The sequence below is a fragment of the Lacerta agilis genome, chromosome 1 (assembly GCF_009819535.1).
Source record: "Lacerta agilis isolate rLacAgi1 chromosome 1, rLacAgi1.pri, whole genome shotgun sequence".
NCBI classification, from domain to species: domain Eukaryota; kingdom Metazoa; phylum Chordata; class Lepidosauria; order Squamata; family Lacertidae; genus Lacerta; species Lacerta agilis.
The window spans coordinates 115,099,300-115,221,195 of NC_046312.1; the positions used below are offsets into that span (position 1 = coordinate 115,099,300).

General features: G+C 41.3%; 2 protein-coding genes across 4 annotated transcripts in view; both read left to right on the plus strand.

The window, feature by feature from the left end:
• The window catches only part of METTL8 (methyltransferase like 8), a 38,224-nt gene extending 21,739 nt beyond the window's left edge, over nucleotides 1-16,485 (plus strand). The window contains exons 4-10 of the mRNA XM_033168217.1: nucleotides 2,411-2,736; nucleotides 3,962-4,011; nucleotides 6,579-6,642; nucleotides 9,453-9,592; nucleotides 11,616-11,722; nucleotides 11,815-11,880; nucleotides 15,065-16,485. Coding sequence (XP_033024108.1) covers nucleotides 2,411-2,736; nucleotides 3,962-4,011; nucleotides 6,579-6,642; nucleotides 9,453-9,592; nucleotides 11,616-11,722; nucleotides 11,815-11,880; nucleotides 15,065-15,219 — 908 coding nt within the window. The 3' untranslated portion in view covers nucleotides 15,220-16,485. The remainder of the gene's footprint in view (nucleotides 1-2,410; nucleotides 2,737-3,961; nucleotides 4,012-6,578; nucleotides 6,643-9,452; nucleotides 9,593-11,615; nucleotides 11,723-11,814; nucleotides 11,881-15,064) is intronic.
• Nucleotides 16,486-54,177: 37,692 nt separating this feature from the next.
• Nucleotides 54,178-118,462, plus strand: TLK1 (tousled like kinase 1). 3 transcript variants are annotated; one of them, XM_033168228.1, is made up of 21 exons: nucleotides 54,178-54,492; nucleotides 84,413-84,531; nucleotides 84,874-84,945; nucleotides 89,968-90,043; nucleotides 93,366-93,412; nucleotides 94,827-94,913; nucleotides 98,588-98,677; nucleotides 100,289-100,381; nucleotides 101,961-102,071; nucleotides 103,035-103,171; nucleotides 104,220-104,408; nucleotides 105,314-105,380; nucleotides 106,892-106,989; nucleotides 107,312-107,393; nucleotides 109,184-109,275; nucleotides 109,370-109,459; nucleotides 110,863-111,032; nucleotides 112,521-112,656; nucleotides 114,070-114,181; nucleotides 114,434-114,541; nucleotides 116,672-118,462. In XM_033168228.1, the coding sequence occupies exons 1-21, from the start codon at nucleotides 54,291-54,293 to the stop codon at nucleotides 116,846-116,848; spliced, it is 2,355 nt and encodes a 784-aa protein (XP_033024119.1). In that variant the 5' UTR covers nucleotides 54,178-54,290; the 3' UTR covers nucleotides 116,849-118,462. The 3 variants fall into 3 exon arrangements, with proteins under 3 accessions (XP_033024119.1, XP_033024127.1, XP_033024135.1); XM_033168236.1 differs by lacking the exon at nucleotides 54,178-54,492 and adding an exon at nucleotides 54,678-54,803; XM_033168244.1 differs by lacking the exon at nucleotides 54,178-54,492 and adding an exon at nucleotides 57,146-57,165.
• Nucleotides 118,463-121,896: the final 3,434 nt, after the last annotated feature.

A 121,896-nucleotide genomic window follows, 5' to 3' on the forward strand; every position in this document is an offset into this window, starting at 1 on the left:
CAGTGCCAAAGAATGCTCTAACTACCGCACAATTGCACTCATTTCACACGCTAGCAAGGTTATGCTTAAAATTCTACAAGGCAGGCTTAAGCAGTACGTGGACCGAGAACTCCCAGAAGTGCAAGCTGGATTTCGAAGGGGCAGAGGAACCAGAGACCAAATTGCAAACATGCGCTGGATTATGGAGAAAGCTAGAGAGTTCCAGAAAAACATCTACTTCTGCTTCATTGACTACGCAAAAGCATTTGACTGTGTCGACAACAGCAAACTATGGAAAGTTCTTAAAGAAATGGGAGTGCCTGATCACCTCATCCGTCTCCTGAGAAATCTGTATGTGGGACAAGAAGCTACAGTTAGAACTGGATATGGAATAACTGATTGGTTCAAAATTGGGAAAGGAGTACGACAAGGCTGTATATTGTCTCCCTGCTTATTTAACTTATATGCAGAATTCATCATGCGAAAGGCTGGGCTGGATGAATCCCAAACCGGAATTAAGATTGCCGGAAAAAATATCAACAACCTCAGATATGCTGATGATACAACCTTGATGGCAGAAAGTGAGGAGGAATTGAAGAACCTTTTAATGAGGGTGAAAGAGGAAAGCGCAAAATATGGTCTGAAGCTCAACATCAAAAAAACTAAGATCATGGGCACTGGTCCCATCACCTCCTGGCAAATAGAAGGGGAAGAAATGGAGGCAGTGAGAGATTTCACTTTCTTGGGTTCCATGATCACTGCAGATGGTGACAGCAGTCACGAAATTAGAAGACGCCTGCTTCTTGGGAGAAAAGCAATGACAAACCTAGACAGCATCTTAAAAAGCAAAGACATCACCTTGCCAACAAAGGTCCGTATAGTTAAAGCTATGGTCTTCCCAGTAGTAATGTACGGAAGTGAGAGCTGGACCATCAAGAAGGCTGATCGCCGAAGAATTGATGCTTTTGAATTATGGTGCTGGAGGAGACTCTTGAGAGTCCCATGGACTGCAAGAAGATCAAACCTATCCATTCTCAAGGAAATCGGCCCTGAGTGCTCACTAGAAGGACAGATCCTGAAGTTGAGGCTCCAGTACTTTGGCCACCTCATGAGAAGAGAAGACTCCCTGGAAAAGACCCTGATGTTGGGAAAGATGGAGGGCACAAGGAGAAGGGGACGACAAAGGATGAGATGGTTGGACAGTATTCTTGAAGCTACTAACATGAGTTTGGCCAAACTGCGGGAGGCAGTGAAGGATAGGCGTGCCTGGCGTGCTCTGGTCCATGGGGTCACGAAGAGTCGGACACGACTGAACGACTGAACAACAACAAAGTGTGAATTAGGATTTACGCATGCGTGTTAGTATGCAACTAGATGCTTCCCTTGTGTTCTGTCCACTACAAAGAAAAGGGAGAGGTGTGAAGATCATGTTGGTGAGAACTCGTTATGGCATCCAGAATACCTTTGCATCTCTTCTGTTTTGTCTTCTAGCAATGCTCATTTGTGGATTTAGTGAAAATAGGGCTTTGGGTCAAAATTCACCTATTTACAGTACATGTAGAACGTTCGCATGTGTTTTAATCTTCGTTTAGCATATTGTTGCTTTTAATTATCTTTTATATGCTGTTTTTAACTGTCTTTGATAATTTTGATGTTTTGGTTTTTGTAAACCATTTAGAAGTTTTATTGCAATTGGAACAGTGTGTAAATTTTGTTGAATAAACAAACTTGAATAAGACCGTTGATTCTTCAAAATCCTATTGATCAGTAAGCTTGATGCAAAACATTTACAGTGGTACCTCGGGTTACAGACGCTTCAGGTTATAGGCGCTTCAGGTGACAGGCTCCGCTAACCTGGAAATAGTACCTTGGGTTAAGAACTTTGCTTCAGGATGAGAACAGAAATTGTGCGACAGCAGCAGGAGGCCCCATTAGCTAAAGTGGTACCTCAGGTTAAGAACGGTTTCAGGTTAAGAAGGGACCTCCAGAACGAATTAAGTTCTTAAACCGAGGTACCACTGTATTGCAAAAAACTCAGATTAGCTGTGGTCCTTATACCTGTGCAAGTCTTAGTAATACAGTGGTATCTTGGTTTTTGAACGGCTTAGTTGTTGAACAAATCGGCTCCCAAATACCACAAACCTGGAAATAATTGTTCCTCCAGTTTGCGAACGTTTTTCAGAAGCTGATCCTGTGCTCCAATTGAGTGCAGGAAGCTTTTGCAGCCAATCAGAAGCCGCGCCTTGGTTTAAGTTTGAGAACCAAGGTACCACTGTATTCAGGTTGCCTACCATCATTTGAACTCTCCATCCTTACCTTCCATTGTCAGTAATGTTTAGTTTTAATGAACCCCACCACCACCACCACTCTTTTATGCCAGTGATTTCTTATGATTATGGTTTCTTGGTTTATTTTCTTTTTTTAAATCTAGCAAAGTATGAGAGAGAAGCCAGTAGATACTGGAATGAATTTTACAAGATCCACAAGAACCGTTTTTTCAAAGATCGCAAGTGGTTGTTTGTGGAATTTCCAGAAATTCTTCCAGAAGGAAAATCTGACCTTTGTAGAAAAGTGGCTACAGGAAACTTGAGATGTACTGGTTTACTTGAAGACAACCATCTTTGTGAGGATAATTCTGCTGCAGAAGTTTCTTCCATTTTGAGCGCATGTTGTGATAACTCCGCAGCTGATGAGCCAATTGTCAGGAGCACGGGAAAACAATTCCCTGGTGGTGATGCTGCTTACCGAATTTTAGAGGTACGGTATACCTTTCTATTCTGTGTCCAATACCATATTCTCATGGGGGTTTTGATGCTTATGCAGAAATGCAAATATTGAATTGATCCTGAGACTTGTACTCTACCTTGTTTTGGCAATCCTCCTTTCCCCTTCAGCCCACTCCATAGAGCAAGGCCTCCTGAACATTGGGAGAGGCTTATTTTGGGGGCGGTGGGAGTCACCAATGCTTTTCCTTCTACCCTCTTCCACGTGTGTTTCTGTGGATCCAACCCATATGCTGTCTTGTGAATAGTTATCTCTTCCTTAACTCACCTGCTGTGAGTTAAGGCAGAGGGCCTTCTCGGTGGTGGCGCCCGCCCTGTGGAAAGCCCTCCCACCAGATGTCATCAAAATAAACAACTATCTGACTTTTAGAAGACATCTGAAGGCAGCCCTGTTTAGGGAAGTTTGATGTTTTGTCGTGTTTTTAATATCCTGCTGAAAGCCGCCCAGAGTGGCTTTCAACAGGATATTAATAATCATTATTATTACAATTATAAAATTATTATTATTATTATTATTATTATTAATATAAAATCTCATTGGTTTTTTTAAACCTCTCAGTCCTAGTTGAAGATTTCCCACACAGTACTGTTCTGAATAAGACTTTGGGATCTGATAGATAGCACAGTCTTGCTCATTTATAAAATGTTTAGACGGCTTAAAATAGTAAAAAAAAAAATCACTGAATGGTTTACCATAGGAATGCAGTAACTGCAAAAAGGCAAGCAACATTCAGCCAAATTGTGCCTTAAAAACTGAATGAAAACAAAGTCCGGGGAAATTTGGATCAGCTTAAAGTTTTTAAGAAGCATTTAAAGGCAATTGCTCGAGTTTCTTTAAATATGTTTTCTCTTCTAACTTATTTCATGATAATTCTGTTGAGGCTAGTAGCTGGTTACAGCTTTTCTATATCCCTTTGCACGCATAGCCACTGTAATGCATTTTAAGAGAGAGAGAAAATACCAGCTGCATTTTGGAACAAATTGATATTTTGTGTGTGGCTACCATAGTAAAGTAATTTCTTGGTGCATCAAGCAAGATGAAGCCCTTCCTTGTGAAAAATAGGGGGACACACAGAACTATTCCCTGAAGATACTTTAAATTTTTTAATTCTTAGTCTGTTTTCGCCCTCCCCAGTGTTGGAAAATAATTCTTTATAAATGTGATCAGCTTAATATTTGGCTTTTGTCTTTACTACCAGGTTGGCTGTGGTGCTGGTAACAGTGTTTTCCCTATTTTGGAAGTGACTCGGTAAGCTGCCTTGCCCTGGTCCAGATAAAAAGTTATATGCTACAGTAATGAGGAGGGAACAGCTGCTTTGTCGTAACTCCTACTAAGAATTTTCACTGTTGTTCAAGAATGAGGAACCTCTGGTCCTCCAGATGTTTTTTTGCCCCAGAACTCCTATCTGTCATCCTTGACCTTTGAGCATGCTGGCCAGGTCTGATGGTTTTTTAAATTATAATTTATTAAAATTTGTATACTGCCCTTCATCCAAGGATCACAGGGCAGTTCACAACATAAAAACACAAAATGAGAACACAAAGTACATAATAAGAAACCCAAAATCCCCAATAACACCCCTCCCAAAAAAAATGTTTATGTGACATAGTCAAGGAATACTGGGGAAAGGTTCATAATGAATTAAAAAAACTTTTGAAAATCTCTATTAAGAAGAAGCCAGAAGCCTTCCTCCTGGGAATACTACCTCCAGAAATTAAATCAGAGAAAAGAATGTTAACAATGTATGCCCTTACAGCGGCCAGAATTCTCTTAGCAAGAAATTGGAAGAACGAGAATAACCCCACAATATATGATTGGCAAGCTTTAATGACAGAATATATGCAGTTAGCGGTAATGACGGGAAGAATGAGAGGTCAATTCAATCAAAAGACACAAAAGGAATGGGAAGGTTTTATTGACTACTTAAACCAGTACAATAACATCAAAATTTCCTGGCAATAGGAAGGTGAAATCTATATACGTATTGAATATCAACATATTATTAGAAAGTAATAGAAGACCAAATTGGATGTAACAAGACCTGTGTGAGAAAAAGGGTTAAGATAAAGAAACAAAGAGTGTAAACGGAAGTCAAGCGTATGTAATTGTATTGTAATAATGTTGTAAGTTGTAACCTCAATCAAGACTTTCTACCTTTTTTTCTTTCTCTTTTTTCCTTTTCCCAATTTTTCCTTCCCCTTCTCCCTTTTTCTATTTTCTTTCTATCCTTTTTCCGTTTGTCCTCTGAACCCCCTTTTAGGATTAGTCCTTCTTTTTAAATACCGTCAAATTATGTGCGGGTTGTATCTTTTTCTTTATGTGTGCTTTGAAATTATTGTGTATTCTGTTTTTGTTGTTTAATAAAAAAAAATTAAAAAAAATGTTTAAAAGGCCATAGAATATTTAGTCATTCCAAGGCCTGGTGATAGAGAAACGTTTACAGCTGGCGCTTAAAGATATGCAGTGAAGGCATCAGGTGAGCCTCTTCGAGGAGAGCATTCCACAAACGGGGAGCCACCACAGAAAAGGCCTGTCCTCGTGTTGCCACCCTCCGGACCTCTTGTGGCTTCCCACAACATCTGGAGGGCCACAGGTTACTCATCTCTGCTGTAGGTGATGATAGCATAGGATGTTCCATCGGGTACAAAGTTTCGTTGGCCTTCACAGTTCCAAAGCTGTACCATGAATTGGACCCCAAATAAATCAGAAGCCGGCACAGGCAAGAAACAGCCAATGTAATGTGTTCATAATTTGTAAAATCTGCATGCACAAAAAAGCTCTTGGTCAGCGGTATTTCCAGCTCTTTGTGGTTGTTCCGTTGTAGTCATGCTTCAATGAAAATTAAAAAGTTGTGATTGACATTGCTGCTGGTTCTTAAGAGCAAACCAGATAAAAACAACAACAACAAACCCCTTTATGTCAGCTCTTCCTCAAGTGAAACAACGCAGTTTATTCTAGGCAAAATGTCTCCTTTTCTATGTGCAACAAGTAGTGGTAGTTACTGGCAATTGTTCTTGGTACAGTCGTACCTCGGAATTCGAACCGAGTCCGTTCGACTTCCAAAACGTTCGTAAACCAAAGCGCGGCTTCTGATTGGGTGCAGGAAGCTCCTGCAACCAATCGGAAGCCACGGAAGCACCAACGGACGTTTGACTTCCAAAAGAACGTTAGAAAACTGGAACACTCACTTCCGGGTTTCGATCGTTCGGGAGCCTATTTGTTCGGGAGCCAAGGCGTTTGAGATCCAAGGTACGACTGTACTGGGGAATGCTGCCTTATGTCCTTGGTGTCTGATAATCTTAAGTGCACAAGGGAGTTTGGAGCTGGCTCTGTAGCGGATGGAGGTGGGGGAAGAAGCTACCCCTGTATCGGAGCCAGCCTGCGTTTTTCATTCAGAAATTGAATAGAGACAGTTTGCACTGGGACTGCTGTTGGAAGACCACATTCCCTTGTGATACTAGCAAGTGAAATCGAAAGGCCGCTTCTAGCTACATACCTTTCCCAGGTTACCTTTTTGCTCAGTTCTATAATACTGCGCAATGGCTACCAAGTGCAGCTTCATCGCAGACAAAGCAATGATCTAGTAGGGAAGAAGCGCTGGAAGAAGTAAGCATTTCACTTGTTCCAAACAAGACGTTTAGCCACCTCCACCCTCAACTTTCCCGTTCGCTTCCCTCTGCCTTTGCCGCTCCTACTTCTTCCAAAAACTGGGTTTAGGTGATTTGATTGTTACCTGCATATGGATCCCTGGTGAAAATCGCTTCCCAAAAGCAATTAGGGGGGGGGGCTGATGTTTCCCTTGTTTCTTTCTCCAGCCACCATCCCGGAGTCTTTCTGTATTGCTGCGATTTTGCTTCAGAAGCGGTGGAGCTCATCAAGGTATTTAAAATGTGGCGATCCGTTTGCGAGAGCATCCTTCAATCCTTGGGTTCGCCAGCTAGTGAAATAGGCATCAGTACTGATACAGAGCTCAAAGGCTGCAACTGCTTGGAATTATAGTTCCTTTTCCAATGAAGTAGTGCATGCGGAAGTGGTTCATACGCTCTCCTGGCTACTGGGTGCTTACAGACGATGCCCTAGAGAGGATTTGAGACCTTGGTACCTGGAGGCATGCTTCCTCCCAGATATTATTCCCTATGTGCATCATTCAAAATCAGAGGGCTTTCCCCATCTGGTTCTGCTGACTGAAGTGTGGTAGTGTGGAGCAGGGTCTTCTCAGGAGTGGTGCTAACCTCTAGATCGGTGGTTCCCAATGGGTGGTTTGCACACCCAGGGGGGTCCATGGCACATATCTGTCAACTGTCTGGGACATCCCATTTTTGTGATGAGTGCAGCCCAGAAGATGCACGTCCGGGTTTTGGGCTGGTACCTGTTGGAGCGTATGGTGGCACCATTCACATAACGAAAATTATAAAAAAAAACACCCAGATTTTTATTTTTTTTATTTAAATTGGATTTTAAAAATAAACTGCTTTTGGAGGAAAAATCTTTCTAACGTTAGTTTTCTATTTAAGTTACATTATAGTCCAAAGGCTATTCGTCAGGAAATGAGGGTTTGTTTTAAGTTTTTCATGTGTGCTAAAACTCAGTCTAAGTTTAAAAATAAAAATAAAAATGTTTAATCACATCAGTTAACAAACATGCTACAATGTTATTGTTTTAATTAAACAAATTGTTTAAATAGGTATTAAGGGAAGGATTGTTTTTCTCCTTCCAATAAAGTAGGGCAGAAAAGTTGTCCAAATATAAACAGTTAACTTATTAAACCTCACAATAATTTCATCATTATCGGTCTATGTATTTCTAATAGTGTAACCAAATCAGTAATTTTTGATATACCCTGTTTCTCCTAAAATAAGACATAGCCATAAAATAAGCCATAGCAGGATTTCTATGCATTTGCAAAATATAAGCCGTTCCCCAAAAATAAGCCATACTCCGAAAATAAGCCATAGTGACGTGGTACCTCCCATTAAAACAGCCTGGGGAGGCGTGGCTATGCAGCGTACCGATGCAACGCGGTTAAAATAAGCCATCCCCTGAAAATAAGCCATACTGTGTTTTTTTCAGCAAAAAAATATATATAAGACGGTGTCTTATTTTAGGAGAAACACGGTAACTGTAAAAACCACTCTGAAAATTTATTATTCCAAAAATGAATCCTTCATCTTGCTGTAAATGTTAAGGTTATACTAGCAAGAATGAGTCTTTCTGTAAAAAATACAATTTAAATCAAGTGTTACTGACTAGTGATTTAAATCCATTTGTTTTAAATCAAATCCACCCACAGAAAACTACCACAGAGATATAAACAATTTCATAAGTTGGGGATCCACGGCTTGGCTTTGGGGGAAAAACAGCCCTAAGGAACGTGGCACTCACTGCAACTGCTACAGGTTCCTCCCACTGCTTCCACTGTTACATGCGCCCCCCCCCCCGGCTGTTTCCTCTGCCATCTGTGTGCCATCTGCGGGAAAGTTGGGACAGAAGCAAAACACCCACAGCGGAGGAGGCAGCGGTGGGCTGTCTTGCCTCAGTGGCAAGATGTCCTGAGCCAGGTCTGTGGACCATTGTGTGGGAACTTTTCATCTGCACTGACTTGCAGCAGCTCCTTGAGATCTCGGGCAGGGTTTTTTCCGCAGATCAACCTGGAGGTGTCAGGGATTGAACCACCTGGGAGCTTTTGCATGCTTTGACACGGAGCCGGGTCTCCCCAGCGAGGTTGACCTGGCACCTTCATTATATATATTTAAGGCGCCAGGAGAAAACCTTCCTCTTCAACCAGGTCTCGGGCTGCTCAGTATCCTACAGCCTTTTAAACGTATCTGGGAAGGGGAGGTGATTGTTTGGTTGTTCCGGTTTAATTATTTACTTGTGTTTTTACCTTGTATTTTATTCTGCTCTTGATGAAGTGCGGTATACAAATATAATAATAAAAGGATAATCGCCTGCTACTTTATGGAAGCAACAAACCCCTCTGCTGAGGAGAAGGTTTTGGCGTGTCACCTGCAGCCTTAAGTGGCGTACCGTACTTTTCCGTGTAAAAGACTATGTTTTTTGATTGAAAAATTATGTTCTAAATAGGGGGTTTTCTTATACATGGGTAGTGCCCAGGGGGGGACTTGAGATTGTTTGATGCTGCGAGCCAGAGGTGGTCTGCAGCGTGTTATTGGTGTCTGCGGCAAGCAGTGTTGTTGACTGGGTGTTGCTGTGGAAATTGGGCGGGCAATAGGCTGGTTCTGCCGGCGAGGGGACAGACGTTAGGAGGCTGTTGCGACACGCACGAGTGTTAGCGTCGGCCATGCGGGTGAGTGATATTCGGCAAATCCCCCCCCCCTTAAAAAAAATCTCAACTACTGTGGGCCACCTTCCCCAAAAGAAGCTGAAAACTCTGGCCAATCTCCCCCCATTTTCTAAATGTTTAGTCCCCAAAAATAGGTGGGGGGGGGTCGTCTTATACATGAAAAAGTACAGTAATTCAGTGAGAGCTTTATATCTGGTTTTTGTATAAACTGGTCCTTAGAAATGTGGTGGGTTTTTTTTCTTTTGCTTCTTCCAAAATCTGAATTGCTGAGGAGGGTGGGGGGCGGATTTTGGGGGAAGCGTTTCTGTGTCACAGGAAACAGATTCTAACTAGTTTGAGAGTGTCTCTTGTTTGTTCTTTCGGATTGGGGGGGACTTGTTAACAGTCGCATCCGCTCATCGATTCCTCCCGGAGTTTTGCCTTTGTTCACGACCTGTGTGATGATGCCTCACCCTACCCCTTCCCAGATGACAGCCTGGATGTCATTCTCCTCATCTTTGTCCTCTCTTCCATTCACCCTGACAGGTAAATGAAGGCTGGAAAAGGTGGGGGGACAGAGCCAAATGCACTAAATGTCTCTCTTTTATCTGGAGTGGCTTTCAGGGCTATCTTTAGAGAGAAGGTGTATTTATTACTGAAGAGTCCTCCGGTTCACTTGCACGCTGGGCATTTAAAATCCCAATTCTCTCCCGTTCACAGCGAGAGCCGGTCGAAAGAGCGTTTCTCTAATGAGGCTCCTTGTCTCCCTCGGAAGAGGCTTCTTTGGCAAAATGCGTGCCTATTAAAGATGGCGGGTCTTTCCAAAATGTTACAGATGACTTCTTCTCTCCCCCCCCCCTTTTTTTAAATTGAAATGAAACCGGCGAAATCCAAATGGCCACCTTCATGCACCAAAGATATTCCCAGTTTTGTTCTCCACAAACAGCTGAGCTTTCTGATTTGCTTTCAGAGAAAATCGCATTTCCCTCATTTCTTCCTGTTTGTTTGGAAGGCGAGCAGGTGATGAGTCATAGGCAAAAGAATACTTTGCCAAGCTCGGGTGGGGAAAGTGAAGAAATATCTCTTCCCTGCACCTTTTACTAACTCTTAAGCAGCAAACCTCCCAAGTTTTCTGTGCAAATTTTCACCACTAGCCTTTGTAGATCGTCCTGTTTTCTTCCCCCACCCTCAGGTAATCTGACTAAGGTTGCTGTGATTAATACCCCTCAATTTTAATACTGCAAAAGGCCGTATTTAAGTGTTTTAAATAAAAATGTATGTTCCACTGAAATCAATGAAACTGGTTGCCGAATAAGTATGTCAAAATTAGGTCTGAGCTACAATCACTGTTGTTCTTTCTCTCCCCACTCACCTTATCATAGCATTATCCTAATTCCAAAGGTTAAAGCACTAAAAGATAGCTGTTTGTTCTACTCTTCCTAAATATTTAAAGAAATTCCCCCGAACAAGCGCCTGTTAATAAAAAATACTGATCTCGGTTTGGAGTGGGGGTGAGGAAGAGGCAAATAATTTTTTTTAGCGGGCAATGTGCAAAAGGCCGCAACGGTTCTTCTTATATAAGAACCTTCATTCAGCATTTAAATTATTACCTGATTAGTTTTTAGGGCACTTTACCGACTGTCACTGTTTTATGGGTGGGGTTCAGTCACGCCCTGGCAAATTCAGGTTGTGGAATTATTCAAAATGCTTTGGTGCTCTTGAGTTCACCCCAGATTGAACTTTCTGTGATAACAAAAGTGGCAGGAAATTACATTCTGAAGTGTGGGGTGACAATTGCTGGACGCAATGTCCTCTAATCTCCCCACAAACTTTGTGCAAACGAATCAAGATGAATGTTTTTTTTTTAAAGAGTTTATTGAGTTTTCAAAAACAACATCATCAGACCCTCCAAGTGTCCCTATTTTCCAGGGACAGCCCCGGATTTACAGAAGCCGTCCCGGTTTCTGATTTGATCCTGGAAGGAATGCCCCACTTTTCCTTAGGATGTCCCTAGGTTTCACCGGAGAAATGTTAAGAGGGTATGTATGGGGTTATGCAACCCCTGAGCCAAGGAGATAAGTAACTATACAATCTTTAGAGACATTTGAAGGCAGCCCTGTATAGGGAAGTTTTTAAATGTTTAATGTTTTGTTATGTTTTTATATATGTTGGAAGCTGCCCAGAGTGTTGGGGCAACTCAGACAGATGGGCGGAGTATTATTATTAATAATAATAATTAGCGGATTACTACTATTACTACTACAGTGGAATAAGATGTCCTTATTTTCACCGAAGAAATGTTGAGGGTATACAACATGCAAACAAGACAAACAAAAAAACAAAAAGTTTGCGCATCACGTTACTGCAGTAAGACTAAAATAAGCAGAAGTACGTTTTGTAGACATATCACAATAAAATTCGGTAAAGGCGTCTTTTGGAAGTAAAAGCTACATATTAATAAGGCAGCCTTGCCACTTAGAGGCATGTGTTGTCAGGAGCAAGCTAGTGTTCTGTGTTTTAGAATTACACCCTGATTTTGTGTGTGTGTGTGGCTATTCTATTTTCACAGGATCCAAGGAGTTGTAAACAAGCTGGCCAGATTATTGAAACCTGGAGGAATGATACTCTTTCGAGACTACGGAAGATATGACGCTTCTCAGCTTCGTTTCAAAAAAGGTGCTTCTCAAAGAGACAGTTGCTTTGTTTGTCTACTTGTTGTGATTCCTCAGTAGGCGTACAATAATCTAGCCTTCTTTTTCACCTCTTAGGCCGCTGCTTGTCGGAGAACTTCTATGTAAGAGGCGACGGCACCAGAGCTTATTTCTTCACGAAAGGTATTTGGGCCAGCACTGTGGTTGAGCAGTACCAGTTTCCCTCAGAGAGAGCCAGTGTGGTGTAGTGGTTAAGAGCGGTAGACTTGTTATCTGGGGAACCGGGTTCGTGTCTCCGCTCCTCCACATGCAGCTGCTGGGTGACCTTGGGCTAGTCACACTTCTCTGAAGTCTCTCAGCCCCACTCACCTCACAGAGTGTTTGTTGTGGGGGAGGAAGGGAAAGGAGAATGTTAGCCGCTTTGAGACTCCTTCGGGTAGTGATAAAGCGGGATATCAAATCCAAACTCTTCTTCTTCATCTCTCCTCATGGGTTTCTTCCAAGCCCCACTTTGGTTTAGGAATGTTTGCTGCTTCAGGACAAAGGGCAAAACCTTATTTTCCAATGAGATCAGGGCTGTGTTCATGCCATACATTTAAAGCACACACATCGTTCCAAAGAATCCTAGGAACTGGCATTTGTCAAGAGTCCTGGGAATTATAGCTCTGTGAGGGTGTCAATCACAATTCCCAGAATTTTTTTTAGGGGAAGCCATGTGCTTAAAAGGACCTAGGTGGCGCTGTGGGTTAAACCACAGAGTCTAGGGCTTGCTGATCGGAAGGTCGGTGGTTCGAATCCCTGCCACGGGGTGAGCTCCCGTTGCTCGGTCCCAGCTTCTGTCCACCTAGCAGTTCGAAAGCACATCAAAGTGCAAGTAGATAAATAGGGACTGCTCCAGCGGGAAGGTAAACGGTGTTTCCGTGCGCTGCTCTGGTTCGCCAGAAGCAGCTTTGTCATGATGGCCACATGACCCATAAGCTGCCTGCGGACAAACGCCAGCTCCCCCAGAGTCAGACACGACTGGACCTGATGGTCAGGGGTACCTTTACCTATGTGCTTAAAAGTATGAAGTGTATGCAGACGAAGTTAAATTAGGCTCAATAAAATAAAATAATCTATTACAGGTGGGTGGATTTCAGTTGAACGTGAGGAGAAAGCTCAGCCAAATGTGGGCTGTTTGTGGAAACATTTTCCTCACAACAGCTCAGGTGTGATCCCGAAAGCCAGTTGATAATTTACACTTAAAATGAAAATGATGTATTATTGCATGAACTGTTTTGAGAGAAACACTATATATAATAATGGGATTCTTCCAGTGGAGTACAACTACTGCATTCAAAATAACGGTTTGGGAGGAGAGGAGAAGTTGCATCGCAGCACGTTGTTGAGAGCAGTATTTTAATTCCTTGTGGTGTTTTTGTCCGATTGTGCTGGGGGTCTTACAGCAGTGTGGGGAAGAGGCTTCAACTTGGCACGAGATCCCTTTTCTTTCTGTGGAGTCCTGTCCTAGGCCCCTGTCTGTCATGCTTAATTAACTCTGAATTAGCTGGCGTTTCGGCGTGTGTGTGCTTTTGAATCAGTCCCACAGAGGTCTTTCTCTTCTGGATTATGAGATGTGACCAAACTCACATTTGCTTCCCATAATATTTTCTATTAACTATGAAAGCTTGGGGAGGGGAGGGGAGTATGAGCGCCAGCAAAGAGGGCTTTCAACTTTGGTGTGACTGATGAGTTTTCGTACACCACCGGGCATGAGATTCTGTAATGAAATTCATGTGGCGCCGTGAAATGCGCCACTTTCCCCCGCCTTGTAGGGTTAGTGTCTGCTGCTTGGCTTTCAGAACAGCAAGAAAGAGGAAGGGTGTTCCATCCCAGACATACTCTTAACTAGACTGGGCAATATCTGGCTTTCAGGATTGTGATATATCAGCTGAGGAGCTGCCAATATGTCATGGCTTGTCAGCTGCCAGCGGCAACACAGGCAGGCAGGCTGGCGGGAATGAGGTGTGCTGTGTATACCTGAAGGCGCAGTATACCTGAAGGAGCATCTCCACCCCTGTCATTCAGCCCAGACACTGAGGTCCAGCTCTGAGGGCCTTCTGGCGGTTCTCTCCCTGTGAGAAGTGAGGTTACAGGGAACCAGGCAGAGGGCTTTCTCAGTAGTGGCACCCTCCCTGTGGAACACCGTCCCATCAGATGTCAAGGAGATAAACAACTACAGTGGTACCTCGACTTACGAATTACTCGACATACGAATTTTTCGACTTACGAATGGACATTCGTTGGCGGTTTTAGATGGGGTTTACTCGACTTACGAATTTTAGATGCGGTTTACTCGACTTACGAATTTTTCCGAATTTTTCATTTCCAATGCATTCCTATGGGGAAATCGCTTTTTTCTACTTACGAATTTTTCGACCTACGAATGTGCATTTGGAACGGATTAAATTCGTAAGTCGAGGTACCACTGTATCTGACTTTTAGAAGACATCTGAAGGCAGCCCTGTTTTGGGGAAGTTTTAATGTTTGATGTTTTATCATGTTTTTAATATTCTGTTGGGAGCTACCCAGAGTGGCTGGGGAAACCCAGCCAGATGGGTGGGGTATAAATAAACTATTATTATTATTATTATTATTATTATTATTATTATTATTATTATTATTATTATTTAAATACTGTGCTGGTGGCAGCCACTGAGCCATGATATATCCCAGCTTCCTTTTGGGAATTATAGGGACAGAACTTCCCAAACTGTATAGAAATTTATTCATGGATGTGAGTACAGTGGCAAGAATGTTACTTGCCCAAAAATGGAAAGAAAGGGAATTCCCAACGAAAGGAGAATGGATACAAAAACTCACAGAATACGCAGAAATGGCGAAACTCACCAGAAAAATAAGAATTCAAGATAACAAACTTTTTATAAAAGAATGGAAACGGTCTACTGAATATTTGCAGACAAACTATAAACAGAAAAGAACATTGGCAGGATTGTTGTAATAACCTGCAGTTTTATAAGAGTATACGGTACATTTAAAGTAGATGAATTAATGATTAAGTTAATTTGGTATATAGCCATACATTGGTTTTCGAACAGCTTAGTTCTCGAACGTTTTGGTTCCCAAATGCCGCAAACCCAGAGTGACTGTTCTGATTTGTGAACTATTTTTGAAAGCCAAACTATTTTTTTGGAAGCCAAATGAGGCTTCCGCAGCTTCTGATTGGCTGCAGGAGCTTCTGCTGTAATCCGTGACTTTGTTAGCAGCATCCTACATAGATTTATTATTATTATTATTATTATTATTATTATTATTATCACACTGTTTTCAGTGAGTGTAACTTGGCTATTTATTTCACAAAACACAGATGAAGTACACACCATTTTCTCTTTGGCGGGCTTAACCGAAGTGCAGAACCTGCTCGATCGACGTCTGCAAGTAAACAGGAAGATGAAGGTGAAGATACATCGGGTCTGGATTCAAGGCAAGTTCCAAAAACCACGGGAGCTGACTCAAGAGTAGGCAAGAAAATGCTGTGGGTAAACACAACTCTTAGCCTGAGCAGGCATTTCTGCTCAAACGTCCTGAAAAACCAGGAACGCATTTGAGCAGAAACACTTTATTTACCATTTCCGCATATGTCGGTATGAATGGGACACAACCCAGAAGTGTGTGTGTGTGTGTGCGTGACTTGCCTCTTGCACACTCATTGTGAACGAATTCCTACACTGCAGGGGCTAGTTGAACCTCGTAGTCCCTTCCAGCTCTACAGTTCTGTGAATGAAACTGTTTCGGCTGCTTTTGTGTTCTGTTGATTGCTGGAAAGCAATTGGTTTCTAACCACTGTCCCGACCAGGAGATTGAAAACATCACTGGAGGGCCAAAGGTTTGGGTCAGGATTTTGACAGTGAAGGGGTGGGGGTGGGGAAAGCTAAAGACTAAAAGTGGAGAAAAAGATACCAAAGGGAAAATGAAACCTCAAGACTAAAAAGAGGGGAAGGGAGGATACCAAAACAATTACGGGAAAGAGAAAGTTGAACTGAGCTCTCCTGCCCTTTGGATTGGTCAGCAGGTTGGTAGGAGGTAAGGAATGAATGCATAGAAGTAAAGCTGGAAAGGGGGAGTAAGAGCATTATTGTGGAAATAAGAAAGCAAAACCCTAACCCCACCCCTTCCCACAAATACATTTAAACAGATATAGGAAGTTAATCAGCCAAAGGCCAGGCTGAAGAGGAACGTTTTGCCTGGTGCCTTAAAGGTGTATAATGAAGGCACCAGGCAATCCTTCCCAGGGAGAGCATTCGACAAACGGGGAGCCCCTGCAGAGAAGGCCCCGTTCTCATCTTGCCACCCTCTGGACACAAAGGCACACAAAGAAGAGCCTCAGAAGATGAACTCAGGGTCCAGATAGGTTCCTATGAGGAGAGGCAGTCCTTGAGGTATTTCAGTCCTGAGATGCTTAAGACTTTATAGGTCAAAAACAGCCCTTTGAATTGAGCCCAGAAACTAATTGGCAGTCAGTGCAGTCGGGCCATTTGCAAGGTTGACACATGTGGTTAAATATCCTGGAAAAAAGGAAGGGACGTTTGAGATTATTATTATTTTTTTAGCAAACTGGAATTGGTTTGTGAGCTTTTGGAACACCTGTTTTAATCAAAGCATTTTTTTTTTTTACACTTGGTTGGTGAGCTGTATAAAGTGAATGGATGTAATAGTATGAACTGTACATGCATATGGAACGATGTATCTGGTATGCAATCTTTTGGAATTAATAAAAAACTGAAAATGCAGTAACGTGTTAATTACTGTTTATGCAGCGCCATGTGCATGGTACTTTGACAGTAACCAAAAAATAGGTCTCTGCTCTAAAGGGAGAAGAAAAGACAAAAGTGGGGATCATTTGCTCAATTCCCATACGTGCCCTTGGACAGAGCTATGAGAGATCTCATCTATACCCTCTATCTCTGCTTTTAAAAACGCCATGGAAGTGTTATGTGGTTATGTAACTGTGTCTTGGTGAGCTTTCATTATTTGGCTGGACTTGGAAAATTAGTCATCAGCCTGTACTAAGCATTCAGCATTTTATAGCCCTGCAGAAAAGTTGCCGACTGCTGTACAGTATAATGTTTAGCTTTTTTATTCGCCCTTAGCCATTCCACAGTGGGGAACGGAGGCTGAAAGATATGAGACCTAGGAAATGTCCCACATTTCGAACTGAAGGGTTCCTTCAGTTGATGGCAGGATCCTGGGGAAGTTCCTCACTTGAGGAAGAGGGGGGGATTTTTGCCAGTTCCCTCTACCTCCAGATCCCAGCACTACCTCTTGTGTTGTCCCAGATGGTTCCCTGGTACTCCATAACAGCTTGGAAATAGCACAATGAACTGCAGGAGGAATTGGCAAAGATCACCTCTCCGCTCCTTCCTCTGAGCGCAAGATTGGATCCAGTTGAATGAGTCCATGGTTCAGGCTAATTTTTTAACTTTAGACACCCACGTTTGAAATCTTGCAGCACTATCCTCGTCTACTCGGAAGTTAAGTCCTGTTGAATTCAGTGGGGTTTACTCTCAGGTAAGTGACGTTAGGAGTGCAGCCTTGGACTGCTGGATTACACTTACATTCCTTCATATTCAACTTTTTTTTTTATTACCGTCGGGAGTTGTCTGCTGTACTGTTCCACTTAATGCCCATAGCTAATAGAAATTGTCTTGAGCGTTTTTGAGGAATAGACCCAGAATGCTAGTTGTATGTTGTAGCTGTCATCTTAACTGCTGAATCATAGGTGAAGACATACATGCAGTGTGGTTTCCTCACATTCAGAGCCGTCTCATCCATAGAAGCCGGTGGCGCGGTGCGCCAGGGCGCTGGGCGCCCCAGGGGCGCCCCCGCGAGCCCGCCGGCATACCGGGCTCCTCCTCCCCAACCCGCCCCCGCCCCCACGGGCAGGCGGGCACTCGCGCGCTGGCGGGCGGGCTGTAAGCCGCCCGCCCTCGCCTCCCAGAGCCCCAGCTGGAGCGGCGCGGGGCTTTGCGCGACCTTCCAGCACTCCAGCTGGGGCTCTGGGAGGCGAGGGCGGCCAGCTCGCGCTCCCGCGCGCAGCCGGCCGCCCGCCCAATGCAGCGCGAGCTGCCCAGCAGCGCCGCGCCGTCAAGATGCGCGCGGAGCGCGAGCCGGCCGCCCTCGCCTCCCATCCCGGAAGCGCTGGAAGGGCGCGCAGAGCCCCGCGCCGCTCCAGCGCCACGCCCCTCACCCCCCGCTCGCCCACCCCCCTCCCAAGGGGCGGCAAGCGCGGGAGGGAGGCGGCGGAGAGGCGGCATGGCGGGGGCGCCAGAGGGATAGCCGCGCCAGGGCGGCAGATCCCCTTAAGACGGCTCTGCTCACATTTGATCGGCTATGTATTGTCTCGTTTCATGGAAGCTGACAGCATGAACTGAGGAACACAGCAATGTTGTGTGCTCTATACACATTCAGAGAAAGCAAGTTTACAGACGTATTAATAGTTTAAAGCAGGAATGGGGAACCCAAAGGTGCTGTTTGGCCTTCCAGCTCCTCATCAGAGCATCGGGCATGATGAGAATTGTAGACTGCTTACCCAGCAAATATGTGTTTAGTGTAACACACCGAAGCAGGCATTCTTTTGGAGGAAATGGGGTTTAACTCCAGCCATGATTAAAGGAAACAGCTTTCTTCATAGATCTTGAAGCTAACATCTGGACAAACATGGACTTCCACCAGTTCAGTGTGCTCAGTGAATGTAAAATACTTAAACGTGAGACATCACTTCTTGACTTTTAAGAGGGACCTACAGATATTTCTTAAAACACCAATTTGTACTCTGCGTATCCACAAAAGCTTTCAGTGCTGTCATTCTTGCCAAGAAAGAATGATTGATTGACATGAACATATGCTTTTAACCCTTGAAACAGAATGTTTTGTGTAAAATGTTTCTATTAATATCAATATTAACACTGGATTTTTAAAGATGGGAGGGGAACCTATCTGAACATGGAGTCCCTTGTGTTTTAAATGATAAAACTAAGATAATGGAGAATTTTGGATACAGTCAGCACCCCATTTTTCCCAGCTGTATCTTGGGAAATTCAGATGCTCAAATAAAAGGGAGTGTTGTTGTAAGGGGGGGCAAGAGGACTTTGACTATTGAAGATTCTGTTCTGCAATTCTATACAAGTTATTATACAAAACTACCATTGACTTATGTAATCGTACAGAGGTCTAGTTTGCAGCACTGCAAGATTCCTGGGGTTACAGCCAGGTTTGTCGATGGTCTAAAGTGAAGAACAACTGGAAAACAAGGTTTCCTTTGTAATTTATTTCCTTTCCTTTCTGTATCTTAACTTTTAATCAGCAAAGGGACTTTGGGTCAGTCAAAACTGAAGAACTGAAGCCATGGCTGGGTATAATCCAGGCTTGACTTTACCTAGAAATAAACCAGTGATAGCTTTGTATCCCAGATAAACAAGCCATACTTGTTAATAATGTGTGAACACAAATTAGTAGATTGAAAAGGACACCATGCTACCGCTTCCAAAGTGTGAAATTGTGTTTATTTTTAAACTAGAGTGCTCTCTTCCTCTCTCACACACATAGAGGGAGGAAAGCAAGTCACGCAAGCAACATTGAATTTATAAGAGTTCATCAGAAATCAATAGGGGTTTTTGACAGGAGCCCCTTCTTAAAACTTTGGTTTTTATTCTACCTCGGCTAGCTTTAAGAAGAAATGGGAGCAGTTCCAAAACAAAAAAAGGCAGCCATGATGAACAGCATTGCAGCGTGTTTTAAAGACTAAAAAACAAACAGCTAGTTGACTTACCTAGAGAAAGACTATTGGATGCTGTAAATATTTGTTTTGCTTTGAAACAATGAAATGTAAGGCAGCCTCTTGCGAAAAGGAATTGGCCCAAAGGCTTTAGAACAGATTCTGATCGAATTTAGGCCATTTGAAACCCACAGTGCAGTGAAAAGCAGGGGAGAAACACTAGTATTCCTTAGATCAAAATGGCAAGCACTGTGCCTTTTATTTTAAAACACCCCTCTATCTTAATATTGTTAAAGGAGGAAAGTGGAGTTCTGTCACTGATGAAAGTTACATTTTTAAATCAATACCCTTCCTGTGCAAATTTGCCACATCTTAATCGAGCCTGGGAGAGAGGTGCTGGGGGCCTTGTTTATAAATTTGACAGGATGAAGTGAGATGAAAATGGTTCTTGTTAACCATTGAGGGTGTTATGAAATAAGGTTTCAGAGGCAGCCCCATGTATGTGTTACCAGAGCACAGATAACACTTATATTTTCAGGAAGCATATACCGTAATTAAGATGTGGAGCCATGGACCTAGTTAATGAAGTAATGGACACCAGCCAGTAGGCACCAGTGACACTTGCGCAATCGCTCTCCACACAGCAAAACCAGTGAGGGAAGCTTGCCAGCGACTTAAGTGCTTGTGGGGCACCAAACAGATGTAGGGATTTATTGTGGCTGATCAGTCCAATGTGGACCAACATGTATCTTTGAGGGGGTTCCACACCCTCTGAAGCAATGGTACCTCGGTTTACTAACTTAATCCGTTTCATAAGTCCGTCCTTAAACCAAAACCATTCTTAAACTGAGGCACGCTTTCCCTAATGAGGCCTCCCGCCGCCGGTGCCCTTCCACCATTTGGATTCCTTTCTTAGACCCAAGGTAAAGTTCTCAAACAAAGACACTATTTTCTGGTTTTGCGGAGTTTGTAAACCAAATCATTCTTAAACTGGACTGTTCTTAAACCGAGGTACCACTGTAGTTCTAGGTCCACTTTTGTCGCTTGAGGCTCAGGTGGCCTTGGTGGAGCAGAGTGCCTTCCATCAGCCTTGGCTGGTGACCCAGCTGCACCCCTGTCTGGACAGGGGTAGCCTAATTTCTGTAATCTGTGCTCTGGTAACTTCTGGGTTAGATTAGTGCAACACATACATGGGGCTGCCTCTGAAACTTTTAGCTAGTGTGGAATTGGGCTGCACGGTTGCTCACTGGGGCAAGATGGTTTGAGCATATAACACCAATCCTGGCTCCAGTTTGTGAATCTCATCTGGCCTATAAAAACCGAGGTTGCTGAACAGACTATTGGGCTGGGGTGCAGTTTCCAGGAACATGGTTGCTGTTGGTTTTCTGTGTCTTTATTTTAGATCTTGTTGTGATTTTTGTGGAGATTGTCCAACTTGGTTGTGTAATTTTTAATGTTTATGACTTACTGTTTATGACTACTTTTGTTATGTTGTAGTTAATTGTGTTTTTTCATGTTGTAAGCTGCCTTGAGCATGCTTTGAACTATGGAAAGGTGGCGCACAAAATTATGTATGCATGTAACAACAACAACATCATCATCATCATCATCAACAACAACAACGTGGATCCCACAAGCCTGAAGTATGTCTGTTGCTGCTTTTTGTGTGTGCATTGGGTGGGTGACAGCTAAAGGGAAGAAACTATTCACAAAGTCTTTCTATTTCCTTTTCTTTCAATGTTGCAATAGCACAAACCATACTGCATCAAGATCGATAGATTCCTGGAAAGAGGAGAGATCTTTTCACACGAGGAGTTACACACTTCCTTCCTGCCTTTATTTATTTATATTTACTGCCTTTCCTATCACATGAACCCAGGGCTTGGGGTAGGCAGCTATTTGCTTCTTGTTTCCTAACATTACGTGTCATTGCAGAGATGTAACTTGCTAGAGTAATGATGGCGGCATTATCATATTCCACAGGCTAACATTGGCTGATGGGCTTTGTGAGAAGTAAAAGAATTAATGCTTTCGGAGGAAAGTTTTTGTTGTTTTTAATGGAACGTTTAAAGCTCCAGTCCCATGCAAGCTACTCCCATGCACTTGACAGAGCCCTCTCTTCTTATAGAGAGCCAATGTGGTGTAGTGGTTAAGAGCGGTGGACTTGTAATCTGGTGAACCGGGTTCGCTTCCCCGCTCTTCCACATGCAGCTGCTGGGTGACCTTGGGCTAGTCACACTTCTCTGAAGTCTCTCAGCCCCACTCACCTCACAGAGTGTTTGTTGTGGGGAAGGAAGGGGAAGGAGAATGTTAGCCGCTTTGAGACTCCTTCGGGTAGTGAAAAGCGGGATATCAAATCCAAACTCCTCCTCTTCTTCTTCTTCTTCTTCTTCTTCTTCTTCTTCTAGGCAGTCAGGGGACCAATCCTGTGCATGCCTACTCAGAAGTAAGTCCCCTTGAGTTCAGTGAGCCTTACTCCCATGGAAGCAGCTACAGGTTAGGTTTGCAGCCACAGTCACACACGCACACACACCCCGTTGCAGTACAGTGCTTCACAAAAGAATCTGGTATGGAGATCCCAGTATGTTAAAAATCACTGGGTAAAAATGTACCCCCATATAAAATGCATCAAAGAACAGGATGGATTAAGGATTGGCATGGATTGTGGCTGAGTCATGTGTACACTGCTTCACAAACCAGCAGTGGGATGCAGAGTAGACAGAAGCATGTAAACAGCCTACAAGGTGGGCAATAAATCTCATATTTTCCATCTTTGTTGAAGATACAGCACAAATTACTCTTCCTTGGTGATGCAATTCATCAGCCAGTTAAGCAGCGAAGTTAATGAATGGTGGTTATATAAGAATGAGGCAGTTTAACATTCAGTTAGGACCGACGCTCCCAGAGGGAAATTCTCTGTCCTGCTTGCTTCAAAACAAAAACACAGCATTTTCTTACTACGGTGGTAAAATTGAATCGGCAGTAGCAACTCGGTTACAATCCATGTAGTAATATTCCCTGCTTATAGTTGCATGGAATACCCCTGTGTGCATGGTGTAGCTTGAATTCATATTTTCTGTTTAGAAGCTGATCTGCATTCATTGTGCACAGCTGAATTTGTCATTAATGAACTGTGTGGGGACAAGTGGAGTTATGTAATGTGATAACTTTCATCTTTAGCTGCATGCATGAATGTTTAGCTGCTCATCGTGTAGGACAAAGAAGCGGTCATTGGTGCTATCAGTGCACACGACACGTTAGAAAGGGCAAGAGGTCTGCATTCCTGATGAGTCTACAGTCTAAAATCACATCATTATAGCAACTGGGACATAGCATATGAAGCTGCATTGATGGTGAACTTTATAATTCCCAAAACATAAAAAGTAGCACTATTTCCAAACATCTGTTTGTCTTCCATTATGCATGTTCACATAATTGGTTGATTTGACCACTGAGGTAATGTTCAATATTTTGAATAACTCAATATTTTGTACTTGAGTATAAATCATTCTGGCTATATTAAAAGGAGAGTTAATAGTTAATTATTTCAGTATCTTCTGGTAGTTCGTGCAGGTATCCAAACATGGCATTCTCCTGGTAAACCTATAAATTCTTCAAGATGTTTCAAAATCAAAAGGCAAGTACAGTACTACAAGATTATAATATCTGAACAATTCCAAAACACACCAACTATATCTGGCTGCTTACATATTTAATATATATTATATTGCATATTTTTCAGTTCCCCAATTGTAGATGGCTTAATGTATTAGGTATACAACAGTAAATGAATTAGGGAAATTGTAAAACATATGGTATTATAGTATAACATATATGCAAATAGATAAGAGTTCGTATATTTTGGAGTTATCCAAACATTCAGATCAGTGAGATTTACTCCCATGTAAGTGTGTAAGCATGCAAGATACAATATATGGAAACTTGATTTTACTGTTAATTAAAAATGGTCTCTCATATCATATTCCATGTGCAGCAGGATTCATTTAAGGAGGAACAAGTGGTTAATGTGCACATTATAATATTATTGGTTTCCTTCTAAACCCTCTGCAAAACCCAACTTTTTGTGATACCTTTGACACCACTTCCTAATCTCCATAACTAGTGCTGGCCCAAGGCATCATTCTATTTGAAGAAAAGCCCTAATGCGACCTCCCACTGACTCCCAGTGCCAGGGCTAACATTTACAAATTATTTCTGCACCATTCAGACATGACTTACTGTCCCCATCTATGTTCTCTTCATGGTGCTGCCGGAAGCAGGGCACATCTCTCTGCTTGCTGTGTACGCACCATACATTTAAAGCACTTCCTTCACAAAAGACCATATAACACTGGTTCTAAAGGATCTTCACTGGCTCCCAGTACGTTTCCAAGCACAATTCAAAGTGTTGGCGCTGACCTTTAAAGCCCTAAACAGCCTCAGCCCAGTATACCTGAAGGAGCATCTCCGCCCCCATAATTCAGCCCGGACACTGAGGTCCAGCTCCGAGGGCCTACTGGTGGTTCCCTCACTGCGAGAAGTGAGGTTACAGGGAACCAGGCAGAGGGCCTAGTGGCGCCCTCCCTGTGGAACGCCCTCCCAGCAAATGTCAAGGAAATAAACAACTATCTGACTTTTAGAAGACATCTGAAGGCAGCCCTGTTTAGGGAAGTTTTTAATGTTGATATTTTACTATGTTTTATATATGCTGTAAACATGTGGGCGGGGTATAAATAAAATTATTATTATTATTGTTATTATTATTAATCCTGGGAACTGTAGTTTGTTAAGGGTGCTGGGAATTATAGCTGCATGAATGGGAAATTACAGCTCCCATAATTCTTTTAGTGTATGCGTGTATGCTCTAACTGAACATGTAACTAAGATAATGATATAATCTTCCCTCATCTACCCCTTTCCTGCCTCTGATGTGTCCCTTCTGTTTCTATTTCTTGTAATGCCTATGAGGCAAGGACCCATCCTCTCATTTATTTATTTTTATGAAGCACCATGTACATGGCTTTACGGATTGATATAAATCACCCGTAACAAACGTGGCATTTTATAGCAACCTCTAGAGATAAGCAAAAACTGCCAGTTTTGATCCGTAATTAATTTTAATTTAAGATTCATTTTCCAGATGATACCAGTCACCTAAAAAGAAAAAACAGAAAAAAAACCAGAGTTTGACTTAATTGCAGCTTTGGGTTGTTAGGTCCACACCGATCATGTCATCAGTGCAGATCAGGCCCTAGGTGCCTTATAAGCAGGTGGGGGCCTGTACAATCTGACTGAAGCTCTGTAGCGGCAGACAGCGTGAAGCTCTTGTGTGCTCCAAGAACCACTGGAAAGTAAAAAATAAGTAAATAAATAGTAATTGGTGATGTACTGGCATTTCATTTCAGACTGCCTTCTCTCTCTCTCCCTCTCTCCCTCTCTCTCTCTCCCCCTCCCCCCATCCTTTCCCCGATTATGAGACATCCCTGAAGAAAAGCACTTCACAGCTTGCAAAACTGCAGCTAATAAATGTCAGGAATAATATAGCAACAGCAGAACGGTATGAAAAAGTCCCCCCAAAACAGTACTCTTTCTATAGTCCCATTGATTAGAGCGCAAAAAGAAAAAGAGAGAGCGAGCCTAAAACTAATTTGATAGGAACTCAAACGGTGCCTGAATAATTAGCATTTAGAGAGACTGGTCCTTTCTGTTTAATTGGGTTTGCTGAATCCATTTTAGATGCTTGTGACTGCTGCATGGATTGAGCATCCGCAGTACTCCCCCCCCCCCAAATGAAAGAGTAACCCTTGGAAACTAGTTGGCATGTAATACATTTCTGTTTCGTATAATAGGATAGTCGTGCAGGACTCTGAACTGAATGCTACACATTTTCTTAGTCATTTACTAGTGGCTGAAATGACTACCTGGCCTGCCTGGGATATACCAGTCAGCTTTCGAAATTCTGTTGAGATATTAATATATTTCCAGTCACGATTAAGAGAAGGAGGTCTGGCTTTGTTTGTTTGGCATTTAAAATACAAGAGCCATTACAAATTCTGCAGCGAAATGAAGGGAAGCATCATTCATCTTGTGTTCATAAAGTAATTAAGGCACTTGCTCAGCAATTAATTTTTAACTGGGCCCATCTTTAGAATCAAGGACTGAGTAAAGGGCCAGCAATATTGGCCTCACCCACTGACCCACTCGGATGCAAATTCAGACTGTGGCAAAGAAAAGGGGGCTCTTTTGATTCCTTTCTCCTAAATGTGAAAAGCAACAGAGACTGTCTGAGTGTTGGTGCAGTCCAGAGCTGTAACTATGCATTTCTTTAAAACCTGCTACTGTTGTCTCCCCCTCTCAGTCTGTGAGGGAAAAATGATATACACATATACCTAGCCAAGGAGATAAGTAACTATACAACCTTGAGAAGACATCTGAAGGCAGCCCTGTATAGGGAAGCTTTAAAATGTTTAATGTTGTACTATGTTTTTATACATGTTGGAAGCCACCCACCCAGAGTGGATGGGGCAACCCCAGATGGGTTAGTTGTTGTTGTTGTTGTTGTTGTTGTTGTTGTTGTTGTTGTTATGGAATAAGACATCCCTATTTTCATCAGAGAAATGTTGGAGGGTATGCAATTCAAAGTGTAGACCCTACATGGCTTGAGGCCTTCCAGAAAATGTTCAACCTGCAGCTTCTAGATGCTGTTGGACTACAAGTCTCATAATGCCCGGCCATTGACCGCGCTGGTTGGAATGATGGGAGTTGTCCAACAACATCTGGAAGGCCAGTTAAGGCTTGTCTGGTGCCTTTGCTATTGCTTTTTAGACACCAGACCAGACGAAGGTGTGTGGGTTTGTTTGTTTGTTTTGCATTTCCAGACTTTCAACTTCAGCTGTGATTGTTTCTGGCGTTACCTTTTAGAGCTGTCAGCTGTTCTTTAATTGTGTGTGTTTTACACCCTGCTGTAAACGGCCCTTAAAAAATTTAATGGAAGGGAAATAAATAAAGATAATGAATTTGGGGAAGAATTCCACCAATTCCCTTCACACATGAAGTGCTTGCCTTTGCCTGTTTTAGCATGTTATGGGAAAACCTAGGAATAGTACAGTGGCACCTTGGTTTTCGAGCATCTTGGAAGCCGAACGTTTTGGTTTTTGAACCCCAAAAACCCGGAAGTAGTTGCTTCTGTTTTCGAACGCGCCTTGGAAGTCAAACGGCTTCCGAGGCTCATTTCTCAATTTTTTCCATTGAAATTGCCAACCGCCCATTGCGCCTCAGTTGTTGAACGTTTCAGAAGTTGAACGGCCTTCCAGAACGGATTACATTTGACAACCAAGGTTCTGCTGTACTCAATTTCTAGACAACAACTGGAACCTGGTTGGAAGCCACACCCCATAATACCAGACTGGTGTGCAGACAAGTGTGTGACATGGCGGTAAAGATGCATAAATCTGCCTGCATTAGTTAGGTGCGAAGAACGGGTTCATGTGATACGAGTGTATAGGCTTCCGTATTTTATTTGGACAGGGGGACAAGGGTTAAACCTCTGCTTAGCCCACTGTCACCTTGAGTCACTCACTATTTGGATCACAAACTTCACCTGCTGCCCAGGGATTGGGTTGTTTTGCAGATAAAAGTGTGGAATAAAGTTAATAGGGAAAGGTCACCTGAGGTCCTAGGAACGGAATAAAGGATTCAAATGTGCAAATACAGTGGTACCTTGGGTTACAGACACTTCAGGTTACAGACTCCGCTAACCCAGAAATAGTACCTCAAATTAAGAACTTTACCTCAGGATGAGAACAGAAATTGCGGGGCGGCGGCAACGGGAGGCCCCATTAGCTAAAGTGGTACCTCAGGTTAAGAACGGACCTCCAGAATGAATTAGGTTCTTAACCTGAGGTACCACTGTAAAATAAAATAAAATAAAATAAAATAAAATAAAATAAAATAAAATAAAATAAAATAAAATAAAATAAAATAAAATAAAATAAAATAAAATAAAATAAAATAAACTAGTAGTGTGTATGCCAGTGGTGGGAGGGGCAAGGCAATTTAGCACCTCCTGTCATATATGGTTTGCTCAGACTCAGCCTAGGAAGCCAAGCCTAGGAGAACAATCCGCCATAATATTAGGCAGAGTAAGGCGGTCACCTGAGGCTGATGATTTTGGGTGTCGCAAAATGGCAGGGAAAAATTGTAGTTATAATGAACAACCATTTAGCACCGTCAACCATTTGTGGACCAAATTTATGGTCCACAACAAACTACATCTGGGAATATGTGGCCCACAACAAAAACTGAGAGCTAGAACCACGATAACTCTCCACACCTCAGATGTTTATCTGCTTAGTCCTTGATTCCTACTACTACCCTCCCCGGTTTTTACTGACATAACGATTTTGGCTATCTTTTCTGCTTCACAAGTAGAAACCTAGTAAGAAGTTTAACACTTGATCTTAGAAATGATTCATCCTTTGTAAGGGGATAGGACAGATAAATTAGACAGCATTTGCATGCATACATACACATATAAACAGTTGACCATGCACTAATGCTTTTGCCACGTTCCGATTTAGGATCGAGGCTGGTCTATTTTTAAAATGATGCCTTTGTTATGTGACATATTGTTCTATTATAAAGTTGTACAATTAGCTTTTCCCCTCTACTTGCCCAGAGGAAGAATGTTGAGTCAATATGTATACACTTCTCTCAGACAAAATGATTTCATGGTGCTTTGTGTTTGTTTTTTCCAGTCTACCTCCTTATTTCCTTCCAGCTTTTCTGGCACTGCAGTCCTTTGTTCTGTGAATAGGGCCTACTGTTATCCCCATATATTGCAGATGGACTGAGAGAGTGCCTTGTCTAGAGCCATCTAGTAATGTTTAATGGATGAGAAGAAATATGGATTTCATCATTCTCACTAATACTACATTACACCACACCAGCTCTGGGCCATAATTTATACTGTGTAGATCTGTGTTATCACTGTGTGGTTTAGAGATGGCATTGGGTTGGAGCCACAGCAAGTCCTACTCAGATTAAACCCATTGAAATAGACAGGGGTGATGTAGGTGCATTCATTTCAGTGGGTCTCCTGAAATTATCTGAGAAGGATTAACTTTGGATACAACCCATGGTTGTCAAGTTTGGCATTTGTTTCCAAGTCTGTGCTATGCACACCTTTTTAATCCATGTACTTTTATCCCAGTGTAATACGTGGGTAGGCAAACTAAGGCCTGGGGGCCAGATGCGGCCCAATCACCTTCTAAATCTGGCCTGCGGATGGTCCGGGAATCTGTGTTTTCACATCAGTAGAATGTGTCCTTTTATTTAAAATGCATCTCTGGGTTATTTGTGGGGCATAGGAATTAGTTCCTTTTCTTTTCTTTTCCAAAATATATGTCCCACAAGGTCTGAGGGACAGTGGACCGGCCCCCTGCTGGAAAAGTTTGCTGACCCCTGTTTTTATATATGCATGCCATCCATATTTTGGACATGACATTTGCACATAGAGGCCGAAGCACACAAGCCAGGATTTGACTGACCTGCTTGTGCAGTGGAGCTTGCCCCACTCTCTGGTCCCTCAGAATTGGCTCTGGCGGGTCAGGAGAACCCCCAGAACAAAGTGCAGGGAGAGAAGCAGGCAGATCGTTGCCTCTGATAAGCTGAAATGCTTGCACAGATGGAAGACCACAACATTGAATCCCTCCCGTAGGCTAGAACTATGTGGTAATATGATGGTTATGATTAAGAATGCCACACCCATCTGGCTGGGCCTCCCCAGCCACACCGGATGGCTTTCAGCAGAATGTAAAATGTTAAAAACCTCCCAATACAGGGCCGCCTTCAGCTGTCTTCTAAAAATTGTGTAATTCGTTATCTCCTTGACATCTGATGGAAGGACGTTCCGCAGGGAGGGCGCTACTGCTGAGAAGGCCCTCTGCCTTGTTTGCTGCAACTTCACTTTTCACAGTGAGGGAACTGACAGAAGCCCTCAGAGCTGGACCTCAGTGTTCTGGCTGAATGATGGGGGTGGAGACACTCCTTCAGGTATACTGGGCCGAGGCCGTTTAAGGCTTTAATGTACCAACACATGCTCATTGGTATGTTCATTCCATTTATGCAGGGTAAAGGTTGTACAACTGGAGTAGTGTGTAAATGTGATGCTTATCATGGACATTATGTTGCTGGCCAACATTTCTCTTCTCCCCATCCCATGTGTACATTAGAATTGTCTGCAAAGGGCTTTTGTCTTTAGAAACGAGATGGTTCTGTACACTTATTGAAGTGTGTAGAGGAGGGAATTTTGGCAGGTACAGTGGCACTGTCTGAAATGGAAAATTTCCATCCCATATATAACAGCTTTATCCTCCTTTGATGTTATCATCTTTCCAGGAAGGCTTAAAACCTGGCATCTCTCCAGAAATTCACCCACTGAGTGGATATAGCTGGAGCAATAACAAAGGCACAGAAAGCTGATGATTGTAATCAAAACTTTAGATAAAATGTGATGTGATGGTTTACATTTAGGTTTTGCATTGCAGGTTTCAAAGGTTTGCCGGAGAGTAAGAATAACCATTCTCAGTGCCAAAAAAACAACAATACTTTGTCTTCAGAGATTTTTGCCAATGGAATAGCATGTAATTGGCATCTTGAGAGCAAAATAATAAATATTTTTCCCCCAAGGGCTTCTTTGTACATTACTTCAGATATGTAGATGTTTTAACTAGTATAAGTAAAATATTTAAATTTTTCAAAGAGATAATTACAGGACTATTTTTCTAGAAAAAAAGAAGTGTGGGAACTCACCATGAACACCTCTCTTGTTCTCTTATAATGGCAATGGTGCCTACCTGAGAGGTGCCGGAACTGAGTTCCAGTGCGTTCTGGCATTAAAAAGCCCTGGATAAAAAGCTAAGGTAGACTTAATTAGTATATGTAAAGTGTATATCCTTGCATACCTAATATGTATATCCTACAAGCACAATTACTGTAGAGCTAGAATTGGTTGTGGTCTTATGCTGAGTGGACACCAAGTTGCAAGTCTGTGTTGGGCACCATGCAGTGTGTGACAAGGCCCTGAAAATGGCAGAAGTAATGTTTTATTTTTGAATTCGTCACATCATTTTACCCGCAAGACAGTTTCTTCTTCTTGGGCTTTTGTGATTCTTTCATCGTAGCACTGTTATTACACCTCAGGTGTTATTAACTCTTGACAGGTGTGTTTATGCGAACAAGGACCAGAACACTTATTATCAATCCAGTTATTAGCTATTCCCTTCAGGGAGCATCTCTGCACACAACGGGAACTGAAGTATTAATCGCCACCCATGGATGCAGAAAATAACTACAAGTAGGGATGTGATCAACAAAAAACAGGTGGGAAGTGCCGCCAGTGTTCATTTTCCTATGGATCTGTTAAGGTATGCACCACTGGCAATATAAGAAATCAACCTTAAACATTTAAGCAGTGCTATCTGATCCCCGTTTTCTGAATCCACCACTTTGAACTAACTCTCTGCCCTCCAGTTTTTCTTTGCTTTTTAAAAAGTTTATTTAGTTTTTTTTTCAGATTTTGAAATTTACAATTATCAAACAACCAACATAGAAAGAGAATTCCAGAGAATCTCCTGAACTTCCCTCCTCCCCTTTGTGAGTCCTTATCTTAACCTTTTCCTCCTGCATCTTGTCTATTAATCCAAAATCTATTAAATCTCCATTATAACTAAAATTCAACATTAAACTACAAGTGTTATTCCAATCCTACTAACAAATTTAATTGTTTACAATGGTTTTTAAGGTAAATTATATATTTTCCCCATTCCGGTTTCTCTTTCCTGTGTAGCCATCGTTTGTTCATCTCTTGTTATCTACAATTCTTCACCTTTAAAGGGCAATCTTGTGCTGAATTTAGGGGGAAGGTGTCCAGTGTTGGCACAAGACATGGTGCTTTATTAAATGGAGCCCAGATCCCCTCCCCCTCCCATAAGAGGCTGCCTTATACTGAGCCAGACCATTGGTCCATCTAGCTCAGTACTACAGTGGTACCTTGTGTTACGTACCGTCCCCCTTATGAATGCTGCGGGTTACGCGCTCCGCTAACCCGGAAGTAGATGCCCCTTGTTGAGATGTTTGCCCCGGGATGTGCGCCTCATGTTACGAGAAAGTGCGCCTCATGTTACGAGCAGTTTCCTGTTACGAACGGACCTCTGGAACGGATTAAGTACGTAACACGAGGTACCACTGTACTGCAATTGACTGGTTGGATGCAGAGGAAGTGATGGGACGCACCAGCTGGGGAGCCCACCAAGGGAACCCCACGGAAGAAGGCTCTGAGCCAGGGAGTTGGTAGAGGGACAACGATGAGTGGTCAGAGGGAGAAGAGGAAGCCAACTGGGAGGAAAAGGTGTCAGAAGCTGAAGAGGTAGCGGGGCTTAGTGAGCAGGAAGAAGCTGTGGCAGAAGCAGGGGCTGGTGAGGAGTGGGACCAAGAGACAGAGTGTAAGCAGGCTGCTGAAGTATCTAGGGTGTATCCCCTTCCTGCCGCAACCAGCTCCCCTTCCCCTCCCCCCTGGTCTCCCAGAGCACAAAGAGGAATGAAGAGGATGGAGCAGAGAGAAACAAGACAAAGGAGCCTCAGGTTGCTGGGAAAGGACCCAGGGGAAGACCTTGTTGGGGCAAGACCTACTGGGAAGAGTTGCTGTGGTCGCTAGGCCTGAGCTGTTTTGGTTTCTTTGAATAAAGAGTTAACTTCACTGGCACTGGGTGTTTAATGATGACCTGCTCCTGACTCCCAAGATTTGGACTAGAACACGGGTAGATAAAATAAGGCCCGGGGCCAGATCCGGCCCAATTGCCTTCTAAATCCAGCCCGCAGACAGTCCAGGAATCAGCATGTTTTTACATGAGTAGAATGTGTCCTTTTATTTAAAATGCATCTCTGGGTTATTTGTGGGGCATAGGAATTCATTCATCCCCCCCCCCCAAAAAAATATAGTCTGCCCCCCCCCACAAGGTCTGAGGGACAGTGGACTGGCCCCCTGCTGAAAAGGTTTGCTGGCTCCTGGACTAGATGATCCTCAGGTTACCTTCCAACTCTACAATTCTATGATTCTGTGTCTGAGCACTTTTTGTTGTTGTTGTTGCTGCTGCTGCTGCTCTGGAGCTTTCCCCACGAAAACCCGCTCTTTAAAGCTGAATCAGAGCAAATGGCAGAAAACCCAGATTGACCTCAAAAAACAAAGGTCGGACACATAGCTTTAAAACGAGGATCCGTGCTTGGAAAATGGGGAGCAAAAGGTAATTGTTAATCATTTCCTCCTGCATCTTTATAATAATCCCAATCTTTTACCTCTCCATTGTGTCCAAAATTCACCATTGAACTACTAGTGTTATTCCAATCCTACTAACGATTTTAACTGTTTACAATGGATTTTAAGATAAATTGTAAATTTCCCCCATTTCTTATTAAAATTTTGCTCTTCCTGATTTCTGATTCTTCCGGTCATTTTAGTCATTTCTGCATTATACATCAATTTGATCTGCCATTATTCTCTGGCAGGGACTTTATCTTCTATTTGTTTCCCAAATTGGGTCTCCAACTGTTTTGGGAATACAACTCCCATGATCCCTTGCTAGCAAGACCAGTGGTCAGGGAGGACGGGAACTGTAGTTCAAAAACAGTTGGAGACCCAAGTTTGGGAAACACTAGACTAGGGACAGAAGGGGGTCATACTTTGTCGGGGACACAGGTGGCGCTGTGATCTAAACCACTGAGCCTCTTGGGTTTGCCAATCAGAAGGTGGTGGTTCAAATCCCTGCGACAGAGTGAGCTCCTGTTGCTCTGTCCCAGCTCCTGCCGAGCTAGCAGTTCAAAAGCACACCAGTGCAAGTAGATAAATAGATACCGCTGCGATAGGAAGGTAAACGGCATTTCCGTGCGCTCTGGTTTCCATCACAGTGTCCCGTTGCACCAGAAGCGGTTTAGTCATGCTGCCACATGACCCGGAAAGCAGTCTGTGGACAAATGCTGGCTCCCTCGGCCTGAAAGCAAAATGAGCGCCACAATCCCATAGTCACCTTTGACTGGACTTAACTGTCCAAGGGTCCTTTACCTTTTACCTTAATTTTCTCTGTGCAGGACTATTTTAATTTGTGAACGAATATTCAGATGTGGGATTCCTCACCTGCCATGTGAAGGTGTAACAGTCCAGGCATTAGGTCAATCACCTCATTGAAAACTAAGCCTGTGTTTGCACTGTGATTTGGATGCAATATTACAGGAAAGTAGGGTGTGTTCACCATTGTTATTTCTTTTGGAAATCACTTAGGCGCTTTGGGTGGGGCTGCTTCACAAGTCGGCTTCAGGCAAGACCTGCTTCACTTCCAGCTGGAGGTGGAGCCTTGCGTCCGATTTTCAAAGCTTCAGATGTCTCCCCATTGAATGGCTATATGATTACTGCTGCTGTCAATGCCAAGTAGGGTCTGCTCTGAGGGAGCACATCAGGGCTTTGACAGCTACTCTCAGACATGGCCCCAGAGCAGGGACTGCTCCAAAAGCTCATGCTGTCCGTCTCAATAGCTACAAAACTCTGAAGGCAGTCTGAAGCTTCAGACTCGCCTCAATGCTTTGTGACTTAACTTAGGTTGGTGGTTTGCTCTGCTTCACTTGAGTACTCCAGGTTTCGCCCAAAGTGGATGGACATCCCTACAGCAGAGCCACTGGCTGGGTACCAAGATTAGAGATAGTGGTGACTTTTGCAATAATCAAGACTGCACTGGAGCTGAGCTGGTTGCCAGCCGCTCAAGTTTCATGTGAGCATCGGTTGGTATTCTGCAGCACAAATTTCTTCCGTCGTAACAAAATAAGGAACTGAACAGCAAGGGTTATCGAAGCAGGCCTTTATAACTGTCCAACCCATTTCAAAGGCAGATCTGTTGAGCTACTGAAATGTGTATTCTCTTTAACTGAGGTGATTACAATAGCCACTAACATTCATTTTTATGTTTCTAATCCCATCTCCTACCCTGATTTTGTGGAAGATGTAGACAGGCTTCATGGTACTAATTGGGTAGTTCAATTTTTTTACTAATTGGGTAGTTCAATTTTTTAATTTTTTTTGTAAAAGTCATACACACAGGGGGGGGGGGGAGAGAGAGATCACCATGCAGCACAAAATACCATTGCCATGGCTTTCTCTAACACCTGATAATAAAAATAATACTATTTATGTACGTTACCAGGTTAGCCAGAAATCCATTTATAACCAGCAGGAAGTCCCATTTAATGGTGCTCACTCTCAGGTAAGTCGAGTTAGGATTCCACCATGATTGCATATTTAAAAACTAACTGCTAAGTAAGTATCACCGAAAAACTCAGCCACCTCTGCCCTCTTTACCATTTTATTGCTTGTTGGGAGACCATAGTAAGAAAAATATATATTTGTGATTTGAAGGGCACGGGATTGCTCTGTTGGAATGGCACTAAGCCGAGAACAAAGACACCACAATACAACAAATTGCAACCACTGGGGACATGCAAATGGACGCTTGGTGGTGGTGGACAACTATCAAAAACAGTAGCAGGACTGCATATAGTGAAAGCCATCACACATGGAGTTCGCCCAGCGCAGCTTGGAGAATGGAAGCCAATTACATCATTTTTGCAAAATGCCAGAGTAAGCTGAGCTGATGTGCGTTGTACAAGTTGCGGGTGGAAACAGCCAGGTTCACGCAAGGACAATGTGCGAAGAAAAAAATGAACAGGTAAATGAACTCCATCACTAATCAGATGAAATATGAATAGTTCTCTTTTGACCCTTGATTTTCTATTAAGTTGACAAGGGGCACTGCCTTCTCTACATCATTACAGTGGTACCTTGGTTCCCAAACTTAATCTGTTCTGGAAGTCTGTTCCAAAACCAAAGCATTCCAAAACCAAGGCGCGCTTTCCCATAGAAAGTAAAGTAATGCAGAACGGGTCAATCCGTTCCAGACTTTTAAAAACAACACCTAAAACAGCAATTTAACATGAATTTTACTAACGAGACCATTGATCCATAAAATGAAAGCAATAATCAATGTACTGTACTATAAAATAAATAAAACAGTATTGTAGATGATAAAAATTAAAATTAATATTTTCTTACCTGCACTGATGATAGTCCTTGTTTGGATGGGGGGCTTTTATCCATTTCCGCAGTCAGTCAATCAATCAATCAATCAATCAGCAGCTGAACTGGGATTCACAAAAACAATTTAACTGAAAAATCCTCATTACAAAAAATGCAAAATAAATAGCAAAAACAAAAGCACCAAATATAAGCTCCAGATCACCTCAGAACACTGCAATCGGAAATGGAAGGCTTAAATTACAATGGGGGGGGGACGCAAATTAGCAGCACAACAGGAAACACAGGGGGACTAAAAATGGAGCATGTTCAGCTTCTGTAAAAAGTTTGAAACCAGAACACCTACTTCCGGTTTTGCAGCATTCGGGTTCCAAATTGTTCATGATCTAAGCTGTTTGAAAACTGAGGTACCACTGTAATACAGGTCCTAATTCTTCGAGTAGACCTGCAGTTTGAGTTCTTAACCCAGGTGTAGGGAACCTTTGACCCTCCAGATGTGGCTGAACTATCACCCCTGACCATTGCCAAAACAAAATAAAAAAATAAAAAAAATCCTTCCAGTAGCACCTTAGAGACCAACTAAGTTTGTTCTTGGTATGAGCTTTCATGTGTATGCACACTTCTTCTCATACCTAGAACAAACTTAGTTGGTCTCTTAAGGTGCTACTGGAAGGATTTTTTTTAAAAAAATTAAATTTTGTTTTGACTACGGCAGACCAACATGGCTAACTACCTGTATCCCTGACCCTTGGTCATCTCTCCAGGGATGCCAACTTGAATAAAATATTGGAGGGTGGCAGATAAGCCCTGCTCCGCAGAATCGATCACATGATGCAGCACACACATACCATTTGAATGGTAATGGCCATTAACGGGGGGCGGGCTCCTCAAATATTTTATTGGGGGAGCAGAGACCCCTCGACCTCTAGGATTTGGCTCCTATGAATCTCCCATTCTGACACACGCACATCACCACAAAACCACCCTGCTCCGATCCAAATGTCTACATCAAGTCATGTTGCTGTAAGAAGAAACTAGAGCCCATCAAAAATGGGCTAGGGCTACCTCAGTTCAATGGAGATTTCCCCTAAATTTGATAATTTCTGTAGAATAGAGTCAATGTTTTAAATTTACCAGTAGCTGAAAACAGCAGTCCTAGAGAGATTGAAAATGCCTCCCTATTGGCCAACGTTTTTATGACACTAGCACTCTGCTTCTCAGCAACTGTTAATACATTAATAGATATATCAACAATTAAGCATTACTTAAACATTTCATTAAACAGTGTCCTTGAAATTGTCAAACCCCGCTCCTCTCTGCTTAAGTGTCATCATAAAAATCATATAAAGTGACCTTCCCAACACCCATTTCCACACCAATCCTGTCAGATTCCTGCTGGGTTGCAAAGGTTTTTTTTATTAATTTAATTTTTTTATTAAACTGCTTCTCAGGCATAATGCCCCATGAAGCATTACATACAATGAAGTACAATGGGATCAAATAATGAAAACATTAACAAAATATATACACATTACAGTTTGACAAACCATCAAATAAACTGTCTATGAATCCACCATCAGAGGACACAACAAAGACAAAGGACAGCAGCAAAACGTAAAGAGCATTGGAAACAGAAGTGAAATGGCAGCCTGGGTGAGAATATTTTAACGCCCTCCATTTGAATACAAACTGATCGTGGACAAAGGCAGAGTTTTACCAGCATGTGCACACATTTAAAAAAAAAAAAACACCCTAGCAAGGGGAAATGGCAGAATGATTCAATAATGATTTATTTTCATTGCGATCCTTTTATTTATTTTGCTACTTTATTATTTCTCCTAGTGCCTAATAGAGCGTGAATATATGAAGGCTCAGATGTGGAAGCACATAGGCAGAAGTCAGCACAAAGCAATAAAGGAAAAAAGGATAACATTTAGCAGCCCGACCGCGCCCACCAAGTTGGCGATTGCAACAAGATTAAACATTTTGCCAAAAGGAATGACAGTGGGCCTGGGGGAGAGTGGGGAAGATGTGTAGATACGGTGTTTTATTGATCCATTCCACACACACCCCACACACCCCAAAAAACCTGGTGCATAGTGTCCACTTATCAGATTATTCCTGGATCAGGGAAATCCACATTTGGGCTCCACATTTTTACTTGCTACAGTCTTTTGTGTAGGCTACATAAAAGAGACCAGTTCTGTCCAACTCTGCCCACTAGTTTGGATGACAATTGGTGGAATAGCAACAGATATTAATGGTTGAAGAAAATGAACCTGTGTGGCAGGTCATGTGCCAGTCGCTCGCTGGATCTGAGTGGGCCATTTGTGATACTGTCTGGAAGGACTTACAGCATTTGGACAGAACTGGACTCTCTTGTAGGCACAGAAAAGGCTCCAGCAAGTTTTTTAAAAAAACGGAATCCACATTGTAGCATCAGATATTTCACGCAATGTCTGTGCTGGTGTCCACCACAAATACCTTTGTTGGTTCCAAAAGCCACCAGCTCTTTCCAAGCACTTTCTGTATTTCCGCAGCTCCCATCAACTGTATTAAAACTTCTGTGCCTACAAATAGCTCAGGGATATCCATGCTTATGATATATCCTATCCAATATATATATATATATATATATATATATATATATATATATATATATATATATATATATGTGTGTGTGTGTGTGTGTGTGTGTGTATGTATATATGTATATATATGTATATATCGCTCAAAAAGAGCAGGAGCTTTCTTTCTTTCTTTCTTTCTTTCTTTCTTTCTTTCTTTCTTTCTTTCTAGTCAAGGATGGACAGAAAGATGAGAGATGGATTTTCTGCCATGCATCAGCTTTGAAATGTCGAGATGGGCTTGCCTTTCTCATCGCAGGTGACAAAATTTATAACATCGAGTCAAGAAGTGTGAGCCTGGCCCTCACTGCCAGATAAAGGACTTCCAGCTCTAAAAAGCAGGTGCGGCCTGGTCTCTTTTGCTGTCTGAGGCGAAAGGGGAAGGTGGTGCCTCATCTGGCTGCTGCCACCTTTGCTTCCGTCACCGTCACCACCACCAAAGCTAGGGTTGTGCGGCTGCCGCATCAGCTTCCAGGTTCTGACTGTGCCCCCACTACCATGAGAGAAGCAGTAGTACCTTCTGAGTACCAGTGACATCTTGCCGGAACCTGGAAGCCAATGCTACAACAGCTTTTCTGGTGGTGAGGTGGGAAGGAGGCGCTCATGGTGGTGTTGGAGAAGTGAGGAGAAGCGGCAACAAGATCTCATGCAGAGCTCTGTGAAAGCTCGTGAAAGTTCCTGGAACCCCTGCCGCTGCCTCTCGTTGCTTCTGCGGCAGCGGCAGTGGCAGCAACGGGTTGGGCTGTAATGATCAGTGTACTAATTTTGTGTTACTAGCAAAGTATAATTATCACCTCTTGTAAGCAGGGGCGTCTTACCCATAGAGGTTAGTGGAACAGGGCACAGGGGCACCAAGTTATGGAGGACGCCAGGGAAGAGGCGGAGGCTGGACACGGCACCTCCCAGCATCAGCTCGCCACCCTCATCCGCCTCTGCCATGCCGTGCTGAAGCAGCACCGCGCCCGGAGCCTCCATCTGCCGTGGCCACCGCAGCATGAAGAGGCCAGCTGAGCTGGAAGGCCTCTGTCTCTTCCCCGCTGGAGGCGCCACCCTCCAGCCACTGCCTGCCTCCTCCAGCCCCGCCGGCAGCGGCGTCCTCCATTAAAAAACTCTTGAAAACGGGGGCGGGGAGGCTGCCGGAGGGAGCTTTGCACCACGGTGCTGGATATGCTTAAGATGGCCCTGCTTGTAAGAAAGAATGGAGTTCTGCACACACAATGGAACATACCCTCCAACATTTCTGCTATGAAAAAAGGGATGCTCTGTTCAGTAATAATAATTACAGTAGCACCTCGGTTCTCAAATGCCTCCATAGTCAAACATTTCGGAACTCGAACACTGAAAATCCGGAAGTAAATGCCTCGGATTTCGAACGCACCTCAGAAGTTGAACAGGAAACACAGCTTCCGTTTTGAGTTTTCCATATTGAGGCTTTAGTTTTGAGGCTTCCACTTTCAGTTTTCAGTTTTCGAACATTTCAGAACTTGAACGGACTTCCGGAACTGATTACATTCGAGAACTGAGGTACCACTGTATTATTATTATTATTATAATAGGCTGCAACTATACATTTGATGCACATTTGAAGCACAGTTTGTTCATTGTAACTTTTTTTTTAAGAAGAATTTATTGGCATTTTCATAACACAACACACACCCAAACCCACACCTACAAATATAAAACAAATACATATACATATATTGCCAGGATTCTTCTTCTTGTTTATATACATAAAGAAAAATTTCTATTTCCGAATCTTGACGGTTGACTTCCCCTGCCTTTTCACCTTCGGTTTTAAATCCATAATCTACTTTCTTAACAACTTTTCTCTGAAAAAAGAATTTAACTTCAATTAAAGATAACACAATTATCTTAATCATCATATTCTATCATAAATCTTAACAAAATATTCTTATAAAATCTAAACTTATTTCTTCTGTCCTTTATCATGCTGCTATTAACATAAAATCTCAATATCTCCTTACTTATTCAAGATAAACTTACAATTAACAACCTTCACCCTCCGATTTCAGGTACCATAACAGACCATTTAAATTTTACATTAAATACTTCACCCCACACCCCCTCTGTCCATTGTCTTTCTCTGTCTTTCGCCGGGACCAATCTTCCAGTTATCTTCTTTTCCCAGATGTCCACAGATCCAGGCAGCATTCACAACAAACTTTGCATCGAGCTTCAGGATACACATCATCTCTTTTCTGGGCTCCTCCGCTTCTTTGTACCATACTTCTTCTTCTTGTAAATATCTTAATTCCTTGTCCCTTGCCCCCGAGCTCCCACCTCGGGGTCTGGATATTGTAAATTTTACCGTTCCGGGACTGCCACCCCCAAAGAACGGTTCTTTTTCCCGGAGTCGCCCAGACATTTCAAACCATCCTTCAAGCATCCCTTCTAACTCTTTGCAAAGGTTTCCTTCCATTGTGTAAAACTTTTGAAAAGCCTCCTCTGTGGAAAGTAGATTTTTTTTTATTTATTATCCCACTCAAGACTTTCAATTTCCGATTAAGCAGTTCCAGCCTCAAGACAGTAAGCATTTCTTCATCCGTTAATCCAGAGTTCAAAACAAGTTCAAACACAAAGTCCAGCATGTTGGGGGAGGGGGTGAGTGTCAAATTTCAGTTCCTGTCTCTTCCTCCCTTTGTTTCAATTGTTTCCCACATCAGTCCAAATTTTCCATCGCCATTTTTCTGAAGCCAGAGCGTAAAGACCAAAACTTTAAACGGAGATATTTTCTGCCCACTTAATCCCCAAAGGGAAATCTCAGCAGTCTCAGTTTTCAAATTTCAAATACTTTGTATCCATTACTGTAGCAGCAGTCACTTAAACTGGTTATTTTCTTTCTTTCCCGAAGGGAGGGAGGCAGGCTTCCTTTCCTCTTCCCCCCGGATCGTTCCCAAGATATAAAAGTCAGTCAAATACTCACAACCACCGGGTTCTTTAACACCATTAAAGACAGGTAGAACTTAGACGCTCATCACGGGATTTGTCGCCGCATTTGCATCCCGGTTGGGGCATGTCCCCTATAGCCCGGCTCCGTCGTCCCTTCACCCCCACTCCCCCTTTACAGGGGGAGCGAGGGAAGGGTTCGGAGCCACAATGGGCACAGCCGGGGAGCCCAGGGTGCGGGACGCTCTTCCCGCACCCCACCGGAGCCCCGCTTTGCGGTAGCGGGGCTCCAACCCCCGGGACGGACTGGGTCGCCTCGCAGCCGAGGCAGCCCACGACCTCCCGCAATGGCGTCACCGCCGGAAGTGTTCATTGTAACTTTGAGGAGGAAACTACAGTCCCCAGAATTCTTTGAGAGTAGGAATGTGCTTTGAATGTGCTTTAAAGAATATGCGCAGCCTACATAGTTATGTGGCTGATACTCAAATCTGAGACCTGAGGGAAATCCCCATTGTTTATAGCCCTGTCTAGTGTTTGGCTTGCATGTACTGGAACCCAGATAACAAATGTTACCAGACCAGAATTCCTTCATTTCACCTCTGTTATCTGCAAAGCCTTCTTTCATGTTCTGACATGCCAACTTCACATCCCGTTTTCTCCTACATTTTGCACACCAACCCATCAAAACACAGTCCTCTTCCTTCTCCCCGTTTCCTTAACTTTCACAGCATTTTGGAACCTCCCCTTTACTATAGAGTCTAAGTTTGTACCAAAAAAAAGCATATTCGGTCATGCGCTGCCCCCTGGTTTGAATGGGATACCGAGGGTAAAAAACACAAAATTTGTGTGGAAGGTGTGCTTTCCCACATTCTGATAAAAGTAGAAAGGGGGGGGGGAATAAATAAGAAGAAAGCTTCGAAGTGGAAGCACCCTTAGTCAGGAAATGAATAGCTGAGTCTTCTTCCCTACCAGTCCTGTAAAATTTCCCATGACCTGCCATAAGATGGACACATAGGAGTAAGATACAGATATTTGCTATCAGCTCACAGTGCTTTGCTTCAGTAAATTAGCTCAACTGACATAGGGAATGATGTGGTCTTCATTCTTGTTTTAAAACATAATATTTTAAAATGTGCATTGTGGTTGCATAAACACATGCAACATGGAGAACATGAAAGTACAAATAACTTAGGTGAGATAAAAAGAATGGAGTCAGGTTACAACTTGAAAATTAATCAGATAGCAAGTTAGCCACCATTTACATATCTACCCCGAAGCTATTGAGCTTTCTTTTTTCCTTTTTAAAAAACAAAAATGCAAAAAACAAACAAACCCACAAATGTGCCACCATTCGGAAATTTCCCCTGGACATCAATTTCACCTTTGAAATCCCAGTAGTGTCCAGGAAAATACAGATGTACAGCAGCCCTCCTGTTTCAGATATTTGTCAGGGGGCAATCTTTCATTGTCCCTTATATTTGTAAAATAAATTAATGTATGCTATGTGGCATCAAAGGAGTCCTTTACTTTTTGTTCATGGATTAACCAAATCTGACTGGTTACTTTTTCTGATGTTGCCTTTATCCTGTATTCAAACTATTCCATTGTTTCATTTCATTACAAGGAAACAGATACTTCATGTTTCTTTACAGCTAGAAGAAAACATTATTCATGAGTGTGATTTTTGGAAGGAAAGTAAGAGTGAAATCACAGAATGAACCACATTCAGTTCAAAGCTAGCATGGTGATGTAAGACGCATATTAAATCAAAAATAGATGTGCCCTGCCTGAATTTGAGGATGTTTTTAGATGTCACATTGGCAGAGTCTGAGAGAAATCAGCTTGGGCTGTAGCCATTTGTAGAATTTCAATGTGCCAATTTCCAAAGCTGACCAGAATTTTTATTCATATAAAGTTTCTATTACAGAAATAATGAAAAGCAGATTTTTATTTCCCCTCTGGAAAAATGTACTGTTTGTGGCCACGGATCTTATGTTTTGAATTAGAATTCCTCTAGTTTACTGTCGTCTAGTCTCTCTGCATCCCAGAAAATATAAAACCAAGATAAAAGACCAGATTTTGTGTGTGCATGTGCAAATGCGCATGTGCGTAGACACACACACAAGCAGCACTCTTTTATATGCTTCCCATTTTCAACAGCAAGCTGAATTAGGATTTAATTGTTTGCTGGAATACTTGGAAGGCTTTTTGCAGTGCAATATGTTATAGACAATAAAACATTTGACATTCCAAGGCACAGCTCTCTGGGAGTTATAAGAAGATATGTGATGAAATATTCATGGAATGGGTTGCCTGGATAAAAAAAACGTTGCCAAGCCAAATTGATAAAACAACAACAGCAGAGTGGACACTCAACTACCTCTGTGTTGATGTTCCTTTCTTATGAAAGTGTATCATTGGGATGAAAGGGTGAGCCTGATATAAGCATACTATATGCCAAGATATATAAAACACTCTGAGAAATCCTGTTATGCAATGGGAAATGACACTCATGAGCCTTTCCAAGCTTCCATCATGTATTCTCATTTACACCCTCAAACAAGGGAAGGTTTTCATCTCCTTTATTTGATTTTGGCCAGTTTTCACGAGCCGCATCGTTTCTGTCACTTTTGCATATTTCCCTAGAAAATGAACACTTGTATTCCTGAAATGCAGATCTTTTTTGTTTGTTTAATATTATATACACCTGCTGGTGTTTGCTGCAATAAGAGTGTGCAAGTTGGGGTGCAGTGGGGGAAAAAACAGAGGGCACAACTGGGACACAGGGAGCTACTATCTGGACAACTGAAAAACTCCTACTGGTTTGGTGCCTACGTAGTATCTGTTCAGGGAAGTTTTTAATGTGTGATATTTTCATGTATTTTAATCTCTGTTGGAAGCCGCCCAGAGTGGCTGGGGAAACCCAGCCAGATGGGCGGGGTACAAATAATAAATAATTGGTAATAATAATAATAATTCATTATTTGTACCCCGCCCATCTGAGCACAATTTGACAGCTAGCACAGAGTCATAGCTCAACCCTATCCATGTTTATTCTACTGTAAGCCTTGCTGAGTTCAATAGGACTTAGGCCCAGGATTGCTTCATTTTGTTCAGGGGTCAACAACATGGCAACTGTGCACCCACCAGTACCTTCTGTGAAAGGCCTTGTCAACAAACAACTCTTTGTTCTTCCTGCTCAGTTCCTGTTTGCACTGGCTCATCATTTCCTGGGACTGCTGGAGAACTGTAGGTGAGGTGAGTGCTTTGTGGAAGAGACTCATCTGGGACTCCTGGCTGTATTTGAGACCTTTTTCTTCTTCTCTCGTCTCCCTATAACGCTGGCATACCCTCCAACATTTCTCTGGTGAAAATAGGGACATCCCCTTCCATAATGATAATTTTACTATTTATGCCCCACACATAATTTTTAAAAACAATTTAATAAAATGTTTTTTAAAAACATGGTGTAGTGGAGCCAGCGTGGTGGCTCCACAGTCATGGTCCAGAAGGAAGATGAAGAAGGGCTTTGCCACTTTACCATGCGAATGCTACAATGATGCAAGAGGATAGACAGGAACAGAAGCCAGCAAGTTCTGACTGTTGGGTCGGGGTTTTTGAAAGGGTTGGAGTAGGGTAATAAGATTGGACATATTTTATGGAATTTCTTTTTTATACGGTTTTGACTGATGGATATGGACACTGCGGTAACGGAAAATGTTAAAAAAAAAAAATAGCCAAATTTTTTGAGGCCGGAGGGAGGGAAGGGGGTGGAAAAAGGGAGGTAGTTTTTAAAAATATTGTTAGAATAGCTAAAATTGGTTATGGAATTAGAAAAGTTCAGAAGTATACTGAGGCCGAGGTAGAGAAGAAAATGTAAGTAACTAAGTTTGATGTAATAATTATTTTAAAAATGATAAGGAGAAAAGTAAGGTAGTGTAAACTAGAATAGAAGATGATTAGAAAACTGGGAAATAAGTTTTTATTTTGAGGTCAACGGGGGGGGGGGATTTGAGGAAGTCAATTTAAAGATGAATTGAAAGGAGTAGGAATACCTGGCCCAGGAAGGGGGTCAGGACTAAGCAATGATTTATGCAAAATGATGGGTTAAATGTGAAATGATATTATGTGTGCTCCTGTGAGAGTGGGGTTTGGATATTCTGCTCTCCTCGGTGGGAGAGGGGGGAGTATGAGAAATTTAACCATGTAATGTTTTGTGCTTAAAATTGAAATTTTTAAATAAAATTTTAATTAAAACAACAACAACAGAGTATCAGTCCAGACAGGATGCATATGGAAATGGAGGAGAGGAAGAACCCAATGGCTCTAGTATGACAGTGTGCCCCACTTCTGGAACACCCTCCTGGATAGATAGCTACATGTTGCTTGGGAATTCACTGTTCAATTGAAATTTACTTCTTGTCCCCCCAGCTTTTGGTAGCTTTGCTTAGACTGCTTTTGAGCCTTGAGTCTGTTTGGATTCACTGTACTGATGTAGTGGTTTCGTTAATGATACAGTACTGTTGATGATACTGTACTGTTATCTTAATTGTATTCTGTGAGTGGCAATGACATGATTTATTTTGATGTAAATGGTTCTGAGGTCACTTCTGAGTCCTGGAAAAAAGTGGCATATTGAATAAAATACTGTAATAAATTACATGACTCACATTTCATGGGGTGCCAGGGTTGGACTCTTACCCTGCACTCCGTTCTGAACAGAAGAGAGAAACATCCCCTCACCATTTTGTGGCTCTGTCTCTCTTTATGCTCTTTCAGGCATGGCAGCCATTTTGTATTCTGCCATGCTGCCATGCTGCCGCCATTTTGTAACTGGTGCTCAAAATTCCAAATATGCTCCAGTGGCCCCAAGAAATTGGCACACCCCTTTTTTGGGTGTATCCAAAGCTTATGCTCCTAACTCACGTGAATATACTTAATAATTTTTGGTACTACTTGTCCTCCATCATGGAACTCAAGGCAGAAATTGTGGCGTTTTTAGGCAGTCTCCTCCCATTCAAGCATGGAACAGACTTGGCTCTGCTTACTCAGCTTCACCAAGGTTGCCATGTCAGGTGGGGAGCTGCTTGTGGATTACTCTTTCCTGCCTGCTGTTCCATCTTAGTCAAACCACCCTCATCCGTTGCAGATTAAAACGAAACAAGCAACTGAGAACATTACCGACATGGGTAATTTAATATCGTTCTTACCACTAATAGCTTATACAGTCACTATACACATTCCATGGATGAAGCTAACTGCTTATTCAGTTTGACAGATGGCAAAAAATATGTCTGGAGCATGTAAAAGCAGCAACAAGCTTTTCCGCTGCAACGGTAGATCCCTTACCGTGCTTAAACTCATGTCGGAAAATGGCTTAAAGAGGTTCTGCGATGAGTATCACTCATGGTTTCCTTAAATTCTTGTGAGTTTAATGTGTCTTTCCCTCCTCCTTTTTCATTGTTCACTTATCTTTGGCATGGCCCTGTGTGTTTGTTGAGCCCATACCCTCCAACATTTCACCAATGAAAATAGGGACATCCTATTCAAGAAGAAGAAGAAGAAGAAGAAGAAGAAGAAGAAGAAGAAGAAGAAGAAGAAGAAGAAATTCCGACCATCTGACTGAGTTGCCCCAGCCACTTTGGGCAGCTATCAACACACACACACACACACACTAAACATTTTAAAATTTCTCTATACAGGGCTGCCTTCAAATGTCTTCTAAAGGTTGTATAGTTACTTATCTCCTTGGCTTGGCGGGGGGGTCACATAACTCCATAACCTCCAACATTTCTCTTATGAAAATAGGGAGGAAACAGGACATTCTGGGATCAAATCAGAAACTGGGACGGCTGTCCAGGACTGTCCCTGGGAAATAGGGACACTATGAGCATTATGGAACTGAGAACTTAATTAGCTGCTTTAAGGGCTGGAGAATGGGGATCAGCCGCCTTAGCAGTCAGAATACAACCAACATTTGTTGAGACTATAGCATTTAAAGAGCATCTAAAGCACACAACATCCCCCCAAAGAATCCTTGAAACTGTAGTTTGTTAAAGGTGGTGGTGGGAATATTAGCTTCCATGATTCTTTAGGAGAAGGCATGTATTTTAAATGTGCTTTAAATGTACAGTGTGTAAATTTAAAGCACATTTAAATGTACACACTGTACAGCCTTTGTTCCTGCTGAGAAGCATTTCACATTCAAAGAAGCCTGATGATTTATGTTGCAGTGTTTTGCAGAGGCATAAGCTGATGCAGAGAATCCATTCAAAAAAGTTTATGGACATCTTGATTGATTAACTCCTGTAGAATAATAACTGAAACCATCAGTGTTGCAATTATATCACTAACAATGCAATAATAATTCGAATACTTATGTATTTCTAAATGCTTAGAACAGATCCATCAAAACCAACAAATTTAAGTCAAATAGCCCTACTCGTAAGTAGATGTTTGGATATATCACCCAAATATTATATATATGTCTTGTCTCCAGAAATCTCTGCTCCAAAGGAAGCCAAATCATGGAATCCTACCTGAAATTTCTGATCAGGGGTGGAAGTGGGAGACCATTATGATTATGCTAGCGGTGGGATTAAGTTTTATTGGAGAGAAACTGTGAACTGGTGAGGCTGAATCAAAAGGGAGGTTACAGCAGCAACTACCCATGCAAAAGAAGCTTTCATTTTAACAGTGAATCGAGGCCTCATAGCACCACAACCAACAGTAGTGGCAGTAAAACCAATAGCAAAGAATAACATAAAGTAAGAACATACGAACAGCTAGATGCCTATAAGAAGGTTGAGTGATTGTTTTCGGTGCCCCTCCAATTGATGGAGACGCATTCCCACGCCAATTTTTGTCTCTTGTTTTGCTTTTTCAGGTGTGGCAGCCATTTTGTACTCTGCCATGCTACTCCTGCAGCCATTTTGTGCCGAGTGCAAGTGGAGGACCTGAAAGATGGTGGCAGAACAGCCATCACAGTCAGTAGGCTTCACATCAACTGATGCTATGCTTGAAGTCTTAACATGAGAATCAAGAGCCCTTACTTCTATAAGGATCCAAGGCTGGCCAAATGGGAGCGTAATAATATTAAGAAAAATTGTAACTGTGGTTTGTAGCCAATGTAGCGCTAGGTTAAAGTCACTTGGCATTATACTTGTTGCACCGGTGGAACATTGTTGTGTAAGGGGAAACCCAAGTACATCACTTAAGATTATTGTGCAACAGATTGCAAAACAAGAACCAACTGTTGCACACCAGTTTCTGCTAGTGCAACTGTTACGCTGGATTCCTTTGTTGCAGAACCTTTAAACTTTGCCGTCCATATTAGCATACACAGGTTGATGCCCACAATGAAATGATGGAAGGGGGCCAGGGAAAGCCACAGACTTGGCTCTCACATTGCACAACAAGAATTATGATAGGAACAAATAATTCGGAGGAGAGCTAAGAAAGCAGGAGAAGCTTGGTTCAGTTCCTGCTGTCTCCAGCAGGATTGGGAGCAAGCATCCAGGCAGTTTCATTTCCCTCCATAGGTGGGGAGTGGAAGAGCCAGTGTGGTGCAGTGGGAGAGCCAGTGTGGTGCAGTGGTTAAGAGTGGTAGACTCGTAATCTGGGGAACCGGGTTCGTGTCTCCACTCCTCCACATGCAGCTGGTGGGTGACCTTGGGCTAGTCACACTTCTTTGAAGTCTCTCAGCCCCACTCACCTCACAGAGTGTTTGTTGTGGGGGAGGAAGGGAAAGGAGAATGTTAGCCGCTTTGAGACTCCTTTGGGTAGTGATAAAGCGGGATATCAAATCCAAACTCCTCCTCTTCTTCTTCTTCTTCTTCTTCTTCTTCTTCTTCTTCTTCTTCTTCTTCTTCTTCTTCTTCTTAGGAAACTGACCCCCAAACAACAAAACAAAGGGTTCTCAATTTTATGAGACAGAAGAGGTGAAATTTACTTCTTGGTTGGCTATTGGGAAATGGCTGCTTGAATTACCATGCTTTATATACATTTAAAACATTTCTATCCCATATTTTCATATAGAAGTGCAAGGCAGCTCTTTTCTACTAAATGGCTTCATGACGATGTTTCCTAGTGGGCCGAATTCTCTCTAGAACCGGGATGGGTGAATCTTGAGATGTTGTTGGACTACAACTCCCATCAGCCCCAGCCAGCACGACCAATGGTCAATGGATAATGCGTGTTGTAGTCCAACAAGATCTGGAGGGCCAGAGGTGCCCCAGCCCTAGCACAGAATATACTTTTTCAGCTTGGTAGCCAAGACCCACCTGCCTGGGTGGTGGCTGCAGCATTTTGGAAATATAATATAGTTAGCCAGAAAGAAACAGAGCTGAACTCTGCAGCTCACCTATAGTCAGCATAGCTCTGGAGTTACAGAGCTCAGGCTGATACTTTCTTTAAAATGCAGACAGGTAAAGCCAGGCTTCCTCAACCTCAGCCCTCCAGATGTTTTTGAGACTACAATTCCCATCATCCCTGACCACTGGTCCTGCTAGCTAGGGATCATGAGAGTTGTAGGCCAAAAACATCTGGAGGGCCGAGGTTGAGGAAGCCTGGATAAAGCATTTTTCACTCTCATAGCTGGCAGATTTGTAAGTTTGGGACAGGACTGGGTCCAAAATAGAAATCCTACTTCCACCTGTGGCAATAGCTCCAATAAAGAGGCAATTGCTGTAGGTGAATCAGGGAGAATTCCCTCCTGCCCAGAATGGAGCAAGAATGGTAAGGGGAGATGAGACATACAGTACTTTCTCTGCCTATGAGATTTGTTTTAACTCAGCTGGTTGGGGATGGGGGGGGGAGTACACCTTGTCTGTATCTCTCTGACCGGCTGCTGTAATGGTTTTTTGAAATTATGGTGGGGTGGGGCATTTGCCTACATGTACCTGTCTCAGTGGGACGTGGGTGGCGCTGTGGGTTAAACCACAGAGCCTAGGGCTTGCTGATCAGAAGGTTGGCGGTTCAAATCCCCGTGATGGGGTGAGCTCTTGTTGCTCGGTCCCAGCTCCTGCCCACCTAGCAGTTCGAAAGCACATCAAAGTGCAAGTAGATAAATAGGTACCGCTCCGGCAGGAAGGTAAACAGTGTTTCTGTGCGCTGCTCTGATTCGCCAGAAGCGGCTTTGTCATGCTGACCACATGACTCGGAAGCTGTACACCGGCTCCCTTGACCAGTAATGCAAGATGAGCGCCACAACCCGAGAGTCGGACATGACTGGACCTAATGGTCAGGGGTCCCTTTACCTTTTTACCTGTCTCAGTAAATCCTGGGATCTGTAGTTTACCTCCACAGAGCTACATTTCCCAGCAGTATTAACAAGCTGCAGTTTCCAGGATTCTTTAGGTGGGGACATGTGCTTTAAATATATGGTGCCTTAGTGCAGAGGTAACCTTTATAATGGGCAAGAAGATAGAAGAGTCCTTTGCTGCCTTACCCAATTGAGGCAGTTGTGGTTGGTAGGGCATGGATGTGGCTAGGCCTCTCCAGGTTCAGGGCTGCAGCATGAGGAATGGATGGAGGGAGGGAAGGCTGGCTGTGAGTGGGTTAGGACCTAGGCTGCTAGGCGCTAGGTGGAAAAGTAGGTGGAAAGAGTAGGATTGGTAGGTTAGAGACTGATAGGCAGATAATTGCCTCCCCCCAACTCTGCATACCACAAGTAAATTTCCGCAGGCTTTTAATGACTACTGTGAAGTTTGTGCATCACTGTAAGTGGTTCACCACACATATATGGTTGTGAGGTTCAGCACAGCATTAATGCACATAGGTTGCATTGATTGCCAGAAATATACAGTATTCTATCAGCACAAGTTTGCCTGCTAGATGGTACCATCACTTATTTGGTGATGTTGGCCCTTAAGTGGCAACTATGACCATTCTCATACAAAGAAACTTGACTGGCTAGTTCAGAAAGAGAATCCTCCATTAGCTTTTAATCCTTCCTAGATCCAGGACCCCAGGAATTAGAAGGGACCCACACAGGCATCATGCAGGCTAAGCCCCCCCCCCCAATGCACAACAGTATAGCAGTATGTTTCTGTGTGTGCATACTGGGGGTTCAGTAGAAAGGAATGAAGGTGTCCGGTCTGGCTGGAAGTGTGCATATCTGATGGGATCAGTAGATAGATTGGGGAGGAACATCAAGCACAGGCATGTTAAGAGTGTAAGTATATAATAAAAATACTTGCGCACAGATTTCTTGCTCTAGAAGTCATTTTAACTTCCATAAAGCAGCTTGCAGTACCTTTTATCATCAGCTGGGGTACCAACTGTTTACTTTCCTGGAGTGATAGCGATCTGTACTCTAGATTCTAGAAACATCCTTGCTGGATTATTGCCCTTGAAGACTTCCCAGAAACTGTCGCTGGTTGAAAATGCAATAGCACCAAGACTGTTCACTGGCATTTAGTGCTGCAAACATACTATGCCAGGACTTAAAAGAGGTTCACCGGTTATCAGTCTGAATCCACGCCTGATTATAGTTACTGACTTTGCCTTTTAAATCCTTAAATGGCTTGAGATCAGGGTATCCAAAGGACCACTTTCTCCAATTTATGCTGTTGGGAGGCACTTCTCTGGCCTCCTGCACCTTCTGAACAGAATACGGGGGTACCTACTGGAGAATGGGTACCGTCATTGAAAATAACCCAACAGTGGAACTCCCTCCCAGCAGCCTTTGTTATTTAATGAATGCCTGGCAAAGTTTGACCTGCACTTGAGTTTTTGATGGCCTTTCATTGCTTTTATGATTCTGGTGTTTCCCCTTGAATTAGATCTGTGTTTTCTTTGCTGCTTTTTTTCTTCTCCTCTTAATTTCAGTGGTGTTTATTTGTTTGTAAAAAAAAAAAAATACCAAGCAGTCTGGAAGCTTTGACAATAATATAGGATATAAATCTTGAAAATAGAACAATAGATCCTTCCATTTGGGGGCAAGTTTAGTAGCGAGTAAAGTTGCTTTACTGGAAGAGATTTTGCATCCTGTTTCCTGTGGCAAGCAGGGCATGAAAGCAACAGCCTCCCCTCGCCATCCACAACATTTGGTATATGGTGCCTTTGGAACATAGTTCCACCTTTTCTCTTGTGAAAGTGTGGGACCCTCTTCAGGTCATTCCTGCACGTTTATTCCGAAGCAGGCCCCAGGCTCCATTTGGCACAGCTTGCTTCCTAGCCTCTGAAAAAAAACCCACCCTGACCTAGAGCGTCTGTGAAGTGCATCTTGTGCATAGCTGTCAACTTTCCACTTTTTTAAAGGGGAATTCCCTTATTCTGAATAGGATTCCTTGCAAGAAAAGGGAAAAGTTGACAGCTATGATCTTGTGGCTGGCTGCGGATTCCAAGACTGCTCAGTTGGTAGAGCAAGAGACTCTTGACCTCAAGATCTTGTGTTCGAGGCCCACGTTGGGCAAAAAGATTCCTGCATGGCAGGGGGTTGGACAAAATGACCCTCGAGGACCCTTCCAACCAGAGGTGTACCTAGGCTCCTTTTACATTCTTGGCAAGGAGCTGTATCATTGCTCCCTCTGTCCCTTGCGCCAAAATACTGGCCACCCAGAGCAGTCCAGGAAGTGGTGCCAACTTGGAATAAAATATTGGGTGGGTGGGTGTGCAGGTAATTTGATCACACACACCATTTGAATGGCAATGCCCACCAACTGGGAGGGGCAGCCCCCTCATATATTGTAGGGGGGCCCTGAATAGATCCCAGTCCCTAGGAGTTGACTCCTATGTGCCTGGCTTCTAGCCACTCAGAACAGGAGGTGGTTTTAAGGCAGTGTGGCTGCACCGGGCGTTGCGCCGCATGGGGTGCCCTGACGATGCTGTAGAACGGAGCACGAGAGTCTGGGGGTGCTGAATTTTAGGGCGCCGCTGAAATTTTGAGTGCCCAAAGCCTTTACTGCTCCAAGCCAGAGTGGAGAGGTGTGATTTCTGCGCATCCCCCTGGACTGGCACCCTTGCTGGGGGGGGGGGGGGGGCTCAACCCCTAGGTATGCTTCAGGGGTGCCAACTTGAATAAAATACTGGGGGGTAGGGTGGGAAGTAAGCCCCACCTCACATAATCGAACACACGACTGTATCTGAATGGGAATTCCCCTCAAATATTTTATTGGGCGAGGGGAGCGCCGAAACCCCCTTAGGAGTTAGCTCCTATGATAAGTTGACGACGACTCTGAACACATACATACTGTAAATGGGGTGATGGAACCGGCGTGAGGCGGCCAGGCGAAAGATGGTTCCGCCGAGGGCGCCCATCGCCGTGTGTGTGTGCTGCTGTATTGTGTGCGGCATGAGGGGCCGAGGCGACGAGAGGTGTAAACCGCCACCAGGGAGGAGGAGGGCCTTGCTGCCCTCTCTCTCTCTCTCTGCGAGTGTGTGTTTGGGAGAGCGGGTGATGTAAGTACCCGCTCTCTGAGGAAGGCCAAAGAGGGCGCGTCGCTGGCGGCGCTACGGCCTGCTGCTCTGAGGAAGGAGAGGCGGCGGGAGAAGAGAGGAGGAGGAGCAGGTGCTCATGCCGGCTTGCGAAAGTGACTCCTTCCCTCTCGCAGGCGGGCTGCGGGTGCCGACGCTGCCGCGGGGCGGCGACAACCTCTCTTCCCCCCCCCGCCATTTGCCCGCCAACGGCGGCAGCGGCGTTGTGTGTGCTTGACCCCTCCCGGCAGGGGAGCAGCTTAGGCTGGCGGAGAGGCTTCCCCTTCCTCGCCCCCGCCTCACAGTGGCTCCTGCCGCCGCCGCCGCCGCTCTGAGGCGACGCAGTGCAGAGGTGCGGGCAGGTTGCTCCGGCCCGAGCCGCGGCTTCTCCTCCTCCTCCTCCTCCTCCTCCCGCTTGGAGGGCGCGGGAGCCCCTTTCCTCCTCCCCGCGACGCCCCACGGAGACTCCCTCCACCTCCGCAGGGTCCCCGCGCGTGGGGCCGCTGCCGCTGCCCTTCCCTTTCCGCGGCGCCCCACCCCCGGCCATGACCGCGGCGGCGGCGGCGGAGGAGACGACGGCGTCGCAGCAGCAGCAGCAGCGGCTCCTGGTCTTCTTCTCCGCGTCGCCCCCCTCTCCGCCGCCTCCTTCTCCTTCTCCTCCGCCGCGCCGCCTCTTCCTCTCCCCCAAGTGCTGCTGCCCCCGGCGGCTGCCGCCGGGCTCCAGGAAAGTAGCTTGATGAGTGTCCAAAGTAGCAGTGGAAGTTTGGAGGGGCCGCCATCTTGGTCCCGGCTCTCCTCCACGTCCCCACCGAGCCTGCAGGGCTGCTCCGCGGCGGCGGCGGCAGCGGCGGCAGCAGCAGCAGCGACGGCAGCGGCCGTGGCGGCCTCAGCGGCGGCGGCGGCCTCCCTGCTCCGCAGCGGCGCGCCGCTCAAGGAAGGTAAACAGCGAGAGACCGGGGGGCAGGGGGAAAGGTGCTTCTCGGGGCCTCTCCTCTCGGGGAGGGGAGGTGAGCGGGGAGGAAGGAGGAAGATGACGGGCTCGGCGGCGGGGGAAACGGGCCCTTGGGGAGGGAGGGGCACGGCCGTGTCAGTAGCGGCGGCGGCGGCGGTGGCAGCAGCAGTAGCAGCAGCCGCCGCCGCCTGAGGCCAGTCCCAGGCTTTGCGGGGCCGAGTGCGCGGCGAGGGCAAAGGGAGAAGAGACGAGGCGAGACATGTCTTCCTTCTCTTCTGCATCCGACGGAGGAAGAAGGTCTGGGCGCCCCTTTATCTCTTTCTCTCGACACCCCCCCTCCCCAAATTATACTCCCGAAGTCGGAGGGCCTGAAACCCCCAGCCTTCTCGCACAAACTCAAGCCCCCCCAACCCTTAATCTGTTTTATTTATTCGAGGCACCCACCCTCTTACCCAAAAAAATGTCGCCTTGAATTCCTCCCACCCCCGCCGCCGTTTACAGTAGCTGCTGCTGCTGCTGGGAGGGGAGGGAGGTGGATGTTCATAATGTTTTCCTAGTTCCACGGCGAATCGATCTCTTAACATCGATCTCTTTCTCCTCTTTGTTTTTAAATGGCTTATTTTTTATTTTTAAAGATGAAAATATTTCGTGGGTTTCCTTTTCCTCGGGAGATGGTTAATTCTTTCCTTCCTATTGTAAAGTGGGGTTTTTATTACTGGGAAGGAAGAGAAGCGGGTGCTCCTCTATCTATCTATCTATAATAAAATATAGATATGTAATTTCCTGGCTTTTCCTGGTTGGTTATGATGGTGAACGTGGCTGTTTTGCTTAAAATGAAGAAGAAGGAGGAGGAAAAAAAGGGTCGAGTCGCTTTTGGCATCATGGAGGTAGGATGGTGGAAAAGAGACAAAGATCGAGGCACTTATTTGATACAAGAAAGACACTTTCTTCAGCCATTGGCTTCCGACAAAAGTGACGGAGACACGTTAAAAGCCAGTACAGAATGACTGCAACTTTCTCCTTTTCCTCCATCGCATCTTGGATGGTTACCCTCCCTTCCCTCCCCCTTTCTCCCACCCCTCTTGTATTAGAACGACAGTGAGAGAGAGAGAGCAGGGTGTTGTGGGTGTTTGCAGGGAATATCTGTATGAAGGTTATGTGCAAACAAGTCTTTTTTATTGTTTGTCCTTTCCTACCCCCCCCCCCTGTTCCTTGCATTAAACTATGTAGCCACAAGATGTAGCAATTATACAGTTTATGAAATGATTAAAGCTCTTTTATTTTACTCGAAATTATGGTTAGCGAGGGAGAGAGGGGAACTTTCATACAACATATGGTATTCTGGAAGAATGAATATTGCATATTCATGATTTTTGAAATGCGATTGCTCTTTGACTAGTGCTTATCTCAGGGTATTGAATGGCTCTTGTCTTTTGTTTTCATTGTGGGGGGAGGCTTGGGTTCCTCTCCCCCTTTCCTTAAGCACTTGCTAAGCAGCATTAACTTTCCATATGAAAAATGTTAATGCTGCCAATCTGGAAGACACGTCACATGTCAGGAATATCATTATCAGCAAACATTGTTGAAAGATTTCATTTTAAAATGCTTAGAGCCATGGAAATATATAGTGGAACTGTTTGCTCTTTTTCTCCATTCCAGTACTCAGACTTGCATCACTCCTTGTCACTTTTGCACACGTTCCTAGATAGGAAGCTGACAATAGGAAGCTCAGATTGGCATGAAAACCTTCTAGAGAATACCTGAAATGGTTGGATATACAGCATATGTTACTTGGGAAACTTAAGCTCAAGGGAGAAGAGAGAAAGTTTTATATGTGAACCAAGTTTATTAAGCTACTTGCTTTCAGATATTGTTTAACATTAGTAGTGTGTACTGTATTATACTTCCTATATTTTAAAATACTAGGTTAGTATTTTTAGACTATGTTGTAAAAATCTGATTGGAGGTTTTTGTTAAAGCTGCTTCAAATATATGAGTAGAAAAAAATGCTCATTTTTCTGGCTGCATGTGTCTAGTTCTCACTTTTAGAGGTTATATAGCAGCTAAAGTCCAGTATACACTCTTAGATTGGGTAGAACAGATTGTCATTTATTTACTGTGCTGAGGTGTCAGTCTGTGGTTCGTTAATTCAGCTTACAAGGCCACCAAGGGATGCAATTGGTTTAATACAGTTCTAGAAAGCAAATAGGTATTTGATTTTTTAACACAATGGGAAGCAAGATGGTATTCAGTAAAACTGAGAATTTGTATGTCACATGAAAAGTTTAATCCAGCTTCCCACAACCTTCAGCACTTGTTATAAAACTGTATGTTCTCTCCTATTTGTTTTGGCAGTCTGATTTTATGTTGTAACCTTTAAAACAGAGCCCCTCGAAAGAGAGAACTTTTTGCTCTACTGTATGAGAGCATGTGTAAATGTAGTGCTTTCTGGCTGTATAGTAGGGATGTAGGATCTCAAATTTTCTGCTTTCACTTTTAAAGCATCTGGAAAAATGTAGTTATGGCAAAACATGGACAAAGTTGTCATTTATTGGAGGGCACTAGTTCAGCCTAGTTTGGAAGATGCAAACCCCTGAGAAATGTTTTCATGTGTTTCTCAACAGAAGACTATCTTCTTGAAAATGAAATACTTAATAAGGTACAGAGTTAAAGATTTCCTAGTAATTGAAACTGAATTTGAAGCCTTCACATTTTCAGAAGGACTGTCATTGTTTGAATTATGTGACTCCATTGTTGAATAATCTCTGAGTATGTACAACCACTGCTCAAGATGGAGTTGATTGTTGTGTAATCATGATAAAGGCAGAATAACAAAGTTCATCATTTAGAATCTACTCTGAGTTGTCTAAAATAGATAAACTTTGTGCATCTTGTTTCATGTGCATTTTGATTAATATAGATTTTTAGCAGTATAGTTGGTGCCCACATTGTATAAAAATACTATGCATGTTTAATCGGAATTAAGTCCCAGTAGTTTCAGTGGAACTTCATGTTGCAATCGTAATGCAAACATACCTGAGAGTGTCAGATAGCTACAAAACACTGTAAGAACTGCTATGTGTCTTACACTGGAAGTGACATCACAAGATAAGAACAGTAAGTCCCCTAGTAAGCAATAGAACATGATAGCATATTTTATGTGACATAACTTTTGTTTACATGTAAACAAATACAGTCATACCTCATGTTATGTACGCTGCGGGATGTGTATGTTCGGGTTACGCAACGCAGCGACCCGGAAGTAATGGAACGCGTTACTTCCGGGATCGGTGGTTCACGCACGCGCAGACGCGTCAAATGACGTCATGCGCAGAAGCGCTGAATCACATCATGCAGATGCGCAGATGCGGCGCTTCATGATACAGACGTCACGAGTTACTAACGGGGCTCCAGAATGGATCCCGTTCGTAACCAGAGGTACCATTGTATGAAAAATAATTCTAGCTTGCTGAAGTTCAATTTTTAATGTACCGTACTGTATGTCTTTTGGTGCTGAGTAAGACTTCTAGCTCTATGCTTGGTGTAAGCAACCTTTTTCAGCTGTGGGCCGGTCCACCGTCCCTCAGACCATGTGGGGGGCCGGACTATATTTTGGAAAAAAATATGAACGAATTCCTATGCCCCACAAATAACCCAGAGATGCATTTTAAATAAAAGCACACATTCTACTCATGTAAAAACACACTGATTCCCGGACCATCCGCGGGCCAGATTGAGAAGGCGATTGGGCCGCATCCGGCCCCCGGTCCTTAGGTTGCCTACCCCTGGTGTAAGCAGACAGTGGCTAGAAATGTGTTTTACTGTTCTGACTTCCAAAAATTTCTTAGTACCTTGTGATGCAACAGAATGTTACTTGCTTAATTTTCAGGTAAACCTTGGCTACTTACTTCCATGTTACCAATGGAAGATGCTTATGTTCATTTACAGTAGTGTTTATATTTTGTTTGGATCGCTGCAGGGCAGACTATCTCATTAACTTCAATGAAAACACTATACAGTAAGCTATAGTATTTTAAGGCTACAATCCTAAGCACTCATACTATGGAGCAAGACCCACTGAATACACAGGATTCAACTTCTGAGTAAACATGCCTAGGTTTGCACTGTAAGTGTGATATGTTATCCACTGGTACTTTTTTTGTAGCCCAGTCTTATGATTTAGTTGCTGTTGAAGACAGTGCTAATATTTTTTATTGTATGTGGTATATCTTCTGTCTTGGTAACAAATATATCCCCACTTTCTTGAGAAATGATACCAGTTCTCAAACCTGATCATTATTGGTATCTGAGAATCAAGGTTCTCTGTAATCCCTGCAAGCAAGACTTGGGGTGGGGTGAGAGAATGCAACAGTACCTGACTCGAAGATACCTTTGCTCTAGAGCAGAGATTCTCAAAACTGTGTCCATCAGATCCATTCAGGTATTCCATGGGAAGGTTGTAGAACAGTAAAAAATATCCACATTTGATCTCTCCCCCCACCCCACCCCCTGGACTTAAGATCAAGGCCATTCTGACTTGGGTCCGATTATCAAAGGGGGGGGGGATGTCCCTAGTCTAGGTCAAATGTTTTTGTAATGCAACTGGTTTTGACAGTGATGCTGGTATAGAAGGAAAAAAGTTTTCCCTTCATATTCATTGTGTTAGACCATGGTTGTTAAAATATGTATGGTCTTTGATTAGTAGAATATTAATGGTATCCTGAGACCCCTGCCAATTTTCAAGTGATCTGTGGAGGAAAAAAGTTTGAGAACTGCTGTTCCAGAGGTATTGGCCCCCTGCCTTTCTATCTGCGATCTGTTAAACTGCTAAAACTTAGTGGTGGTAGAAACATGTCCCCTCTCATAACTTACTTGGTGCTTCATGTTTGGGACATGAACTTAATTCATTGCATGGCATGGGCCGCTATTGCTCATGTCAAAACAAAACAATAACTTACAAAAAGGTTATCTTTGGGATAAGGTGGGTTTGTGAATAAAACTCACATTGACAGAGAGGCTTAGTTTTCTAACAAGTAGCTATTACGTGTTTAATAACTAGTTCAGGCTCTTCTTGCATAACTGTTCCAAAATAATTTCTTATGCCAATGATGGAAATGAAATGGGTTCTAGAGTATGTGCATAAAAATACTCTATTAAAACTGAGGTGATCGTTACCTTGACTTGAGGTAACTTGAATAGGGAAATAAACAATCCTCCAGAAGTATTTTTAGATTTGTGTAGGAAGTACCCCAATTGTCCTTTTTTAAAAATTAAAAAAGGAATGAGGTGAGTTTTCCCTATGACAATGATGCTCAAGTTTCCAGAGGAAGGTCAAGCAATTTATTTTTGATTAGGTTCTAAGCAGCTGCTTTCTGCACTTAAATTAACTGCAAGAACTTGACTTTCACATTTTAATTGAAGTCTGGAAGAATTATCTGATTCATACAAATCCAAAGCTCTTCTAGATGATAGCCTCTCTTTATCTTATTTTGAAAACTCTTGATGCCTCAACTGTTCATGGAAAAGCTATACACATTGAAAGCTACATTACTGTTTCTTCACTGACATTCCAAATGTTAAAGTTGTCTGACTTATGGTAATCAAGAAGTCTGACCTTTCAAATTCACCAAACCAAAGTGAATTGTAGCTGGCCATGTTTACCTAACAAAACTTAGTTTGATGTAGGTCATATGTTAGTTTGCCTCCCTAGGTTTCAGCAATGCCAAACTCAGAAATGGCCTCTCCATTACAGATGCTAGTTGTTGTTGGCATCCATATGTTTCAGGAGGCAATGGAAGTGAAGTCAAACTGTTGGAAATGGGGTGAAGATAAATTGCTGGAAAGTTGCAGTGCCTGCTTTGGCTATAGAGACTGATACAGGAGAGCCATGTTTTGTTGCAGCTGGGGCAGATGAAAGCATCCAGTTGTGCTGCCGCACATGCACCATTGTGTTTCTTCTCTCTGCGCTCCTCCTAGCGGTCATTCCTCATCTGGTCAATACTATGGATACATGACCTGTCAGTCTCCAGGCACTGGTTGTCTGCAAGAGATGTTGCTAGCCTTCACATTGCAAAACCCTTTAGTAATTCAGTTAGGAATTACTGTCCAGCACACTAAAACTAATGTTAAAGAAAGTATTAGTCATCAGTATTACTGTATAGTTGTTGATGCAGGCTATACCACCTGAGTATCATTGCTGTGTTGGTATTTCTGATAATCTGCTACTCAAATAGAGGCCTCTTACGTGTATTGTACTTAGTAAATATAATAATAATAATAATAATAATAATAATAATAATAATAATAATAATGCTTATACTCTGTCCATCTGGCCAGGCTTTCCCAGCCACTCTAGGCGGCTTCCAACAGGATTATTAAAAACACAATAAAACATTAAAAGCTTCCTAAACAGGGCTGCCTTCAGATGTCTTCTAAAAGTCAGTTAGTCAGTTTATTTCCTTGACATCTAATGGGAGGGTGTTCCACAGGGCGGGTGCCACTACCAAGAAGGCCCTCTGCCTGGTTCCCTGTAGCTTAACTTCTCACAGAGAGGGAACTGCCAGAAGGCCCTTGGAGCTGGACCTCTGTGTCTGGACTGAACAATGGGGGTGGAGACACTCCTTCAGGTATACTGGGCCAAGGCCGTTTAGGGCTTTAAAGGTCAGCACCAACACTTTGGATTGTGCTCGGAAACGTACTGGAAAGTGGCCCAGTTTAGATGTCTTTGGCTTTAGGAACATGCTTTATTATGTGCTCAGATTCCCTCCTGCAGTTTCTGGTTTGTGATAATTATAGTTTAATATCATAACTAGAACAGAAGTCACTACTTGGAAAGGATTTCTCATGTTGGTTTCGAGGCAAGTTATTGATTGCAGAACCAAAGTTTTCCTGATTTGGATAGCTACTGCAGGCTACACATGACACAGGTAGTGGAGGAAGCCAGTGTGAAATCAAAGCATGTTGCCCAACCATGGTTGTGGTGTAATGTCTGAATTGAGTCAGTGGACTGGTTTGTATGTACTGTTAGGCCATGCCTAATAAAATGTGAGCTGTTCCCAAATCAAAACAAACCATGGCTTGTTCCGTAAAAACTGGGTTGGTTTTCCAGCTGCTTTTGTGTTGTGCTTTTGTAGCTTGATAATCATGTGGGTATGGTCAACCCTCATCCTAGAAAACCTTTTTAAAAATGACATTGGAAGTTACAAGGGGTAGAGAACTACCCCATAAAACTGGCAATTTAGTATAAAATTAAAAAGGGTAGTATTACACTGAATCTCACATAATAGTGTTATGGAATATTTTCTATCCCAAGCCAATTCAAATGTGTATTGATGTGGTAAAATGTTACAAAACAAAGCCATGCTGTGTCAAGAGGACACTTATTTGCCTCCCCTGGATCGTGTTCGCTTGAACTGCGGCATGGGCGTATCTATCTATTTTATCTCACCCAACTGGAAGGGGTAGTCAATGCCACTGAAAACAGAATGAGGATTCAAAATGACTTTAACAGATTAGAGGTCTGGGCGCAAACTAACAAAATGAATTTCAGTAGGGACAAATGTAAGACTCTGCACTTAGGCAGGAAGAACCAGCTTCACAAATATAAGATGGGGGACACCTGGCTTGCCAGTAGTGCATGTAAAAAGGATCTAGGGGTCTTAGTAGGCCACAGGTTTAACTTGAATCAACAGTGTGATGCAGCAGCAAAAAAAGCTAATGCTATTCTAGGCTGCATCAGCAGAAGTACAAGTGTTCTGATCAAGGAGATAAGAGCTACAGTGGTACCTCGGGTTACATACGCTTCAGGTTACAGACTCCGCTAACCCAGAAATAATGCTTCAGGTTAAGAACTTTGCTTCAGGATAAGAACAGAAATTGTGCTCTGGCGGTGCAGTGGCAGCAGGAAGTCCCATTAGCTAAAGTGGTGCTTCAGGTTAAGAACAGTTTCAGGTTAAGAACGGACCTCTGGAATGAATTAAGTACTTAACCAGAGGTACCACTGTATTTGACAGTGGAACAGACTTCCCCAGAAGGTGGTGGACTTGCCTTCCTTGGAGGTTTTTAAGGCAGAGGTTGGTTAGCCATGTCATGGATGCTTTAGTTGAGATTCCTGCATAGCAAGGGGTTGGACTAGATGACCCTCAGGTTCCCTTCCAACTTTACAATTCTATGATTCTGTTATATCCATTGAGGGAAAGGTGTGATTAGTAATAAAAATGAATATAACTGTGTCTATGCCTGTGTCTCATTGAAACACTACCTATTTACTTAATGGTTCTCCATAGTGGTGCCTAACCACTGTAACTAAATTTTTAGGCCTTGCCCAGTGATTCATTGCTTCCTTTATTCCCACTCCCTTTTGCAGTTGAGGTGGGGACTCTGTCTCTCAATCAATCTCTGTCTTGCTTTTTTAATGAATCTGTAATTGACTTGTTAAAGATTTTGCAGGCTGATAAGAGATTTATGTAGGTTGGTAGCTGCATCTGCACATCACAATAAAGCATGGTGCCTGGCCTATCATGGTTTACTATGAATGGGTGGCCTGCAGATTCTTACTGCCTAATTGTTCTAGTTTCATTCCTTCCCTGGTGCAAGTGGGAGAAACAGAGGACAGAATTCACTGAATGAACTGGGGGGGGCGCTTCTGCTTCTGCTTTTGCTTTCCACCTTCTCCCCCTGCATGGACCCCCATGTAGTCCCTGAAATTGGCACTAGAGGGATCAGGAGAACCTCCCAAACAGCACATGGGGGTGAGATTGTTCTATTTGGCAAGCTGTTAAGTGTTGGATTCCACCCAAAGTCTGGAAGCAACAATTAAACTCTGCTTCCTGTTAATATCCAGACATCATGGTTGGTTGGTTACCGGTACTTCCTTACAAGCCATGGTTGATAACCAGCCTTGAAGCCATGGTCTGTAGATTTAGGAATTATGACTTGTTCGGAAGCAGCAAACCATGTTAATGCAGAAACCATAGTTTATTGCAGTAAGCAAGCAGAGCCATTGTCATAGGAAAAATAAAAGTGTGCTAAATACTGATTATTGTATATATAGAGTGTAGAATCATAGAATCTTAGAGCTGGATGGGACCCAAAGGTCATCTAGTCCAACCCTCTGCAATGCAGGAATCTCAGCTGAAGCATCTCTGACAGATGGCCATCCAACCTCTGCTTAAAAACCATCAAGGAAGGAGTCCACCACCTCTCGTGGGAGTCTGTTCCACTGCTGAACAGCTCTTGCTGTCAGAAAGTTTTTCCGAAAGTTTAGTTGGAATCTCCTTTCTTGGAACCTGAACCGTCTAACATACAATTATTGGTTACAGAAACTAAGTAGCATTATATATGTGGCTTGATTAAGTTTGAAGCCTGAGAGCTGTTTTTATTGCTAGTATATTGAAGTGATTGGGAAGAAATGCTCTGTAATTCTCTGTATGAATTAAATTTCAATTTCAAGTGTACTTGAATAATTTTCCGCTATTTTCTAGTACTGTGACTTATAAGAATTACATAGTTCAATAGCTACATACCAAATACAATGTTTATTGTCCATTGATGTCTGTTGCGATGAGTTATACTACTGGTGTGTGCCTTTACTGTTCAGTTGTAATAATCTTTGTTCAGTTGTAATAATCTTTGCTGGACTGCCACAAGTATGATAACAAAATAGTTTGAAATGTGAACAAATTTGAACCAAGAAAATGTTCCTGATACTACTTTGGCTAGTGTCTTTGTACCATTTGCATGCATAATACAGCATACTGATGACTTATTTTTTCCCTCTGTGACAAATGTCCACCCAGCCATTCATTTAAAACTTACTGTATGCTAAACATTGACATAGTCAGTGTAAACTAAATCACAGAATTATTGAAAGATGTCTGAAGGAACCAGTTTCAAAAAGTTCCCTAAATATCTATTTAAGAGTGACTAATTTCTTCGTGTACTCTGATTCATCTAATTTTTTGTTTAAAGTCACAATTACATGTTTGTTCCTGGTGTAAAGGTTACTGTAACTTGAATGCATCCTCTGTTTTTCTTACTTAGTAACATACTAAGATTTGTCATTACAGGTATATAGAACAGTAACAGAAATGAAAAGGGGTTATAAATAAAATGACTAAAAAACTACATTTTGAAATTAATATATTGGCTTACATCCTAATTATTTGATCCATGAGTAGGAAAAAAAACGCTTTTAAAGAAATTTTAAACAAAACATTGGTATGGGGGTTAAACATGATGTCCAGGAATAAAATACATGTTCATATCATATCAACATCTCAGTTAACATTTCAGTCCATTACTTCGGAAAATGTTGGAACTGAAGATTCTGCTGTCTCCTTGTAATGCAGTTTCTTTGGGATGCATTCTGTTTGATTATCTCAACACTCTAAATATAGTTAAATGAATACTACCCTTTTCAGCAGTTAAGCTCTTTTGCAATATATAGATTAGTTTGTATCACTTGCAGTTTGGATTAATATAGATCAAGTGATAATACATAACTGACCAAACTAAAATTTCTCACTTTTATTTGGTATTGGGTGCTGCTTTACTGAAGCTTCATTTTTTCTTTTCAACAACATGGGACCACTGCTTCTTGGAAATTTCATTTTCTAGTTGAAGAAACCATTTTGCCAAGTTTTGGAGAAATGGTTCCAACCCATTCTAGAATTTGATGAAGGCAGTTATTACACATTTTGGTTAACACAGAGTTGGATCCAATAGCTAGACACTTCCGCTGACTGAGGGAGAAGTGGCTTTTGCTGATGTCTCTTTCAGCTCCTAAAAATCTTCTCCAGACTTGCAGGCATGTCCAGAGTTCGTTTCAGGGGTCTAACCTGGCCTGCCGGTCAATTCAATCTGGCCCCCATGGCAGTATATGTTCTGGGGTAAAATCCTAATAAAAAGCTCAACAACTTTGGTAGGCCCTCACGCATGTTCATGTCATCAAATCTGACCCTCTGAAAAAAGTTTGGGCACCCTTGCGAGGGTTGGCAGACCCTCCAGAACAAAGTGTGAGGTGGAACAAGGGGCTGCAGGGGGAAGGGAGAACTGGTAAAAGCAACTCCCCCCCCCTTTTTTTTTTTCTTCAAAGAACACCAGGTCTGGATCCAAACCATTGTATAGAGAGTCTGGTAGTTCTGGGCTGGTTAGTGACTTTAGCTGTTGGTATTACATTTGTTTACATTTGATTCACATCTTTCAGGTTTGTTAAAATCAAGGAACTACCTAACCTTTTAATGTGGATGGGTGGGCAGGTGAGGGGAGGTAGCTAATGATACAGTTGTGACCATGATTGCTGTTGGGATGTGAGCTTGTCATCTGTGGTGAGTTAACCACAGCAGGACGACTACTTCCACACTAACCAGTTCATTAACAAGGATATGAAATTCTGTATGACATCTTTTTAAATGGTTCATGGGAATCAAATCCTTGCATCCTCCTGAATGGCACTGGAATAGAAAAGTTGATTACTGGTATATTGAATAGTGCCTACTGGTTTTTATAAAGTTTAGAAAATGATGCATACGATTATGCCAGGTAAATATTTGTGCTTTTGAGTGTGTTCAAGTGTAGTGTGACATATTGATCAGTTTTGGGTTTAGTTTCAATTTTAAATGCTAGAATGGAGTTGTACTTCTTTATTATTGAAAATAATTTGTATACCGGTACTTTGTTGTTCAAAATGGTGTTGGTTAGAAATAAGAGAAAAGGCTTTTAGCAAGTAGAAATAACTTGCATCCAGAATTCTTTCTTAAGTAATCTGCTACTCTTCCACTTTTGACAAATTGAGTTCTACATAACTCAAAGGCTTGCATATTCCTATACAATAGAAGCCATCACTTTTCATATTTAAAAAAAATGAAATTAATGTGCAGCAATTGTTCCTGTTCCCTGGAGAGAGAACCCAGTACAAAATTCCTGAATTAGAGTGTGTTTTTCAAAAGTGACACTGAAATTTCCTCTCCCTAGAAAGTGTAGCTTCTACAGAAAATTGTTGTCTCTTAATTATTGTTATATTACTGAATTATGGTTATTTAGTATCAGTATAATCAGGAGTGTTTGGATTCTGGTTTTGAGTTGTGTTCTACATAGCACTCTAACAGACCTAATGCTATATCTTGTAACAGACCTAATGCTGTTATCCTGTAATTGACTGATTTTGGTATCATTTTGTGTAAAATATATTTTTATTTCTCTTTACTTGGTTTTCAGTCACTTGATGGAAGTGGTCTTTGACCCTTGGGAGCTTATGCCAAAATAAGTTTAATTTAATAATGCTATTTAGTTAAATATTACTATTAGTTAACATTACTATTTAGTTTTGATTCTGCAATTTAAGTTTGTGTGTGTTTCTGTGCTCCCCAGATTATTAAGTAAGCCTGGTTCTAACTACTCAAATATTTGGTGCATCTTGAAAGAGTCAAAGGATATGACTGTCATAAAAGAACATTGTGATGTCAGCACATTAAAGTCTATTGCCCAATGTATATTTCAGTGAAGGGAATTCATCATCATTGTGATAGTTGTCTACAGGTATGCTCTAGTTACAGGTAGGTAGCCATGTTGGTCTGCCGTAGTCGAAACAAAATAAATAAATAAAAATTCCTTACAGTACCACCTTAGAGACCAACCAAGTTTGTTATTGGTATGAGCTTTTGTATCTGAAGAAGTGTGCATGCACACGAAAGCTCATACCAATAACAAACTTAGTTGGTCTCTAAGGTGCTACTGGAAGGATTTTTTTTTTCCAGGTATGCTGTTTTATTGTGCTGTTAAGTTTTTCTAAAATGCAAATTCTGTAGACTAATATACATGCTAAATGTCATCAAAGTGAGGTCAGTGTACAGCATTTTTGAAGTTTTATATGCTCATTTCTCAAGCTTGACAAAGTCTAGTTCTCTTGTATACTTCTGGGCCATATTGAAGTTAAACACGTTGAATGGTATTTTAAATGTTGTTTATGTAGTACCAGCTGTAGACATGCTTTGTAAAGCAACACATTTAAAATAGGCCCTTGTCTTGAAGCTTACAACATGAGTGAAGCAACAGGAAGATGGGGACACAGGTAACAGAATAGGAATAAGAATTCTTGCTTTAAAACATTAGTTAGATTCTACCTGAAATACCAGAACAGTGTTGCTCGATTCAGATGTAATATCAAACTCTGGTGTGTCCAAGAGTGCCGCTCATGGCATGTGGGATCCCTCTTCCACTCTTGCAAGCTGGTTGCACCATAAATTGTTTTCCCTTCCTCCCTAGCTGTTGTTTGCATTGTGTATGCAAACTGAATTTTGGAGGCTAGCAGTATGTAAAGTTCACCAGTTTGGACATCATAGAAAAATGATGCTTAGTGAAAACAGAAGCAAGGGAAGGAATATTTGTATCTCTGGCGGTACTCTGGACCATGGTTCTACAATGTGTCTCATGTGATCAGATGTGGCTAACTTTGCGTCAGGGCCAGTTTGTGAAATCTATTGGTTCTCCTCTTGTGTATGCATACACATGTCTCATATAATCTGTACTGATTATATGGCAATCTCTGTGTTCTTGATTATTCTTGACATTATTATGGAAGTTTTAAATAAGGAGTTGAAAATCCGAAAAGTACCAGTGTGGTTCTCAAATTTGTGTTTTTAAAAATAAGGCTTTAAAAGGATTTGGGGTAGATAGGTCACTAGAACATTATGAAAAGCTAATGATGGGCAATTTTTTGCACGATTTCTATTTAAAAAAAAGCCTATCATAATTATTTTGAGGTGAATCAAAGTGTGGGTATAACATGGAATTACAGTCGTGCTTCGGGTTACGTACTTTTCGGGTTACATACAGTGACCCAGAACCAATTAAGTACGTAACCCGAGGTACCACTGTAGTTCGTTGGCAATGTAGACTTTGCTTTGCTGGCTATATTAGCTGCCTTGGAATGTATCGAGGCTTTCTGTAAGCTGAGCTTGGCTTCAGAATCTGTAGATGGTGGCATCAATCAACAACCATTCATAAGTCAATCATCTAAATTCTAAAAAGATAAGTGCAAAAGAATATACACAATTTATAAACCTGACCAAAGGTGGCATGCAAGAAGGTGTGCAATTGTGTTGAGCTGTAACCTGATTGTTATCTCATTATAAACTTTTCTAGGAGGCAGAACTGTTCAGGAGTTGTGTAAGCTCCCTTGAATGCCATTTTGGCAGAAAGGCAGGGGATAAAATAAAGTACAGATAATAAAATATCAGAGTTTCTATGCGTGGTAGAGGGTGCCTGAACTCAGGGCTTGCTCTACTTCTTGTTACATATTTGCAGAACAAATGTCTCAAACCAGGAACACATTAAGTTGTCAGAACCCAATTTGCTTTAAAATAAAAAATACAAAATCTGTCTGGCTTCAAATATCTCTTGGAGAATGATAAATTATTATTAGTGTGTTCAGATATTATGCATATGGAACTGTGTTTAAATTATCCAGTTGGTCATTATAGGTGTGGTCATTGTATATGTTGTCCACAAAGTTTGAAAGATTGTTTTCCTCCTGTTGATAATAAAAAATGTGTATTGAAATCTTTAATTATTACATCTCTATGTTGTATATGCCATTATGTGTCCATGTTAAAAATTATCTGTTGGTCAGACCACAAGACCTCTTGTTGAGGTTTACTTAGCAGAAATCTGAGAGTCATTCTAGAAATTGAGAATCTTCATTAACCATGCATTTTCTGGAATATTATCACAAGCCTTCTGATTTAATTGGTTGTTTTTAACAGAAATAATTTATTTTGTTAACATACAGTATTATTGAACTTGACCAAGGAGTAGTGTTTTGGATGCACAACTTAAACACAGTTTCCCTTGCTGGTTTAAATGACAAAATGAATTTAGCTGTATATGCATTTTCATAAAAAATTTCGTCTCAAAATAGTGGATATAAAGATAGAATTTCTTTTCAGGTAGTAGTCCTACTAATGTATAATTTTTCTACTTGAGTAATAGCATCTTTGAGTGTCACATCTTTTGCTGAGATATGGCTTGGCAGCTGATTCCCCCTATATTGAATTTCAGTTATGCTTCATTTTGAGAGCAGCAGTAGCATATTTTGAGCAACAATATAGTTGGATTATAGGTTTGTATTTTTACTTTATATAAACTTTTTATTCCATGCTAGAAGGGTTTATAATCAAACCATCCCTTTAAATTACAATCTTAGGAGCAACAAATCCCTTGTGGTGTAGCTCTAGTCATTAAAGGTCTTGTATAAGAACTATATCAAGCAATAAATTTATAATGGTAATTTATTCCTTTATAATTTTTGATTCCATTCAAACGAATGACATAATAGACTCTATTATATTTATATATATTTAAATTGAAAAAAATGAATACAATTTGGAAAAATCAAACCAGAGGCTCTAGGGGGATCTACAGCTGTCAACTGCAAGACCAGTTTTGTTTCTGCTGAAACATCTCTAACATCTGTACTGTTTGGAGAAATTGTAATCGTCACACAATAGTGGCTATCATTCATGTTTGTTTATGTTCATTTTACATGTGGTCTTAAACTGTTGACTCATAAATCACTTTTCCATTGCTTTAGTGCAGCGGTTGCCAAACTTGACCTTCCAGCCGTTTTTGGACTGCAACTCCCATCATCCCTAGCTAACAGGACCAGTAGTCAGGGATGATGGGAATTGTAGTCCCAAAACAGCAGGAGGGCCAAGTTCAGGTGATCTTGTTTGTTACTCATATGCTTTGGGACCTTCTCCATTGTTTTGGTTGCTTTTGGAGAATAACTTCTTAAAATAAGCCAATTATTAGTGTAGCAGTGCCAGACCTGTCTTTTTTATATTATTTACCCAGGGAAAACATCATAGAGGTAAATGTTGAAATGTTCACCCATCTACCACTTTTCTCCCTGCAACTCTTTCTCAAGTTCTGCTCACTTCCATTAGTAGCAGGTGGGGATTGTGAAGCGGGGATGGAACGGTGCTCACTTCCTGCTTTTTTAATGAAAGTTTTTTGGGGGGACCTAGTTTAATGGCAAGTTCAGTCTTGTGCACAATACACAGATCTGCTGTCAAATAGGTAGCGTCTTCTCCCCATGTCTTTCTAGATTCATAGTGTATTTGTAGCAGAAAATCCACAAAACAATTGAGGGACCCAAAACAAATCTTTTCCCTATACTTTCCAGTTTAAGATGCTAAGGAAATGGAAGATTGTTTAAACAAGTGATTACAGTGGATGCTCGGGTTGCGAACACGATCCATGCGGGAGGCGCGTTCGCAACCTGCAGCGTTTGCAACCTGTGCTGCTGCGTCTGTGCACGCGTGTGACACAATTTGGTGCTTCTGTGCATGCGCAAAGCGTGATTTATTGTTTCTGCGCATGCGCAAGAGCCGAAACCCGGAACTGACCCGTTCCATTACTTCCGGGTTTGGCGCGGTGCGCAACTCGAAATCGCGCAACCTGAAGCAGCTGTAACCTGAGGTATGACTGTATTGAATTATTCCTTTTGTGCTCTGTCCGTGGTCCTATTTCAATGTGAGACAAAATAGCACTCCTATCCCTTGCACGTGTAAAGTGGGATCTAGCTTTAAAATGCTGGTTAGGAACAAACTTTGTGTAGCCTTAAGTGTACCCAACTGTGTCAACATGTGCTAAACACCCTTGCTCCCCAGATAGCAAGGGGGGGGGAACTCCTAATAAAACTTCCACAACTCTTGTTCCAGGTAATCCTCAACCTTGATGAGGTGTGAATTGCTATGACTGTTTCAGGGCCCCTCTGCTTAACTTACTGAAAAATAGATGTTTTTGGAGTCAAATCTACCACAATTGGAATGACTGAGAAAAAAAAAAACATGCATATAAAGGGCCTTTGTATTGTTTGCCCTGCATAATGCAGTTTAAACCTCTTAGTGACATGCCATCTCTACAGATGCTTTACCCTGAGCCCGTTCTGTTTATTTCATGGAGGAGAAGAGCATGACCAGTAAGACATCCCTCCTCCTCAATATTTAGCCTATTTTCATAATAGACTGATCACTCACTCCTTTAGGATTATGTGCATGAGCAAAGACACTGGGTGGGGGAAGCCTGGAGTCAGTACTGAAATGACATTAAGCATAACTTGAAATCTTGTCCATAAGGAGGAACAATTGTCATATTTTATTTAATTATTTGACCTGAATGAAGTATAAGGATGCTTTGTCTGTTTGGGCAGCTAGATCAGAATACAGACCAAGACAACAAAGAAGAAATTTAGAAATGGTGGCATCTCCAGATTATGTTCCATGGAAATATTTGGTTTGGAGGATCACTCTACAATTTTTACTTAATTCCAAAGTTTTTACTGAAATGTCTTAAGTTAGATTTTTAAAACTGATAGGAAAATGCTATGTGTTAATCTTGCTGTAAATAGTGCATGCTATATTCAGACTTGATCTTGTATACCTTGGATTTTGAGAGCCATTTTTCAGATTTTGGCAGACTGAGTTTATTTTCTTGCGGTAAATATTAACTGTTGCTAAAAAACACTACCTCAGAAATGCCTTTTGGCCATTCTTGCATTGTACTGTTAACCAGCTGTATCCCTTTCAGCTACCTTTAGCACAACATCTTAATAGTATTGGTATCTTACAACATGGTTGAGAAAATCAAAGTGTTCATAATGTGCAGAGTAATTCAAGTTTTTCTGTTTTTTACACAAATGTTTGCAGTGCCACAAAAGGAAATGCAGGTAGTCTGTAAATCTTCAGCAAGCTCTTTAAGATGTTAGAGTAAAACTTATGAAGGAAAGTCTAAGTAAGAACTTCAGAAGCTGCAGCTAGTAAATTTTTGGGCGCTAGAAGATGCTGCTTCTACAGACCAAATATGGTCTTGTAATACATGGGAACTTATGTTTACAGGAAGAGATTGTCCTGCATTTTTGGCAAGGACCACTGATAAAATTGAATAATCTATTCTAATAGCCATGCGACTTAGAGGAATTTTTTTGGGGGCCCAGTAGAATGTCCTTTCAAAGATTGCAATTTCAAAGTATTGCTTGTCAGATGGTATAAATTAACTGAGCCTTCTGTCTGTGCTTTGCTTTGAATTCCAAAGAGATACACTTTGATGTTTATAGGGCATCACACCTTGCTCTCTGACTTGTGGCAAGGAAATATAAATAAAGACAGAGCACAGATAATCTCTGACTTGAGTTCTTGCATGTGCTAATATTTCTAGAAAAATATTTTTAGGAACTAGTGTGTCCAATCAGCTTCATACAGGGTCGTATACCACTTGCACACCAACCTGTTTAGGGAATCCTCAGGGCTCTGTAGTGTCAGAGAGGGCACTCAGGAGCAGTTATGTCAATGTGCCTGGCTGTCATTCCATACCAAACCAAGACCTTGACAGTATTGCTGGTTCTGGATTTTTGAAAATCCCCAAAGCATTCAGTAATGCCTTTGATTTCCTAAGTCTTCATGGGTGGACCACCCTAAAGGGTACCCTACACTTGCAGGGGGTGGGTGAGTTTGTAATACCCAGCTTCAACAGATAATAATCTGACAAGGACAACAGGGTTAATTCACCCCCTCCCAATATCCAGATGCCCTCCTTCACAAGGTGGCGAGGTTTCCTGGTGAGCAAAATGGAAATATTACAGACCACAGCCACTTCTCCCTCTCTGATCCTTCAATCAAGGTTGATGCCTTCTGGGCAAAGCTGAGTCAAATCTACTCTGTCCAACACTCTCAGGTCTCAGTAATACAAGCCAGATCATAGAATCATAGAATTGTAGAATTGGAAGAGACTGCAAGTGTTATCTAATCCAACCCCTTGCTATGCAGAACTCATAGCTCCCTCATCCACAATCAACTCATGGATGAACATGGTTTTATTAATCCCCTGGCAATAATGGATTAGCCAGTTGTGTTTGACTTGAGATGCTTTAATGACATTTACTAATGGTTTACCAGTGTATTTCCAATATAACAGTTTATTGAGATTTCATAGGAACGTGATTGAGCCAATCTTTTATTTATTATTTTTAGTTACACCTTGCCTTTCAAATACATAATCAGGATTACTTTCAGTAAACTATTAAACACAACTGAAGCCTTAATGTGTGAAATAATGTGTTGACCAAACCTGTCCTTCATCTTTGGTTGGTATGTGAAGCACTAAACTTTGCTTCGGGAAGGAAGTTAGGTATTCCAAGAGGATGAAGTAACATATTTGCCCCTTAAATAAGTGACTGCAGTAGTAATGTCCCATTGCTGTTGCACTTTCGTAATGCTTATCATCTCTAGCTGTGAGGACCAAGATGCGGGATGAACCCCAGTCTTGAACTTTGTGGGAAGCAATTGCAAGGCTCATGAACTGAACTTCTGTCAATGTTTGTTTGGCCTTTTGTAAGGCTGTGGGAGACTGGTTTTCATTTCAGTAGTCAAAATGTCAGCAGTTTAATAATGAAAGGTGTCTTAGGAGCTGGTTGGTTCAGGGATATTCTGAAGCAGAATGACTTGGAGTTTATACTAGTGCTCGTTCTTACAGGAAAATGATTTTTATGAGCAATGATTTTTAAGTATTTCAGTCAACATGAAAACAAAAGCTGCTTTGTATTGAAGCGATTCCTGGAGCAATAGTGGAAAAGCACTCATTACTGTACTATATAGGACACGGACACACCACAAAAACACACACTTGGAGCTGTTCCCAAGCAGTTCATTGAATTTCCAGATACCATTTGTGTCAACATTCCATAGCCATCTACATCAAAAGTTGCAGAAAACTCTAATATATGTATATGTCAATACTTGATGTGCATTTCAGAAGATGATGCAATGCAAAATATGTTGTAGTTTGTGCATGTTTAAACCTGCCATTACCACTTTGGCTGTTCCATTAGTTGGCTTTTGTGAGAATGGTTTTATACTTAACTGGTATATGTAGCAACCAAGCTTTGCAAATATTTTCTGAGTTCTGAAAAGACATTAATAGTAGCATAACCCACCTTTGCAAAAAAAATTGAGAAAATTGCAGTAATGATCTTCAATTATTTTAGAGAACAAGGCTTTAAGACCTTTCTTAACTGCTCTAGATAACCTGCCATTTGCTTATTTGCTCTCTAGAAAAAAACAAAGCCATAGAATTTTAGAGCCTTTGTAGCTCTGTGTGTGAAAGTGGGAGAATGAAACAACTGGATATGTTTTTGCCTGCCTCTGAATTCTAAGGGAGGTCAAATAACTTACTGATATTTATTATTGATTTTTTTTAAAAAAGTCTCTTCAGTGTGGGAATGCAGTAAGAGTTGCATAAGAGAAAAATATAGGCCCCCTACCTCGAAGAGTTTAAGGTTCTAAATTAGAGTCACCATGAAAGTTCAAGGGAGAAATTTTAACTGTGTGCCAGATCTCTTGCATGAAGATTGCTCTTACGGATTGCTCTTGAAGCTAATATCACAGTCCTGTATAAAATATGCATTTCAGTGTGAAGGAGAGTAAAATACTTTCATTATAAAAACTTGGAATAGGTTTTTTCATTGTTTGGAGCTGTGTTAGAGTAAATGCTGCAGTACTTTATTTTTTTTTAACTGTTGGAACTTGGTCACCAGCAAGTTGTCTTTTATTTGTTCTATTTTATTTATGTTAATGCCCCATGTGGCTTTGACAAAGTACAAAGTGGCAAGTATAACATCTTTGCTAAAACTTTCATGCCCAGTAATGTACTCAGTAAAGTTATTGTTCTGTAAGTATGATAAATAAAATTTGCACCATATTTTGAAAGTTGTGCATGATTTTTTTTTTAAAAAGTTTAGATATGGCTTCATTGTAGTTCTTCTGAAGTTTTAGTAAGTCTAATGGAGGCTGTTATGTCTTCTGTGTTAACTTGTAAAGGGGTCAACAACTCTGACCACTCCGCTGGAAAATCTTGATTAAATTGAATGAATGTATATTGAAACAAGTCAAATTCTTCCCAACCCAGTCTCACGGGTTTTGGTGCCATTTTAGGCTATTGAGAGTTGGAGAAGATTGAGCTGAATTTCTTTTTTTTTTTTTTTTGCAAGTAACGAACCTGGGTTAGGGTGGGAGCAGAGAACTAGCACGCCATATTTCTTGGTGATATCATCTCCCCCCCATGTGTTGCTTGATACACACACACACACACATATTGGTAGGTGTTACCCAGGGGTCAGCAAACTTCTTCAGCAGGGGGCCTGTCCACTGTCCCTCAAACCTTGTGGGGGGCTGGGCTATATTTTGAAAAAAAAATATGAACAAATTCCTATGCCCCACAAATAACCAAGAGATGCATTTTAAATAAAAGCACACATTCTACTCATTTAAAAACCACTAGACAGGCCCCACAAATAATCCAGAGATGCATTTTAAATAAAAGGACACATTCTACTCATGTAAAAGCACTCTGATTCCCGGACTGTCCGTGGGCCAGATTTAGAAGGTGATTGGGCTGCATCCGGCCCCCGGGCCTTAGTTTGGGGACCCCTGGTGTTACCTGTGTCAGAAAACAATAATAACAGAAAATAACATTGATACAGAAAACATGCTGCTTCTGATTTTTATTGCTGTTTCTAAATTATAAATCAATGTAACATTTAAATCCGTATCATTTTTAAAAATATGAGCAGTTCTGTCTGATTGATAGTCTTCAGTGCCTCGGTTTACGAACTTAATCTGTTCCAGAAGTCTGTTCTTAAACTGAAACTGTTTTTAAACATAGGCACACTTTCCCTAATGAGGCCTTCCACCGCTGGTGCCTTTCCACCATTCGGATTCCATTCTTAGACCGAGGTAAAGTTCGCAAAAAGGGACACTACTTCCGGTTTTGCGGAGTTTGTAAACCGAATCGTTCGTAAACAGGACTGTTCTTAAACTGAGGTACCACTGCAAAAAAGGTAAAGGTAAAGGACCCCTGACAGTTAAGTCCAGTTGCAGACAACTCTGGGGTTGCGGCACTCATCTCGCTTTACATGCCGAGGGAGCTGGCATTTGTCTGCGGACAGTTTTCTGGGTCATGTGGCCAGCATGACTAAGCCACTTCTGGCGAAACCAGAGAAGCACATAGAAACACTGTTTACCTTCCTGCCGGAGGGGTACCTGTTTATGTACTTGCACTTTTTGGCGTGCTTTCGAACTGCTAGGTGGGCAGGAGCTGGGGCCGAGCAATGAGAGCTCACACCGTTGCAGGGATTCGAACCGCCGACCTTCCGATCGGCAAGCCCAAGACGCTCAGTGGTTTAGACCACAGTGCCACCCACATCCTGAGGTACCACTGTAGTTGCCAGTATATATCCCTTACTAGTTTTTCTTGCATAGAATTCAAATTCTGATGACATTGAACATTGAAAAATTCATTGAGTTAATAAAAATCTAGGTACAGTAATCTGGTCATATCAGGTTTGAGAACCTTGAGTTTTTCTCTCTCTGTGGTGCATCACTTATATCAGGTCTGCAGAAATATGGTAGCCAATTTCTGGTATCCAACTGTAGCCAATCTTTCGCTGCCAGTAGCTCTATTTTTAGTACCCAACTCACTGTGGTTTCCCCTCTGTACTATTAATTATTATTACCAGTATATTGTTCAAAGTCCAAGGTCTCAGATGTAGGTGATGAAATGCAGTGTCTTCTCTTGATTCAGGTGTAGCTGCTCCGATGGCATAGTTGATTTGTGTATTAGTGAATAGATAACGGAGGCTAGTCGAAGTGTCTTTACAAGCAAGTATAAATAAGCTGTTGTGGGTAAATGATTATGTATGAACAAACACCAGACTAATACTGCCTGCCTCATCAAAAAAGGCAATGTTTTCCTTGGAAGAAGTCATGTTTATTAATGTTATAAGATGTTATAAGAATCTTCATGGGATAGGAGTGAAGACTATTTGAAAGGTGCTTATTTGAGGCAAATGATGGAGTTAATCAGCCCAGCTGACTCTTATGTCAAGGATTGGGGAGATCATTGTGCATTGGAGCATGGTACGAGTTGTTTTCCTTAATGATTTACTCCTGTTGACTTGAGAAGGTTTCTCTTAAAAATGGAAGGAGGGGAGCTTTTTATCTGGATACAGTAAGGTATTTAAAAACAGTTGAGACTATTGATCTTTTTATTGGTGCCTTGTGTTTCCATTGGCAGTGGGGATAATATACCAATGAAACGATATCCTGCTGACACCTTTATGAGCCAGTTTTGCTAATTCTTCTGATCTCCTTTCCCCCTTTAACTTGCTATTGTTAAACAGATTGAGGGAAATACTTTTTTATGATCCTTTGATTCCTGAGATGCTGCTGCTTGTATCTAGTATTAATGCAAGGTATTTTGAAGTTTGGTAATTCAGCAGATGTCAAGGGCACCAACTAAAGACACTTTGCTAATGAAACAGTCACCTGGGGGCAACTAGACATGTTGGTGGCATTCTTATGTGTTAGATTCAGAATTCCAATCCCTGGAGAATTCTTTTAAAGTGGAGGGAAGAGAAAGCAGTATTTGAAGCACAGAAAGGGTAGGGAGATTTTATGTGTACTGAACCCTCAGGCTTCCTGAGCGCTTCTTCCTGACATTTCCTTCTATTTTCTACCTACCTACCTAGCCCAGGTGACCCAGTGGGCTTCATGGTGAAGTGGTGATTTGAACCCACGTCTCCCACGTCCTAGTCCAGCACTCTAACCACTATACCACACTGGATCCCTTGTTGGGGATCCGAGATAGAAAGTACCGGTAATTCTATGGATAGGAAAACACTGTAGCTCACACCTGGAAATAATTTATCCAAAGGTAATGCCACATATTTCCGTTCTGGGTAGAAATTGAGAAAATGGTTCATTATGACGGTGCAGATCTCCATATTCACTCACTGATTTTAAAGAGAGGAGAAATTTGCATGTCTTTTGGCACAGAAGCATGCAGAATGGAGAATTAATGCTGTAAACAAGAAGATTAGCTTGCTCTCTGGGTGTGTACATGCAGAGAAATGAAAAGAGCTAGCAAGGAAAGATACTACAACCTTGATTTTTATCAAGACAAAATTAGAACCAAATATTGATCATTTCAATGCAAGCTTCTACAGTCTTATTGATAGTGGGTAGTGATTAACTGTTGGTGTGTTTGAAACATCTGCCGTTGCATTATATGAAACTAGTTTTTTATATTATACGACTCCTGATATTGTACAACAGTGAAGACACGTATAAGAGGATGAATGCGTGATATTTATAAAATTAAGCAGCTTGCTTGCCCAAAGTTGAAGTGCAATAAAATACATCTGGTTGTTTTTGAACATGTTCCCTGAGTGCTGCAAATTCAGTGGAAGGGTGGGCTATAAATACTCTTAGTAGATAAATATCTCCCCCCCCCTTGTACTCATTTGGATAAAATTAAAATTAAAATTTAATATATTTTTTAGAAAGCAAAGATAAAATTTGGGCTTATTTCGTACGATTTTTCATCGCACAATCTTAGCACTGTTAGATGATATGGAAGCACAAGTCCATCCATTGGAAGAACATATATACTGTACTTTCCTGCTCTACATACCTGAGGCAATAAGACCTATCCCAGTACTTATTATTCATGCTTTTCCTGAAACACTAAATGGCCCCCTTGGCCAATGGCAGCACAACAATATCCAGCTATGCTTGTACTGTATTCTTAACAAAGTTTACGGCAGTTCTGAGTTTATGTAACCAGATGTATTCATTACTACAGGAACTTGGTTATACTATTCAGGCTTTTTGAGAATACTTTAGAGTAGTCCAAGTTTGGTCATGAATCAAACTGAGGAGCTGTTTGATATTATTTGTCAGTTGTATAGTTCCACAGTAGATAATAGTTCCCGTTATTCTTTTGTTCTGCATTACTTTGGGCAGGCAACTGATACATCTTTAAACAAACAAAGCCTCTTGTAGCGTTTTAGTTAGATTCCTGAGCAACAGCACAAAGATTGGCTTGCAGATTTTATATAAACATAGCTTGCATTTACAAACTACTTCTGATGACAATGTAGCACTAAATCTAAACTCCAAACATTTTGCTTTAAATAGGTTGTTGTGGAGTGAGCCACCTTGAGCTCAGATTCTAACAGCTCAGCTTAACTGGGTTGTTCTGTTGTTTTAATCTGCTTGTCTGGATTTCAGATACAGTCATACCTTGGATCCCGAATGCCTTGCGAGTCTAAAGTTTTGGCTCCTGAATGCTGCAAACCAGTGAGAGTTGCAGTGAGTGTTGCAGTTTGCAAACATTCTTTGGAACCCGAATGTCTGACACAGCTTCCGATTGGCTGCAGGAGCTTCCTGCAGCCAATCAGAAGCCGCACTTTGGTTTCGGAACATTTTGGAAGTTGAATGGACTTCCGGAACGGATTCCGTTCAACTTCCAAGGTACCACTGTACTTCAAGTTCTAAAGACCTTGTGTAGAATTGGCTGGCTCTTCAGATGCTCATTTCTGGGCAAAAATTCATGGTTGGGCAGTGCCTTTTATTTGTACCAACCAAAACGTAGATTAGGCTCTACTTGGTGCTATACAGATTTTTCAGCGAGAGCAGTGGTATGTTCCTCCCATTTTTCTAAATATAAAATGCAGCTGGACCGCCAAAAGATACAGGAGTTTGGGTAGGCGGAAAACAAAAAAAGAATTGGCTAGTTTTAAAATTTAACAAAATTGCAGATTACCGTATTTTTTGGTCCATAAGACGCACTGGACCATAAGACACACCTATTTTTTAAAGGGGGAAAACAAGAAAAAAATATTCTGCCTCAAACCTAGTGGCAGCGGCTGCGGAGGAGGAGAAAGCAGCTTTTGGGCTGCACGTTTCTTCTACACCGCCGCCAGCAGCGGCAAAGGGGCGGGGGGAACATTCCTCCTTCCTCCCCTGCCCCTTTGCCGCTGGCTTTAAAGCCTGCTGGGGAGAAGGGGAGCATGCTATGGTCCGTCCCTTCTCCCCAGCTGGCTTTAAAGCAAACGCGGGGGGGGACGGACGACCACTAGTGACACTAGGTCCCGCCCCCCCCGCCTCTTGCCACGTTCAGTGAGAGGCGGGGGGCAGCAGCGGAGATGCTGCTGGTTCGTCCCCGATACCTCCGTTCGCAAAAACAGGCTGCCTGTCAAGCAAGCAGTGGAGGCGGGGGGTGGCAGCAGGCAGTGGAGGAGATGCTGCTGCTTCCTCCCCGCAGCCTCTGTTCGCAAAAAAGCTTGTTTTTGCGAACGGAGGTATCGGGGACGAACCAGCAGCATCTCCGCTGCCGCCCCCCGCCGCTTGCTTGACAGGGAGCCTTAGCTCCATAAGACGCACCAACATTCCTCCTTTTTAGGAGGGAAAAATTGCGTCTTGTGGAGGGAAAAATGCGGTACTTTTTAAAGATGTGTCAGGTAAAAAAAGTAAACATATTACGATTATTCACTAGTTGAAGAGAGAAGGTAAGAATTAGAGTCTTGTCTTCAGCAAAGTTCAGTATTCTCCAAGACACAGACTACGCAAAGAAAGTCAGGGTATTTGTAAAAAAATCTGGGTAATGACTGGATTCTACATTTTAAAAAACGGATCAGCTATTTTTTGTATGCCCTAGCAGCCTTTTGTGCACATTGTAACCCGTGTAGTACCTAATAGAGCCTAAACTAATTAAGTCTGCTATCTTTTCCTGTACTCCATCTTTAGACTGTGACTAATGCAGACACCATGGCTTCATTATCACAGCAGCTTTTTCACTATTTAACATCCAGCTTAATGAAGAGCACTGGAGAACTTGAAAGATATCTCACTATGCTGTGACATTTTTCTTGGTTCAAATGAAGGTATTGCCTGATAGATGATTTTAGATTATTTTCTCATGGAACAAAATGGCCTTTCTTCCTTTTTCCCTTTTCCCTTTTTGAATAGTATGTGTTAATATTCTACAAACGGTCTATGCTAGTATTGCAACTAGTAGAGAGCTGGTTCTAACTGGTCACTTTTCATGCATCTGCCCTTTACTATTTTTTTTCTTTTTGTTGCATGTGTTGAAGTAGAACAAAAGGTTGTGCTGTTTTACTGTTTGGTGCTACAACTTGAAGGATGCGTAATGGGTCATTAGATTTTCAGTGTGTGTTAAGCATCTAAACTTAACATGCTTTGACTTAGCATGCTTTGAAAAGTGATTACAGGACTGAAATGCTTCTCTTCCACACTGGAATGGACTAATAGGCAGTCTTTTGGATGGCAGTAAAAAGGAAAAGCAGGCAATTTTGGTTTAGGAGGGTGATATCCAGTGTTGACAGTGCAGTAGAAGAAAGCACTGGTAGGGCACCCAGTTTTCACCAGCTTACCCTAGCTACTGTTGAATTTTGCACTGCATCCCATAAAACAGTTGCCAAATACATTAAATCCAGAGAAGAATCTAAATTAATCGGTAAAAGCAAACACTTTCCTGATAAATAAAAGCTGTCCTGTTTTTAAGGGACAGTTAATTGTAATAATTTATCTAACGCTACCAATATGACTGTGCCATTATAGAAATCTTGAAATATGAGTTTCTAGTAAATGTATGAATCTGATGAAGTAGGCTGTTGACTACCAAAGCTTTTGTAACAGTTGGATATGCTACTTAAGACAGACTTAAAAATAAATTCATATAACCTGCTTGTTTTCTTAACTAAACTTTACTGCTTTAATCATGTAAAATGAAACATTTATAACCATGGAGTATAAAATTGTTCTGTTTGATGTATTTAAGAATTTTAAATCCATAAATGCCTTAGTTTAATACAAGCAAACTTTCAAATATAATTCCTTCTGTGAGTCTCGGTTTGTTGAAATTTAGTTGTCACCCAAACTTTCAGATTTTTCATCTGAGGCTTGGGCATCCACAGCAGGTATTTTGCTCTTTCTGCTGCACCTACTTCAATCTTTTTATTCTCTCAGCAAGGCAATAAGCTGCTTTTCCCCTAGTCAGTAACAGTGATTTGTGGGGAGAGGTGGAAAGGTAGACTGAGGGAGGGGTCAGGCCAAAAAGACAGAAGAAGCAGAATGTTCTCTTCCAGCATCTCCAAGCAAGAGCAAAGGTTACCAAAAGAAGGCAAGCAGCAATTCACAAACAATGAAAGCCCTGTACAGCATGTGTCTTATGAAGATGTCTATGATTGATGTATATGTCAGAAAAGTAATTCTCTAATTACAGTACTTATTCTTGCCTAAAGTTCATGGTTAGCTAGGAGAGAGCTTAACCATAAGTTCAGATGGCACACTGGGTTCAGATGGCATGCTAAGACAACCCTCCCCTCAGCACAGGGTTGAAGAAAGCAGCTGGAAGCTCCACTCTTGCCCACCCTCACATTCATGTGGTCTGGCTTACAATGTTGTGTGAACAAGTTCAGTGGCTACTAGTCAGGATAGCTGTTGCTATGACTTAGTAATAATTTTTTACATTCATTTCAAGGCAATTTGCAAACATACCATGAAACAGCTAAAATGTTATTTTAAAAATAGAAAAAAACAGTAACTAGAGAGAGGTTTAAAAACAATAAAAAAATGCTTAAGGCAGGTTTTCATCCAGCTGTAAAAACAAAAATGTCTTCAGTTATAGAATCTTGGAAATGCAGAGTTGGAAGAGACCCCAAGGATCATGTAGTCCAACACCCTGCAAGGCAGGAATCCTGGGTGGGCTCGAACCACCAACCTTATGGTTAAAAGCCAGACCCATTGTGCCACTGGGTGCTCCAAATTGTTTCCGGAAAGTACTGATATTGGTCACCTCTCATATCACAACAGGGATGCTTTCCCACCAAATGGGCAGTGCATCTCATAGACTATGGAGTGGGCCTCTTCTTGAGACGTTAGGGGGAAATTCCTTCAGAATGCAATAACCTACTGGGAATATAAGGGATAAGAGGTTTTCTCAAGTAACCTGCTCCTGAGCTATATAGAGCCTTTTAAGTTACTACCAAAACATTGACTTTGATGCAGTAGCTCATTGGGAGCCAGTGCAAATCTCACAAGGCAGCCCTATTTAGGGAAGTTTTTAATATTTGATGTTTTATTCTGTTTTTAATCTGTTGGGAGCTGCCCAGAGTGGCTGGGGAAACCCAGTCGGATGGGTGGGGTATAAATAAATTATTATTATTATTATTATTATTATTATTATTATTATTATTATTATTTGTGTGCAGGTGGTAGTTTGCCCCTACAAGTAATACAGAATGCATAACATAAGCTTTGCAGCATTTTTAGGCCTAGTGGCTTTGCTTATCTTCTGAAAAACATTGCTATTGAGCATAGATATGCAGTTCTGTGTAATTTCTTTCCCATTTTAGGATAGCATATATGGCAGGTATATCTTGGATTGTGCTCAAGATGGGCATCTATGCAGATGAGCACCAGTGACTTTATTTGGAAGAAATATACCCTATTCTGAAGGAAGACTGTGTAGTGTAGTACATACAGGTTGCTCTATCAGCCCGCTCAGTCTGCAGAAATTCACTTATCTGAATGCAAAGAATTGGGCCTAGACCTTGCTATACAGCCCACTGGAAGTTGTCCAGTTCCTTACTTCCTAGCTTGTTTGTGCTTTGCTGGACAGTGACAGCCATTTTCGGGCAGAAAATATGCAGGGAGGGAGCGAGATTGGGCAAAATAGAAAGCAGGAGAGATCAGACAAATCAGTTTTCCCTTTGTCTCTCTTTTGCTGGTTGGCTGCAGCCATTTTAGGAAGAAACCATGGTGGGATTGGGGACAGACATTGAGCAAATCCTGGATTAGATATACTCTCATAAGACTCAGTGGAAATCATGGACTCGTTATGCGAACTTTCACCTAACAAACGATTTCCAGGGAGCACATTGTGTTCCGTAAGCGGGAACTGCATGTACTGATTTAAAATGTAGGAATTCTAAGATTGCACTTGGTTGCAGTTACACATTCTATAACAAATGAAATGTTTTCTTCTAGGTGCAATGGATGAGCTTCATAGCCTGGATCCAAGAAGGCAGGAATTGTTAGAGGCTCGATTCACAGGAGTAGTGAGTGGAAGCACTGGGAGTACAGGAAGCTGTAGTGTTGGAGCAAAGGTAAGTAGTAATATTAGCTGTACAACATAAAGTGCTCTTTTACAACAGAGTGATGATGATCTACCTCAGCAAGTGTATTAAGCTAAATGTCACAATGAGGTACAAGAGAAAATGCTGAAGTTCATTCAATACTTGGAGTTCCTTTTAGCAGCATCTTCTGGAAGTAGTTGCACAAGCTGTTGGCTGTGCCAGAACTTCTAATTATGTTCACATGGTGACCAGAATATGCATGTAGGTGGTAGTTTCTGGAAACATAGACTTTGATACTATCTTAATATTATATAATTTCTAACTAGCTGTTTGAAACATACTATGCCAAATAGTGTCTCTGTTTCTCAACAGGCCTCAACAAATAATGAAAGTTCTAATCACAGTTTTGGAAGCTTGGGATCTCTAAGTGACAAAGAATCAGAGGTATGAAGTAGTTAAACAACTAAACTGACACTTCTAATGTAAGATTGTTATAATTCTTTTTCATACTTGTGTACAATAGGCATCATTCTTGAAATGTACATGCCCATGAGATTTTCCTGAATGGTTCTACATTGAAGATTTGGAAAGAACCAATATTTTAGTGTTTGTGCAGGAAGATTATAAATGATATGCTGGTCATGTACAAGTAGATTTGGTTCTATGCAAATGGAAGGTTTGCTAACCACTTTTAGTTTTCTGTTGGATAACGCTATCTGAAATATTGGGATATTGCCAATTTTTTAGTTAATGCGGATCAATTATTCATCTTTAAATTATTTCAGGGCATAGTGGCTTCCAGAGTTACAGCTGCACTATTATGTGTGCAATTTTTGGTGATGGCTTCATTTCAAAGACTAATCAAATATGTCTATTTTATTATGAGATTGGAGTTGATTGGTAATACCTTTTATTCTTAAGCTATGACCCTTAAATAGGACTATATACTATTTAGCAGCTGTACTGCTAAATTCCTTTCAGTTCTTGGAATAGCCAATTCTGTACACCTCAGAATTTCTCCAGCTTGCTAACTTTTCTATAAATCTCCGTGGAAATGACGTGTAAAACTTCTGTTGGTGAAATTCAGCTGTACGTATGTAGACTCCTGCCAGTGTAACAGGATTTAACTGTCTTCTCCAACTCCCCCCAGCCTCCCAGGGTGCCTCCAAAGTCCACTCTTATGGGACCCCAAACCCTTTAGAGCAGACGTTGAGGGCCCATGGAAGACTGCAAGGAGGAGGACAGGAAGGTGAAGTCCCTGTTGTGTGAGCAGATATCTGTTCTGCTAATGCACAGACAACATTGGTGCGATCAGCAAGTAACAGCATGGCTTTTTTCAGTCATACAAATACATGTTTCCTTCTTCCTATACCTACCCAGAGAGTCTCTTCCTTGAAGGCCCTGATCGCTATGCAATCTCAAGTGAAGTGTAGCAGTGGCTACAAAAGGCAGGGCCTTGTCAGTGCTGGCACCCTGATTATAGAATAACCTCTGCAGAAAGATAATTGCCTGGCACCTTGTTTATGATCTTTGTGGCAACAGGTGAAGAACTTTTTATTCACCCAGGCCTGGTAAACTTTTCTTTTCAAAACAAACCGTAAGGGCTGTATCCAGTGTTGCAGCTCCACTGGCACAAGGGCTTGAGTGTGCATAATGGAACTTCCTGTTCCTCTCTTGTCCCCTCCAACTTCACCCCCCCCCAGCATTGTCAAAATCAGCTCCAGATGATTGACAGACCCTCCAAAGCAGATTCGGGGCACAAAGGGGAGAGAGAAAATGGAAATCCCATTGCTCCTGCAGAACCCCTGCTGGTGCAGCATTAAATACAACCCAACCCTAGGTGTTTCAGTACATCTATATATATATAAATGTTCCCATTGCGTGCGCGTCCGGCCCCACCTTGCTCCGTAACCACTGGACCAAATCACATCAAATTTAGGACAAAGCGTAACATGACCATGGGGGAAGGATCTAGCATAATAAAAATTCAAAAAACATAAACACCTATCATGCCTAAAATATGGAATAAAGCCAAAAAAGTGGCGCACACATTACGTGTCACCAGCAACAGAACTGAAGACTTTGAACAACAACCAATAGAAAGGCTCATCGCAGGGCAGCGTCACAGACTGTGCGCTGACCAAAAAACCTCCTTCACCTCAGTCAGCCATTTTCCTGTTTGCAACCACCGGAGGAACCGACAGCAGGGACAGCCCCCATTAAGCTCCCTAGCCCCAGCCTCTGCACTCTTACCGCACTCAGAAAAGATTGTCAAAAAAAACAGTTAAGAGGAAGGCCTAAACTCTTCTTAGTAGTTTCAGCTCCAGGCAGGAAAAGGTTTTTAGGTCCAGGACATACCATTCCTTATGGCGGGGGGGGGGGGATGTAGGATGAGAAAGCTCAGCAACTATGCTTTGCTCCCTATCCTGTCTCCACACACAATCCTTTCTGCACTGCTGTATCGCTTTACAAACGAAACTCCAGTTATCAGAAGAGGAAGAAGCGCCGCACACAAATGTATAAGGACCCTACCAGTTCCCCATCACCCCTCCTTGCATCGTTATGGTCCCTTCGGACCCCAGGCTCAATGCCAGAGCGGACTGTACCATGTATCAGGTTTCTGGAGGGGGGGATGTTAAATATACGGCAAGGGTTTAATTCTATTAAAGGGGCAGGCACGCATTTAAGAGAGAGACCAGAGTTCGAATTTGTGAATAGGGTGGGGGAGAATTCTACCCAGTGCCCTCACTTAAAATGGCCGCTGTGCTGTTTTTACATGAGTAGAATGTGTTCTTTTATGAAATGGGAATCGGTGTGTTTTTACATGAGTAGAATGTGTCCTTTTATTTAAAATGCATCTCTTGGTCATTTGTGGGGCTTGCCTGGTGTTTTTACATGAGAAGAATGTGTTTTTTTTATGTAAAATGCATCTCTGGGTTATTTGTGGGGCATAGGAATTATTTCATTCCCCCCCCCAAAAAAAAACATATAGTCCGGCCCACCACATGGTCTAAGGGACAGTGGACCGGCCCACGGCTGAAAAAGGTTGCTAACCCCTGCTCTAAAGGGACAGGGAAGAATGAAAACAGGTGCTTCCAGAACACTCAGGGTCAGGAGAATTTTTAAAAGAAAAAAAGAAAAAAAGAAAAACAACCCACAGCAACGCGTGGCTGGGCCAGCTAGTTTTCAGATAAACCTTTTGCCCCCTGCTCTGTAAATTGTTTTGTTCTGCTAAGAATTTTTTTGTTTTGTTTAATTGATCTTGGTTGGTTTTAATAACTCTTATTTTTAATTTTTAAATGTTGTGTGCCTCAATTTCGTAAGCTGCCTAGATACATTCGCTGTTATATGTGAGCCCTAAAACTTTGAATGTGTGTGCATTCTCTTTTTCTCAAGATTGTAAAATATTATTTGACAATAGAGCTCCTGTTAGGATGTGATTGTAGGGTTGTAATTTGTGATTACTTGTGATTTCTCCAAAGTACTTGACTGTAAAATGTAGGTTATGCCTGGGATTCAAAGAATGGTGCAGCTAGTTTCATGTGGGGTGGGGAGTGTGCTTTTTCAAGCAGCAGCCTTCTACGTTACATGGCAACTACGTCTGAAAAAAGGGGTTTCTAAAAAGTCGAGGACCCATCACATTTTATCAGCATAAGAATTCCCACTTGACACCTATAATCCCTTGTGCATGCCTAAAAGTAGATCTTTGCATCAAATTCTTCGCATGAATGTAAAACACATTTAGAACGATAAGGTTTGTTTGTATTTTTTTAAAAAAAGCTTAACTCAGAAACAGGACAGACTTCATTTCTCCTTCTCTTTGTCACTGTAGTTGTCAGTGCACCTAGCAATTCATCCAGTACATACATTAGATTTGGCACAACAACTTCTAGCTTGAAATGGGCTTACTTGTATTCAGGAGCATTCAAAACGATCGAAGGGTCATCTGTTTTCGATCACATTGTTGGATTGTGGTTGAAATGTGAAGAATTTAGAAAATGCTGTTTTGACTCAGAATTACTTGGTAGTACATCACCCCCCCCCAAAGCTATACTTGGATTTCAGCTGTATATGGGAAATAGTAACGATTTCTGCCTACTGTTTTATGAGCAAATTGATTCCAGTGCCTTTTGGCTTCTAACTTTTCTTTGTTAAACTGTGATTAAAATTTGCTGACTCTTTATATTACACCATGGTTTGTTTGATTGTGCTAACCCTATCCAGCAGCTTAACTTGGGTTACAGGCAACAAGCCACAATCTGAAGCCATGGTTTGTTGGCTCACAAACTTGCTTTGTTTTTAACTATGGTTTGGCATTGTTTGCAAACTGAGTATCCTTTCTTAACAATCATTTTTTTGGCCTCTTCACCCCAGATGCTTGTTAAGCTATAAAGACATGTAGAATAATTCATTGTTAACTCATGATTTGTTGAACGATGGCTTAGCATTATGTGTAAACCTGGCCAATAAGGAAAATAATATTAATGTGTAATTGGGAAATTGCAGTTTTGCTTTCTTTTGAAACTTGGTGGTGGTGGTTTGGAGCTTGTGTCCTAGGAAAACATGTGTTTACTGTAGCTTTGATCCAGAGTTATCCCATCTGTGAATGGAAATGTTCATTCTGTTCACAAAAGGGTTTGAGATCCTTTGAAAGGCACAGGTAGGAGGAAGGCAGGGAGACTATTTTTTGCCAATTCCCCCTTGCCACCATGAACACTGCTCACACAATCTTCTGTAACAGCTCTTGGGTGCTGCTGCTGCTTAAAGAAGGAATACTTTTGCAAGAAACACCTCTCCCCGCCCCAATTCCCTTATTCCACCTGGAGCATCTCATGAGCGGAGCTTTTTGTGTGGGAATTCTCAATCCAACTCTGTGCTCTTGTTTACATTTTTAAGAATACTTTTTAACACTACCTTGAATGTCAAATGAGAGTGTACAGAATTAATGGCTTGGATCAATTCCCACGCCCAACATATATATATAAGCACAAGGCATTTCACATCTTCACAGGGGTTGGTGATGATTCCCCCTCCCATTCCATTCTGAGGGTCTCCTGTTTTTTGGGGGCGGTGCGGTTATGGCAGGTGTAGGGGTTGCCTCAGAAAGGGAGTGTGTGCAGTAGGAAGGTCGTGTGACAATTCTTTAGATCTGAGCCATTCTTTTCTTTAGCTCATAGTTGTTACAATCAGCTTGTAGAGATGTTTTCAATATTCATATGCAAGAAAATTAAAGAATAAAATAATATAAAAACAACCTGGTTTACTTGGGGTGATAGAATGAAGTAGCTGCAGTAACTTGATGCGAGTAGGGATTTTGTACAATTCTTGAAAAACATTTTATGTGTCACCTTTGAGATAAGTGAAGCTGCCTATTGGTTGAGCATCTCCTTCTAATGCACATTTGTGCGTAGAACTGTTGCTGGCTCCTTTTCTATGCATTAAACAGCATGATTTTGTGTCTGGCAGACTCCCGAGAAAAAACAGTTGGAACCTTCTAGAGGAAGAAAAAGGAAAGCAGAAAACCAGAGTGAAAGTAGTCAAGGTATGATATATATCATGTACAGCTTTTTTTTTTTAATGAGTCATCTAGTAACATTTCAACTTCTTGGGGGAAAATTCCTCCCTTTTTGTGGGTTGTGTACAAGTCACACCGTTGCTTCGCATTGTCAGCTGGCATCTAGCTGCACCGAGTAAAAATTCCTCTAAAAGTTGAATTTGGCTTATGTGTAATTATGGTTTTCTGCTTGCCAAATTGTAGTCTCTAGCAGCACTTTACACAAATATGGCCCTAGGAGTTAGTTTCCTTCTTGAAAAGACAGGATGGAGTCAATTTTGTAGTTATGCTGTCTTCAGCTGAACAGCCATCCATTATGGTTGTTTTAAAAACCAGCATTCTTCCTTGTTGCTCTTTTCATTTCATATCATTTTCGGTCTGTATGTCACTTTTCCACATTACTTATCTCGAAGCAGCTTACAACCTGTTGAAATGACAAAATCTAGAACAAAAAACACTGTGCTGTTCTACACACATTCAGAAGATAATGAAAAATTGACAAAATTCAAGAATATTCAACAAAATATTAGCAAACAATAACAAACTCACCCTGTCAATTACAACAAATTAATAATTGCAAGTATTGTTAACAAAGCAAACAGCATTTTTTAAAAAAATAGTTTTATAAAAGTAACAAATTTCACTTGATTCTGTCTTAGAGCTTTTCCAACTCCTTCAAAGTAGTCTGGAAGGGACATGCTGCATGTTTTATTTTGTCTTCACAGACACTAGAAGGACCAACAATTCTCTATGGATGCCAATAAATATACTATCTCAGTTTTTTTATTTAGATGGCAAAAAACTATTGGAGATGTGTTCACTTGAGAGTAAATAGAGTGTAATAGAAAAATGTTTTAAAGTTGAGGTGGTCTATTAGAATTTTTAAAAAATAAATTACCATTGGAATCGATAAATAGCACTCTATGAAGATTTGGAACAAGAAATAATATCTGGTTGCTTCATTTGCTTATATTTGATTGAATTGCTGTCAGTAATTAGTTCTTGAACACCTGTCTCATCATTCTAAAAGACTCCCAGCCGTCCTTTGGAAGAGAGTGTGCTTGGTCCTGGAGAAAATGCTATTTTTAAATTACATTTTCTTATCTTTGTAGACTTTTGTCCAGAGTACAAAAGTCAATGTGCTCAATACACATTGATACATGCACATGCAGAGTAAACTTGGCTGCTTGTTTAACTTTGCAGTTTTGATGCTTTTAAATTAAATTTAAAAATATCAGAAGTTGATTTGCATTGTTTAACCATAGCACAAGCTTTGAAGTGTATTTGTGTGGGTGCTTCACAGAAATGCTGCTAAACAGAAATTGTATAATAAACTTGTATATGGCTTATCGTTCCTACTATCTGAAATAGAAGAGAAACGTATTTTAAGAGCAGTCCACAAATTGGTTTTAAGCGACTGTTTCGTTGGAGGACTTATTCTACTAGGTCTAGTGACTAATGTGTTACTTTATCAAACTTGTCTGAATGGGTTTTGCAGAGCCCTATTTTATTTTCGTTGGAAGAAATGGTTGCTGGTTAAATAAAAGAGTGAAGGACCATCTTGTTTTATTGTTTAGATAAATAGGCATTCCTTTCACAAACTCATTAGAGATGTGCTGTTGTACGACACACCTTAGAAGTGAGAATAGTTTGAGGGTTATAGTTGACACACAAACAGCCACACCTCCTAGTTCCTTCCTTCCTATACCTGTTTTGGACTGCTGCTGTTGTGTCTTAGATTGCTATCTTGTCCGTCTTCCCAAAAGATCTCAGGGTGACAGGCTCTGCTAGATGTTATTGGCATAATTTTGCACTTTAAGTGGCTTGCATCCAAGCGAAGCATTGGACCCAGACACAATTTGCTGCCATCTCATAGAGAACACTCTCCTGGAGTGTACCTGTATGATTGGTGGTGCTCCAGTGCTTATTTTGGTGTGCACACCACAATTGCTAATTCATGGTTCAAATAATAATAATAAAAATCCATAGAATGACTGGTAGACATTTTGGAAAATGCTTTCTGAAAACTTCATTCCAAGCTATGGCCAAGTGGAAATTGCCGTCAGTAATGAATTTTCTATGGAAACAGGCATGAGACTAGTGCTCTGGAACAGTCTCATATTATTCTTCATGTGATAACTTTAGACAAATTTATGGTTTTAAAGAATATTTTGGAGAGGAAAGAAAGCATTTCATGATAAAAGGAAGAAGCACTACTTTTTAAAGCAGAAGCCTGTGTGTGAGAGAGATTCTTGGTCCTTTTTTTCTGTACATGGGAGATGGTCGTAATGACTTTGAAAGCTGTCTCAAAATGCCTTGATAGGCCAGTATCAACAGCATCTTGCAAGTACAATTGATGATCCTATACTTGACATATAAAGCAGTAAAAACTAATGTAGGCTGTCCTCTGTGTGCATTGTTGCGAAGTGTAAGATGTTATCTATTTATATGTAGAGAGTGTTCAGAAAGTTGTCTGTCTTTTCCATTCCTTGGAGATGCATCAGAGTGTTTTGTGTGTGTTCAAAGAGCCATATGGCCACTTTGTATTTCAGTCGACTTTTGGTCAGTGTTGTTAAAGAACCAATGCATATGTTCTTAGCTTTAAACTTTTATCTTTCTGGAATTTGGGGTACCTTTATCTTCTAGATTTGTTTTCAAACTATGGTGATTGGTGTTTAAGGTCTTGCGCTGAGCCATCAAGATCAAGCAGCTCAGAACAGTAAATGGATATAAGTTGCTGTGTTTCCTTGTTACTACAATGGTCATACAACTGCTCAAATGTATTTTGCTGACTAAATCAGTCCTATTAATTATTCAGCCTGTGGAATTAGGATAAGAACACAGATAAGTAGGCTCTTACTTACAAATCCTCATGCTGCAATCAATCTGCAACCATAAGGTGTTTAAAAGGCCTTTTTTTACTGCAGTGTGATCTTGTACATGTCAGCTCAGAAGTAAGTTCTATTGAGTTCACTAGGTCTTGGTTGGAGTTACATAGCTATAGGATTGTGGTCCTGATTACCCAAGATTCAGCAAACATTAGTCATGAATAAGTCCGCTGAAAGCAATGGGACTTTTCAGTAGTAACTAAGTATAAATCTGGAGAAATAAGGTTGGTCCATATAGTCTTTGAAAAAGTGATTGTTCAGACATTCCTAAAAGATTAATGTAAGGAAACAAAGTACTTGCCAAACTAACAAGAATATGTGAGATGCTAAAATTAAACAATACCTTACAGCCTATATACTGCACAGCAGAAATTACGTTTTTTTGTCTCTCTAATCTTTTTGATCATGATTTTATTTTTTAGGGAAAAACATTGGTGCACGTGGGCACAAAATTAGTGACTATTTTGAAGTAAGTTTCACTATATTTCACTATATTCTAGTTAACGCTGTTTCTGTATCATACATCAAATGTAGCTTTTTCTGAGGGATATAAACTATTGAATTTGGTTGTTTGTTTTTTATTTTGTATATAAACATTTTTTCTTTTCTTCATCCCAAAGTGCATAAGGTAACAAACATTTATTTAATCCCTTTTTGAATGCTCTCTCAAACTGTGTTGATTTACCTTGATGGGGAGAAGATGGTTGTCACTAAACCTAGTGCAGGTCTTCTAAAACTGTGGTAAACTGAATAAAATGGGGTGCATTTTGCCTTTTTTTGTACTTAAACCATACAGTTCCAGCTAGAAGTTACAGATAGCGTTGCTGTCCTTTCACATCTGCCAATTGGAAATTTATACAGAGCTAAAAGAATATGGATTTTGTGACCCAGTCATGCTGTTGCTAGTTTTCTAACATCATTGCTTTTGTGAAAAAGCTTCAGACATACAGTCATAACAGGAGACTAATGGAACCTAGTAGGAGATGTGACTCTACTACAATGTGCTTTTTAGCACAAATGAGCAAAAGGTGTCATCAGTAGAAAAACGGGCTGCTGCTAATATCCTCAGTTTTAGTACCATGTGTATAAATTGTCAGCAGCTTCCTGAATTTACATATTTAGACTTGATGGCATTCTGCACTATTTAATAGATTTCTCAGTTATGGAAGAATTGCACAACCTTTCTACCGTTAAATTTTGCATGCCTTTCCTGTGAAATTTGACAATCCCTGGTTTCCTAACTGTAATACTGTATGCATCTTCAACAGTTTAGGGTTTTTTTTTTTTGCTTTGAACTTAATTTACTTAGAATTTTACAAAACATTGAATTAAGCAAGGTAGGAAGCAGAAGCATTACCAAAGACTTTCTCCCAATTTGTGCTTGTTGCTAAGCTGTGCTTGCTGGTCCCTTTCCAGGGTAGTATCCCTCAACAAGCTATTGAGTATGTATTCTATGTTAGCTGTTTCTAGAGGCCCTTGATATTTTAAAATGTTTTAAATATGCATTTATTTTATTTTAATAGTATTGTTCTATTACTTTATTTGCTGCCCCAGGCTTCTTTCAGGAGGATGGATGGGATACAAACATAATAATGTACAAGTTGGAGATTGCTTCTGCAAAAGTGAACACCTTTGCCTTAAATCTAAAGTTATAATGGCAGCAATACTAAGTTTTGCTCAAGCATCAGTTAATGGGCAATTAGTTTTTATACAGAAATAAAAATGAAGGATTGTTGAGTGTTGAATTGCTGTTGTGATAAACAGGTTTGTCTCAACACCCCCCATGCAAATCACTCTGAAGGGTATTGCATTTGATTACATAATCTGAATTTTGCCTAGTACATTTCTGTTAGAATATAATTGATTTGTTCGCTTTTTTCCAGTACCAAGGTGGAAATGGGTCTAGCCCAGTAAGAGGAATGCCTCCTGCGATTCGCTCTCCTCAAAATTCACATTCCGCCCCTTCTTCCGTAAGTTCACCCTGTATAATTATCAGCTCATGATTCAGAAATGTTCATGATAGTCAAAACTAATCTTATAGAGGCAGTGGCTTGATAGATTGTTCCCTTAAAACAGGGAATGTTTGACCCAGGACTGATGGAATTGGAAGTGCAACATGATCTGGAGAGTCACCGTTTCCCCAACCCTGCCTTAGAACACACGCAAAAAACACCAACAACTGCTTTTATTGTATTGTTACTTTTTGTTTTCCTCCCTATTGGTAGTATGCTTGCATAGAAACCGGTGGTTGAATCTTTCTGCCAGGCAGTATGATAGGAGTGTTCTGTTTATCCTTTGTGATTGTCCAGATGTTTTTTGGGGGGGCAGATAATAAACAACAGTGTAATGTTAGAAGTTATTAAATGGCCTTAATGGGGGATATCCAATGATGCTCATGTGATTGAGAAATGGATTTCTGTTTGCATGATGGGACTTATCCTCCCTGGAGCAGATTTTTGTGGAGTGCAGGAGGTGTAGGGTCTAGGAGAGGAAAAAGAAGTCCCATTGTGTGAGCAGACATACAGTGGTGCCCCGCTAGACGAATGCCTCGCTAGACGAAAAACTCGCTAGACGAAAGGTATTCGCTAGCAGAAGGCTGCCCCGCAAGACGAAAAAGTCAATGGGCTTGCCTCGCAAGACGGGGGAAAAAATTTTTCCCGCGAAAACCGCTATTCTGCCTTGGTGCTTCGCAAGACGAAAAATTCGCTACACGAAGACACTCGCAGAACAAATTATTTTCGTCTAGCAAGGCACCACTGTACCTGTATGTAGTTGACTGTTGCCCAATAAAATTATTCGAAGTGTCAAACTTCCATGATTTGTCAGTTCTTATGCTTGCACTTTTTTTGGAAATAATTGGCAAGAACATTTGAACGTGGGAACAGGTTCTTATTGCCAGGTTGCCATATTTCAAAAAGTGAAAATCCGGACACAAAAGTTGTTGAGCTTTTCTTAGTTTTGCCCAAAGTTATTGAGCTTCCACAACCCCCCTTGAAAAATCGCGAAAAAGAAAAAAAGATTTCGGTGATTTCCGCCCAGACACTGTTTCTGACTGCCGTATTCCAGTTATATCCGGGAAATTCTGGACGTATGGCAGCCCTGTCTTGCTGAAGAATGGGGTAGAATATTGCCAGAACATTTCTGGCGCCCCTCCTTATACAATCTGAAGAGAAACCAGAGTATTCCCCCCCTCCTTATCTCCTTTGAAAAATATTGCCTATTAATTTTTTTAATGTGGAGAGGAGCTGCAGGTAGTCAGCTGGGTTTATGATAATGCCGCTTGTAAAATGGTGAAGATCCAATCTAGAACAGTAAAATAGATTTCGCACATCCAGTTGTACCCGGTTAGAGAAATGTGAGACATTTTTAAATCTCAAGTTACTATATGTCACTGAGGAGAATTTTCCCTCTCCCCCCATTCCCAGTCCTACTCCAGTACTGACAAAAGCTTCAGACTTCATCTTCTAGTAGCTGAGAAAATTGAAACACTTCCAGTTAAATACCTCTGCACGTTTAATCTAAGGAAACGATGGTATCTTCAGTGGGTCTGGATTACTCCCCTGGTATTTCTCCCTCAATTCTGCTATAGGCAAAGAGCTAGCTCTTGGGAATCCCGTTGAATTAAAACAATTACATGAAGGTGGAAATGCTACAAAAGAAAGGTTTTTCTCTTCTCCCCCTCCTCTTGCTCCTTCTTGTAACTATATCGAATCCACAGGCATGTTCAGTTTACAGAAACAAAAAAACCCATACAGGTTGGCTTTTTCTTTAAAATAGAATGTTTCCTCCTACTTCTTTTTTTTTACAAAAAGATAATTGAGAGGGGTTTCAGTTATGCATATTTGGAAGATTGTCAGTCCTCTTTTTCCAAACATGTATTTCAAGACACTCCCCCCCCCAACACAATGGATTTTGGTTTGGGGTGTCTGAGACTCATCTTTCCAGGCAAAGATGCAGCACCGCCTTCAGCAATTTTCTTCCCCATAATTCTCCTAGGTGTCTGCGTCAGAGGTGGGAGAGAGCCACCTTCGGCTGTGTCCCCACAAAATAGTAGGGAGAAGCAATTTATGCTTGTCCTTGGACTATTCTGTTAAATTATTTCTTAGAAACCTCTAGGTAAGGTCTGCCATTGCTTAACTGCTCCCTTTCTGATACAGCAGTTAGGGAGGCTGGTGTTTTTGTGTAGTGTTGCTTCAGAAATGAAGCGTTCAAATAGGGTTGCCATATCTTGAAGAGCAAAAAAGAGGACAGCCGCTGTCAGCCCAAGCTTGGGTTGGCAGTGGCCGCGGCAAGCAGAGCAGCTCGAGCCGAAGCCAACCCCCCAACCGCCGCCCAGACATTTCCTTTAAAATGTAAAAATTTGCCCGGGTGTGCATGTTGCCCCCCCAAAAGAGAACATGTCCAGGTTTACCCAGATGTATGGAAACTCTAACCAGCCATTACCATCTAAAGGAAGAATATTCCCTGATCATTTGTGGGGTGAAATATATTTTTCCACATACTCTGTCTCAGCTACAATCTAGTACAGTGTTTTTCAACCTTTTTTGGGCAAAGGCACACTTGTTTCATGAAAAAAATCACGAGGCACACCACCATTAGAAAATGTTAAAAAAATTAACTCTGTGCCTATATTGACTATATATAAAGTAATTTTTCAATTTTTCCCACGGCACACCAGGCAACATCTCGCGGCACACTAGTGTGCCGCGGAACAGTGGTTGAAAAACACTGATCTAGTAGTCGATGCGTTGTTGCCTGTTAAAACAGTTTTACCTACAAAGTGTCTCCAAGCACTTTTTTTTTAGAAGTGCTGTTAATTTCCAATAGCTATAATTTGTAGTGAGAGTCTTTGAAATAATATTGTGCACCAAAAGTATTCAAAGATGCAGCAAAAGCCACCAGTGGTTCCCCTAATTGCCTTCCTCCCTATTGCATGGAAAGTCTCTGCAGTTGCTGAGACAAGTAACCGGTTGCTAGAACTTGGATAGTGATACAGGACAAAAATGTTTCCATTAAGAATTAGCACATTTAGAAACACAAGTCTCAAGTCTATTGAAAAATAAATTGTTAATACCTGAGGATCTGAGGTGAGGTGTAAGATACAGCAGTCCCTTGATTCTGTGCTGTCTCTCAGAGACCAATTTATGTTGCTGTATCCATGCAGTTGCCTTATACGATAGTCTTACTACCCCCTTAGAGACTGTTTGAAATGGTATTTTCTCTGAAGGTGCATGAAATGATTTCCCCCCCGTTCATTACAAAATAAATAAATTGGGGACAGTTCTGACATTGGTGGCAGAGGCAAATGGTGACTTCGTAACATTCCCTGCAGATGATATTCTCATGTACCATGAGGAAGTTTCTGTCCTCTGAGATCTGAATAGTGTAGCTTTTAGTACAGTACTGGAGAATGAAAAGCCATGTGTATTCCAATTGTAGGTACTTATTCCTTTTAGTAGAAGAAGTATATGGCTGGTTTTTATTCATGGTCTGGCTACGGTGGATTCCAAGCATTTCAGGTGTGGGAAAGGTGAAAGAGGACAATATATGACCAAGCAACCTCCCTTATTTTAGCAATTTACTTCGTTCTTATTTCTGCTTTCCAGTTACATGTAAATCTTATATTTTATCCATGCATATTTAGGTTCGACAGAATAGTCCTTCTCCTACTGCATTATCTTTTGGGGACCACCCTGTTTCACAACCAAAGCAGTTGTCATTTAAAATTACTCAGGTGAGCACTCTGGATTGTAATTCTATGCTTAATGCTGAAAATACATGAAGCCATTCTATTTCATTATTCTACACACATACACATTAGTTCTGATTTGTAACTGTTGCTTAGAAAAGGTGGCGGGTGGTTAAAGCTAAACTTGAAGTATTTGTTACAGTGAAAGATTGAGAATAAGTAGAAGCAAGCCATTCTTCTTTCTCTGTATTTTACACCCATTCCCAGCATAACAACATATGATCTTCCTAGGGAGATTACAAATATATATGGGGAGTACAATTTCAGGACAGGTGCTTTGGGATTTAAGATCTCGAGATTCTGATAGATGGAAATGAAAACATCAACAAGAGTTGTTATTATTATTAAAATTTGTATACTGCCCTTTGTAGATCTCAGGGCAGTTCACTACATAAAAATTCAAGGTAAAAAACACAAAATGCATAATAATGTGATTCAAATGGAAAAGCAGGGTGCAGGTAACTTTTATCAAGGCCGTGTAAAGTAAAGGTAAAGGTACTCCTGACCCGTTAGGTCCAGTCGCAGACAACTCTGGGGTTGCGGCGCTCATCTCGCTCTGTAGGCCGAGGGAGCCGACGTACAGCTTCTGGGTCATGTGGCCAGCATGACTAAGCCGCTTCTGGCGAACCAGAGCAGCGCACGGAAACGCCGTTTACCTTCCCGCTGGAGCGTTACCTATTTATCTACTTGCACTTTGACGTGCTTTCGAACTGCTAGGTGGGCAGGAGCTGGGACTGAACAACGGGAGCTCACCCTGTCGCGGGGATTTGAAATGCCGACCTTCTGTTTGGCAAGCCCTAGGCTCTGTGGTTTAGACCACAGTGCCACCCGCATAAAAATAACACAAACTAAAAATTCATAGGAATGTAAGCTGCCTTGTGCCGATTCAGACAAATTCTCCATTTGGTTGTATTGCCCACACTGACTAGCAAGCAGCAGCTGTCGAGGCTTTTAGTTGGGATTCTTTCACAGCCGTCTCTGCCTGTTCAGTTTCTAGCTCCTCCAAAGTATGTGTTCTGCCACTGAACTGTAGTCCAATTGTACAGAGTTAGCTGACCTGGTGCGCTCCAGGTTTTGAACTCTAGCCCCCATCAACCAACCCCAGTCAGCAAGGGCAATAGTCAGGGAACATGGGAGTTGTAGTTCAGAACATCTGGAGGGCTCCACATTGGCTCTCTGTGCTGCAACTTAACAGATTCCCTTAGGTCCAGAATGCTGGTGAAGCAGCGGAAGTGTGTGTCAGGTGAGGTGTTCCTCGCTATGGTTTTCTCTTCTAACTTGCAGGACTCAAGACAGAAAGGTGGCATAGCCATTTGTGCAACCTGGCGTGGCAGTGACCAGTTCTGCCTCTTCTCTTGAGTCATGCATGCACCCAGTTCAGCACAATCTCGATTATACAAAAGGCATATTGCTCATTTCCTTCTTAGAAAGGGAAGAATTTACAACCGCCACTCTTCAGGCTTCTGACAGTATTTACTATTTTGCCTAAGTTGAATAAGTTAGTGGTAAATTAAAAGGCTGCATTCTGATGGAACTTAGATGGAATTTGATAAATATTTTCTTTCCTCTTCCCTACTATTATTTTTTTTAACGTAGACTGATCTCACAATGTTGAAATTAACTGCACTTGAAAGTAATAAAAACCAAGACCTGGAAAAGAAAGAAGGTCGTATAGACGATTTGCTCAGGGTAAGTATGATAATTGTAAGATTAAGAGAGAAATATAGGGTTACTTACATTTGCTGCAGAAAGTGAGGAGGGATTAAAGAACTTTTTAATGAGGGTGAAAGAGGAGAGCGCAAAATATGGTCTGAAGCTCAACATCAAAAAAACTAAGATCATGGCCACTGGTCCCATCACCTCCTGGCAAATAGAAGGGAAAGAAATTGAGGTAGTGAGAGATTTTACTTTCTTGGGCTCCATGATCACTGCAGATGGTGACAGCAGTCACGAAATTAAAAGACTCATGCTTCTTGGGAGAAAAGCAATGACAAACCTAGACAGCATCTTAAAAAGCAGAGACATCACCTTGCTGACAAAGGTCCGTATAGTTAAAGCTATGGTTTTCCCAGTAGTAATGTATGGAAGTGAGAACTGGACCATAAAGAAGGCTGATCGCCGAATAATTGATGCTTTTGAATTATGGTGTTGGAGGAGACTCTTGAGAGTCCCATGGACTGCAAGAAGATCAAACTTATCCATCCTTAAAGAAATCAGCCCTGAGTGCTCGCTGGAAGGACAGATCCTAAAGTTGAGGCTCCAGTACTTTGGCCACCTCATGAGAAGAGAAGACTCCCTGGAAAAGACCCTGATGTTGGGAAAGATGGAGGGCACAAGGAGAAGGGGACGACAGAGGATGAGATGGTTGGACAGTGTTCTCGAAGCGACTAGCATGAGTTTGGCCAAACTGCGGGAGGCAGTGGAGGATAGGCGTGCCTGGCATGCTCTGGTCCATGGGGTCACGACGAATCGGACACAACTGAACAACAACAACAACAACAACAACAACAACACTGCTTTTAAAATGGCAAATTACTTGTATTGCAATTGACTTAAGCTATCAGGAAGACATAAATACATGCTTGCAAAGATACTTATAATATCGTATCCTCCAAACGCTAGGAATGTTTTTTTTTTTTTGTGAGGTGTGGACTGATACCATATTTTTTAATACCTGGGGAAAGAGAAGGCACAACTTGGGCCTATATGTATACATTTTATAATTGGCACTCCTCATTTCCTGTATTTGTGATTTGTTCATGCTCAAAAAATCTTTAGGAAAAAAGCCCTAAGAACTCAATGGTATAGAACTGACTGAGCAAGGTGGGTGGGAGATGATTAGGTTGGGAGGGGAACTGAGTAGCTGAAAAAGGAGGAGGAAAGAAGACACACAGAGAGATTTTAAGAAAGTTAGAATGTACCACCTCTTTAGGTCACTTCCTAGTTCACACTGAAAAGCTATTTTAATGCCCTCAGAGATGGAAGGGAGAGTTGCCCCAAAGATATGACTGGAAAAGTGAAATAATATAGCTGGGATTTGGGCGCAAGTGTGTCACCCAACCTAAGCTGGGGAGAACTCCAAAACAGGCCAATGAGGACTGAGCCTGGAATGCTGTTGGTGTGTGTGTGGAATGGATGGAGAATAAATGAGAAATGGGGTTACAGGATGGAATAGGGCAGCTGTAACCCTATTCCAGAAGCATTCAGCCTTGCAGCATTTTATCGCAGGGCCCCACTCGTTACCAATACATTTTCATTTGATTCTTAGGCCAATTGTGACCTACGACGACAAATAGACGAACAACAAAAGCTACTTGAAAAATACAAAGAAAGGTTAAACAAATGCATTTCAATGAGCAAGAAGCTTTTGATTGAAAAAGTAAGTTGGATTTTGTTATATATTTTTTGTTCAGCATCCGCAGTGAAGAATACTCGGTCATCCTAATCCTGTAAATCAGGTTAAACTGTAATGGCATGAGCTGCAGTTTGTGTCATTTCAGTAAAAACCCGATCCACTCAGCAGTAAGGTGGGTCAGATACCTCTGTGTCCCCCTATTACTGCAGCAGTGCAGGAAACTGCTTCTCTGGGTTGATTCCCACACAGCAAGAGAGAGGCACTGTGTAAGGTGGGGGCAGATGCATGGATTTGTCTCATAGGGAGATATTCCCTCCAGGATGAAATAAGTAGATGAATTAATGGACAAGAGGAAGTTGTTGTGGTCATTTGTAAGAAGGGGTAGAAGAACTACTACCCTGGTGGTGCTGTATTTAAACACAGGAATAGATCCCTGGGTCCTGGGATCAAATTCCAAGCTGGTATGAGGGAGAGTCATGTTAAAATAGGCTTAAATGGAAACTATTTAGAAAACTGGAAGAGTTGTTTTTTTTTCTTCTGATGCAAATGCAAAGTGGAAATAGCATAGCACCCTTTCCTCACCTCCATTGAGTGTAGCAAACCTGTCCAGAATACAGTCTTTTTCAGGAACAGGAGGAGGCTTTAATAAAGAATGCAGAAGGTTTCGGCTTTCAGCGCTCTCATATTTGCCTTGCTCGATACCACAAGCACAAACCAGTAAGGCACTTGCAAAGATACGCAAGCAACTGCCTTCTGCTCGGCGTTAGCAATCTCAGCTGATGTGTTAACTGGGTGGGTGGTGAGCTGCTCCCCCCCCCCCCAGTGCTGAGGAAAATGCAATACCCTCACAAAATAGAAGCCTTGAAGGAAGGTATCTTGGATCCTTGTGCAACAAAATAAGTATCAGTGTTGCATTTCTGGTGGCAAAAAATCTGATGCTGAGAAGGAAGGACTCAAAAACTAAAGTGATATTTTTGGTTTCCTTAGAGCACACAAGAAAAGCTGGCAAGCAGAGAGAAGAGTATGCAAGACAGATTACGCCTTGGGCATTTTACAACTGTTCGACATGGTGCATCGTTTACCGAACAGTGGACAGATGGCTTCGCATTTCAGAATCTTGTGAAGTTAGTCAATATTGTGTTTTTAAATTGTTCGTAATTACTAGCTCCAAGGAGTGGATGTTTTTATGTAAAACTGCCGGCTTTGGGATTACTTTTTACATACATCATGGTATTCAGGCTTTTAAAGAAAGAAGAAGAAAAAAGAGGAAATCTCAGAATACAGTAGAGAATTGATTTAATCAGCTGCCTGTTGAATTTCTTACATTTGGTGATTTTGAAAGCAAACACATGAGTAGGTTTGCACGAGTTTTCAGTGAGTCTTGAAAACAAAGCAGACTTTTAGGACATGGGCACTGTGTAGATTAATGACTCTCAGTTTGACCCATGCATCTACAATATACGAAGTACTTTGAGCTATTGGTGTGCTTGTTTGCCATAAAGGAGCAGCAACAAGTAAATGAGAACCTAGTTGACTTGACTGCACTCCCACTAGCATAAAATAGGGAATAGGAGAGGGAGAAGTCTGTAGTTGCTGGTACAAAAAAAGTCGCCTCAGTAACATAATTTAGCAGAGACTTAGCAGAGATGGGAATGACTGAGAAGGTGTATAGGTAGAATCAGAGTGAAGAAAAGTAGAATTCTTGAATTTTAACTTCATGGTTTGAATAGAAGGATGTCATGTGTAGTCCATCTGTTTTAGTAGTAATGTTACTAAGCCATAATTAAGAAGATGGCTTGGGATGTCTCTTGAAGTTGGCATGCATGTCAGAGTACCCTGATTAACTAAATTACTATGCATGTTGGATTCTGCATATTTGCATTCTACATGTGTCTTGCACAATTTTTTAAAACCAAACTTCTAGAACTATTTGTCTTGTAATTCAGTTATTTGAATGAAGAAAACATGCCTTAAAATGGAGATGTGGAGGATATTTGGGGGCCTGTGACCTATGCCAGATCAAATTTGGCCCGCAGACCAGAGGTTCCCCACTCCTGCTTTAGGTTATCAGCTTAAATCCACAAGAGAGTTTAAATGTTTTTTTAAAAAAATAAATAAATAAAATAAAATAAAGTCTGAAAATCATCTTAAAACAATGCTTTGGGTTTGCAGGCAACAGGAGTGGGTAAATCAACAAAGGGAAGATATAGAGAGGCAAAGAAAACTTCTGGCAAAGCGAAAACCTCCTACTACAAATAATTCTCAGGCGCCCTCTGCCAATTCAGAACCTAAGCAGAGGAAAAACAAAGCTGTCAATGGAGCAGAAAACGATCCGTTTGTTAGACCCAATTTACCACAATTGTAAGTTCATACTTCTTTTCTAATTATTGAGTATTTGTCATGATGGTGCCACAACCACCTCCTGTTTGTAGCTGTTCACAAAGTTGGAGAAGCTAAATCTTTCTCCCTGCTTGTAGTGGCCCTGGTGTTGTGGCTTGGGGGTGTTCCAACGATGTGTGTCTTCCAAAACTGTTGTTAATTACAGCTTGCTTGTTTTATCCCACAGAGCTCTATAGGGCCATTTCCGAAGCCTGCCCTGTGTGTTCTTTATTTTAGTTATGACAAGGGAGGGAACTGATTTTTGTATATGATGCTCATTTTGGTTTAGAGTCGGCAAAGTGATGTAAGATATGTAGGTGTTCCAGTGAATACTAAAGCTTGGGTCCCAAACTGGTACTTGCTGAATCTAGGACGTCAATAATTCAGACTCTTCTGGCATCAAGTACCCTTTCTATTTAAGAACATCGCTGTGTAATCTGTTGCTCGTTCCTGTAAATGCGACATGACTTTGCACTTTATTCTAAATGTGCAGTCCCACATTATTACAGATACCCAATATCTCTTTGTCATCCTAATGTAAGATGCCTTGTAGACCAATAGCATTTAGCACATACTGCAACATCGGCTGCATTTGATTCAAACACCAAAGAGGAGTTACGGGAATTACACTGTTCTTTGATACCTCCCTGTATCTTTTAGGTAGGAGTGTGGATACAGTTTTGGTATCAGAACATTTTGTTCCACATTAAGCTTCCGGTCATTCAGAATGTAGCAGATTCTACAAGATGCTGGAGGAATTGGCTTTCTGTGTTATGAATCGGAAATAAAATATGTTTTCCCCCATTCAACTTTTAGTAACATGTACTGTGACTTTTTGTGTGCCACTTTTGATTAAAATGGTTTGTTATCTATGGTAATTCCTGCAGGCTAACACTAGCAGAATACCATGAGCAAGAAGAAATTTTCAAGCTCAGATTAGGACATCTCAAAAAGGTATGTTTAATAGTTTAAACTGGATCTTTTTTTCTGATCACACAGTACTGTAACCATAGACTCTATCCCATTGGTTATAGATATGATCCAAGTAAGCTGTTTGAGATTGAAAGAACCATGCCTGGAGCTGGAGCATGCTTTGAAATACTGTATAGAGCTGCTCAAATAGTCAAAGTTGTATGTCACTTTTAAACTGAAAGGTGTATGGTGATTTTGCATCGCTTGTGAAAACTTCAGTATTTTGTGTCTTGCATTATACCATGAAGAATAGCCATTCTGTTAAATGTCTAGTTTTTAATCAAAATTCCATGCTGTCACTTTGAATGATGAGAGGAAGGTATACATAAATTACCCTTTGGTAATGTTAACAGTTGCTATAAGAATGTGCCAGTTACATTATAAAGTCAGTAATCTGCATTTTTGGGACACACAACTACACTGTATACTCAGTACTTGTACTTCTTAAAAATTAGCAGTGGTAAACTGTTCAATTAATAAGATCAGCTTGATTGACCTTTTTCCAGAATACTGCTCCTTTTTGGACAATGGAAGCTTGTAGTTTGCTAAGGAAGGCATTATGCAGCAGAACATTCTTCAGCATTGCCATCTATTTTGTTGCTCTTTCAACTCTGAGAAAAATGCTATCCCATAAGAGAATAGATAAAGATTGATTTTTAAAAGTAAAACATTTGTTTAAATTCAAACTTCTATTTTTAAAATGTAAATAACTTGTTCAAATGGTGTGTGTTTGTGCGCGCGCGCACGTGTACCTTATAGTCAATCTCTGGTTTAACTGGTCCTCTACCAGATACATTGGCTTGAAGGAGATTTTTCTTATTGAAGATCCAATTTGATAAATTCTCAAATATGAAAATTTAAATAATTTGCAGATTATTGGATTTACACCACCATTAAGAAAATATATGAAGTAGAATACATAAGGAACTAGATTTAAGTCAGTTCTTTTGCATGAACCAAATTGAACCCTGCATTTGTCACCTGAGCCCCCTGCGAAGGAGGTGTGGAAGTTGACAACAAAAGAAAAGGCCTTCTCAGTGGTGGGCTTTCCATTTGTGGAATGCTGTGCCGAAGGGGGTGACACCATTACCATGTTTTTTATAGAGTTCAGACAATCCCCCCCCCAATGGCTTTGGAGCTTAATTTTCTGCTTACCTTTCATACACATCACCTGCCTCCACATACATATCATTTATACATATCATTTGCCTCTACATGACCAGGCAGGCACAAAAGTTTTTGAACTTGTTTAGTTATGAAACTGGTTGTGTCTTTCAGTTTGGGTACTATCCCCATTGTTGCAAGAAAAAAAATGGAATACATCAACTAGAGGCTTTGTAGGGGGAAATATATTGTGAATTAGGTGTACGTCTTTCAATTTCTCTTTCAAATGTTGAAACAAACAATTCCCTAGTTATCAGCTGTGAGAGGGATAAAACGTAAATAAACCAACAAACCTTGAGATTTCATAAATTATTTGTTTTGATTTGCAGGAAGAAGCTGAAATACAAGCAGAACTTGAACGTCTGGAAAGAGTTAGAAATCTTCACATACGAGAGCTCAAAAGAATAAACAATGAAGATAATTCTCAGTAAGGCACTAGATTATAATCTTGCGTACTTACTCTTCTCAACTTCACTCGCTCTGGAATAAATGACACACAGATATCCACGCTGCAACTCTGCAAAACCTGTTTTTGTTTTTATACTAGCAGTACACTTATAACAACAACAACAACATAGAATGTATTTTAAGTTGAATCAGTACTGCTATGATCCAGAGCTATAAAAATGAAATACTGCACTCCAGTATCCAGTATTTCTTTTTTTGTATACACAAAAATAATTAGTATTAAATTTAAGTACTTGCCTTTCTCATTGACCAATGTTCTTGCTTCTTTTTTTAATAATAAGGTTCAAGGATCATCCTACGTTAAATGAGCGATATTTGTTACTTCATTTACTTGGCCGAGGTGGATTTAGTGAAGTATATAAGGTAATGTCCTCTTCTTGGCTTTATTTATTTTTTAAATTATGCCTACCAACAATAGGTGACCCTCTCTAGAACCAATTCACCGAAAAACATTTTAAACAACAAAACTGTACCAACTTAAAAGTATAAAAATAACCTCTCCAGGTTTTCCTGAACAACTAAAAACTGGTAGCAGGATAGAAAAATGTAAAAGTCAATCTGTGTCCAGAGAATACCCAAACCTTTCAGCTCAACCTTGGGTTGCGAAGAGCTGTATTGGCATAAGCATAAAGAAGGCAGAAAGCCTTTTCGAAGCTGGTGCCTACTTTTCTTTACGTGATCTGTACATGCATTTGAAAACTGTGTGCTGTTTATCTTCAGAAATATGGGCCTCGTTTGAACGGTTTAGCGTTCCCATGGTTTAGTGTTACGAGGGAGTCTAGTTTCAAGGAAACATAGTGATTGACCACAGTTTAGAGTTTGAACGACATGCTAAACTGCGGGTTACTTGAAACTGAAGCTTGGTGTCCCCTTACAGTTGTGCTGAGATGGTTGTGAAGGAGTGCTCAGCTTGCTGAAACATGTTCCCATAATGCTAAGAACATGTGTGAAGGCAGCTACTGCCAGACCTTGTCTATAGCTTGCCATTGGCGAGGAGAGAGCGTAACCAGTTCAGATGACACACTAATCCAAACCTTGGCTTGGCTTACCACAGTGCAGGAAGAGGAGCAAAATGGCTGTGAGGGCCTCTCCAGGAACCCGCAATCCTGGTAAACTATAGTTTGGTTTACCTGCCATATCACGTGAACCAGGCTATTCGTGTATGTTCCTCTGCAGTCTGAATCAGTCAGAAAAGGGGTGACCAAAATGGTCAGGGCGCTGGAGCAACTCTCCTGCGAGGAATGGTTACAATGGTTTGGGCTTTGAAAAGGTGTCAGGAAAATATTGAGGTCTGTAGGATTTTATGCATGCTCTTTCATAAAGATAGAGGAGGACCAAGCATCATCCAGTGAAACTGAATGACAGGAGGCACCAAACAGACAAAAGGAAATATTACTTCATGGTGGATAGTTAAACTATGCAATCTGCCAAGACAAAATGTGGTGATTAAAAGGGGATTAGACAAATTCAAGGAGAATAAAGCTATCCCATCAGGATAGTTGTACACTCATTCCAGGATGCCTGTGAACCAGTTGCTTTAGCAAAAGCAGAAGAGGACTGTTGCATTCATGTTCTGCTTTTGTTGCCTTCTCATAGACTGTGGGAGGTTACAAATCTGTAAAATTTAAATAATGTTTACCTGCTTTGAGTATTTCATCTGGGAACAATCAAGGAAAAGCTTGTGGGCTAGTTAATAATAAGCAATATTTATTCATTATGACAACTGCTTTTTAGTATTTTGAATTAGTAAATGCACGAGTACTGATCACTCTATTTGAAATGAATGTTCAGACTAGGAGATAGTTTAAGAGCAGGTAACCAGGCCATCTCTCAGTGTGTAGAAGTGATAGGGAGGGCGGTTTATTTTGCCCCAAAGGTAGATTATGTACAGTGTCCTGGTTCTTGAAATAAGCAAAATTAGAAAGGTGCCAGGCAAATTATCTGACTCTTCTGAGACCATTAACAATAGTATGTTGGCTCCTGAAAAGCTTCTGAGAAAACAGTCAATTAAAAATTCAAGGTTTTTTCCACTATTGGGCCAGATATGATGTATTGCACTCTCAAGCTATATTGAAATGTTAATAAATACAATTCCCTGTGACCGTATTTTACAAAATCTGTTTCTACTACTTTCCCCCCAACCTTCCTTGCAGGCTTTTGATCTCTATGAGCAAAGATATGCTGCTGTGAAGATACACCAGCTTAACAAAAGCTGGAGAGATGAGAAAAAGGAAAACTACCATAAGTAAGCGTTTCAAGAAAACACCTTTTTTTTTTTGGTCTTTGTAACAAATTAAAACTGTTCTGGTGGTCGTGATTAATTTACCTATGTCTTCTAGGCACGCCTGCAGAGAGTATAGAATACACAAAGAACTTGATCATCCAAGGATAGTAAAACTCTATGACTACTTTTCCCTGGATACAGATACGTAAGTCTCATTCTCTCTCTCTCTCTCTCTCTCTCTCTCACACACACACACACACACACACACACACACACACCAGTTAGAAATTAAGACCACCCTTCAGGAACATTTTTGGTTGGACATAAGTATGATTTTGGGACGCGGGTGGCGCTGTGGTCTAAACCACTGAGCCTAGGGCTTGCCAATCAGAAGGTTGGCGGTTCGAATCCCCGTGACGGGGTGCGCTCCCGTTGCTCGGTCCCTGCTCCTGCCAACCTAGCAGTTCGAAAGCACGTCAAAGTGCAAGTAGATAAATAGGTACTGTTCCAGCGGGAAGGTAAACAGCGTTTCTGTGCGCTGCTCTGGTTTGCCAGAAGTGGCTTAGTCATGCTGGCCACATCACCTGGAAGCTGCCTGCAGACAAACCCCGGCTCCTTTGGCCTATAGAGCGAGATGAGCGCCACAACCCCAGAGTTGTTTGCGACTGGAGCTAACGGGTCAGGGGTACCTTTACCTTTAAGTATGATTTAAATTTCATGGTGTTTGGCTTCACTGGCTCAGTATTTTCTCTAGTATGATGTTCTGAATGCTGTGGCATTGATTATCGTTCAAGTACAGTGGTACCTTGGTTGTCGAACGGCTGGGCTTCTGAACGCCGCAAACCCGGAAGTGAGTGTTGCAACTCTGCGTCCGCGGCTTCTGATTGAGTGCAGGAAGGTCCTGCAGCCAGTCGGAAGCTGTGCCTTGGTTTTCGAAGAAATTATTAAGTTCAACAACCAAGGTACCATTGTAGATTGTTCCAGTTTCTTTGTAAAGTGAAAATTTGATTTCGCATTTCTGCGTTTTCCAAAAAGTTCTTGTATCCATTCTTCTCTCATCGGGACCTCCTCTTCTTTTTTCCATTTCTTGGCAAGTAAAATTCTTGCAGCTGTGGTTGCATACATAAATATGTTTCTATACTGTTTAGGTTGCTCTACCCCTGTAATTCCCAAGAGGAAAACAAAACTTACCGGAAGAATTAAGAAATCAAGATAACAAACTGTTTATAAAAGAATGGACATGGTTTATTGAATATTTACAAACAATTGGAAATAGATAAAGACATTGGCAGGATTATTGTAATAACCTGCAGTTTTAAAAAGAATATACAATTAAATTAAATAAATAGAAGGATAATTTAGGATAGGCAGGAAATGATAAAACAAATTGAAGGAACTGCAGAAAAAGGAGGAAAGGATGTCAAATTGTTTGAAATGTTACAATTTTTGTAAAACTATTGAAATGTATACAAATGAAAACTATAAATAAAAGTTAAGTGGAAATGTGCAATTAATGCAAAGAAATGATTTTCGTATTTCCATTGTATGCTTGAATAATTAAATAGCCTTTGTTTCCTTATCTAACTTTTATTTTTTCCCCCTTTCTAGGTTTTGTACAGTATTAGAATATTGTGAAGGCAACGATTTAGATTTCTATCTCAAGCAACATAAACTAATGACAGAAAAGGAAGCTAGGTCCATTGTAATGCAAATAGTAAATGCACTGCGATATCTCAATGAGATTAAGCCACCTATAATACACTATGATCTTAAACCAGGTAAATAAGAAGGGGGGGGGAATCAAACATCATACATTGTATATTGTATCTTTAAAACACATTCTTCTTTTAATTCTTACTATTGTAGCACCTGCCTCTGTTTTTCTTTATTTAAACCCATCTGAGTTCACATTGGCCTTGATTTTCTTTTATGGCATGAGTGCTTAGAATACAGGAGAGGTGTCTCTTTTAATCTGTGTTGTCTCTAATCCTTAACAAAAATGTGAATTTAGTTTTATCACACTGCTTCATTTAATCACACTCTTCTTTTTTCTAGCCACACACACCTATTCTCTCTTTTCTGCTGTTTGCTTTGAAGGCAAATTTGCGCACTCTGCCCCCTCACCCCACTGCTTAATGTTTTGGCTTCTACACTGAGCTATTTCGATGGATGTCTTCCATATTCTGTATGAATTTGGCTGAAATAGGATTTTCTTGTACCTTAATCCACTGTGTGTGCTTAAATATAATTAGAAATAGATTGAAGTAGCAATCAAACATCATCTTTGAATGTGGCTTGAAGTATATATTTGATATGTGTACAATTTTATATCTGTAGCGTTTAGCTCCTTGTGCCATGCGCTTGACCTCACAGTCTTTATAATGAGGTGCAAAACATCACATGCAATCACATGCATGATTTGCCTTCAGTAAACCCGAAGTATAGTTAATTATGTCTTTTTTCCTTTTGAATATGCAGGTAAATAATACTTCACACATGCCTCTTTCACACAGCTTTCGAGTCTTTTCTTCTTGTGTAGATCACTGCCTAATACATTTTTTTATTCGGTAAATGAAAAAGCGTTCAGGCTGCTTCAGAAATCCAAGCTTAGCTAAGGCAAATGGGATAGTACTGGGAAAATACTGAAAGAACCAGCATTGCAGAAAACACACAAATATTTGACGCATCTACATGGTGCAGAGTTAGCACAGTACAGTCGTACCTTGGATCCCGAACGCCTTGGTACTCAGACGTTTTGGCTGCCAAATGCCACAAACCTGGAAGTGAGTGTTGCGGTTTGTGAATGTTATTTGGAACATTCCTGCAGCCAATCAGAAGCCGTGTTTTGGTTTCCGAATGTTTTGGAAGTCAAATGGACTTCCAGAACGGATTCCGTTTGACTTCCAAGGTACGATTGTTTTATGAAAACTTGGGAAGAATTAACTTTAACCAAACTGTAGCTGTCCTTTGAAAATCCATTGCTCAAATTCTCCAAGAGATTGTTGAGACACAACTGCCTCTGCTCACAGGATGGGGCAGTTCCGCGAATATATGTGGAAGACGGAACCATATGCACCACCTTGAGCCCCTTGGAGGAAATATATAAAAATATAATAATAAATGAATGAACCATAGATATGCCTATAACCAGGGTGTTTCTGTTCTATAAAACTATGCCACTGTCTTCATTTAAACACAATGGAAGGATTGTGAACCACTGCTGGGGTAGACTTGGTTATTTTAACGAACTCTATCCCTCTTGATAGGAAACATCCTTTTGGTAGATGGAACAGCATGTGGAGAAATAAAAATTACGGACTTTGGGCTGTCTAAAATAATGGATGACGATAGCTATGGTGTGGATGGAATGGACTTAACTTCACAAGGGGCTGGGACTTACTGGTAATATTATTATTTCCCATTTGGCAAATGTATTTCTTACTTGTGTGAGAACTGTTTGTAAACCTCCGCCGACAGGTGTAGTTGATGGAAAGAATGTGCTGTCGTTGGTTATTTGAGCTTATAACCTGATGGTATAAGTCTGGATTCAACCCGCGAGTCCCGCTATTGAAAAAGCCTGCACAATGGCTTCTGCTAATGCAGACACAGGCAAACTCGGCCCTCCAGATGTTTTGGGACTACAACTCCCATCATCCCTAGCTAACAGGACCAGTGGTCAGGGATGATGGGAGTTGTAGTCCCAAAACACCTGGAGGGCCGAGTTTGCCTATGCCTGTGCTAGTACAATGGGACTTTCCCCCCAGGTTCCAACAAATTGCATTTGTGGGGTCAGGAGTATCCTAAGAGCAGCATGTAGGCAGGGGCACAGGGAAGATAGCTCTCCATGGGGAGCTGAAATGTTTGTACTGCTGGAACAATTGCTGTAGCGCTGTGTTGAATTCCTTCTACAGAATTAATCTCTAATGCATGGAGATTAGTAGTTATTTAATCTTCAATTCTTTTATTAATTATTATTATCAAGGTTTTATTGTCTGGTTTCTGGCTGAGGAATGATCACCTTCATTTAGTGCAAACTTGGTGTAGTTTAACATACAGTATTGGTCACTGATGGAAGAAGGGGATAATGGCAGAAATGTAGGGTTTTTTTAAAAAAAATCTGGTACAGTAGTTAAGATTTCTACTGAAATATGGGAATTGTTATGTACTTTATTATTATTATTATCAGAAACAGCATCTCCAATGGAGATTATAGTGAATGAATTATTTCTGTTTATTGAGTAGTATATGTTTGCTTAAATGTGTTTAGGAATTTCTAACCTAACTTGTCTGCTTTCAAGGCAGCTTAAACCACACTACAGTCATCTGGTCCAAAATTCAGGCTCCACACACTTTTTTATTTTGTTCCATAACTTCTTGGTTTGGCATACCATAATATGTTTCACCTAAAGTGGCTAACTGTGATTTGTGTTTACTATCCAAACCAAAATTGGAAGCTACTGTTTGAAATGAGGCTCCAATGCTGGTTTGTAGAGCAGACACAAATCATAGCTTGTCAGTTGAGATGTAACGGCAAACAATGTTTTGCCCAAACCGGGAAGTGTTTGGAAATCAGAGTGCATAAGTAAAGGGAGTCCATGAGCTTAACTTAACAAAAAGGTTATCATGTGAATTGACCAATACCATGTAAATCTATTTTTTAAAAATTCCTAGAACAATTAGAAGCATGTGAGAAAACCACTAGATTATTGGCAATCTGTATCTCTCATAAATACTTCCAAAAATCAGCCTGCCCCTGGAGAGGGAATCTTCTTAATGCGTCTGTTTTCAGTGACTGAGTTTCTTCTTTCCTATCAGGTATTTGCCTCCAGAGTGCTTTGTTGTGGGCAAAGAGCCACCAAAAATTTCTAACAAAGTGGATGTGTGGTCAGTTGGAGTAATCTTTTTCCAGTGTCTATATGGTCGAAAGGTAAAAACAAATCCTTAAATGTAGAGTTTTCTAGTGCATTTCAGTCCATCTTCAACGTGGTCTTTTTGAAGGGGAAAAAAACCATTTCTGGAAGTAGCTGTGGTCTTCAGCCTCCGCCATTTGCGCTTTCCCAACAGGGAGAACTTGTTTTTAAGTGGAATAATTTTAGAATAAAAAAGGTGGTGTTGCTGATTTCTTTTACTGATATTTGGACATTTAGCAATCACTGTCTGAACTTTCTCCTTTCTCCAGCCATTTGGTCATAACCAGTCCCAACAAGATATACTTCAAGAAAATACAATATTAAAAGCCACTGAAGTACAGTTCCCAGTGAAGCCTGTTGTGAGCAATGAAGCCAAGGTAATATTCATGGACTCAAGGTATACATTCTGCTAGAATATGATGTAATCGACCTTGAGATGGATTTTGTTTCAGGGCTAAGGTCAAGAGATAACGTTGAGGCAAATTATAACAAACTTTGTGTTAAGGTGTTTTTTTTTAATAGCACACCATATTCTATTCTTGTATGTCATTAGATAAATTTGAAAGTAAATGCAAAGTATCATTTGCATATATATATATATATATATATATATATATATATATATATATATAATTGGTCATACTTCCTATAAAATATAATATACAAAAAGTAATAATTTCCTGAAAATCTTGCTCTTGGACTCTTTCATACATATTCTTGAATGTTTTTTATTTTTTAGTACTCTTAACTAAAAAATAGGAGAGGCCGCTATAGAAAAGAGAGTGTTAACCAGATGCCCTAAAGAAACTCAAAAGTTAAGACAGAACAGACCACCACCACTGCCACATGCAGTTTGGCTGGCATTTGGCAAATTGGAGGATAAATACCTCCTCAACGTGGAGATTCTGTTCTTTACTGCTAAGGCTACTAACCATTCATAGAGCCTGTCCTTTGAATTAATCTGGTATGCTTTTAATCTGATGGTTAGCACAGCTACCTGTCAAGAAGCTGGAACTCTTTGTGCTTGGCACCCACCCACAACATCCTCTGCTTAGGAGTCAGATAGACATTCGTGTGATAAATGGATAATGCCAGTTTACTCATTTGGACTTACCTCTGACTCCTGCTGTCATGCTTTCCTGGGTTTTTATTTTTAGTGTCTGAAAATTATATTCCATGCATTTCACAAGGGAAATCGTAATTGCTAATCTTTTGCCTGTATGTGTTAGCGAAGGATGTTTGTGAGGTATGATTTGGAGCAGACATTGAGCAACAACTTGCTTAGAACAGGGGTCAGCAAAAATTTTCAGCAGCGGGCCAGTCCACTGTCCCTCAGACCTTGTGGGGGGCCAGACTAGATTTTTTTTTGGGGGGGGGATGAACAAATTCATATGCCCCACAAATAACCCAGAGATGCATTTTAAATAAAAGGACACATTCTACTCATGTAAAAACACACTGATTCCCAGACCGTCCGCAGGCCAGATTTAGAGGGCGATTGGGCTGGATCTAGCCCCCGGGCCTTAGTTTGCCTACACATGCCTTAGAAGGTAGAACGCCTGCATATTAACACACCTGCAATCATGAGACCAGAAACTTGCTTTTTAAAAAATCTGTGATTCTGTGCCAGCTGTCAGATTTTTCCCAAATTCCAGGCCTGGTAAACCACCAGTCCCATTTCTAAAGGTTTGCTTTTGTATAACATTTAAAAACTCCTATTTTTATTGACTTTTTCTGCTTAGTTTGGCAAGTAATCCGCAGCGCCCCCCCCCCCCCCCCCGCAAATGTTACGTTGAAGATGTAGAACTGACAAGCAGGGAGGGACTGGCGGAAAGGTGAACATTAATTATTAAATTTGCAAATATAATATAAGCAAGGGTCAGCAACAGAATTCTTATCTCCCTTTTCAAAGATGGACGCTTAGTGAACAAAGCAAGAATTATATTGGAAGCTGGAACAATAGCAATTTCAGTTTAGTGCTAACTTTACTCTTTTAATTTGACTGTTCAGAAATGTCTGCAGTTCACAGTGGCTGCATACATTTTCAAATATCATTGGGAAGTTCATTTATGGTCACGCGTGTCTTTGTGTAATAAAAGTTTTTTGGGGGAAAGAGTGTCTAAATTAGCATCTCTAAGCATTCACATATGACCTCAGTGCCCACATCTTTGCAGATTAAACAAGAATTTGAGTGTGGCACAGGATGGAGGTTTGAACTGAGAATGTCTTGTGTAAAGCCATCTGACAAATTCTACACGAGCCAAAATCTGAACTAAATCAGAAGCTTTTAGTTCATCCTTCTGACAACTGCTAGTTCACTCTGTGGTGTTAGTGGGTTATCAGATAATAAGCACATCTCCATTTTGAATCAAAATCCCACTTAACCACTTTCACTTTTATTTTTAGTACCTTAAAGAGCTCAGATCCCTCACCAGAAGAGGTGATTCAGACCTTGTTTACTGTTAAGAGAATTTGCTCTATAATCTTCTTCCCCTCCCTTTCTGCAGGCATTTATCAGACGTTGTTTGGCATACCGTAAGGAGGACCGGTTTGATGTTCATCAGCTAGCTAATGACGCTTACCTACTTCCGCACATGAGAAGATCAAATTCTTCAGGAAACTTGCATATGACTGGACTGGCAGCATCTCCCACGCCGCCAATATCCAGCATTATTCCCTACTGAAGCTTCTTAAACATGGAAGGCTTGCATGATATCGTCATGTAGTTTTGCTGCAGCAGACTTTCATCTGAAAGCGTTGGATTAGTGCTTTGACACAAGTTTAACAAATGGGGTGTTCAGACTGTGCCTCTTCTACAAATGTCATTTCTATGATTGGACTGGATCATGGTCTGTGAAGGGTACATTCATTTCAGACTCTCATATTGGAAACATTGAAGGACAGCATTACCTGTTGCCTCCAAGCAGATGTACTGTGTTTTTAAGACTGAAGAAAATGCGTGTTTTCAGGTTGCCGGGAGGGGAACACTGTAAATAGCCTTTTTAATACTTACCAACACTTTTGGTTGATACTGGAGAGCTCTAATAAGGGTAGTTTTTCATTATTTGAATAAAGAAGAAAAGGAATGAAGCACGGAAGAACAGCACAGTGCCTGGACAAAAAGCTAAATAAGGAATCTTTCTTCCCAAGAAGTCAACGTTTCAAAAACCAAAGTAAAAATGAGAGACACAGCTGTGTATGTTAATTTCTTTGGATAGAAGTGATTTAGTATTCTGGGGGCTGGGGAGAAATCTTTAAAATAACTGTTACGTTGGTTGAATGACTGTATTTCCAAAGGGATAAAAATAGCATTTTAAGTAAGGTAGCAAAAGCTAGTTTGGAAACTAGTTCAATTATTTAAATGGCATTTTGATACTTAGCGGAGTTGTCAACTGATATCCGCTGCCCAGGCTTTTGAAGAGGGATCTACAAAGGCCATGTATGTAACCAAAAGCAAACAGGTCATATTCAATGTTTCTATGCAGGATAATGACAAAATTCCCTTCTAACTGTATTGTAAATTGTTGTACAGAGGTCATATTTTCAGTTTAAAAAAATTTCAGCAACTTATTCCTGTACAAATGTTTAAAGTATGGCTTTTCTAATTGGATATTGTATTTTTTTTAAGTCTCATTGAAGGCGCTTTTAATTGCTGCTAAATGATGTTGCTTTTGCTTTTGCAAAAAATAAAAATGAAATAAATCAAATGACCTCCTTAAGGTGCAAGTCAACTGTACGTCCTAGAGAGACTGAAAAGTAGATAATTCATTAACAATCAAGGCATGTAAAACTGATCTGTGTTGGAACTATACAGTGCAGTTCAAGTCAGTTTCCTGAGCTGGAGCACGTTGATAATAGATGTAGAAGTTGTTTATGGTTATTCACGGTTTCTGGAAATTCTGTCTACAAGGTGGGAAGATGTTCCTCTAAAGAGATGTTTCTTGTGGCCTGTACAGATATTTTAAAATGTGAAACATTTTCTAACTGCCTTGTACGGTAGAATCTTTTTTTCAGAATGCAGTATCTCTCCCATACAAGATTCCTTTTACTGTCACATTCATAATGCTGAATACCTGTACGTAACTTTGTCCATGTTGCAGAAAGGAAGGCTGTATTACCACAGGTTCTTTTTCCCCATTTAATATTGTACAGTTAAACTGTGGCTCTTGTTTCTGATGTTGCAAGCCATTTTGTTTTCATTGTACATAAGGATACATTAACTGTCTCTTCAAGATGCTGCTGAAATTGTAGAGAATGTAGCCAAAACAGTAATAAAATAATGACAGTTGGAATTTCAAGTGGTTCTCAAGTTATTGCTTTGTATTGTGAAAGGGCATTGGCGATAGAAAATTGTTTGTTTTCAGATTGGACCACTAAGTTCTAATCTTGGAGGCAGTCCATATATTATGTGGGGACAATGAAAAAGACACAGTACAAGTGACAAGGGCTATTACTACTTTCTCCAAGTTCTACAGTGGTGATGTGTGCACTTTCTTACATTGAGATCTGTGCGTTTCAAAGTCACTTGAAGCTGACATGGATGAGACCCACATCTCACATTATTGCAGCTGGGGACAGGAGTCATTTATGCAACTTTCTTCACTTCCAAGTACAGTGGTACCTCAGGTTACATATGCTTCAGGTTAAGAAGCCCGCTAACCCATAAATAATGCTTCAGATTAAGAACTTTGCTTCAGGATAAGAACAGAAATCATGCTCTGGCGGCGCAGCGGCAGCGGGAGGCCCCATTAGCTAAAGTGGTGCTTCAGGTTAAGAACAGTTTCAGGTTAAGAACGGACCTCCAGAATGAATTAAGTTCTTAACCCAAGGTACCACTGTACTGTGTTTGCTTGGGGCTATATAAAGAAGCCAGATGCTTTAAAAGAGGTTACACATTTACCGAGGATGAGACTCACTGGGGACTAGGCATGGTTGCTATAGACTATCTCGGCATTGTTTGATTTCAGTGGACTTAAAATTGCAATAAACTTCATAAGCCCATGCTTTGCTGTAGTTCATACTGCAATTTTGATGTTTTTGGATGTGCGGAGATTATGAACCAGTCTTACTTGGAGCTGAATTAAGTTGCTACCTTTTTTGTGCATAAAATTTCACTTTAGCTCCAGGCAGGATGCACTTCAGAATGTGTTGAAGACTTTGTAATAATAGGAGCAGCAACCCCAAACATCCATTTGCCCCTTTCAATGTGTTTGTCTTTATTTTATCTACAAAACAAAAAGCAGGGGGTTAGAAATCTTTTAAAGGTGTTTTACTTGAATTCACCCACTAATCTCATGAAATGGGTGTGTGGTTAATCTGGAACCTGAAACCTGAACAGGTAAGGATAAAAGGCAGAGCACAGCAATCATAACTAGTAGCCATTGGTAGTCGTTGTTGTTGTTTAGTCGTTTGTTGTTGTTCAGACTTCAGTTCAGACTTCCAACTCTTCGTGAGCCCATGGACCAGAGCACGCCTATCTTTCACTGCCTCCCGCAGTTTGGCCAAAGTTTAGTCGTTTAGTCGTGTCCAACTCTTTGTGACCCCATGGACCAGAGCACGCCAGGCACTGCTGTCTTCCACTGCCTCCCACAGTTTGTTCAAACTCAAGTTAGTAGCTTTGAGAACACTGTCCAACCATTTCATCCTCTGTCGTCCCCTTCTCCTTGTGCCCTCCATCTTTCCCAACATCAGGGTCTTTTCTAGGGAGTCTTCTCTTCTCATGAGATGGCCAAAGTACTGGAGCCTCAGCTTCAGGATCTGTCCTTCCAGTGAGCACTCATGGCTGATTTCCTTAAGAACGGATAGGTTTGATCTTCTTGCAATCCATGGGACTCTCAAGAGTCTCCTCCAGCAGACTCCAGGTAGCCTTTACTTCCATGAATTTGTCTAATCCTCAGATGCCATTTGGGCCTGACAAATGTTGGTTTTTATTTTCCCTGTTAGGCCAAGTACTTGGTCTCTCATCACTGTTTGCCTCAGTTCCTCAAGCTGCCTTCCAGCAAAAGTTAGTTCAGTCTCAGGCAGATGCCCTCTGTCTTCCTCTCTGAAGACTGATGCAAAAAAAAAAAAAACACCATTTGGCTTCCCTGCAATCTTTTTATTCTCCTTTAGCACAGCATTAGACTCATTTGTCTTCCAAGGGTCCAACCACCTCTAGTTGATCCCCTGCCACTAATATATTTAAATATTTTGTTGCTGCTGTTCTTCGAGGGGCACATTGTGCTTTTAGAAAATTCTTTCTTAGCATCCCTTATTGTCTGCTTGCATTTCTTGTTGCCCAAGTTTGTGTTCCATTTTCTTCCCATTTACATATGACTTCCATTTCTTGAAGGAAGACTTCTTGCCTCTAATAGCTTTCATAAATCACGCTGACATCCTCTTGGCCCTGATCTGTGGTATATACTCCAGCTGAGCTTTCTATATTGTATTTTTAAACAACTCCAAAATCCATCTTGACACTGCCTTTCAACTTTTTACCAGTTCTCCCCATTTTTGAGAGGCTACTTCTTTCGAAGTCACATGCGGCCATGTTTCATTTTCTTGGCAATTGACAATTTACTTGGTCCATTAAATTAAATTAAATTAAATTAAATTAAATACCATTTAATTTAATAGCACTTGGTCCATATTCCCAATTTCTTCAGCTTATGTCTTGCACCAAGTCCTAGTTGCTTCTCAAGATTAATGTCCAGGGCTACCAATCCTCTGGGTCTGTTCCATGACCAACTGTTTCAAAGCACAATTGTGTAACATACATGGGATGCGGGTGGCACTGTGGTCTAAACCACTGAGCCTCTTGGGCTTGCTGATCAGAAGGTCGACGGTTTGAATCCCCTGTGACGGGGTGAGCTTCCATTGCTCTGTCCCAGCTCCTGCCAACCTAGCAGTTTGAAAGCACACCAGTCCAAGTAGATAAATAGGTACCTCTGCGGCGGGAAGGTAAATGGTGTTTCGGTGCACTCTGGTTTCCGTCACGGTGTCCCGTTGCACCAGAAGCGGTTTAGTTCTGCTGGCCACATGACCCGGAAAGCTGTGGACAAACGCTGGCTCCCTCGGCCTGAAAGCGAGATGAGCGCCGCAACCCCATAGCCACCTTTGACTGGACTTATCCGTCCAGGGGTCCTTTTCCTTTTACCTTTCTACCTGTGTAAGGTACCTAGAAATTTTACCTCTTATTTTTTAAAAATTGCGTTTCTGATGGTAATTCCATGTCAACTAAATATGGACAAAAATAATACAATAAGAAAATCTCTGAAATAAAAAAGAGGTTGCAATTTAAGATTTCAAAGGGTAGACCAAAACAAAACAAAACATTCCTTAGCTGACTTCCTATCCTCTCCTTCCATGGTTCCTTTTATCTCCTCTCCCGTGTTTCCTTGGTTCACCCAGTCTATTGTAGTAACTACTTTTATAAACTTTAATTATTTCTTACACTCCTGAAAACCTTACCATCCTCCTAGGTAGATTGTTTGCTTATAATACTTTTTCATAAATTCAATAAACAACATCCAGTCCTCCTGAAATTTTACCTCTTTGTCATGACTGGAACACACGTGTAGGCCATTGAAATCACCCATCATGGCAACATTCCTTCTTTTGGATGCTTCCTTGATTTCATTCGTCTCAAGATCTCTGAGTATTTTGATCAGGGGAATAATAGCACGTAGCCAATACAAAATTAGCCTCAGAACCCAGGGTCACCACCCACAACGATTCTGTGGAGGAGACCGCT

What these genes read in the sequence shown, in the direction of transcription:
- TLK1 (XM_033168228.1), top strand. Translation starts at nt 54,291, where the DNA reads ATGAGTGTCCAAAGTAGCAGTGGAAGTTTGGAGGGGCCGCCATCTTGG. An exon ending in GCATTTCAGAATCTTGTGAA is followed by an intron (nt 103,172 to 104,219) that starts GTTAGTCAATAT and finishes TTGGGTTTGCAG; the next exon opens with GCAACAGGAGTGGGTAAATC. An exon ending in GATTAGGACATCTCAAAAAG is followed by an intron (nt 105,381 to 106,891) that starts GTATGTTTAATA and finishes TTTGATTTGCAG; the next exon opens with GAAGAAGCTGAAATACAAGC.